This window comes from Microcaecilia unicolor, chromosome 4 (genome assembly GCF_901765095.1).
Source record: "Microcaecilia unicolor chromosome 4, aMicUni1.1, whole genome shotgun sequence".
In the NCBI taxonomy this organism is placed as follows: domain Eukaryota; kingdom Metazoa; phylum Chordata; class Amphibia; order Gymnophiona; family Siphonopidae; genus Microcaecilia; species Microcaecilia unicolor.
The window spans coordinates 153,965,028-154,106,534 of NC_044034.1; the positions used below are offsets into that span (position 1 = coordinate 153,965,028).

The 141,507-nt window shown below is 43.0% G+C and overlaps 1 protein-coding gene across 4 annotated transcripts; it reads left to right on the forward strand.

The window, feature by feature from the left end:
* The first annotated feature begins 43,298 nt into the window (after positions 1 to 43,298).
* Positions 43,299 to 120,852, forward strand: LOC115468786 (catalase-like). Of its 4 annotated transcripts, none has more exons than XM_030200778.1 (13): positions 43,299 to 43,375; positions 54,196 to 54,367; positions 60,079 to 60,189; positions 65,043 to 65,173; positions 83,469 to 83,573; positions 90,119 to 90,244; positions 91,043 to 91,234; positions 91,491 to 91,643; positions 98,322 to 98,460; positions 102,156 to 102,286; positions 112,194 to 112,301; positions 113,593 to 113,672; positions 120,077 to 120,852. In XM_030200778.1, the coding sequence occupies exons 1-13, from the start codon at positions 43,313 to 43,315 to the stop codon at positions 120,159 to 120,161; spliced, it is 1,596 nt and encodes a 531-aa protein (XP_030056638.1). In that variant the 5' UTR covers positions 43,299 to 43,312; the 3' UTR covers positions 120,162 to 120,852. The 4 variants fall into 4 exon arrangements, with proteins under 4 accessions (XP_030056638.1, XP_030056641.1, XP_030056642.1 ...); XM_030200781.1 differs by having other exon boundaries at positions 113,593 to 113,676; positions 120,077 to 120,162; XM_030200782.1 differs by lacking the exon at positions 120,077 to 120,852 and adding an exon at positions 115,345 to 115,625 and having other exon boundaries at positions 113,593 to 113,676.
* The last annotated feature ends 20,655 nt before the right edge of the window (positions 120,853 to 141,507 follow it).

The following is a 141,507-nucleotide window of genomic DNA, read 5'->3' on the forward strand; positions in this document are numbered from 1 at the left end:
ACTTAAGTTTTTTTTTTTAATTTATAAAGGTCTTTATTAAGCATTGAAAAATCAATACATCAGCCAACAATCCAAATTTGGAATGGTAAAATACAATACATGGTATACACCACCCAACTACATAAGGCATAATGTATAAGAACGCCCACAAAAAGAATAATCAATGCTGCAATGACTACCAATTGAACCTCAAATTTTTTACAGTTTTTCCAGTCAAAAGCCCCCAACATCCCCCAAAGTCCCCCCAACAAGTCACAGACCCCCACCTCCCTTCCAAACATTCGTCCTTAATCAAACCAACAGACATACAAGTTTATACAGACTTAAGTTTATAGTTTATTTAAATTCGATATACTGCTTATCCCCAAAAGTGACCACAGCAGTTCACAATAATTAAATATCTAAAAACCTAGAAAAGAAAAGGAATGTCGTTAATTATATAGGATAGGACAATCATACCAGACCATTCAATCCTAGCCTAAAAACAATATTAAAATAATAATAATCATAAAGCATAGCTGGACTGGGACAGACCGAAGCTCAGTGTTCCCCCTAACCTATGCCTTTGGTTAGTTGACAAGATACTGCTTGACGTTCCATCATTTTGTCATAGTAAACTTGACGTTTAATGTTCTTCTATTTTTTTATGTGGATGGTGCTACTCCATGGAATTTTCTTCCTGCTGAAATCTGCCAGATTACCTCTGTGACTCGGTTTACCTGAAAGCATATCTTTTTTCTAAAAGTGTTTCTTAATCTGTCCTTGTCTTAAGTTTATAAGTTTTATTATACATATTTTTATTGTAACCTGCCTAGAACAGCAGGATAGAGAGGACTAAAAATGTTTTTTAGTTGACTGCGGCTGGCTCCGGAGCTTTACCTCTGATGTGTCCTGCCCCTTTCAATGCAACTTCTTGTTTCTGCAGGGGCTGGATGCTCAGATTGAAGGCCCCAGGATCAGCAATGTGCAGATTATCTTTCCTGTCATCACGTCTATAGAAGACACTTTTGAGCGTATGATTTTCTGTTTGCACAAAATTCCAAACTGGATGTCTGGAAATTAGATGAAGTTTAATGTCGGTTGTTATCTTTAATTCATTATAAACTTGATCACTATTCAAGTCATTTACAACATAAGTATAAACTTCAGCTTCCTGTTTCATCCTTACATTTCTCATCTACTTATGAGAAATTATTTTTCTCTGCAGTACCTATTTTATAGAATTCTTTGACAACTGAAATTTGAATGGAACAGAATTATTTAAGATTTCAGAAGCTGTTAAAATAATGGTTATTTCAGAAATATCTTATATAAATTTAGACCACACTTAGTTTCTGTGATATTTATTTGAGTCAGTCCAAATTGTTTATGATTGTAAACTGTCCTGAGCCATGTGATTGAGATGGTCTATAAAATGTTTTATTACTATTACTATACTTGGTGCTATAATTCAACATCATATCTCTACAATAATGGCAACATTGCCATCAGTGTAAAAACTCGAGTTTACCTGAATGTACATTGCTTTGCTAGCTTTCAGGCAGTATATAAAAAGTTAAAGAAATAAGTAAGTAAGTAAATAAATAAATAAATAGATTACTGTGATTGTTATGAATACATATGAGGGGTATATACAGTGGGGCTCATTTTCAAAGCACTTTGACTTACAAAGTTCCATAGGTTACTGTGAAGAAACTATCAGGCTCATTTTCAAAAGAGAAAAACGTCCAAAAAGTGACAGAAGTCTCACAAAAACGTCCAAATCAGTATTTTCGAAGCCTCTTTTTAGATGTTTTTCTCTGAAGTCCGTCAGCCGTGTGAGGCTTTCTTTCCAACCAAAGCTTTTACTACACTCAGGACATGTAAATGGTTTCACTTCTGTGTGTATTCTCTGGTGCATTGTGAGGTTTACCTTCTGACCAAAGCTTTTACCAGACTCTATACATGGAAATGGTTTCTCTCCCATGTGTTCTTTCTGATGCACTTTGAGATTTACATTACAACCAAAGCTTTAACCACACTTAGAACATGTGAATGGTTTCACTCTATTGTGGATTTTTCTTGTATATTTTGTGCGTTTTGCATTTGGATGTTTTTTGTTTGAAAATGGACCAAAAAATAAAACATCCAAATCACAAAACGTTTTTCCAAACAGCATTTTCCAAAGGAAAAGATAGACAGTTTTTTTTTGTAGAAAATTACCTTTTCTTTTCTGATTTTGGACGTTTTACAAAAAACGCCTAAATTCAGTCTTAGACGTCATATCAAAAAATATTCCTTGTGCATTTGACTTGGCCAAAATCACAAGGAGCTGCAGTGGGAATTGAACCCATGTTGCCAGGATCAAAGCCCCGCTGCACTAACCATTAAGCCACTCCTCTATTTTGGGTGTTTTGCATTTGGAAGTTTTTTTTGTTTGAAAATGGACCAAAAAATAAAACGTCCATATCACAGAACGACCAAAATATAAAACGTCCATAGTATTTTCGAAAAAAAAAAAATAGACATTTTTCTTTTTCGAAAATGACTTTCTTTCCTGTTCTGGATTTGGATGTTTTGTGTAAAACATCCAAATTCAGACTTAGATGTCATATCGAAAATGCCCCTCTGTGTGTTTTAAGCCTGTAAAATATATTGGACATTTTCTTGCATTGATTATGTTCTGACGTGTATTTCTCCGATTTGGCCAGAGGTAGTGTTTCTTTGCTGTAAAGCTGTTATAGAGAAGTGTCACAATCTCAGGTTCAGAACATACAGTCACTAGAACGTGAGCCCTTAGGCTACTGTCGAGGAGCGGCAGCAGCAGGCAGAAACCCCCAGCTGGGACTGGGCAAACAAGCGAGGCTGGAGCTGGAATTTTGGAATGGACTTGGCCAGGATGACAGGACAGGAACTGTGGCTATAGGCAGACAATGCTGGAACTACAGGACTGGGATAACAGGAGGCAAACAGGACTGGAGCAGCTTCGGGTTTCACCCGCTCTGACCGCCGTTCCCCAGAGGTTGAGCCCCTAGGTGCGGACGGCCTGCAGGACTTACAGGGTGGAGCTGGACTGGATCAGGATTCAAACACAGACTAGACAGACCGGACGTACATAAAGTCTTGGCAGAAGCAGGGTTCAGCTTTGAACGATGCACGTTTATCCAGTCTTCCAAAGTTTCAATTTGCTCAATTCCTTCCTCATCTTCATTTACCAACACAGAATGAGGTAAAAGATTCTCTCTTCCCAGGAACAGGAAAGCTGGTGTGTACCCGGTTGCCTGATGAACTGAACTGTTATATATTTGGTTTACTTCCGGCAAAAACTTAGACCAGCATCTCTTCTTCTCAGGGGGAAAGGTACGGAGAATCTGATGTAACGTCCTATTATATCTTTCGCACCTTCCGTTCCCTTGAGGATGGTACGGGGTGGTGCGTGTCTTCTTTATTCCGTACAAGTGGCACAGTTCCTTAATTATCCGAGACTCGAAAGCTGCCCCCTGGTCAGAATGTAATCTCTCTGGCACACTATATGCTGCAAACCATTTGTTAATCAGCATTTTTGCCGTGGTCTTCGCCGTCTGGTTCTGTGTTGGCACTGCTACAGCGAAACGAGAAAACATGTCCGTCATCACCAATACACTTTCATATCCTCCACTGTCCCTGTCTAACACCGTATAATCAATGGCCAACACTTCTTGAGGCCTGATTACATTAAAACATCCCATTTCCGCCCTTTCCCTTGGGAACAAGTCTTTAGAATAGCAGCATCTTTGGCAGTTCTTTATCCATTCGTCCACTTCCTTCTTCATATTCACCCAAAAATGACTCTTTCTTAGATTTTTGAAAGTTGTTTCTGTAGCGTAATGTCCCATACGATCATGATATATCTCCAACAGTTGTTTCTTTAATATGTCTGGAATCACCACTTGTAGTTCATCACTTCCCGTACGACAATCTTCAAATTTCCTAAATAAAATTCCCTTTTTGATGAGTAATCTTTCTCTATGTTTCCATAAAGACTTCTTCTTACTGGTATCCAACTCTTCACACTCTGGGGTACGATTTTCTTCCAACCAGGAAATCACATTTTTTAATGTTTCATCTTCTCTCTGTGCGGTTATAATTTCTGAATTCTGCACCTCCGAAAAGATACCTCTGCAAGCATCTTTACCAGCCTTCCAATTCTTTCTCTTTTTATTTTGCTTAACTGAGACAAATGCACAAGTCAGTCTCAGGAAATCTTTCTCAGAGTCTTCTTCGATTAATTCCGGCTCCTCCGAATCAGGAAGGCGGGAAAGCACATCTGCCACCACATTGGATCTTCCAGGTCTATACTCGACCAAAAAATCCAGCTCAGCTAACTGGGCTAACCAGCGCTGTTCAACCGCTTGTACTTTTGCTGTATTGAGATACTTAAGGGGGTTATGATCGGTTCGCAGAATGAATTTTTGATATATCAGATATTCTCTAAATTTTTCCGTGGTAGCCCACTTAAGCGCCAACAATTCTAATTTAAATGCGGAATAATTATTCGCATTCCTCTCCGATTTTCTTAGGCCACGGCTTGCAAATGCAATCACCTTTTCCTCTCCATTCTGCATCTGGCTTAAAACTGCTCCCAATCCTCTATTGCTGGCATCAGTTGTTAGGATAAAAGGTTCAGTGAAGATTGGGTAAGACAATACAGGTGCTGACATCATCTTCTGTTTCAGAATCTCAAAAGCTACTTGACAATCCTCTGTCCAGTTGATCTTGGATCCCTCCTGAAGATTTTTCCCCGTTAAGGCATGTAGTGGCGCGGCTACTTGGGCAAAGTTTTGCACGAACCGCCTGTAAAAGCTGGCAAAGCCCATAAAACTACGGACTTCTGTTTTGTTAGTGGGAATTTTCCAGTCCTGTAGAGTTTTCACTTTTTCGGGATCCGTAGACACCCCACGGTTGGATACAATATACCCCCAAAATTTTACTTCCCGGCATACTATCTTACATTTCGATGGCTTAAGTTTCAACCCATGCTTCTTCATTCTTATAAAGACTTGTTCCAATCTCTCCAAATGCCTCTCGAAGGTTGGCGCAAAGACTAAGATATCATCCAGGTACAGTAGGAGGATATCGAAAATGTATTCGTTCAGGACTGTTTCCATCAAACGCTGAAAACTAGCTGGAGCATTACACAGACCGAACGGCATCCTTGTCCACTCGAATAATCCCATAGGAGTGGTAACCGCTGTTTTTTCCATGTCCTTCTGATGCATTCCCATCTGAAAGTATCCAGACGTCATATCCAATGAAGAAAACCAACTCGCAGTTCCCAGGGCATCTAGTGACTCGTCAATTCGGGGAAGAGGGTAAGCGTCTCGTATGGTTACAGCATTCAGCTTTCAATAGTCGCAGCAGAACCGAATGCTTCCATCTTTTTTCTTTATAACTACGGCCGGCGAGGCCCATGGACTTTGGCTTTTCCGAAGGATTCCCTGATGGACCAGGTCATTCACATGACTCCTAAATTGTTCATAAATATGAGGGGACACTCTCCGGTAAGGTTGTTTAATAGGATTGACACCCCCGGTATTAATCTGGTGCGTCACCAAACTGGAGTAGCCGATGTCTGTATCACTTGATGAAAATATAGACCGGTGTTTCCATAGAAGATTTTTCAACTGAATGGCTTGTTCTGAGGATAACTTGTCCCAATCAACTTTTACATTAGGTATTTTTCCTTCCCAAGCATCCTCCATATCGTCGAATTCATCCACATCCAACTCCGGAATGATTTGTGCAGGTTTGTGAATCTCTGCAATTTGGGCCCTTCCTGGGATGATTACATCCTTTACTCCTGTGTTAATCATCCTCACCATAACATTTCCACGAGATTGTGTGACTAAGGTATTCGCCACCATAATCTTCTCTGGTAAGTTTATCCTACTAGACGCTGTCACCAGCAACCCTCCAGAAGTTCCCCGAATCTGCTGACATTTTCCCATCAGTATTCGTTCCGACATTGCAGGTATTATCTGCCCAACTCGCCCCTGCAATTTTACCAGACCACCCACATCTCTCATTCTGGTACTTCTCTTCTGGGATATTTTTGTTAAAATGCCTGAAATTCTTGCCGGTTCTAGTACAAAACACGAAAGGTCCTTAAACAAACCTTCCAGGTGCTGTAGAACATTCATTCCAACAATACCTTGCACCTGGCTATCTTCAATTTGATCTTCTCGGAAGTTGTCCTTCACTATAAAGATGCACCTTTGTGGGACCACTTGGCCTAAGCATTGTACATCCGCCTCAATGTATCTCAAAGCCGGGAGTTCAGTCCCATTTACAGCAACTAATGTTAATTGACTTGCATCCTTCAGCTGATCAGTATTTGGGAAGTTTTTATAAAAAAAACTTGCCAGGATCGTTGAGACATTTGAGCCCGTATCCACGGTACACAGTACCTCGACATCCCCAATTTTGATCTTCAATAACGGGCTTGCTCCGATCGCTTTTTCTCCAAACAGCTTCTCTTCCCGTTCCTTTTCACCTTCCAAGTATTTTTGCATTCTAACCATCGGTTTTTCAGTTTCCACTTTCTGAGTCGGCTCCTCTCGAGCTCTTTCACCTCTAGGAACTCCACTAGGACCAGGTCTTTCCGCATCCGACTGGTTTCTACCAGAATAGGAACGATTGATCCTTTCACTATAACAATTCTGGGCGAAATGTCCCGGCTCATGACATCTGTAGCATATTATCTCCCCCGTACTGTTTCTTGACGGTCTTTGCTGGGTGTATCCCATATAACCCCCACGGTAACTGGAAGGTCCCATACTACTTCTTTCGCTCCGTTGTCTTCTCCATTCCTCCTCTTGACGTTCACACATCCGTGAAAACATTCTTGTCATCTGTTGCATCATTACCTCTGCAACCGAATCCTCCGTCCTACGACAGTCTCCCGCATCTTCTCTGCTTCTCTGTAATATCTTTCTTGGATGAGTGTCTCCCAGGGCCAAACCTCTTTCCTCCCCGGCCCAACGAATCGCAGCCTGCATTAAGTCCACGAATGACATAGCTGGATTATCTTCACTTCTCCTCATCACCTCTTGCTTTAACCCTTCATCGCTTAGACCGATCACAAACTGCTCTTTCAGTGTGTCATCAGGGTGGCCCATCCTTCTTCGGTCCCTCTTCATGATAGCATCGAGTTTCTCCTGAAGTTTATACGCGAAGACACGAATCTGTTCTTTTTCCCCTTGCCTGAGATTATAGAACTCTTGAATTCTGAGTCCCAGAGCAACTTTGTCACCATACACTTGACGGAGTAAATCAAAAATTTCTTCAACCGAGCAATCCCTGGGCAGAGAGTATTTTACTGTGTCCAGTGCAATTCCCCTAAGGTGGTCTCGCACTACATCCACCTGATCCTCATGTGGCACCCGCATTATTCTCATCCTGGTTTTCATTTTGTCGACCCATTCCTCAACTCCCAAATCTTCGGCACTCCTCGGAAATCCATAAAAATCCGGCATTGTCCGATCTTGTGGAATAATGACGGTATGGGTCAGTATTTGAGGAACAGTGCGGCTCCCGGCTGCTTCACCTTCCATCGTCGAGTGGATGCTGCCCCAGGAACAAGGAAACCCCCACAAAAGACACACACACAAGACACTTTTCTTTTAATTAAGGCAGCACTCCTCTGCAACCGGAAACAACCTGTTGAATAAAGAAGCAGTCTCTCACTCTCCTCCCTGTATCTCTCACAAAATTCAGGAAAGAATCCTGCCGACTACGCCAAATCTTGCTATCCCCCCTCTGTGTTCCGTTTGATAATGTGTCACCCCAACCCTGTTGAATGTAGTCGTGCCAGGTAGGGGTTTACACCTGAGAACACAGGGGGTGATACAAGCTCACTAACCCCGCTGTATACCCTCAAAGAGTGTACAGGGGCAAAAAACTAAAATTGGATTCCGCTTGAGTTACCCAAACTCAAACTCAATTCAAATGTTACAATGAAATTAACATTTATTTTATATACAACAGATACAATTTTAAACAGAAAATTCTACTAACAGTGAACTAATTCTTCTTTGCTTTCTTTTATTACAGAAGCCAATCCTGAATACTACTAATGGAACAGATCAGATAAGTATTCTTTCTTTTCTTATTTTACTTTTTAAACATTCAATGAATTCTTTAATAATTTCTAATTTTAATCTTTAGTCACTAAAAAAAATGATACTTTGTGTGCATTTTTTAAATCTCTTGTAGGAGCTCAGCACCGTGATCAACTCAGGTAAGTATGCAAATTTATGTTTGTGAAATATAGTCACCACACTGGTTGCACCACCACTGGCCGATTTTCCTCAGGATCTGTCTTGCGTTGGGGCCCAAGATGAATGTTTTCTGATGATTTCAGGATCCCTTGTGACCGTCACCTCTGCACCTACACCTCACACTTAAACAAACCAAAAGGAAGGAAAACCCTAACTACCTATTAACAACCCCACCCCACTAATGACATTAATCCAAACTTAAATTTTATACACTGGCCACCACTAACTAACAAAATTAAAATAACAATACCCTCACTAATACCCCCTAATCTTACTTAAATGATCCCTATACTAAAGAGCATTAACATATATACACCCCTTTTCACCATATACTTTACACCCAAAAATCACAACACACCTCCAAAAATTCTCTCTTCAACCTCCAACCTCTCACAACACTCTGCTTATCACCTAACTCCAAACCTCAACCACTTCCAATCTCCAAAAACTCACTCCCAATCCACTATCTCAGCCACACCACCAAAAACACTTCCTCTCCTCACCTCAGTCAGCAATGCTCTGCCAACTGCCAGCCTGCCCGTTACCTGGGAGACGGACCCTTGGCTTGGGGTTCCGCAACCCATCCAGCCAATCCTGAGTCCTGCTCCGTATCCTTCTGCTGACCGGCGGAATGTTGAGCAGCACTACTCAAGCCCCATTTTAATTAAAAATTTTCCATAGGGATCAATGGGAAAATCTTCAATTACTTTAAAACCCCTGAAAATTTTAATCAAACTACCCCAAATTTCCCATGTTAATTACACCTCCCATCCTCTATTAACCTATATCTTTAAAATTTAAAAATTCCAAAATTTAATATCCGCCCGAAAGAAAACCTCCTAAAATCCCGGAAAAATTCCCAAAATATTTAAAACCCCCCTCAAAAATTCTAAAACCACCTCCCGGACACACCACGTCGAAATTTAAAAATTAACCCTTTCCTAACCTCATAAAATAGCACCCTTCCCAAAAGACCCCCTAAAAATATAAAAAAATTCAAGGGGGTCCCATGATGCTTCGGGGCTGAGAGGACGCTCAGGCACCTCGCTCCGTCGGCGAAGCTTAATTTATCTGCTTAAAAAGCCCGATTCCCGACCCCATTAAGGTAAAAGGTGGATCGCTATACGGGGAAAGAAGGGCAGCATCGAGGGAAGGAGTTTGGGGGGGGAAAGAAGAGCCGTGAAGGGCTATGCCGGCAAAAACGCCACGGCCCCAAAGAGAACGCACGCAGGTCTCTCCACCTAAGATGGCGACCGCATCCACTTCGGCCACATCCGTCCCAGCAGCGATGGCAACCGTAGTCACACTGCAAGACGAAGCAATACGGGAACTGACCAAACAGCTGACAGCAGTGCTGGACGATAGACTTTCCAAGCTGCAGGCGTCAGTGGATAACATAAATGAAAGTCTGGAAAGGCAAGCAACGCGGTTGCAACAAGCAGAGGAGCGGATTGGCAGGCAAGAAGACCGAGCGGACACGCTTGATCGGAGACTGGCTGAGGTGGAGGAGTTGGCGAAAAATCTCTCCCAACAAACGGATGATCTAGAGAACCGCAGCAGACGCAGCAATATACGAATCATTGGTCTGCCGGAGACAGTTAAAGACCAGGATCTAAGAGACTTTGTTATTAGATGGCTCCCAGGGCACCTTAAATTGGAACATCTGCAAGGCCAAGTTCGTGTGGAGCGAGTGCACCGCATAGGCGCGGTAAGGGAATCGGATCGCCGCCCGAGGCCAGTGTTAGCAAAAATACTGGATTATTCAGAGAAAGAACAAATAATGCAAGCATATAGAAAGGCCCGGGCGGTGGATTATGAAGGTACAAAAGTCTTACTATTCCAAGATTATTCGGCAAAGGTCTCCGAACAGAGAAGAAGGATGGGGCAGCAGTGCAAGGTACTCTTTGATAAGGGAATTCGATTTGCACTGCTGTACCCTGCGAGGGTTCGAATCATCCATGATAATAAAACACTTTTCTTTACGGATCATCACGAGCTTAAAACTTTTGTGGAAAAACTTTAGAAAGTCCTTTTGATAACATAAGAGGATGAGAAAGCAAAGAACAGGAAAAATGGACAATGTGTAAGTAGGAAACTAAAGACATTAATGCAAGCAGTGAACATGCGTGAAGTACAATGATAGCTGCAGTGGAGTATAAATTGCACCAGGAGGGCAAGCAGAACGGCTGCCAGGAGGATATACCTGCTAATGAAGGAATGCAGGGACAATGTTCAGAGGCAGGCGCAAAGTGCACAGGGTAGAGAGCCTGCAACTGGAGGCAAAATGTGGAGCTGCAGATTATCCTGACTAGGAGTGGCCATGCCAAAGTGAGTGCGCAAAAGAAGAGAACCACTGAAAGGCGAAGAAGCTAGCTGTTAAAGCGCAGATGAGGTGATCGTGTTCATGGACAAGCTGCAGAAGAGAATAGTTAAGGACTCTAATGTTATACTGTTTATCTGTTTAAAAGTTGAAGTTGAATTTATGGAAGTGGTGGGGAAATATTTAAGGAGTGAAAGTTGAATGTGAGAGGGTATGGAATGTCAAAGTATTGATGGGGGGTAGGACGCATAGAGCGGAGAGTTATTGGTAGGGAAGGAGAGGGATCTCCTCCTGCTCCTTCTTTGATGTCTGTGTGAAGAGATATATGGGGGGGGGAATCGGGGGAAGGGAAGGCGGGAGCGGGGTGGGGAGGGGAAAGAGAAGGGGAGGGCATGGAAGAAGGGTTGGTGGGTATTGGCGCTAATGGGGGAAGGAGGGAGGAGGGAGGGGGGGAATATGGAATGGAAAGGGAGGGGGGGAGGGATGCTAAGGGATTTGGGTGCACCACTGGAATGAGGACCGGGAATAGGTGGAATGCTAAAGAAGAATTGGGGGGGTTTAGCTGGGAGACTCCCCCGATAAGTGGTAAGATTTTGGCTGCGGGAGAGAGTAAGATGGGCATGTTATGGCGGGAGTGGCTCTAAGAATAGTGACTTTAAATGTGGCAGGAATCAATTCGCCGGTAAAGAGAACGAAGATCCTGCAATACCTAAAAAGATTAAAAGCTGATGTAGCCCTACTTCAGGAGACCCATCTAAGTAGTATAGAACATGCTAAATTGCGCAGGGATTGGGTGGGAGAAGTATATTTTGCATCTTACAATGACCGACAGAGAGGAGTTGCTGTGTTAATAAACAAGGCGGTGGCATTTACTTTACAGGAGGTGAAACAAGACCCAGAGGGTAGATGGGTGATAGTGACAGGGAGTTTGCAAGGGCAGAAAATAGCGCTGTGTAGCTTGTATGCCCCAAACACGTATTCCCACCATTTTTTCATCCAGCTTCAAACAAAATTAGCGATGATAGATGATTACCCTTTATTAGTAGGAGGGGACTTCAATTTTACCAGTGACCCGTCCATAGATTGTCAACCACCGAGGCAACCGCTGAAAAATCATGGAGAGAAGGGAGTAAATTACTTATGTGAAGAATTAGCATTAGTGGATGCCTGGCGTCTATTGCACGAGGAAGAGAGAGATTATGCGTTTTTCTCATGCCCGCATAAGGCGCATGCCAGGTTAGATTATATACTGGTGACCGGGGTACTGTGGGGTAGGACGCAAGGGGCGGAAATTGGAGAAGCGGACATCTCAGACCATGCACCAACCTGGTGGAATATTGAGTGGAATATTCCTAGTAGGCCTGGTAGATGGCGTATGAACCCAGCCCTATATCAGAACATAGAATTTAAAGAACATTTGGTGAGGGTGTGGCAGGAGTACGTGGAGGAAAATAAGATGGAGGATGTAGGCCCTAGAATCTACTGGGAAGCAGCAAAAGCAGTTGTCAGGGGGAAGATAATAGCTTATGGAATAACAATGCGTAAGAAGAGGGAGCAGGCTCTAGTTACTATGGGCAAGAGGTTGGGGGAGGCTCGTCGGAGATATATTGCCCGGCCGATGGAGGGGAACAGGCGAGTTTATTTAGAAAGTAGGAGAGAGATGCAACGCCTGCTTACTGAGAGAGCGCTATATAGTATTAAAATGTACAAGTATAGGATGCATAGGTGGGGGAATAAAACAGGGAAATTACTAGCATCCCTGGTTAAACAGCGCTCGGGGAAAACATACATTGCCAAATTAAGAGGGACGCGGGGGACGAATATTACTACACAGGCAGAGATAAAAGGAGCATTTACACGCTTCTATGAGGAGTTATATGATAGAGGAACCTTTTCAGATAAAGCGTGTGAGGAATTTTTTCAAAACTTGCGTCTCCCACGGCTTGATATCACTCAAGCTGCGCAGTTGAGTGCTCCCATCACAGGGAAGGAAATTCAAGGGGTAATTAAGCACCTAAAGTCAGCGAAAGCACCAGGCCCAGATGGGCTAGGGCCAGAGTTTTATAAGATATTACAGAACCACTGTATTCCTGCACTAGCAGAATTATTCGATGAGCTCCGAGAGTCTCAAACAATGGGGCCTACCTTAAATCACGCTTATATCACTATATTGCCGAAGCCAGGGAAAGATGTAGAATTAGTGGGCTCTTACAGACCTATCTCATTGATAAATCAGGACCTCAAGATACTGGCTAGTGTGCTTGCTAATAGGTTGGGGGACTGCTTGCCCCAGTTAGTACATGCTGACCAAGTCGGGTTTGTGAAAGGTAGGTTTGCGTCTGCAAATATTTTGAAGGTTTGCCGCATACTAAGAGAGGGCAGGCGTAGACGAGGGGATGCCATTATAGCTAGTTTAGACGCTGAAAAAGCTTTCGATAAAGTGGTGTGGTCATATCTTTTCTGGGTGTTACAACGGTTTGGGGTCAGGGGGGCGTTTCTGGATTGGGTACGTGTTTTATATAGCAACCCGACAGCCCAATTGATAATTAATGGGAGCCTCACGGATAATATTACGTTGGAAAGGGGGACGCGGCAGGGGTGTCCGTTGTCACCCCTGCTATTTGTCCTGACACTAGAGCCACTAGCTGCTAAGATACGACAGGATGGGCGCATAAAGGGTATAAGCATGGGGGGCGACGAATTCTGTGTCAATCTGTTTGCGGATGACATGTTGTTAATGTTGGATAATGCAAGGGAGTCGTTACCAGCGGTGATGGGATTAATAAGAGCTTTTGGGATGTTTGCGGGACTTAGGATAAACTTCGAGAAATCGGAGGCTCTTGCAGTGTCTGGCATATGTCATAGCAGGCAATTGGAAAGTTTCCCCTTGATATGGGCAAATACGGGGATTAGATATCTGGGGGTGTATCTGAGCCAAGATTATGAGTGGATGTACAGGAAAAATGTAATAGAGAAGGTGGAAACAGTGCGCAAGATATGCGCCCACTGGAAGAATCTTCCTGTGGGTTTCAGGGGGCGCATAGCTCTGATTAAGATGGTGGTGCTTCCGAAACTACTTTATCCTCTGCAGATGGTACCATTTTGGGTGGCAAAGAGGGAAGAGGAGTTGTACCGTAGCATTATTTCAACGTTTATCTGGAATCATAAGCGCCCCAGAATAGCATTTGCCAAATTGGTACGGGGTAGGAAAGGGGGAGGGGTACGACTTCCAGACCTTAGGCTGTATAACGTAGCAGCGCTAATGCGATGGCTTCACGAGTGCCACACGGGGGAGGCTAAATACGCGTTGCCGGAGTTCTGGCGGAGTTGGTGCGCTCCAGTGGATGTGTTCTCCCTACTAGGGGGATGCAAGGGGAAGTGGGGGGCATGTATTAGGAAGAATCCTTTTATAGCTGCTTTAAGGAAGGCGTGGAAATGGTGGAGGGTGGTGATAGGGGAGGCTGGGAAAGGGTACCCCTTTTTCTCACTAGAAGACAATCCAGCATTTCCAGCGGGAATGGGGAGGAGTCAATTTGAAATATGGACAGATGGGGGGTGCAAATATATAGGGCAGCTGACAGAGTTGGGGGGTCAGACATTCCCTACTTTTGACCAAGTGCGGAATACGTGGAATGTAGGGCACAAGCAATTTTTTCAGTTTTTACAGGTGAGAGATTACTATTACAAGTTGACAAGAGTAGCGGGATCCAAGATACGGTTTACACCCCTGGATCAGGTGTTTTTGCTAATGCCGGGGAACCAGAATGGGTTATCTCAATGGTACCAACATATAATGGAACAGAGAAAAGCTCCAGCATTGGCCAAATTAGCAGAAGGATGGAGTATGCTACTAGGCGAGAGTATAACCCCGGAGAGACTTGGGGAGGATTTTGAGAATCTCTCTAAGATTACCCCCAATGCAGCACTGCAAGATATACAATACCGCATTTTACACAGGGTATATATTACGCGACAGCGAGGGAAAGATATGGGGTTGTGGGAAGCAGAAGAGTGCATGAGGTGCCATGGGGAAAAGGATACAGTTGTCCATGCTTTTATGGAGTGCCCATCTCTGGCGGAGCTGTGGACCCACTCTTTGGAGGCAATGGAGAAAGTAATAGGGAAACCGTTTGAGTGGTCCTTCGGGGTTTTGTTATTAGGAGAGATGAAGCGCCTGCGGGAGGAAGGATTGTCAGAGGCGCAGGGAAGGTTCGTCCTCTTGGCATCTCTACTGGTCAAAAAGTGCATATTGCAATTCTGGGCAAAGCCGCAGCCACCCCCGAACCGGGCCTGGCATTTTCTAATGAAAGATATGGCTGCGTGGGTAGAGTTGCAGCATGGACTAGTGCCAACAAGTAGACATAAGGCATACTGGGGACTTTGGCAAACCTATATGCAGTTGTATGAGGGGGAGGGCTCTCTCCTGAGGCCGCAGTAAAGACAGTTGGATAGAGGTAGGGGTGCACCCAGGGAAGGGAGGGGGGGGAGGGGAAAAGGGGGGGGAAAGGGGAAAAACAAAAATGGGGAATGGAACATGGCAATGATATTGTACACAGGATGAAGTAGGGCCTCCCTTCTTTTTCTGTTCCTTTTGGTTATAGGTTGATATTGGTGGGGTGAGCACTGTTTTGTACTTCATCATGTGAGTCTGTTTAAGGTCAAGTTAATGAGTGTTTTGTACCATCCCTTAATAAAGATATTTTCAAAAAAAAAAAATATATATAAAAATTCAAAAACTAAATCACCCAAAAAATCCCAAAAAATCCCCCGACCCCAAAACTGAAAACAGAATTTAAATTCAATAAAATCCTGATTTTTTAAAAATAAAAAACGCTATTTCTTCAATTTAAAATAAATAAATTAAAATTTTAGGTCAAAAGACCCCTTACCTGAAAGTAGATTTTTCCCACTCTCGAAGACGCCCATCTGTTCCGGTCCCGACGTCCTCCACACGAAATCGGAATCAAAATAAAAAAACTTCCGAGCCCGAGCCCAAAATTTAGGCCCCGGCTTCGGCCTAACCGGGAAACGCACGAACCCGGCCCCATCTGGCCCCGAAACGGGGCGAAGAAACCCAGCTTCATCCCGCTACACCCGGGGACGTGCCCAACCGTCCCCGGGCGTCAGAAAAATTGGCAATGCTGCCTCAAGCAGCGTCCCCCACGGCCCCACACGCCTGGATTTCTCTTTTTTTTTTTTTTTTTTTTAAGAACCTCGCCGCTTGTTGCAGCTTTTCCCCAACCCAAACAACGACCCCGCAATGGGCCCCAAGCCTGCCACTGGCCACTCACCCTGGGCAGCAGCCTCCCGGACCCTCCAGAGCCCCCCAGGTAAGTATTTTTTTATTTTTATTCCTTTCCTTAACCCTTCGTTACAATACAAGCTTGGCAGGAGCAGGGTTCAGGATATACATACAAGCTTGGCAGGAGCAGGGGTTTAGGATATACATACAAGCTTGGCAGAAGCGGGGGTTTAGGATATTCACACAAGCTTGGCAGAAGCGGGGGTTCAGGATATACACAGAAGCTTGGCAGAAACAGGGTTCAGGATATACACACACAAGCTGGGCAGAAGCAGGGTTCAGGATATACACACAAGCTGGGCAGAAGCAGGGTTCAAAACAGAGGGAAGAAAGCTGAAAGCAGACAGGGTAGAACAGGAGCAGACCACCTGCACAGCAGAGAGCTAATTAGGGACAATGCTGGCTACTGCAGACACTCAGAATGACAGACCAGGGCTCCACTCACAGGCAACAGAACAGAATCAAGACTGAAGGCTGACAAGCTGCCACAAACAGGGACACATAGGCACAGACACAAGAACCAAGGCTGAAGGCTGCAAGGCAGCCACAAACAGGAACACAGACAGTGAACAAGGCAAACAGAAGAACTGGAAGCCCACAGACAAGAGCAAGACAAAGCAGAAGGGCAAGAGCCCACAGAACAAGGCTAGGTAAACCGTGCAACAGCATACCAACTAACCTGACGACCCTTGGCAATGCAAAGGCCCTGAATGCAAGTATACCACTTCCTTATAAAGACTCTCACTGATGATTTCACCTACTGCAGGACAGGAGCAGGGAACACATTGACACCAAAGAGAGGCTTGGAACACACAGGAAGTGAGCACACAGGAAAGACAGACAGGACAGGAGCCATCTTGGAAGCTGGACAGACAGGAGCCATCTTGGAAGCTGAACATCGGGAAATAAGGTGACTAAAAGAGGAGTCACGACCATAGTCGTGACAAGAAGTGAGTGATTTTTCATTAGTTTGACTCAAACAGGAAGCAAGAAGCAGTATATATCTGAAATCTTGTTGACTGGGCTCTGATTAGTCCAGGAGCTCATCTCATCTGGATTGGTTTTGAGATCAGTTTTAGCCCGGGAGAAGAGAGAGAGAGCTCTTTGCTGAAGCCGTGTAAAAAAACCTTATATTTGATAACTGGTGAACAGCATTATATATCCTGATCTCCCCAGATACTTTCTTTTTTTTTATTTTATTTTTCAAATTTTTTCATTATACAATATTCAATCAATCTTGAATATTACACAATACATGCAATAATTCCATTTTTAATTACAAAATCATACTTCTAAAAAAAACAAATAACTATTGACCACAAATAAATGTAATTGACCCAAGAGGAAAAATATATGTAATTATAAGTCTCCCCAGATACTTTCTATGAAGTACGCAAATGTTTAGTTAGTTTTCTAGTTGATCCATTTTTCAGTTACTTGTTACTGTAATAGTAGTAGTAGTAGTAATTGCACATTTTTTGTTCATTGTTTCAGTGTGAGAATAAACATATTTGTTTGTTTATTCTGTTTGGACTGATAAAGAATCCTGGTGGTTTGTGTACTGGGTCTGTCAGTGCTTTCTGGGAACTTTGGGACCACTGCGAGTATGGCTTCAGTAATCTAGAAATCACTGAGGATAGTTTGAGAGCGGGAGACTCACCCAGAGGCCGTTGTGACCCAGTTGGTGGGAGGAGGGTGCTAGTGTAGAGCATGAGCGGCAGACCTGAGCTTTGCTGTGGATAGATCCTCTAAGTGGCCACGGGGTAACCCCAAGTGGGTGGCTAGGCGCTTTGTGACACTTACTATGGAACTTTGTTAGTCTAAGTGCTTTGAAAATATTCCTCAAAGTATAATATAACTAATTGTGTTTACTTTTTGGGTTGCACTTCTAAAATACAGCCCACCTGCATCATTTTGCCAGCCTCTGGAGGAGATTACAATGAGGATTGTTTGATATCTATTAATGTATATGGTTAATGTCAGCATAGACTATCATAGACAAATGCCCAGTGTTGGTGCATTAAAAATGGTCTCTACTCATTTCATGCAATAGTAAACAGTGTTTTAACCTTGTGCCTTGTAGTCAGGGAAAATTAAAGTCAACAAAGCATGAAATGAAACACTGTGATTCTTTATTGTCACTTGGTATCATTTAAAAGAATGTGCTGTAAGAGATTAAGGAATGCAAATTATTGGATTTATATATTTGTAATTGTATTTAGTATGAGCATGTCAGGTCAGCACGTGCTCAGTTCTTCTCCTATTTTAGAAAAGGATCTACCGAGGTAGAGTCTTTTTCTAAACACCAGTAAGGTGCATGTGAAATTACCAGCATCTGCAACAGGATCAACGATTTTACATATACACAAGTTGAAAAAAAATTAACTGCAGCAGATTTCTCCTTTAATCCTGGGAAGTATTTCACCAGGCAGCTGAGCGGAGGACTTAGCTGCACCGGGAGGAGCATTGGCAGATATGGGGAAGAAGGTGGTCATCCCTTCCCTGGTTAAACCTGTGGAGGTCTCTCTTGACTTTATTTGGTTTGGTTTGGAATCAATCCATAAGATATGTACCCTTGCATTACCAACTGTTGGAGAAAATGCTGTCAGGATCCAGAAGGTGAAAGACTCTAAAAATACAAGGTGGAAAGATAGAGGAACTTACAAACCAGGTTCAACAGGTCAAGCATTCTCAAAGTTCTTTATTGCAAGACCGTATGCTTTTCCAGAGGAAGTTGGAAAATTTTGATAACTATACTAGACAATTGAACTTGCATTTGTTAAAGTTTCCTTGTTTGTAGATTTTGTCATCTAGAAACATTTTACAAATATTTGCAAGAGGTTTTTATATATGTGCCAGTGACTCTTCCCCATTACGTATGATTATTATTTACCAATTTCTAAGAAGCAACCAACTCCTGTGACAGAATCTTCTATATGGCTATCTCTTCAGGTCTACCTTATTGGTGACATTTGTTTTCAACCAAGATAAGGAAGCTTTAATGCACCTTTACTTCAAGAATACAGATGTGGAGTTCTTGGGAGAGAAAATTTGTTATTTCCTGATGTAACTAAGTCCACTCAGTCCAGACGAAGGTAATTTCTGAGCCTTCGTCAGTGAGTTATTGATATTGGAGCTAGGTTTTGGTTACAATGTCCTTTGCAAATGGTGTGGTTCAGTTTTGATAACCATACCTATGTTTTTTATGATGCTTCTCAGTTGCAGTTGGTTTCCTGGAAGGTAAAGGATTGTCTACAGGTAGCCTCCTTGATCTGAGTCATTATATGTTATAGATATTCACATTGCTAGTTTTCTTTATATATACCATTTTCTTTAATTCTCTATTCCTCGAAGGGGTATTGGTTCTTGCTTCCTCTGAATTTGTGGACTATATAGAGTCAATTTTTGTTATTTTTATTGTTGGTTCTTTTTACTTGTTGTTTCTATATTTTGTATTGATTCTTTATCCTTAATTCACATTCTTGGATGTACCTTAAATGCATTAAAAAAACCCCCAAAAAACTGCATGGACCCGGCAGCTTACACAAGGAGATGTTGGCACCTAGACGTGGAACTGGTGATTTCCACATCTAGCTGCCCTATTTTACAAACCTATATGTGGTACCAGCTAAGTAGTGAGGCTGCAATTTAAGCTTGAAAATAAACTTCATGGAATTAAGGAGAATGACTCCCTTAATCCCTTGAGTGGAGGAGTAGCCTAGTGGTTAGTGCAGTGGACTTTGATCCTGGGGAACTGAATTCAATTCCCACTGCAGCTCCTTGTGATTCTGGGCAAGTCACTTAACCCTCCATTGCCCCTGGTACAAAATAAGTACCTGAATATATGTAAACCACTTTGAATGTAGTTGCAAAAACCTCAGAAATGCAGTACATCAAGTCCCAATTACCTTTCCCTTGGGTAAAGCCCTAACCAAAATGACCACTTTTTTAAAGACCTATATATGCTATTGAGCAGGTGTACAATTTGACATGGAACATATACTGTGCTATATGAATCTTGTGAAGAAACTAAGGGGTCCTTTTTCTAAGCTGCATCTACGCACGCCCAACACATGACAAAATGGAGCTACTGCCCAGCTACTGCGTAGCTCTTGCAGTAATTTCATTTTTGGTGCGTGTCTGAAAAATATTTTTTTATTTTCAGCCACGTGCCAAGTGGCATTTGACGCACATAGGTCATTACCACCTGGTTACTGCGTGAGACTTTACCACTAGGTCAATGGCTGGCGGTAAGGTTTCAAACCCAAAATGGACGTGCGGCAATTTTGATTTTGCCGCACGTCCATTTTCGGCAAAAATTTAAAAAGGTCTTTTTTACAGTGCTCTGAATAATGGATCACCGCACATCCAAAACCCATGCCTACACTACCGCAAGCCATTTTTCAGCACGTCTTTGTAAAAGGACTCCTACATGAAATATCTTTTGTTACAGCAGCTAAGACTATCTACACTATGGCAGCCACACATACTTTTAACTGCATTCAAGAAGGGCAATTTCCTTAAGCAAAGGCCTATATGCCGTGAAAACAGCTGTAAATATTGTCTGAAGTAAGGGCAATTTGATGAGGGATTTAAGTGTGTGGAACAGAGTTTTCTTTTCTCAACTATACACACATCAAAGCTAAATATATTTAGTTACAAATATGTAAATGAATATAGAAACAATATTAACTATAGATTTAACATCAAAGCCAACTCAGACTACCTACAATTAAAGATGCCAAAGATACATTACCAAAATATTTTTATATTTATTAACGAACCTAATAATGGTTTCCTTCTGGGCAACCTTCAAAAGCTAATCAAGAAATGTATTAAGTTATGTCCAATAAAAAAGGTATCATCTTATTTTCTTTTCCATGTTTTATTTTGTTTGATTTCTATTGATAACTTCTTACGTGAATAAGGATGAAGGGTGATTCCAAGTGAGATGCTTTTATTTATTATTTATTGCATTTGTATCCACGTTTTCCCCACCTATTTGCAGGCTCAATGTGGCTTACAATGTTCCATAATGGCATTCGCCATTCCAGAATAAAAAAGATACAATTGGTATTACATACAAAACCATGGATGGCATAAAAGAAGTAATCAATCAGGTATAGAAAGAAAACATTCTGAGTGTAAGGTAAAGTGGTGATGTGTTATAGTTACTATTATTAGTCATGTGATAAGCCTTGTTGAAGAGAGAGGTTTCAGAGATTTACGAAAGTTGATTATATCATAAATTGTTTTCAAGTAGATGGCAACGCGTTCCATAACTGCGTGCTCATGTAGGAGAAGCTGGACCATGTGTTAAACTGTATTTAGTCCTTTACAGCTGGGGAAATGTGTGGAGTGTGTGAAAATGGCTGAGTGGGGGTGTACTGCTGAGAGTGAGTGTGAATGGATATGTTAGAATGGGTGAGTGAGGGTGAGGGTGTGCTACTGAGGAGTTCTATTGTTGAGGGGAAGTGTGGGATGGGGGTGTAGTACTGAGGGGGTGAGAATGTGTGAATGGGGGGTGTGCTACTAAGGGATGTGAGAGTGGGTGGAGTGTGAGAATGAATGAGTATGAATGGGGTGTACTGGTGAAGAGGGTTTGAGTGAGGGTTTTCTGCTGAGGGGTATGAGAATGGGTGAGTGTGAGTAGGGGGGTCTGAGAATGGATGAATGTGAATGGGGGTGTTCTGTGGTGTGTGAGTGGGGGTGTACTCCTGAGGGGTGAGTGTGTGTGGAGGTGTGCTACTCTGGATGTGTGAGAACGGGTGAGTGTCAGTGGGGGGTGTTAGTACTAAGGGGTGAGTGTGAGTGTGATTGGGGTGGTTTTGCTGAGGGGTGTGTGAAAACAGGTGAGTGTGAGTGGGGTGTTTTGCTGAGTGCTATATTAGAATGGGTGAGTGTAAGTGGGGGTGTGTGAGAATGACTGAGTGTGACTGGGGCACTTTACTGAGGGGTGTGTGAGAAAGGGTGATGTTGACATTGCGTGTAATACTCCTAAATCAGAAAATGTGGAGACTGGATCCTTACCTAGCACTAACTTTTCTTTTCTGATCAAATTTTTTGGTTGATTTTCTTGATTAGTTGTTTCTTTCAATCTAGTGAGTGCCTGCTAGATTAGGCTTTCACCATTTCAAGGGCATATTGACACACACACACACACACACACACACCCACCCACCCCAGTCTGACCCTGTTGCCACAAGTCTCTGAACCTCCCTTGTGTGTTAGGGAAGAGGGTATTAGAGAATGTGAGAGGTACAGCTGCTGTCTTAGGGGTCCTTTTACAAAGGTGTGCCAAAAAATGGCCTGTGCTGGTGTAGACACATTTTAGGACACTCAGCTGAGTACAATTTATGAGATAACAATGAACTATGTTTTTGATTTTGTCTCTATGACACTGATGTCACAGACGAGATTAGCAAGTGGACAGGCAAAATGAAAAGGGGAATGCAGGAGCCAGCAGCGAGACAAACGGAGCACAGTTCTGGAGGAACTGAGGAGTGGGGATAGCACAGTGCTGGAGGATTTGGGAGCAGGGATAGCACAGTGCTGGAGGAACAGGAGCAGGGATAGCACAGTGCTGGAGGAACTGAAAAGTGGGGGTAGCACAGTGGTGGAGGAACTGGGAACAGGTGTAGCACAGTGCTGGAGGAACCGTGAGCAGGGATAGCATAGTACCAGTGGCGTAGCCACAGGTAGGCCTGGGTGGGCCCACTTAGGGCTCAGGCCCACCCAACAGTAGCACATGTTTAGCAGTAGCTGATGGGGGACTCCAAGCTGTACCAGCTGAAGACTTCCCCCCTGATAGTAATGAAATGGTGTGCTCCATGATACTGGCACCTGCAAATGCGTTTCCCAGCGCATGCCTGCTGAAGACTGCCAAGGTGGAGAGAAGCATTTTCCCACCAGCTTAGATATTTTTTGGGGGGAGGGGGAGAACACTTGGTGCCAACCCACTTCTTGCCTAGGCCCACCCAAAATCTGCTGTCTGGCTATGCCCCTGCATAGTACTGGAAGAACTGAGGAGCAGGGATAACACAGTGCTGGAGGAACCAAGGAGTGGGGATAGCACAGTGCCCAGGTGCTGCCAGCCAAAGAAGACGCGCTGCCTGCTGCCAGAGAGGAGGAAGGAGGAAGAGGGAAAGGGAGAAAGAGTACCTAAATCCCACACAAATCCCTACTGCCCACTCACTCCTCCATACATACATTCATATAATAAGAGGCATGGTACGATGTAAGCACAATGCATATAAAAATATTTTAAGAATGAGTGAAGCCTGCAGTGTGGGGTGACAGTCCTATTTCATTCTGAAAGAAATGACCCAGATAACTTTCTATGTATAAGGGTTTTTTTTTTAAAATCATTTATTTATATTTTTTTCATTTTACAAGGATCACTTGCAAAACAGTAAAACAGAGATGATTGTACATTAAAACAATATTAGAAGAAAACAATCTCAACACGATAAATGGATTTTATACAATCTTTCTCTTTCTTAGACCACAAAATAAATAGGGAAAGTGAAACAAGACAAGGAGATCAATTTAAACAACAGCAAACAAAGAAAACGTGGTATTAACCCGATTATCCCCAGTTATTATTTATCTAAATCATTATTCCACATTGATCATCTGGTTGGTTTCTTCAAGACCATAATGGTGCATAGTCCGTCAGTCTCACTGGAAACATACTTATTGTCCAATATTAGTGAAGTAATATGCCTGATTTCATTTTTTTCCCTTTTAAAACCAGAAATTGTTTAACAATACAAACCCTTGAATCTCCAATCCAATTCCCGCTGATTAAAGTAATCCCAGTTTCACAGGCTTCACTCCTTTTGAATTAATATATTAAGAGGAATCATTTCAGAGGAAAAAAAAACATTAGGAGTCATACCCGGAACTCTGGGAAAACAACAATCTCGATATTAATCATCTGTAACAATATTCATTTTGTTCAAATTTTTCTGGTCTTTTATCATTTTCAAATCTTAACCTTTTCCTACTTCAGTAGAACTTCATTTGCTGTATATTCTCAAAGGATTCGATTAGATTATCCCTGTGGCTCATTAACAAGACTATATTTGAAGCAAAGTCATTCTCTACCACCGTCAGGTCCTGGAGCACCCTCCAGATGACTTTCAATGCAACCTCCACGGGAGCCAAAAACTCCAAGCTGATAACTCTTAAGGGTTTAGGAGTAGCACCGCCGACACGGGTTCAGCTGTAAACGACTTCCGTTTCAGCATACACTCCCAACTCACTCCTCCACTCCTTTGGGCATGGTGGTTAAATGATTTTTGAGCGATGAAGTTGTTTCCAGGTCCAAGAGCATCGACGCTCCTTCGTCGGCGCTAATCAAAGGACTCATCAACCCAGTCATCTATGGGCAGCTCGTCACACAGCGGTCCCACACTTGCTGCACAGGGGACAAACGCTGGTCCTCGGCGGCTGACCCCCCCATTGTCCTCTTCCTCTGTTAAGGCAACTGCAATGCAGAGAGGAAATTTCAAGTGAACAAAAACTGAACTTCAGAGGACAGCTGGGCCGTTGAGTGTACGAGCTTCAGGTCACCATCTTTCCCCTCTCCCTAATTTGGGACACTCTTTGACTGGTTTCTCCTCAGAGGCCTGTCTGATATGGGTAACCCTTCAGCATAGCTCTCTGAGTCATTGAAACATGGAAGCCCCTCCACCACTTACAAGGTGGTGTCCCTTCAGAGGGGATGTATAAGGGTTAAATACATGATGATATCTAATCTAACATTGTATTAAGTTATGTGGAAATTTTACAAACTGACTAGTTCGATTTCATTGTGTCAGGAAAAATGATATTGAGATAATATGAGTCCTTTTCTTACACAAGGGCAAAACCAGTCTGACAAAGGGCTCTTGGATATTGAATAGAGTTAAAACCTTGGGGTGTTTGCATTTTACAGGTTTCAAGCAAAGGATAATAGTTGAAGCTGGAGTCATCCTGACATCATAACAATAGGCTTAAGTATCTAATTACTGGGCTCAGTTTTGGATTGAAAGGTCAAGAATACAAAAGGATTTTCTAACTAGGCAGTAATAAGGACAGTTTAAAGAATGGCAAGTTAAAGTAGAAGCTTGAACACACAGAAGAGATAAATGGTTTCTTCATGTTTCACAGAAGTGGTTGAAATATCATTAATTTGAATAAAATAGCCTTTTGGCCATAAGCAGACACAGAAAGGAGAGACGGGGAGATTCTTAGCAGATGCATTCTGTTAAGATACATCAAAGAGTTGATGGCAGTTTATTTAAAGAATAGTACATAAGAGCATAAGAATAGCCAATTGTGGGTCAGACCAATGGTGGAACTACTATGCTATATAGAAACATATCTGAATTGTGTTCCAGGGGGCAGTAGAAATGAATTCAGGGGAAAAAAAAAAGTGTGGTTTAATGGCCCCAGAAGCCATTGAGTTCACCGCTTCATCCTAAGAGACCTACGTATGCAGGGTCAATCTCAGCTTAGTACAACCAGTAAGTAGTTGGCTCAGAAGAAAAGGTTTTTTTCACATTTTAAATCAAAACTGATCTAAAGCTAAGCCCAATATGATGTAGATGATGTTTGATATCTTGCTGCTTTCTTCAAACTCGGTTGTATTTCAGAGGTCAAGCATTCTATTAGGCTTATTGGAAGAAAAGCAGCAAGGATATCGAACATCCTCTACATCATATTGGGCTTAGCTTTAGATCAGCACACATCCTATCAAAGATTCCTGAGGAATGCCCTCATGGGCCGAAACACAACTTGTGTTGAGTCCTGAATGTTTAATCAAGTTGTCAATTTTGGACATCGTCCACTGCCCTCTTTTTTTGTCACCCTTGTTGTGACTGTTCCGTTCGTTGGCATGGCCTATGCCATTGGAAACAGTGTTGAACCTAAAGGTAATTTCATAAAGTATTTTCCATGTATGAAGCATGTTTTGCATGTGAAAATGGCCTTCATAAAATTACTCAGACCTAGATGTGCATAAGAATAGGCACAGAACAGGATAGTGCCTCCTTGTTTGCAATATACATGTAGACGTTCCTGGGGTTGAAGAAGGGATGGACTTGTGATGTACATATGTGCTTTCTAAAATAGAGTATATGCACACATTCACACTTGTTTTTCAGATATGTGTAAATTTGTGCACTACTGAGGATTAGCCACAGTCTTTGTTACGGTAGTAACGTAAAGATTTTTTCTTGTGGTTCCCCCCATTTTTTTCTGAATGAAAACCAAGATTATGATCAGAATCAGGATTAGAGCATGAAGATCAACTACTGAGTGTCTATCTGTGTGTGTGTGCATGTGCATATTTGTGTTTCTTTGCATATGCATGTGTATGTTAGTGTCTGTGTGTGTGCATGTTTGTGTGCATGTTTGGGTCTCTTTGCACATGTCTGTGTGTGTGCATCTGTATGTCTGTGTGCTTTTGTGTGCACATCTTGTGTCTCTTTGCATATGCTTGTGAGTGTGTCTCTGTGTGCGTCTCATTACAGTTGTAATGGTGGATGACTAAGAGAACAAGTGCCGACAAGATGATTTAGGAGGAAACTAATGAGTCCCTGATGTAGCCACAGCGAAACGTGACGCTGTGTTGGACTTAGTGGATTAGTTTTCAGGAAGAAGTGCAGCTACCTCTTTGCATCAGAGTGCAGCCTGTATGGAGCCAAAATATAATTGAAGATTAAGTACTTTGTACTGAATTATTTTGAATCACATGAAGATATACTTTGGATTGTAGTTGTATGTGAAGATTTATATGCCTGATGTAGGAATTATTTATAAATATAACAAAGATAAAAAACAAGAAAAAATAGAGGAAAAAACAAACAGACCGATGAGGACAAATGGAACGGCAGCTGGTGCGTTCTTGAAGTACATACATGCAAATACAAAATAATAGCCTACCTTCGATGGTCCCATATATATGTTTGTATGTATATATATATATATATAACATTTCTATGTTGAAATAGAAGTGGCCAAGTTGAGTTGGTCTGAGTGCATAGAATTACTGCTTGAGTCCCTATTGTTAGTTATTAAATAACAAGATTTGTCAGCTCCCATTCAGCAATATTCCAAGCTAATCAAGGCATCTTGTGAATTATTTTGCAAAGTGCCAGGAACAAAGATCTCTCTTACTGCTGCTTATTGGAAAACCCAACTAAATCTGCTATATAATATTTAAATTGGTTAGAATGTTTTTCATGAGTTCTATTTCCCCCCAGTTAATATCTTCTTTTTCTGTTATAGTCAGTATGAAAAACGTTATCAATAAAGAGCCTGAACTTAAAAAAGAATTGCTCTTTGATCGCAATAGCACAATATAGCCTCTATGGAAGAGGGTAAGGAGAAGGCAGAGCAGGAAAAAGAACATCAATGGAAGCCAATATGTGGAAAACAAATCTAGAAAAGATATTGTGGGAGGTAAAGGTGGATAAAGGTGAGCCAGCTGATATTGTGTATCTGGATTTTGAAAAGGCATTTGATAAATTACCTTATGAAGACTCCACCTGAAATTGAAAAGTCCTGGGATAAAAGGTAGTGTTCTCTTGTGTATTAAATGATAAAAAATAGAGAGTAGGGTTACATGGTCAATATTCTCAATGGAGAAGGGTAGTTAGTGGAGTTCCGCCGGAAGTCTATGCTGGGACCGCTGCTTTTTAACAATTTATAAATGATTTTGAGATGGGAGTAACTAGTGATGTAATTAAATTTGCTGACGACTCAAAGTTATTCAAAGTTATTAAATTGCAAGAGGATTGTGAAAAATTGCAAGACGAGACTGGGAGACTGAGCTTCTAAATGGCAGATTATGTTTAATGTGAGCAAGTGCAAAGTGATGCATGTGGAAAAGAGGAACCCGAACTATAGCTATGTAAGGCAAGGTTCCGCATTAGGACTTGCCAATCAGGAAAAGGTTCTAGGAGCCAGTGTTGATGATACTTGAAATCCTCTGCTCAGTGTGCTGTGGTGGCTAAGAAAGCAAATAGACTGTTAGATATATTAGGAAAGGAATGGAAATAAAAATGAGGATGTTATAATACCTTTGTATCACTCCATAGTGCAAAGGCACCTAGAATATTGTGTGCAATTCTGGTCACTGAATCTCAAAATGATATAGTGAAATTACAAAAGGTACAGAGAAGGGTGACAAAAATGCTAAAGGGGATGGGACGACTTCCCTATGAGGAAGGCTGAAATGGCTAGGGCTCTCAGCTTGGAGAAAAAGACAGCTGAGGGGAGATATGATAGAGGCATATAAAATAATGAGTGGAGTGGAATACTAGGACTAGGGGACATGCAACGAAGCCACAAAGTAGTAAACTTAAAAACAAATCAGAGAAAATATTTCTTCACTCAATGTGTAATTAAACTCTGCAATTCGTTGCCAGAAATATGGTAAAGCAGTTAGCTTAGCGGGGTTTAAAAAAAGGTTTGGCTATCTTCCTTAAAGAAAAGTCCATAAGCCATTATAAAATGGACTTGAGAAATCCACTGCTTATTTCTAGGATAAGCAGCATAAAATGTATTGTACTGTTTTGGGATCTTGTCAGGTACTTGCGACTGGATGGCCACTGTTAGAAACAGGATACTGGCATGATGGACCTTTTGGTCTGTCCCAGTGTGGCAAAATTTATGCAATGCAGAGAGAAATACAGCTAAACAATGGGAAAGCTCTTTGCCATGTTTCAGGAGCAAATTTTAGCTTGGATCACTGTTTCAGCTGTGCTTTCTTTCCACCATATTAGGTTAGCGAAGTATCGCAATTCCTGTATCTGAGGCTACATCCTACATATGTTGCCTAAAAAACCAGCACTGAAAAAGCGCTATTCTTTTAGCTGTGCATAAAGTTAGGCATGATGTATACAATGCCCAAGACTCATGCCTAAATTTAGGCATGTCCATTTGCATCAACTGAAATGTGGTACAAATGTATGTCCTCTGTATTCTATAATAATGTGCGTAAATGCTAGGAACGCCCCCTTTCCACAGAAGACCCTCCTATTTCTGCACCCCTTTTAAAAACTTGCATATAAGTTCTAATTAAACCTAATTAGTGCCAATAATTTCTTGTTAAAAAACCAATTATTGGTACTAATTGGCTTGTCATTCAATTAAATTTGCACATGCAAATTATAGCGACGTTTATAGAATTAGGGGTTTTTGCCATATTGTGGAATGCTCTCCGTTTAGAACTTTGCATGAGCAACTCTATCACCCAGTTCAGAAAACAGCTCAGATCCTACCCATTTGAGAAAGCTTTTAATTTGTAGCTCGATTTCATGTTATTTTTGCTACTCTGTTGCAACTTGCATGCCATCATTTTTATTTGTATCTTGGAGAGCTGTTTTGATGATCTTGTTTTGTCTCTAGTTTCATTGTTAGTTTTCATTATGCTTGTTTTTTAAAATTCATTTTATTATTGTTTTTGACCTAGTTTAATTATGCAGGTTTTATGTAACCCACTTAGAATGGTAGGATAATGTGGATAGAAATTTTTAAATAAATTAGTTAATGGGATGATTGCTCAGCATTATTTTGATATAAGAGCAGAGATATTGACTCATGTTCATAGTTGCTCAGAGATGATATGATAATACAACTTTAAGAGCTCCTTTTATTACACTGTGGTAAGCACTAGTGCATGCTTATCACAGCTTTAAAGGGCGTACTGCGGGACGTACCTGAATGTAACTCACCTTGAGCTACTACTAAAAAAAGATGTGAGCTAAATCCAAATAAATAAGGATATAGTGAGCATAGGACCCTTTTTAAGTTAGCTAATTGATGAGAGATTTTTCTTGGGTTTGCAATGGGGATTTCCTTTTGTGCAGTTGGTTTGATTTTGCTTATTATTTTGAAATATGTTCATGTTTACCAAGACTTCTTGGCTAACATTTTCTGACAGTTAAATCTATTGCCATGCCTGATGCCAGCAGTTCCTGTGTTGCAATTAAGTCAATAGTTGGGCAAGGGCAGGAAAGAGCAGGATAAGTGAACAGTGTTTCATTGTTTTCATGTTTCCTTTTTAAAACTATTTATTTGATCATAGGTAAGACAGATTATGATAGTTCATTGTTTTTCGTTTTCAGAAATATTGGCCCGATTTCTATTTTGCTGTTTCAGGGCCCTTTTACTAAAGCTTAGGGTGCGCTAATGGAATTAGCACACACTAAGGGCCATATTGAGTAAATGGCACTCAAAAATAGGTGCCAGGATAAATCCACACCAGCATTATTCTACATAGAATTCTCCTGGCTGAGTGCCTTTTACAGAATAGCATTTAGTGCAGATTCCCATGCCGAACTTGAGTGCAAGGACTCTGCCTGCTGAAACCTGGTATAAAATCCTGGTGGCAAGTGTACGCACAACCCCATTATTCTATAAACAGTGCACCTAAATATTTTGAATGCCTCTGACTCACCCATGCCCCTTCATGATCACACCTCCTTTTCGGTTGCACATGAGCCACTTTGTATGGTAGCAGGGGCGTAGCCACGGGCGGGCCTGGATGGGACCAGGTCCAGCCACTTTCCCTCCAGGCCCGCCCACCTAACATCCCCTCGCCCGGGTTTTAAATCTTTTTTACCTCCGTCGAAGCAGCCGCGTCATTGAAAGCCCTGCCCATCAAGCCTTCCCTTCGTGAGTTTGTTCCCTCAGAGTCCCGCCTTCTGATGTCATTTCCTCTTTCCGCGAAGGCAGGACTCTGAGGGAACAAACTCACGGAAGGCTTGATGGGCAGGGCTTTCAATGATGCTGCCGCTTCGACGGAGGTTAAAAAAAGATTTAACACACGTGTGGCAGGAAGAGAAAGGGGGATGTTGGGGGGAGAAGAGGGCAGGCAGGTGGATATGAATGGGAGGGGAGGATGGGGGTGAGGGAGAATTGCTGGATATGGATGGGAGCGGGAGGGGAGGGCAGGGGAGAGAGGAGAATCACTGGGTATGGATTGACCGGAGGGGGGCAGGGAGAGAAGAGAATTGCTGGGTATGGATGGGATGGAGGAGGGCAGGGGAGAGCAGAGATTGCTGGATATGGATGATGGAGGGCAGGGGAGAGGAGAGTTGCTGGACACTGGGTGGATGGAAGGGAGGCAGGGGAGAGGAGAGTTGCTGGACATAGGTGGATGGGGGGAGAGGAGAGTTGCTGGACATGGGTGGATGGAGGGGAGGGCAGGGAGAGAGGAGAATTGTTGGACATGGATGGAAGGGAGGGAAGGGTATGACAGGAAGGAGATGCCATGGATGGAGGGGAGGGAAGACGCGGAAGGAGAAGCACATGATGTAGGGGACCAGGTGAGAGTGAAGAAATGCTGGGCATGGATGGAGGGGAGGGGAAGAGAGAGGAAGTGAGATGAACATGAATGGAGGGGAGAGAGGAGAAATGCGGGACATGGATGGAGGGGGGAGAGGAAAATGCTAGACATGGATGGGAGGAGAGGGAAGGGGGAAAAGAAATGCTGGACATGGATGGAGGGGAGGGAAGAGAGAGGAAGAAGATGAGATGAGATGAGGGAAAAGGAAGAGAGGAGAAAACTGCTCATGGATGGAGAAAATAGGCAGAAGCTGGATCCCACTGGACAGTCAAGCCTGCGAGGACCTGGCTTTTACTTACGGATGTAGGGCACGAAATGAAGAAGAAAGGAGGAAAGTAAAGAAATAAATTTATTTATTTATTTAATCTTTTTTTATTATTAGCTATAGCATAAATAACATGTACATTACTCGCACTAAAGAATACATACAGAGTATCATCATACAACTGAAGTCACAGTGTTATTTTACATTTTCTCCGCTTCCCATCTCTCCTCCCTCCATCACTTTCTATTTCTATGGTTTCAACGTTTTAATGGAGAAATATGTGATGAGACTCCATATCAAAACAATATTATTATTTTATATAAAAACTCATACTAATAGATCTATCATGCAAACATTCACAATTTTAGCCTCCTCCACGTGCTTTCTATGTCAGTCATTTCTGTTACTGATATATGCAAATAATAACCAAGTACCATACAAGACACCAGCACCTTTGGCCATTAACAGGTATCAAATTCAACACGTTTAAACCATCATAACAGTTTTCCCCCTCCCCCCCCACACCATTAAGTACATACATATACCTATAGTGACTAAACCTAACTCTAAAGTTCCCAATGCATCTAAAACTCTAATGATCCCCAACGGCACTCCATGACTCAAATAACCACAAGTCATTTCCCAACTAACCAAAAATTCCCATCAGGGCATCAACAGACATTGTCCTCAATGGTCTAAAGTCTCTTCCCCACCAAACCTCCCAACCCCCCTCGCTCCCCCCCCCCCCACCCCGAGTTTCCATGGTGTGCTGTCAACAATTAAGAATTCTACTACGCGCTACCAGGGTTAATGAATCCCAGAAAAGCGACCACCTCCGACAATAAGCATCCCCTTTGGGTGAGGCCAGGTCTCCCACCCCCCTACGTTCTAATGCACATAAGGAAATCATTCTAGACCTCCATTGCTGATAAGTGGGGGCTTCTGCCGTTATCTATTGGTGAAGGATTACTTTCTTACCCATAAGAACCGCCTGTTTCAAAAAGGGCCTAAGTCCCACTGCCCCTGGAGCTGATAGTTTGAACTGGTCAAATAAAAGAGATGCATAGGGGCTCCAGGTCACCTCCCAGAGAGCCGACACATGCCCAGCCACCCGTTTCCAAAACTCTAGAACCCTCGGGCACTGCCAGAACATGTGGCCAAGACCCGCCGGGGAGCGAGCACACTTGGCACAGGCGTCATCAGTTCTCATGGCTGCCCTCATCGCCCTATGTGGGGAAAAATACATTCTCATTACAAACTTATAAAGAGTTTCTCTCAGCGTCACGTTCTCCGTCACTTTAGAAATATTTAACACATAAGTTTTAAAGTGCTCGCCCTTCAGATTCAAAGATAGCTCATTATTCCACTGGGTTGCCAGTTTCTCATAATCTACCTCCCCCAACTGCTCCCTCAGACATGAGTGAAAGTACTTTAGGGGGACTGCCAATTGCGCATCCAGGGCAAACAGAGCGAGCAACTTCTTCCATATCTCAGAGGTCAAGGAAGCCTGCGGAATCGACCGGATATAGTGTTGTAATTGATGCCAAGCGAAAAAGTCCCCCGTCACGGTCCCGAATTCCAACCGCCAATCTCCCAATGTCTTCCCCTGTCCCTCCTCCGCATAAAGCTGATGTAAATAATGAGCCCCTCGAGCTCCCCAGGCCACAAATTGGGCTGAGGTCAAATCCGGGGAAAAATCCGGGTTGCCCTGCAACGGTAACAAAGGAGAATATCTCGACCGAAGCCTGAAGAGACGGCACACCCATTTCCACTCTCGTCTCAATGGCAAGAATAACACTGCATAGGCACTAGGTACCCGATGCCCACATGACTTTATACGTAGCCAAGCGCTAAAATGTATCGGCGCCAACAATAACTGTTCCTCCTCTGAGCAAGTAAAGTAGCTCGTTCCTCTAAACCAATCGGAGATGTGCCTCATGTTCTCTGATACCGATAACAACTTAACGTTCAGTAATCCCCAGCCCCCCTGATTCTTAAATTTATTTATTTATTTGTTGCATTTGTATCCCACATTTTCCCACCTATTTGCAGGCTCAATGTGGCTTACATTATGCCATAGTGGCGATCGCCATTATCAGAATGAGAAATACAGAGTCATATTGCATTAAAGTTCACAAGTGACAGAGTACTTTAAGCAGTTAGGTATAGAGAGTTCATTTCCGGAATGAGAAATAAAGTGGTATTGCGTTAAAGTTCAGTGGTGACAGAGTAAATTAAGCAATCAAGTATCGAGGGTTCAGTTTTGTCCAGTTCTGGTATAAGTTTCGTTATCTGGAATTTAGGCTAGATCATTGTGGAAGCCCTGGAAACTGAGTTAAGAGGACAGATAACAGCAGAATCAGATAATGGGCCAACATAATCAGAAAAACAAAGTCACCAGACAACAAAGGTAGAAAAAAATCATTTTATTTTCATTATAGTGTTTGGAATATGTCCACTTTGAGAATCAGGTGCTCCATGTTAAAAGTTTATATTTATTTACTTATTTATGGCATTTTATCCCACATTAAACATGAATTAGATTGGAACCTGGGATCATTTAATTTTTTTTTTCCTGGAGAGAGTAATGCATTGCCCCCCCAGGCTCTCTCCCCGGCTATAGCCAGCTCTGCAATTTTGAGGGGAGGCGCAGAGGTGGACGGGGGAGGGGGCGCAGAGGTGGACAGGGGGGGGGGGTGCAGAGGTGGACCGGGGAGAGAGCCTGTTGTTAACATTTACCAGCACACCACTGTCTAGTGCCCACCCATCCAACCTGTTGGCCCACCCAAAAATTGCCTTCTGGCTACGCCACTGACGTGTAGTATTTTAGAAGAGTGTGCAAGTTCAAATTGCAATTATTGCCAATAATTGATTATTAATGGCTCATTAACTAATTTACTTGTGGACACATCTACCACGTGCACTCAAATTTGGGTGACATATATAGAATCCATAGGTAAATGCTAAGTTTCAAGTTTATTAGGGATTTGCTATCCCGCTCCTTGTGGAGGAACATCTAGGCAACTTACAGTCTAAAACTGTAGAAGGGAGGACAGGATGTGACTAAAGGGGTGGTAGGGGTTGAACTACAATTGCAATAGGACAGCAAGGGGTAATACAACAGGAGGGGTGAAGTCGTTCAAGTCTTCTTCAGGAGAAGTGAGATGTTCCAGTATAAGCATCTATAAACAGGTTTTGAGCTGAAGTACTGAAGTGGTTAGTTGATGTTGGGACTGTGGTAGTTGATTCCAATGCTCTAGGCCTTGAACTGAAAAGTACTTGTTAAAATTCCAATTATCAGCACTAATTGGCTCATTATTATTATTATGCGCAAACTGGCTGCACGCCCAAAATTGCTTGTGCAATTTAAAGCATCATTTATAGAATTCAGGGGCAAATGTGAGCATCACAAATGCTTTTTTTGCATGAGGTTATAAGAGTTAAACTGTTATCCCTATCAATTATTAGGGTTTTTTTTTTTTTTTTGAGAAATGGATCCTCAGATAGTAAGCTAGAGAACCCTTTGTGTCCAGCTACACTTCATTCTTCATTGATCCATTCTGATTTTCCAATCATTTCATATAAACTGTAGAATGTAAGTAGTGTGAAAATCACTTCAAAATAAATTTTAACCTTTACATTTCAAGAGTGTAAAAAAAAATCACTTCAAACAAAACTTATCTCAATAACCAGTGCCGGCCCAAGGCAAGATGCTGCGTGACGCGCAGCTAACATGCCGCCCCCCCCCCCCTTCGTGGCATTTTACCTCATGGTGACATTCCAAATCTGGCAGTGGCAGCGATTCCCATTCGCTGCCCTGCCGCCGTCAGCACTCACCTCTTTCCTTTACTGCGGCTGCCTGAGCCTCTGATGAAACAGGAAGTTACATCAGAGAGGCGGCCGCAATAAAGGGAAGACACGGGTGCCACGTTTGGAACTTCACTGTGAAGCAAAACGCTGCAAAGGAGGAGATGCCACCCTTCTGAGATGCCGCTCCTGATGAGTGCCAACTGAGGCCCCTGCCTCAGGTGGCCTAATGGCCGGGCCACCCCTGTCAATAATAATTTGGTTGAAGACAACTATCCCAACATGGGAGGGGAGCTGGTTGATATAAGGGGAGCCGGTTGATATAAGGGGAGCCGGTTGATATTGTGTAAAAGGGGAGCTGGTTGATATTGTGTAAAAGGGGAGCCGGTTAATATTGTGGATCTGGATTTTCAAAAGGCGTTTGACAAGGTACCTCATGAAAGGCTACAGAGGAAATTGGAGGGTCATGGGATAGGAGGAAATGTCCTATTGTGGATTAAAAACTGGTTGAAGGATAGAAAACAGAGAGTGGGGTTAAATGGAGAAGGGTAGTTAGTGGGGTTCCTCAGGGGTCTGTGCTAGGACTGCTGCCTTTTAATCTATATTAATAAATCCCACCTTGAACGTTCTGAAGCTCACTCCAAGGCAGAGAAGCTCACTCCAAGGCAGAGAAGCACAAAAATCCTGTAGTCTTCGTAGGCTAGGACCAGTCACCCTCACTCATAGACCCGCCCTCAGCCACGCCCCCATCTGTACATAAAACGCTACCTCAACATTCTGAAGACACCCTGCTGAAGCCATCTGCAAAATCCCTAAACAGTTCGTTAGTTCATGGTGGTGAAGCTATCCAACTCACCATGTCTCTCTGCCCCACCCTCGAGGGCGGAACACAGAGAGTAAAGGGATCCATAAAGGCACCCCTACCAACTGGCAACCCCCTCCAACAAACAACGACCCAGGCAGGGGGAGTGTTTCCGTACTCCTCCCCCTGCCTAGGAATCGCTACAGACTGCTGGCAAACTCCCCAACCACACGACCACAAAAGCCACCCGCAACCCCCCCCCCCCCCCACACAAACACACACACACACACACACAAACAAGCATACACACACACACAGAAACACACACACACACACACAAACACACACACACAAACACATACACACACACACACACACACACACACAGAAACAAACACAAACGCAAACAAACACACACACAAACACACAGAAACACACAGAAACAAACACACATACACACACACACACACAGAAACACACACAGAAACACAAACACATACACAAACACACACACACAGAAACACACAGAAACACAAACACACACACAGAAACACACACACACACACACACAAACACACACATACACACAAACACAAACACACACAAACACACAAACACACACACAAACAGCCTCGACGGTGCACCTCTAAGTGCCCCCCCCGCCACATCGCCACAACAACCCATGCAACGGGGCATCAGAAAGCCCCTACCCCCCTTCCCTCCTTGCCGCATCACCCAACCCCTCCCTCACTGCTTCACCAAGCCCCTCTCCCCCCCACATCGACCGCCTTGCCACCCGCGACCGCTAATACAAACTCTGTCCAGCGGCTGCTGCTGCTTCTATTCAGCAGCAGCAGCCCGCACATAAAGAAAACAAACAAAAAAAACCAACCTCCTAAAACGCACCTCCGTGGAGAACCATCTCACATTGGCTGACATCTCTGCAGCCGCTCCTCCTCTCCCCTCAACGTCAGTGCCCCTGCCGGAAGACCCCGGAGAAACGCCGAGATGTCAGAGGGGAGAGGAGGAGCGCATGCTGAGACTTCAGCCAATGTGAGATGGTTCTCCACGGAGGTGCGTTTTAGGAGGATTTTTTTTTTTTGTTTTCTTTATGTACGGGCTGCTGCTGCTGAATAGCAGAAGCAGCAGCCACCGGACACAGTTTGTATTAGCGGTTGCGGGTGGCAAGGGGGTTGATGAGGGGGGGAGGGGCTTGGTGATGTGCCACGGTGGGGGGGTCGGGTGATGCGCGAAGGGGGGGACAAGGGGCTTTCTTTGGGTGATGCGCCGGCTGGGGGGGAAGGGGGGTCTCGCTGGACATGGGTGGCTGGAAGGAAGCAGGGGGAGGGGAGGGGAGGGTCGCTGCACATGGGTGGCTGCAGGGGGGGCAGGGAACAGGGAGATGGGGATGGGGCTCCACACACCACATGGGTGCCTGCAAGGGGGACAGGGGATACAGGACGGACACTGCAGGGTGGGCAGGGGGGACAGAAGGGTTGGTGGTCATCAGGGGGGACAGGTGGGTCGATGAACATGGCTGGCCACAGGGGGGGAACAGGGAAAAAGGATAGGAGCGTCCTCAGACATGGGTGGCTGGACATGGGTGGCTGCAGAGGGGGCAGGGGAGAGAGGAGGGACGCTGCATATGCGTGCCTGCAGGGGGACAGGAGGGATGCTGAGGGGGGGGGGGCTAAGACCACATGGGTGGCTGCAGGGGGAGCAGAGGAGACAGGAAGGACGCAGTAGGGGGAGAGGAGGGTTGATGGGCATGATTGGCTGCAAGGGGGAACACGGGGACAGGAGGGTCGCTGAACATGCCTAGCTGCATGGGGGCAGGGGAGAGGGAGGAGGTGAGAGGGTTCCTCACACCACACACACAGTCACTCATTCTCTGTCTGTCACATACACTCTCACTCACACACTCACTGTCTTTGTCCCTCTCTCTCACACAGTGTCACACAGAAACACAAACACTGTCTCTCACACACTCTCTCTCTCGCACAAACACATACACTCTGTCTCTCTCTCTCACATTCTCTCTCTGACACACACACTCCATCTCTCACACACGCTCTTTCTGAAACATACACTCCAAGGAAAACCTTGCTAGCGCCCGTTTCATTTCTAACAGAAACGGGCCTTTTTTACTAGTATATTTATAAATGATTTAGAGATGGGAGTAACTAGCGAGGTAATTAAATTTGCTGATGACACAAAGTTATTCAAAGTCGATAACTCGTGACAGGATTGTGAAAAATTACAGAAGGACTTTATGAGACTGGGAGACTGGGCGGCTAAATGGCAGATGACACTTATGTACTTATGAGGAAGAAGGGTTGTGTGAATGATATTACCTTTTGGAAGCCCGAAAGCGATCCACTTATGCTTGAGTGTGGCGAGTTTTTGCATTTGGCTGGGTTTGAGATCGCCGGCATTAGTTTCCATTACCGCCAGAAACCGATGACGGCCATCTCTAAAGCTGGCCCAAATGCTGACATTTGGCCGGCTCCAACCGTATTATCAAAACAAAAGCTATCTTTTTCGATAATACGGTTCGGCTGCCGCTTTACAGCGCCGGCCATAAAGATGGCAGGCCATCTATTTGGCCAGTGCTGTTCAATTATGCTCCTCCACATGGCACCTATTCTATAAAGGAGAGTAGGAGCCTACTTTCCTTTATAGAGTACTAGTGGGGGTGCTGATTTATTTTTTTTTACAGGTGGTGCATTCCCCCTCCCCCTTGACCCCTCCCCTTCCCCTGTCCCCCCTCCCTCCCTCCCTCCGTTCGAGTTCCAGGCCCCCTCCCTCCCCCCTGAGTTCCAGGGTCCCCCCTCCCTCCCTCTCACACAGTTCCAGGGTCCCCCTCCCTCCCCTCCCAGAGAGTTCCAGGATCCCCCCTCCCAGAAAGTTCCAGGGTCATCGTCGTCATCTTCCCTCCCAGTTCCAGGGTCGTTGTCCCTCCCTTCGAGTTCCAGGCCCCATCCCTCCAAATTTTAAATATCATCTATTTTACCTGGTCGGGGATAGGGCAGCAGCAGCAGTAAGCATGCACGCTCGACTCGGTGCTTAGTTCCGTTTTGCCTTCTCTCTCTCTCAGCTCTGGCCCCGTCCTTGCGGAAACAGGAAATGAGGGCGGGACCAGAGCTGAGAGAGAGAGAAGGCAAAACGGAACTAAGCACTGAGCTGAGCCTGCATGCTTGCTGGTGCCCTAACCCCAACGAGGTAAAATAGATGATTTTTAAAATTCGGAGGGAGCCTGGAACTCGGAGGAGGGACAGAGGGAGGGAATGAACTTGACTTCCGGTGGGTAGAATATTGGGGTGCTCGAGCACCCACTGCACCCACGGAGTTGGCGCCTATGATTAGAATGGATTAAGCCCATTCATAGTGCATCTTAGTAAAAGGGCCCCATAATTTGCACTTGCCTTGAAGCAGATGCAAATTATGTACGGGATTTCAAAAAGAAATCCCTGCACAAAGTCCATCCCCTCCCCCTAACCTCATATAAATCATCTGCTTTTCTCCCACATTGAAAGAGAGACTGTTGGAGAAGTCAGGTTTTGAACAAGTTTGTAACACAGACCAACGCTTATTTAGCCATATAAACATTCTGAAAATCACCGCTTCACCATACTTATTGTCCACAATCTGCCTGTATCCCTTTGAAGCATTTCTGTGCCCTTCATGTTGTTTAAAAGTTACTTTGGTCAGAAACTAATTGCAAAATCTTGGCTTGAAGTTTATTTAGCACAGTGCCTTCTGCCCATTCCTTAGGTTTGTCCCACATTTCAAGGAACTTGGAGATGTTCTAGTGGCTCTGCTGTCTTTCTTCTTCAATGCCTCCTTAGAGTCTGGAGTGGTCCCAGAGGACTGCAGAAGGGCGGATGTGGTCCCTCTGCATAAGAGTGGAAGTAAGGAGGAGGTTGGGAATTACAGACCTGTCAGTTTGACCTTAAAGGAAACACTTCAAATGTGGAGGATCATGAGCTTTCTCAAATTGAATGGAGTGCAGGAACTGAGGCAGCATGGTTTCACTAGAGGCAGGTCATGCCAGACGAATCTGATCGATTTCTTTGACTGGGTGACCAAACAGTTGGACGTGGTAGGGGAAGTAGATTGTGCTGTACTTGGATTTTAGCAAAGCCTTTGACTTGGTTCCGCATAGGTGGCTGATAAATAAACTGAGTTCACTTGTTATGGGACCCAAAGTGACTAACTGGGTTAAAAACTGGTTATATGGGAGGAGACAAAGGGTAACGGTAAATGGCATTTGCTCTGAGGAAAGGGATGTTATCAGTGGTGAACAGCATGGATCGATCCTTGGACCAACCCTTTTTAACATCTTTGTGAGTGATATTGTGGGAGGGCTATCTGGTAAGGTTTGTCTCTTTGCAGATGATACCAAACTTTGTAATAGGGTGGGCACCCTGGAGGGTGTGGAATGCATGAGGAAGGATCTAGCAAAGCTTGGAGAATGACCTGAAAATTGGCAACTAAGATTTAATGCTAAGAAAAGTAGGGTCATGCACTTGGGTTACAATAATCCAAGGGAATGGTACAGTATAGGGGGTGAAGTGCTTCTGTGTACGAAAGAAGAACGGGACTTGGTGGTGACTGTGTCTGAAGACCTTACAATGGCCAAGCAGGTAGAAAAGACGATGGTGAAAGCCAGAAGGATGCTTGGGTGCATAAAGAGAGGGATGACTAGCAGGGAAAAAAAGAGGTGATAGTGCCCTTGTATAAGTCTCTGGTGAGGCCCCATTTGGAGTACTGTGTGCAATTCTGGAGACTGCACCTAAGGAAAAATATAAACAGGATAGAGTCAGTCCAGAGGGTGGCTACCAAACTGGTAAATGGTCTCTGTCAAAACATATAGGGACAGGCTTATGGACCTCAATATGTATATGGTGGGAGAGAGGGGATATGGTAGAGATGCTTAAATAAACCGGTGGTGTTAATGTACAGGAGGTGAACCTTTTCGAAATGAAGGAAAACTCTGGAATGAGAGGGCATAGGACATAATTAAGAGAAAATAGGTTTAAGAGAAATCTAAGAAAATACTATTTCACAGAAAAAGTGGTGGGTGCATGGAATTGCCTCCCGGTAGAGGTCGTGGATACTAGGACTGTGTTGGAATTTAAGAAAGCGTGGGACAGGCACATGGGATCCCTTAGGAAAAGGAGGAGCTAGTAGTTACTGAAGGAGGGTAGACTGGATGGGTCATTTGGCACTTATCTACCATCATGATTCTATATTCTATCCTATATAATAAAAAGCACCTCCAACGTTCTGAAGCTGACTCCGTGGCAGTGAAGCCTTGAAGCATTCGTGCTCTCTGTATCCATCTCCTGAATTGATGTCACGTACTTCCTGGTTCGTCAGAAGCAGCACTGACCAACCACACGAGGGTTCGTAATCGCCCCGCCCTCGAGGGAACTCTGTACAGTTGCCAGCCCCCGCGCCTCCCTCCCTCTCTCTCTGCCCGCCAAGCATGACCTGTCCTCCGGCAGCCCCTTGCCTTCCTTAGTGCAGGCTGTATTTTAAAAAATATTACCTTGGGGTGCGGCGTCCTTAGTGAAGGCTAGCGGCACTTCAGACTGCCTTCGCATGTGTGTCACCTCTGCCTCTGGTCCCGCCCTTCTGGAAACAGGATATGAGGGCGAGACCAGAGGCAGAGCTCAGACACATGCAAACTCAGTCTGAAGCGCCGCTAGCCTTCACTTGACGCCGCACCCCAAGGTAAGAATTTTTAAAATACAGCCAGCACTAAGGAAGGCAAGGGGCTGCCGGAGGACAGGTCGTGCTTGGAGGGCAGAGAGAGAGAGGGAGGGAGGCGCGGGGGCGTGGAAGTCGGAGGTGGAGGGGTGGGGTCATCCTGCAAGTCGAAGGGGAGGGGCCATCCTGCAAATCGAAGGGGAGGGGCCTGGAACGTGAAGGGAAGTGAGGGAGGGAGGCGCGGGGGTGTGGAACTCGAATGAGAATGGGGGTCCTGGAAAGGGGATGACCCTGGAACTGGGAGGGAGGGAGACCCTGGAACTGGAACTGGGAGGGAGGTAGACCCTGGAACTGGGAGGGAGGGTGGGGGACCCTGGAACTGGGAGAGAGGGAGGGGGGAACACCCTGGAACTGGGAGGGAGGGGGGTGGACGACCCTGGAACTGGGAGGGAGGGGGGCCCTGGCACACACTCTCATTCTCTCTCTCTCTCTCTCTCTCTCACACACACACACACACACACACACACACACACACACACACACACACACACACTCTCTCACTCTCTCTCTCTCTCTCTCACAGACACACACACTCGCACATTCACTCTATCTCTCTCACACAGTCACTCTCACACACACACTCTCAAACATACACACTCCGAGGAAAACCTTGCTAGCGCCCGTTTCATTTGTGTCAGAAATGGGCCTTTTTTCCTAGTTTCTAAATAAAGTGTTTTCAAGTTTGAGTAATTTTATGTGCTTTTGACATTTTCACATTGGATTTTAGTGTAGTAGACTCTGAAACCTAAACAATAAATTAGTGGGAGTCACTGTTATTGCATGAAATTTATTTATTTATTTCATTACAATATTTCTATACCATCTATGACTAGGTGGTTTACAAGATAACATTCACATTATTCAAAAGAACAACTATATATATATATATATATATATATATATATATATATATACCACAGAAGCAACTTCAAATTAGTTTGATTCATCATAAAGGTTAAAAAAAAAAAAGGAAGACACAAACAGTTGTGTTTTCAACAACTTTCTAAATTGTGTTTTAATACTACATTGCCAAAGCTGTCCAGACAGTGCATTCCATAAATTGATATCAGCTGGAACAAAAGCTGAGACTTGAGTATCCACATAACATAACTGTCTAATCACATCAGTTAAAAGAAGCATAGCAGTTTCAGACCTCAGTGTACGCCGTGGGCAATAAATCTGTAGTGCTTGTTTCAAGTAAAATGGAGCAGTAGAAAAAAAGAACCTGCTGTACAATGGTCAATACATTAAATTGAATCCTCTGCAAAAATAAACAATAATGATGAAGTGACTTAGGATTCTTGCATCCAATTAAGAAAAGGGCGGTACTCAGGTGTAATATATCTCTATATATACTGGTGTGTATTACCAGACATGCTATATCTGAGCAAGTGATACAACATGGCCAGTGTCAAAGGCAGACAACCTGAAGAGAAACATGTGGAGCCAATCAAACCCTGTGAGGTACTATTTTATGTTAATAACAATTTACCTGACCTCATCATTTGCACACAGCAACTATATATAAGTTACACATTACTCTACTTCATTGTTAAGCTGATCTTGGCAAATGTGTTCTTTCTTGCAAACTTAGAAAATGCACTTTCTTAAATTAATTTTATTTCCCTGCTTTTTTTTTAGCTAGATAAAATAATCCAATTAAAAAAAAATTATTACAAGATTCCAAAATCGTTTTCTTAATAAAAATGGGCTTGGCATGCTAAAATCTTTGCAGTTTGCCAGGATAAGGAGACTGGAAACCTACTAGCAAATACTAGAGACTTTTCCAATAAAAGGGAGAAAGCAGGCAGCTAAGAATGAAACTGGGAGTAGAGAATAATATCACAAATATACAGTATCTGTGGAGATCCCTGTATTAACAGTCACAGACCAGAGATCAGTTAGTATAAATAGGTTTGGTTAATCCTGATGATTGATGTTAGAGAACTGTTATGTTAGAGATTGGGGTTTTAAGACGTGATAGAGTTGGAATGGATTGGGAATGAGTATTTGTATATGAAATATAGGGGCCCTTTTTCTAAAGCTTAGCAATTGGTGTGTGCTAATGTTGTTAGCACACGTTAAGCTTTAGTAAAAGGGCCCCTTAGTTTGTTTTTCTATTTTGCTATCATGTATTTGCTATTTATTATATGGTTTATTGTCTGGTATATCACTTGTACTCAATCATTGTAAATTGTTTCATGATTTGGAACTGTGTAAGCCACAAGCTTCTGAAGGTTTAGCAGGCAACAAGAGAGCAATTTTACAAAGGGGCACATATTTTTAGGCACCAAGAAGTACCTTTTAAAGTCTATTCTATAGAGGAAAAAGTCCTCCAGGAACTTGTCCAAACCTTTTTAAAACCCAGATACACTACCCGATTACCACATCCTCCAGCAAAGAGTTCCAGAGGTTAACTATTCATTGAGTGAAAAAATATTTCCTCCTATTTGTTTTAAAAGTAATTCCATATAAATTCACTGAGTGTCCCCTAGTCTTTGTACTTTTTGAAAGGGATTCACTACACCACTCAGGATTTTATAGACCACTAGTAAAAAAGGCCCGTTTCTGACACAAATGAAACGGGCGCTAGCAAGGTTTTCCTTGGAGTGTGTATGTTTGGGAGAGTGTATGTGAGAGTGACTGTTTGAGAGTCAGAGTGAAAGTGTGAGTGTGTGAGAGAGAGAGTGAGTCTGGGTGTGAGTGTGTTTGTGAGAGAGTGTGTGTGAGAATGAGAGTGTGTGCAAGTGTGTATGTGAGACACAGTGTGAGAGAGAGTGTGTGTGTGTGGGCAAGAGAGAGAGTGTGTGTGAGACACAGATTCTCTGTGAGAGTGAGTGTATGACACCAAGCGAGTGTGTGAGTGACTGTGTGGCACATAGAGAGTGAATGTGATACAGTGTGAGACAGAGTGTGTGAGAGTGAGAGTCAGAAAGACATTGTATATGAGAGAGAGAGTGTGAGCCGTGCCCTCCCAATCCATGGCCATCTGTCCCCTGCCCCCTCCATTCATCCTTTTCAAGCAATTCCCCTCTGTCCCTGAGCCCTGCCCTCCCAATCCATGGCCATCCATGTTTGTCTGTCACCTGCCCCCTCCATTCATCCCTATCCTGCATTTCCCCTCTCTGCCTGAGGCCTGCCCTGCAATCCATATCCATCCATGCCCATCGTCCCCTCCATTCATCCCTATGCAGCAATTCCCCTCTCCCTGAGTCCTGCCCTTCCAATCCATGCCCATCCATGCTCCTCTGTCACCTGGCCCCTCCATTTTTCCCTATCCAGCATTTCCCCTCTCTGCCTGAGGCCTGCTCTGCAATCCATATCCATCCATGCCCATCTGTCCCCTCCATTCATCCCTATCCAGCAATTCCCTCTCCCTGACTCCTGCCCTTCCAATCCATGCCCATCCATGCTCATCTGTCACCTGGCCCCTCCATTTTCCCTATCCAGCATTTCCCCTCTCTGCCTGAGGCCTGCTCTGCAATCCATATCCATCCATGCCCATCTGTCCCCTCCATTCATCCCTATGCAGCAATTCCCCTCTCCCTGAGTCCTGCCCTTCCAATCCATGCCCATCCATGCTCCTCTGTCACCTGGCCCCTCCATTTTTCCCTATCCAGCATTTCCCCTCTCTGCCTGAGGCCTGCTCTGCAATCCATATCCATCCATGCCCATCTGTCCCCTCCATTCATCCCTATCCAGCAATTCCCCTCTCCCTGAGTCCTGCCCTTCCAATCCATGCCCATCCATGCTCCTCTGTCACCTGGCCCCTCCATTTTTCCCTATCCAGCATTTCCCCTCTCTGCCTGAGGCCTGCTCTGCAATCCATATCCATCCATGCCCATCTGTCCCCTCCATTCATCCCTATCCAGCAATTCCCCTCTCCCTGAGTCCTGCCCTTCCAATCCATGCCCATCCATGCTCATCTGTCACCTGGCCCCTCCATTTTTCCCTATCCAGCAATTTCCCTCTCTCCCTGAGTCCTGCCCTCCCAATCCATGCCCATCCATGCTCCTCTGTCCCCTGCCCCCTCCATTCATCCATTTCCAGTAATTCCCCTCTCTCCCTGTGCCCTGTCCTCCTAATCCATACCCATCCATGCTCCTCTGTCCCCTGCCGCCTCCATCATCCTTTTCCAGCAAGTCCCCTCTCGCCCTTCCATGACCCCCCCCCTCGCATCCATGCTACTCTCTCTCCCATGTCCCAGCCTGGCCCGCCCTCTTCTTCCCCCCCCACCCCTTCGCATCCATGCCTCGCATCCATGCCCCCCCCCACCCCTTCGCATCCATGCATCCCTTTTTGTTTTTTTTATTCTTTTTAACTTTACCTCCGTGGCGTTTCCGGCAGCGAAGCGTCAGGGAAGGAGGCGGCGCTCCCGACGTCTAGCTTTCCCCTTCGCTGGCTAGACGTCGGGAGCGCCGCCTCCTTCCCTGACGTTTCGCTTCCCGATTTGTTTGTTTTTTTTTCGCGAGGGCGGGGCAGAGACGGCTGGCTGGCTTGAAGGCTTCACACCACGAATCCACGAACCCTACAGCTTCAGTGACGTCAGATGGCTTCAGGGCTTCACAGAACGTGTCCTCATTAGAACGTTCACGGTGCGTTTTATTATATTAGATATTAAGAACATAAGTGTTTACTATACTGACACAGACTGAAGGTCCATCAAGCCCAGTATCCTGTTTCCTACAATGGCCAATCCAGGTCACAAGTACCTGGCAAGATCCTGAAACAGTACAATACATTTTTCTCTGCTTATCTAGAAATAAGCAGTGGATTTTCCCAAGTCCATCTTAACAATGGTTTACGGACTTTTCTTTTAGAAAGATAGCCAAACCTAACTGCTTTTACCATATTCTCTGACAATGAATTCCAGAGTTTAATTGCACTTTGTTGCTTCATTGCATGCCCCATAGTCCAGTGGTTCCAAACCTGGTCCTGGAGGCACCCCAGCTAGTCATGCAAATCTCTCTCATGAATATTCATTGTGGACATCCCAAAAACCTGACTGGCTAGGATGCCTCTAAGATCAGGTTTGGGAACCACTGCCCTAGTCCTTGTATTTTTGGAAACAGCAAACAAGTGAGTCACGTCTACCCATTCCACTCCGCTCATTATTTTATATACCTCTATCATATCTCCCCTCAGCCATCTTTTCTCCAAGGTGAAGAGCCCTAGCCACTTCAGTCTTTCCTCTTAGGGAAGTCATCCCATCCCCTTTATTATTTTTGTTGCCCTTCTCTGTACCTTTTCCAATTCCACTATACCGTTTTTGAGATGAAGTGACCAGAATTGCTTAAAGTTTATAAGTCCCATGTGCTAATGGAAAAATTTGCACAGGACCTGCAAAAAAATTAAATATCAAAAAGCCCTAAAGGCTAGATTCTGTAATTGGTGCCCAAAGATAGGCACTGAAATGATGTGTGCTCAGCTAGAATTCTGTACAGGGTGCTCTGCACAGAACGACCTTTACAGAATAGCAGCTTAACACTCTTTTCATGCCTAACTTCAAGCACGAGCATTTATGCCTGCCAAAGGCTGGTGTCAATTTTATGCCCACTGATGGCAGTTAGACACGCAAATGTAGGTATTCTGTAACATTGCACCTAATTTCTGGGAATATTCCTGACCTACCCATGCTTCTCCCATGGTCACATCTCCTTTGGAGTTTTGCGCTGTGAAATGTAGGCACGTTATAGAATAGGGCATAGGGTAGATATGCACATTAAGTCCTAATTACTGCCAATTAAATGCTTAATATCAATAATTGACTGTCATCACTTAATAGCTAATTAGTTTGCATGTGGTTCTGTGATCCATGCCCCAAATTGCATGCCCAACTTTGGGTGACCGATACAGAATCCGAGGGTAAATGCTTAACATGCAGGAAAGTCCTGTGTTAAGATGCAATAAGCTTAGTATAAGGGCCCCATAGTTTTTAGTAGACAAATCTTCTTTTCAGAATGGTTTCACATAAGGATTATGGAATGTTTTGGTGATAAAAGAAATCTGAGATGACAGAAAATTGTTAATTATAATCAAACATCACCTTCATTAAAGCAAGCAATGCAATGGTGAAACAACCAAAAGAAAACTCTTTGATGTTTTACTCTTTTGCTTGATGGTATGACATCTAAACATTAAGAGGTTCTTTTACTAAGCGGCGGTAAGCACTAACATGTGTTTCCCGTGCGCCATAGCACTACCACTGGCGATATCTGGAAAACCCCCACTGGCTGAGTGTGGTTGAAAACCTCTGCTCTAAAACAGTGGTTTTCAACCCAGTCATCAGGGACCACCTGGCCAGTCAGGTTTTCACAATATCCACAATGAATATGCATGAGAGAGATTTGCATACCAAGAAGGCAGTGTATGCAAATCTCTCTTCTGCATATTCATCCTGAAAACCCAACTGGCCAGGTGGTCTCAGAGGACTGGGTTGAAAACTACTTCTTTAGACATAGGTGCCAACATTGTTTGGTGTCAACAATGATTAGCGTTGCCAAACAGGATATAAATTGCCCCTTCATGGAGACAATGAAGGAGCTAGTTTCATATTGGGGGTACTCAGCACCGACAGAGCTGGTTCCTATGGCTCTATGTACAAGGTATCACCAGTAATTTATACAGAGGTATTCTTGCTTCATAGTCCATGCTAGTTACACCCTTTTCTGTGTATACTGGCATTCTACTGGTTCTCCCACTGCATTTTCATATGGAACATTGAGAAGTAAGAATGACACCCATACAGAATTGAAGGACCAGCTTATGAAGCAGTGATAGGGAAACATTGCCCAAGGCAACTAAGAGTCCCGCATGCAGTATGCCTAAAGATCCTGCATGTGGCATTGGAACTGCTTTTTCTGAGGTAAGTGCAGTATAATTGATTCAAATATAAGAGATGGTAAGTTTGTAAGGTGAAATGAAAGGTTAATTGGTATATTGGATGATGCTGGCGAATCAGGAGAAGGGAAAGCTCATGTGAAACAAATCACCATTGAGGTCGTATCAAGCTATCTTTATTAGCTTTTAGTTGTTACACATTTTAAGTGCATTTCAGCATTGAGCAACATTGTTGTTATACTGTATAAATGGTCCCGCTGTAGGTGTGACCTTATAAATTTTGATTTTCATATGGTTCGGCAATCTTAAGGTAGTATATCAAACGATCTCACAAAACTAAACTGTAAGGCTGTTTAGGGCAATACCTGACCACAACTAAACCTGATGGTACTCAACCAATTGGTTTCTGGGGCAGCAACATTGCTAGCCAGTTGTCCATGGCAGTGGAATAGCCAAGGCTGGGTCCGGGTGGGTACAGGATCACCCACTATGAGCTCAGGCCCATCCAGCAATGGCACAACTGGTTTGTGGCTGGCGGGATCCCTAAACCCCACCAGCTAAAGACTCCTGGTGATGTGGCATCTCTTAACTTCCTCCTCCAACACCCTAATACCTTTTAAATCCTTTAGTGCTGGGCTGGCAGCGAGCAGTAACTTCTACCAGCTGCTCGTGCTGGCCCTGAGTCTTCCCTCTGACACACTTCCTGTTCATGGGACCAGGAAGTTGCATCAGAATGAAGGCTCAGGGTCAGTGTAAGCAGCTAGTATGAGCCATTGCTCACTGCCAGCCCAGCCCTGAAGGATTTAAAAAGTACCAAATGGTTTGGGGGAGTGAAGTTAAGAGATGCCAGAGTTCAGGGGGGGGGGGGGGGGGGGGGGGGGAGATGCCTACCCACTTTGATGCTCAACACTCCCAAAATTGGGTGTCTGGCATCATCCCTGGTTGTGCTTCCTTGACTAGTTTCTTGTTGTCTCTTGACATTAGAAATTAAAGATGTGTATTCATTAGCATGCATTTGGTTTGTTAACATGCCTTTACAAACTTAGTGCATGCAAGATTCAAAACATATTTATCTCAGAATTACCATGTGTACAATTAATCTGTGTGCACTAAAGTTCTAATGTGCATTAAAAAATTTTGCATTGTAGAGGTACTTAGGTGGACAGAAAATCACTTATCAGCAGTTATTCTGGACTCATTTGCTAAGGATATGAGAGTAAATAATTGGCCCTTAGGCTCTGACAGGCTGCACCAGTGAACGGAATAATGCCAAAGTGGAAATATATTATTTATTATAGATATAAAAACAATATGGCAAAATGCAAAGCAAGTTACAAAACTATGTACACTACCAAAAATATACCGATTATTACACCAATAGATTTATGAATATATATGTATATATGTAATTACACAACTATAATATATCCTGAGAAAAGATTACCACTTAGCACAAAATTAGGCTACTAACCACAGGTCCTGTTGTAACCAATCATTTTAAAGACCAGAGCTAACAAAACCCTGAGATATAAGAAGAAAAATCCTGAATCTCACCCTTGAGGTCTCGTAGGTTCAGAGTCCAAGGGGGTGATGAATCAGCTTCTGTTCAGGCACCAGCAGATTTCCTGTGAGCCCCTGTAGATCAGGGGTTTACTCCAAAGTATCTATTCTGTGCAGCTAGTTACTCAGTCTCTGGGAAAGCCACCGGGGCTGCGGCTGAACTTGACCTTTGTCAGTTCTCAGTTCACAGGTGTTAGGAAAAATCATCTCTAGCTCCTCTGAGAGAGAACTATACACCAGGCAATCTTCTTCTCTTTCTCCACCCCCCCCAAAAAACAAACAAAAAAACAAACAAACCTCTTACTCTCTCTCATGCCCAGAATTGGCAATTCTCTGCATCAGGTGACACACATGGACCAATCACCAACCATGTATCTCTGTCCAGCAGATACCCATTGTCATGACAATAAGGCCTTATGAGCTTCCATAAAGAATATCTTATCAGTCATAAGCCTGATGGTAGGAAACTCCCCTCCATGATTCACATATGTTTCTGGAAACTCTGTCTCTGTCAGGCATGCTCCTACGCACCTTCCCAGGAGATAAGGTGGATGGCCAGTGCACGTAAACACACGTCCTTGGATGAAGCCAGCACAACTATGTCAAGTATTCTTTTGTAGAAAGCTGGTTTCTGATGTATTCAGGTCTCAGCTGCAGAATTCATATTAGATCAGGAAAAGATGGTTCATGCCTCTGACCAGCTAAGGTGAGACAGCAGGAAAAGACCCCTACAGCATGAAGGAGTAGCTTAACGGTTAATGCAGTGGGCTGAGAACCTGGGGATTCAGTTCAGTTCCCACTGTAGGTCATTGTGATCCTGGGGAAATCACTTAACCCTCCATTGCCCCAGGTACAAAACTTAGATTGTGAACCCACTAGGGAGAGAACTAGGGTACTCAAAGAACTCAAGCATGAAATTGCTGATCTGCTATTAGTAATATCTAATCTGTCATTAAAATTGTCCATAGTACCTGAAGATTGGAGGGTGGCCAATGTAACGCTGATTTTTAAAAAGGGTTCTAGGGGTGATCTGGGACATTATAGACAGGTAAGCCTGACATCAGTGCCAGGCAAAATAGTGGAAACTAAGTACATAAGTATTGCCATACTAGGACAGACCAAAGGTCCATCAAGCCCAGCATCCTGTTTCCAACAGTGGCCAATCCAGGTCACAAATACCTGGCAAGATCCCCAAAAAGTACAAAACATTTTATACTGCTTATCCCAGAAATACTGGATTTCCCCAAGTCCATTTAATAATGGTCTATGGAGTTTTCCTTTAGGAAGCCGGCCAAACCTTTTTTAAACTCCACTAAGCTAACCGCCTTTACCACATTCTCTGGCAACAAATTCCAGAGTTTAATTAACTATTATAAGGAATAAAATTACAGAACACATAGAGGGGCATAATCGAACATGGCCGGCCACCTCTAAGGGCGGCTATCTCAGAGAATGGCGCTGCGACGGGGCAGGACGAACCGTATTATCGAACAAGATGGGTGGCCATCTTTCATTTCGATAATAGGGTTGTGGCAGGCCAAATGTCAGAGATGGCCGGGTTTGAGATGGCTGGCATCGATTTTCAGCGATAATGGAAACCGAAACCGGCCATCTCAAACCCGGCCAAATCCAAGGCATTTGGTCGTGGGAGAAGCCAGGATTTGTAGTGCACTGGTCCCCTCACATGCCAGGACACCAACTGGGCACTACAGTGAACTTCACAAATTGCTCCCAGGTACATAGCTCCCTTACCTTGGGTGCTGAGCCTCCCAAATCCCCCCTCCAAAACCCACTGCCCACAGCTGTACATCACTACCATAGCCCTAAGGGGTGAAAGGTGGATACAGTGAGTTTGTGGTGGGTTGTGGAGGGCTCCCGTTTACCACCACAAGTGTAATAGGTGGGGGGGGGGGGATGGGCCTGGGTCCACCTGTCTTAAGTGCACTGCACCCACTAAAAACTGCTCCAGGGACCTGCATACTGCTGTCATGGAGCTGGGTATGACATTTGAGGCTGGCATAGAGGCTGGCAAAAAAATGTTTTTAATTTTTTTTAGGGTGGGAGGGGGTTGGTAACCACTGGGGAATAAGGGGAGGTCATCTGGTCAGTTGGGGTACCTTTTTGAGGCTTGGTCGTGAATAAAAAGGGACCAAGTGAAACCGGCGAAATGCTCGTCATTGCCGTTTTTTTTTTTCCATTATGGGCTGAAGTTGCCCATCTGTTAACCATGCCCATGCCCGCCCATGTCCCGCCTTCGCTACACCACCAACATGCCCCCTTTGACTTTCGCCTGCTCCACGACGGACTGCAGTTGAAACCGGCCAAAATCGGCTTTTGATTATACTGATTTGGCCGGTTCTAAGAGATGGCCGGCCATCTCCTGATTTGTGTTGGAAGATGGCTGGCCTTCTCTTTCGAAAATGATCTGGATAGACAAACATGGTTTAATGAGACAGCATGGGTTCAGCCAAAGGAAGTCTTGCCTCACCAATCTGCTTCATTTCTTTGAAGGTGTGAATAAATATGTGGATAAAAGTGAGCCTGTTGGTGCAGTGTATCTAGATTTTCAGAATGCTTTTGATAAAGTTCCTCATGAGAGACTCCTGAGAAAATTAAAGAGTCATTGATAGGAGGCAAGGTTGTGGTGTGGATTAGGAATTGGTTATTGGACAGAAAACAGAGGGTAGGTTAAATGGTCATTTCTCTCAATGGAGGAGGGTGAACAGTGGAGTGCTGCAGGGATCTGTACTGGGACCGGTGCTACTTGACATATTTATAAATAATATGGAATTCAGAATGTCGAGTGAGGTGATTAAATTTGCAGATGATACAAAACTATTCAAGGTTGTTAAACCACGTGCGGATTGTGAAATATTGCAGGAAGATCTTAGGAAATTGGAAGACCGGGCATCCAAATGGAAGATGAAATTTAATATGGACAAATGCAAGGTGAAGCACATTGGAAAGAATAATCCGAATCATAGTTACCTGATGCTAGGGTCCACCTTGGAGGTCAGCAAAAAGATCTGGGTGTCATTGTAGATAATACGCTGAAATTTTCTGCTCAGTGTGCGGTTTCAGCAGCCAAAAAAAGCAAACAGGATGCTAGGAATTGTTAGCAAAATGGATGGTGAATAAGGCCGAAAATACTATAATGCCTTTGTTTCGCTCCATGGTGCGTCCGCACCTTGAGTATTGTATTCAGTTCTGGTCGTCGTATCTCAAAAAAGATATAGCAGAATTAGAAAAAGTTCAAAGAAAGACCAAAATGATAAAGGGGATGGAACTCCTCTTGTATGACGAAAGGCTAAAGAGGTTAGGGCTCTTGAGCTTGGAATAGAGACAGATAAGGGGAGATAATGATTGAGGTCTACAAAATCCTGAGTGATGTAGAATGAGTAGAAGTAAATCAAAAGTACAAAGACTAGAGGACACTCAAGGAAGTTACATGGAAATATTTTTAAAAGAAATAGGAGGAGGAAATATTTTTCACTCAATGAATAGTTAAACTCTGGAACTCTTTCCCGGAGGATGTAATAGATTAATGTATCTGGGTTTAAAAAAAGGTTTAGACAAATTCCTGGAGGAAAAGTCCATAGTCTGCTATTGAGACAGACGTGGGAAGCAACTTCTTTTTTCCCTCTTTGAATTGATGCAAAGAATTACTATTTGGGTTCTTCCTTTATATTAATTCTATTTATTTTTGAGACATCTTTGGGAGACTTCATTATTGCTGTCCAACAGGTGGAGGTGGATGTCAGCAGGGATACTCCAGCTGCCCTCTACACTACACACAAATACAGTTAGTGAAGAAATCACACCACGAATACAATGATTAATCATATTATATAATGGATTTGCAATAATTATGGTCTTGTGTTTAGACTCCTGAAGTGCTGACAACTGCATCAGGGATTCCAACAGGAGACATGCGCAATATTATGACAGCAGGAAAATGTGGGCCGGTCCTGATTCAAGATATATCTGTCATAGAAAACATTGCTCACTTTAACAGGGAAAGGCCTCCGGAAAGAGTTGTGCATGCCAAGGGTGCAGGTGAGCTGGCTTAGAGAAGGGGAATGTTGTATTTAATGTAATCCCAGGTTCACCTCATCTAGCCTGTGGCTGCTTATACCCTGTAGGATAACCTCTCAATTTAGAATGGCACTGTTCTACTTCCACTGTGTGAACACACTACTATCAAACCAGTAGAACAATAATGTTTGATTCTTCTGTGTGGTGTTTATTTTAAGCAGGGAAGTCTCATAAGTCGCCGGGACGTCAGCAGGGACCCTTACATACCCCTCTTATGCAACAGTTGTAATCATAGACTTTCCCTATCACCTTCCTATTTTTCAGTGTTTTCGCTATGTAATTCAATAATAGTCAGGTGATCACAGGAATTAGACTGTTCTGAATGCTGTGAACTAATCCGGAGCTTTTCATTCACATCTAACTTAGCTAAGTTAAAAAGTTTTTTACAAACTGTATCACAGCCTAGTCGGACAAGTTAGATGTGAATGAAAAGCTCAGATTAGTTCACAGCATTCAGAACAGTCTAATTGCTGTGGTCACCTGACTATTATTGAATTACACAGCGAAAACACTGAAAAATAGGAAGGTGGTAGGGAAAGTCTATGATTACAACTGTCGTGTAAGAGGGGTATGTAAGGGTCCCTGCTGACGTCCCAGCGACTTATGAGACTTCCCTGCTTAAAATAAACACCACACAGAAGAATCAAACATTATTGTCCTACTGGTTTGATAGTAGTGTATACCCTGTAGGAGGCAGGTTTGGTACGCCTTTAAGTTTCTGGTTTTTGTCCTAAATTAAGAGCTCTTTTTGCATTGAACACAGAGATCAAAATTGAGATGTCCAGGTTGGAACATGCTCAGTGCTCTGGTATTCTGAAAAGAATCTGCCAATGCAGAGCCTTTTCTAAAATACATGTAGAGGTGCACATGCTGTTTGGTAGCATGTGAAGCAGAAGCAGCCCTTTTACAAATATACACATTGAAAAAATGAATGTCATGGAAGTGTACATAAGTAATGCCATACTGGGAAAAGACCAAGGGTCCATCGAGCCCAGCATCCTGTCCATGACAGCGGCCAATCCAGGCCAAGGGCACCTGGCAAGCTTCCCAAACGTACAAACATTCTATACATATTATTCCTGGAATTGTGGATTTTTCCAAGTTCGTTTAGTAGCGGTTTATGGACTTGTCCTTTAGGAAACCGTCCAACCCCTTTTTAAACTCTGCTAAGCTAACCGCCTTCACCACTTTCTCTGGCAACGAATTCCAGAGTTTAATTACACGTTGGGTGAAGAAAAATTTTCTCTGATTTGTTTTAAATTTACTACACTGTAGTTTCATCGCATGCCCCCTAGTCCTAGTATTTTTGGAAAGCGTGAACAGACGCTTCACATCCATCTGTTCCACTCCACTCATTATTTTGTGTACCTCTATCATGTCTCCCCTCAGCCGTCTCTTCTCCAAGCTGAATAGCCCTAGCCTCCTTAGTCTTTCTTCATAGGGAAGTTGTCCCATCCCCGCTATCATTTTAGTCGCCCTTCGCTGCACCTTTTCCAATTCTACTATATCTTTCTTGAGATGCGGCGACCAGAATTGAACACAATAATCAAGGTGCGGTCGCACCATGGAGCAATACAACAGCATTATAACATCCTCACACCTGTTTTCCATACCTTTCTTAATAATACCCACATTCTATTCGCTTTCCTAGCCGCAGCAGCACAGTGAGCAGAAGGTTTCAGTATATTATCGACGACGACACCCAGATCCCTTTCTTGGTCCGTAACTCCTAACGTGGAACCTTGCATGACGTAGCTATAATTCGGGTTCTTTTTTCCCACATGCATCACCTTGCACTTGCTCACATTAAACGTCATCTGCCATTTAGCCGCCCAGTCTCCCAGTCTCGCAAGGTCCTCTTGTAATTTTTCACAATCCTGTTGCGATTTAACGACTTTGAATAACTTTGTGTCATCAGCAAATTTAATTACCTCGCTAGTTACTCCCATTTCTAAATCATTTATAAATATATTAAAAAGCAGCGGTCCTAGCACAGACCCCTGAGGAACCCCACTAACTACCCTTCTCCATTGTGAATACTGCCCATTCAACCCCACTCTCTGTTTCCTATCCTTCAACCAGTTTTTAATCCACAATAGGACATTTCCTCCTATCCCATGACCCTCCAATTTCCTCTGTAGCCTTTCATGAGGTACCTTGTCAAACGCCTTTTGAAAATCCAGATATACAATATCAACCGGCTCCCCTTTGTCCACATGTTTGTTTACTCCTTCAAAGACTTGAAGTAAATTGGTCAGGCAGGATTTCCCCACACAAAAGCCGTGCTGACTTGGTCTCAGTAATCCATGTCCTCGGATGTGCTCTGTAATTTGTTTTTAATAATAGCCTCTACCATTTTCCCTGGCACCGACGTCAGACTCACCGGTCTATAATTTCCCGGATCTCCCCTGGAACCTTTTTTAAAATGGGCGTTACATTGGCCACCCTCCAATCTTCTGGTACCACGCTCAATTTTAAGGATAAGTTGCATATCACTAGCAGTAGCTCCGCAAGCTCATTTTTCAGTTCTATCAGTTCTATCAGTAAAAAGGCAGGTACAATCAAGGTAAGGTATACACATATGAGTTTATCTTGTTGGGCAGACTGGATGGACTGTGCAGGTCTTTTTCTGTCATCATCTACTATGTTACTATGAGGCATATTTCAAAGCACTTTGGGAGGCTAAGTTCCATAGGTTTCTATGGAACTTTGGGAGGCTAAGTGCTTTGAAAATAAGCCTCAAAGTTACTCTAGGATGAATACCATCCGGTCCAGGAGATTTGCTACTCTTCAGTTTGCCGAACTGCCCCATTACGTCCTCCAGGTTTACCGTGAAGTCAGTAAGTTTCTCTAACTCACCCGCTTGAAATACCATTTCCGACACCGGTATCCACCCAAATCTTGCTCGGTGAAGACCGAAGCAAAGAATTAATTCAGTCTCTCCGCTACGTCTTTGTCTTCCTTGATCACCCCTTTTACCCCTCGGTCATCCAGCGGCCCAACCGATTCTTTTGCCGGCTTCCTGCTTTTAATATACCGAAAAAAATTTTACTATGTTTTTTTGCCTCTAACGCTATCTTTTTTTCGTAATCCCTCTTGGCCTTCTTTATCTGCGCCTTGCATTTGCTTTGACACTCCTTATGGTGCTTCTTGTTATTTTCAGACGGTTCCTTCTTCCATTTTCTGAAGGCGTTTCTTTTAGCCCTAATAGCTTCCTTCACCTCACTTTTCAACCAGGCCGCTGTCTTTTGGACTTCCTTCTTTCTTTTTCTAATTCGCGGAATATGTATGGCCTGGGCCTCCAGGATGGTATTTTTGAAGTGTCCACGCCTATTGTACAGTTTTTACTCTCTCAGTTGCCCCCCTAAGTTTTTTTTTTTTTTACCGTTGTTCTCATTTTATCATAGTCTCCTTTTTTTAAAGTTAAACGCTAACGTATTTGACTTTCTATGTACAGTTACTTCAAGGTCGATATCAAAGCGGCCCCAGTACCTTAACGTCCCTCACCAGATCATGCGCTCCACTGAGGACCAAGTCTAGAATTTTTCCTTCTCTCATCGGCTCCTGCACCAGTTGCTCCATAAAGCTGTCCTTGATTTCATCAAGGAATTGTACCTCTGTAGCGTGTCCCGATGTTACATTTACCCAGTCTATATTTGGATAATTGAAGTCACCCATTATTATCACATTGCCCATTTTGTTCGTGTCTCTGATTTCTTTTATCATTTCTGCGTCTACCTGCTCATCCTGGCGAGGCGGACGGTAATACACTCCTATCACTGTTTTTTCCCTTTTATACATGGAATTTCAACCCACAATGATTCAAAGGTGTGATTTGTGTCCTGCTGAATTTGTAATCTATCTGAGTCAAGGCTCTCGTTAATATACAATGCTACCCCTCCCACCAGTCCGGTCCACCCTATCACTACGATATACTTTGTACCCTGGTATACAGTATCCCACTGGTTATCCTCCTTCCACCAGGTCTCAGTAATGCCTATTATATCCAATTTTTCATTTAGTGCAATATATTCCAACTCTCCCATCTTATTTCTTAGACTCCTAGCATTTGCATATAGACATTTCAGAGTATGTTGTTGTTCCTATTTGCATGATGCTTAGTACCTGACACTATTGATTTGACATCTTTTGTCTGATCTTTAGTTGTATTTAAGGGCACCTGGCCCTACCACGGTCTGTTGAGCAACCTCACTATCTAGAAACCCTATCTTCCCTGTTTGTGAGGTATCTTTGCAAGATACCTTTTCCCGAACCATGCGCTTTTGAGCGACTGTCGGCCTTCCCCCCATTTCTAGTTTAAAAGCTGCTCTACTCCATTTTAAATGCCGACGCCACCCTGGTTAAGGTGGAGCCCATCCTTTCGGAATAGGGTCCCCCTTCACCAGAATGTGCCCAGTTCTAACAAATCTAAAACCCTCCTCCCTGCACCATCGTCTCATCCACGCATTGAGACTCTGGAGCTCTGCCTGTCTCTTGGGCCCTTGCACGTGGAACAGGTAGCATTTCAGAAAATGCTACCCTAGAGGATCTGGATTTGAGCATTCTACCTAAGAGCCTAAATTTGGCTTCCAGAACCTCTCTCCCACATTTTCCTATGTCAGTGGCACCACTTCAGAATGTAGCTTTCCCATTTTACAAACCTACATGTGCAAGTACTGCCAATAAAGTACTGAGACCACAATTTTAACTTGGTTTCATTCTGGAGGTGAAATTAAACTACATGGGTTGAAGGAACAGACTCCCTTAAAACCTCATGAAAAACCTTGGCTGAAAGGAACACTTAAAAAAACAAACTATGAATGCTTTTGAGATGGTGTAAAACCCAATGTGGATCCCTCCCCCCATTACACCTGTATTTCCTTTGTAAAATGGGGGATACATGTGGAGATTTTAGTCCTGAAGCAAAGGAGACAATCTTGTGTAGAGAAAACATTTATTGATAAAAGACTCAACACAACGCTGTGTTTTGGCCACAAGGCATGCTTCAGGAGTCTTAATCTGAAAAGAATGGATGAACTTGTAAATTCCAAATGTGAAGCACTTCCAAATTGATAGAGTAGAATGGTCTTGAAAAAGACCTTTTAATAATAAACAATGTGTACCTTCAAGTCTAGTTTTGAGAAAATAGACAAAACTAGACTTGCAAAATCTAATTCACTTTAATAAAAGGACCCTCTAGTTACTAATAACTGGGGTTAACAGTAAAAGAACACATTTTAACAGTAGCTCACTTTGATAACTTCCCCCTATAACTACATGTACAGTGGCCGAATATTACCACTATACATATACCTGGAGACAGTAACCACCTTATACATAGATATATCAGCAGTAAATATGTGTATTATTTAAATGCTAGTATGGCATTTTAAAAAAGCAAACTGACCCGTTTATTTTTAAAGACAGGATGTGATTGTTTTTATTTACCAAACTGGATGAGTATCTTTTGGTCATAAATTTTTCTAGGTCCCAGACTGCAGTGAACTGAAATTAATGAGCTTAGAATTAACACTTAAGGGTCTCTTACTAAGTTGCGCTAGCGATTCCCAGCGCAGCAAATGAGAGGAAGACCATTCAATTCCTAATGGCTTTCGCTCATTTAAGGAAGCCCTACATTTGCTATATTAATCTTTTGTATTGTTTTGTTCCAGGAGCATTTGGCTATTTTGAAGTGACACATGACATCACAAACTATTGCAAGGCTAGTGTATTTCAGTATATTGGAAAACAGACTCCAGCTGTAGTTCGATTCTCCACTGTAGGTAAGTCTGGTCACCTTCATCCTAGTATTTCCCACCTTTATTTATTAGGATTTATTTACTGCCTTTTTGAAGGAATTCACTAGAGGCGGTGTACAGCAAGAATAAGTTAAACAAAGGTAATAGACAATTACTGCAGTAACAATATTCAAATAGCAGTATAAGTATGGATATAGTATACTACATTACAATGTCAACACAATACGCAATAAAACATTTTTAAAAGACAGCATAGGGTGTAAGCAAAGATGGAACATATAAATAGATAAGATAAAGTAAGAAAATAAGGGTTTTTTTTTTACTAAGGCGCGCTTACATTTTTAGTGTGCAGTAAAAATAGGCACATGCTAAACATTAGAGATACCAATAGGAATACATTGGCATCTCTAACGTTTAGCACACATTAAAAACGTAAGCGTGCCTTAGTAAAAGAGCACCTTAGGGACTAATTTAAAGAAAGCTGCAAATGAGGCCAGAAATGTGCTTGAACATTATCTTAGCTAGGGTTGGTATGGATAAACACATTCAGCTATAGTATGTGCAGCCGGTGTCATTCCTTAGGATGTAAGTGGGATTGAAACATCGAGCATTACTGAAAGCAAAACTGGGTTGCATAAATTTTACCAATTGTAAACATTTTAAGCACATGGGTTTTTTCACTCTCAGTTAATGCATGGAGGTTTTATTGGTACTTTTTTTCCATTAAAAATTGCTTATGTTTGGGGGGGCGTTTCCAAGATGGCGAAGTGACCGGAGGCGTTGTGAGTGAGCTCCGAGAATTGTGTTGTTGTTCTTCTTAGTAGTTATATCGCAAAAAACATTAATGCCTCACACAAAAAGGAAGGGGACGGTGAGGTCGGTTCCCCCTCCGACCTCGGCTTCCTCCCCGCAACAACAACCAACCTTGGAGCACTTCTTCTCCGGAGTCTCTCAGCATAGCAGGGTAGAGGAGCTCGATGCGGCGATTCCCAGGGAAGGGGACCCGCTGCTGAGTGAGGAAACATCACTTTCCCCTCCTTCACCGACAGTTCCTCCATGCCCAGCGCTTACTGCGACGATAAAGGAGAAACATCCCCCTTCCGGAAGTGGAGCAGGGATGCGATTCAGCGGGGAACTATCGACGCAGACAAAAGTGCTGCAAGAAGAGGCCCGAATGAAGGCCTCAGGAGATCAGCCGGAGTTAAATCTAGAACGAATTTGGCAGATGCTAACTAAGATGGACCAAACCCTTCAAAGATCTCCTAGCGAAGTAAGTCTATTAAACCAAAAGTTTGTGGATTTGAAGACTACTGTGGAGTCTGTTAAATCTGATTTAATAACATGTGTGATGCCGCTTCAAAAGGAGATGGAAAAGTTCAAAGAATTTCAATCAACAGTGATAAAAGAAAGGATTGTAATACAGAGAAAAACCGAACAAATGAAATTTTAATAGGAGGCTGAATTTAAGACTTTTGAACTTTCCAAAATTAATAGGATATACTCCAATGGACTTATTCTGTAGATATTTAATGGACAATTTAAAAATGTCGAAAGAGACAATTCCTCCAATAAGTAAAATTTTTTATATCCCTAAGAGAAATATTGAAGGAATAAGAGACGGAGTTCAATCTTCTAAGATAGAAGAAAATGAAGGTTTAAAAGATATCTCTGCAATATGGAGCAGTCCTTAGAAGACGTGACAGAAAGGGCCACGCTTCTTGTGGTCTTTGTGTTCAAACAAGATCTGAACTCCATATTGCGTCTATATTTTCAAAACGCAAAAACTCCTTTTGGGGGAGCAAAGATATTAATGCTTCCAGACGTAACTAAACAAACGCAAAATCGGAGGAAAGAATTTTTGAACCTAAAATCAAAGACTATAGAGCTGGGAAGATCTTTTTTGTTGGTATACCCCTGTAAATGTATAGTGAAGATGGGGATGGGTTAAACATGTTTTCTTTATGCCGGAGCAGCTCAAGTTTTTCTGGATGCTAAACAACCGAAACTGACGTTAGTTAAATATTAGAGATTTACACTCGCCAAGTTTTTTTCTTTCTTCTTAAAGTTTTGCGAAATATCTTTCCTTAATTAAGTGCGCCCCCCTATTGGTGGTCTAAGGAAGCTAATCTTAAATGGATTAAATTAAGTATATGTTTATAACAAGAATGCTTGTATATGGAGCTGTGTTACTGTAGCAAGATTTATTCTTGTGGATATAAGTTATTTTGTTTAATTGTTAAATAAACAAATTAACATTGAAAAATTGCTTATGGGTTTTGTTTTGCTTGCTTCTCTGTCTGCCTGCATGCATATTATTTGTTGAACAATTTAACCTAGAGCAAACAGAATAGGTAAATGTATTTAAAATAAAGAAGTTGCAATAACTTTCCCAGAAAGTTGAGTGATTTTGCCATAAATTATGGGTGGATGTGGGGTGTGGATGGGAGAACCAGCTGTTCCTTTCTACACATTATCCCCCAAACCATTCATCCTGCAGCAGCCCAACTTAGATGGATTTATAAAAAATCTAGACCTATCAGGATTGGCAAAAGGTGGCAGATGATATTGACACCGTATGGCCAGTGTGGCTATTGCAGATTGGATTGGCAGATGGATAGGATGAATTCTCAGTGTTGTGAGGAGAAAAGTAATTAGTAAGAATTGCTTTGATTTACTATTAATAATAATAATAATAATAATGTTACTGACAACACCAAAAAAGTAAGTATAAACAGCACAGATCATATTACGCAGGAAAATATTAATCTTATGCTATTTTCTAAGCCCCATAATGAAGAGGAGGCAAGAACCACAATAACAAATGCTAAGGAAATAAGGAGGGGGGGGGGGGGGGGGGGGGGGGGGGGGGGGTGGGGGGGGGGGGGGGGGGGGAATTCCTTTCCACAAACTTCCTGCTTTGAACCAGTTTCCACCTAGACTATCCAATCCAGAAAATACATAGCATTTAAGCTGTACTTATGTTTCTATAGCGCTACAAGGCATACGCAGTGCTGTACACCATGCACAAAAGACAGTCCCTGCTTAAAGAGCTTACAATCTAGATAAGACAGGTAAACAGAACAATTAGGTAGGGAGTAAAATAGGTGAGGATAAAGGACTGGGCAAGTGAGTAGTGGTATATGCTGGTATACTAGTTGTCACAGCCAGCCACATTTCTGCCTACCCCTGTCACACCCAAACTCAGCCCACTCTTGTGTTCGGTAGCTAATAATGCTGGGGTTTTAACAAAGGCTCCCATTTTAGCACACTAGACAGTGGTGTGGGCCTGCGCTACTGTTTATCATGCTGAAAACCCTGCATTAGCTGCTTAACACAGCTAAGAGCCCTGTAGTTTGCATTTAAATGAAAAGTAAGATTCTTTTCAATACAAATTTTAATATGATTTTTACCATCTTCTATACCAGTCAGAGAATTAAACACAGAAATAGTATGATGAAGATGTAACTTCAGAAAATTTTACTTCAGGGACAAACAATTTTACTCACCCCCATTCAGAGACAGATCCAAGGCCACTGTGTTTATCAGAGGAATTCAGCAAGATAATATGCAAGCACTGGAATGTTGTCTCTTTTCATACCACTCTGGCAAATTTCCTAGAGATTTGCTAGCGAGGCAAGAATTTTATGTAATACATTTTATCAGATTTTAAGGTAACAAACATCCAAATTCAATACAGAGGCAAGAAGTTAAGGACATTGAAAGTTCTAGTTTCTGTTTCTGTGAACATTATCCAAGCAATCAAGTTGAGCAATCTGAAAAGAATGTTTTAATTTTAAATATCATAATAATGAAAAGAAAGCCCTCCTAAGCAACTGTCCTTATTTGGCAGACTGGCAACATTATCCCTAGGGATCAGGCAGCATTATTTGTCAGAACAAGCCAGTGGGCAATGGCAAGAAGAGATCAGCCCTGGACTCGTGGGTAAATTAGGGACTCCAGACTCAGGGATGGAGAGGATTAGGGATAGGACCAGGCCTCAGCTTTTGATGAATTAAGGGGTGGGGCTTTTAACATTTATGCCTGAGTTAGGGCTGGGAGTAGTAGTGGTCGAGTCCACCAGGGCTTTGAGGTCCAGAGACCCTTTTTTTAACCATTAGGCTCTGGGGGGAGGTGGTATATAGAGGTCTGATAGATTACCGGTGATCAGAGGGCCACCTGGGACCTTTCAAATGATGCTGCAGCTGCTTAAAGGAGAAGCTCTTTTAAAATGTATGTGAGTTGCTTATGTGTGAAATTCTCAGCCATGGTCATGTGTGAAAAATGTCTAGTGAAATCTGAGGATGGAGATGTACCAGGAGCTCCTTGCATCCTATAACTAAAATCCGATGGATTCTAAACCGATGAACATTTTTTATAAGTTACTCATAAGGCCCTGGATTTGAAAACCCACCTGGTCCCCATCTAAATCTGTGTGCACAGCAATGTTTTATGGCCATATTTGAGCTGTGGGAGTGGGGGGGGGGGGGGGGTAAGATTTATAGACTTCATCAAAAATTTATATAGGCAGAATCAATAGCCATTTATAAACAGCTTCTTCTAATTATTAATGTGCAGATGTAGCCATAAGGTTACTCACAGAAAAAGGATGGCTCCTTTGGAAACACAGGAAACACCATTAGAGAGATGTTGGATTATTCCATTGTGGATCTAAAGTTTTTCAACAGGCACAGAGATTTTGTAATTTGTATTCAAAGCTCCTGCTATTTTACTGGACCGCATTTACAACACGTCACAGTTTAATGTATGGGATTACTGAGCAAGCTAAAAGAAACAGATCTTTACTGCAGAGTGATTTTCCTGTGCAGCACATCTGTATCTTTGTGACTGATATTTGTGTGTTTCCTGATTCTTTACAGTTGGAGAAGCCGGATCAGCTGACACTGTTCGAGATGCTCGAGGTTTTGCTGTGAAATGCTACACAGACGAGGGAAACTGGGACCTTGTTACACAGAATATCCCTGTCTTCGCTATCAGAGATCCTAGTTTGGTCAGTATATCTTCTGAAACATTGGTAGATACACATTTGCATTAATATATTTTGGTGCTACTTAAACATTATTAAGGCATTTACTAGTTAACTTCAATATACTTAGGTCAAAGGTGATTGAAAATCAACTACCCTGAACCAATTTAAAAGTTTGAAGCAGGGTACCACAACATATGTACTTTTAGCTACATTTGGAGACGCATTCCCAAGGTTGTGTTTAGGTTGACTTGAGATGAATCCATATATTGAAGCCCTAGTAGGGTAATGGATACTTTATTAGTTCTCATATTTTGAGGTGCCACAAATCTGTTAAAATAAAATGCTGCGGCACCACGACAGTTGCCAGTTGTGTGACCTGCATCTGTAGGATAAACTCCATCCTGGTCCAAAGTTGGTTTACTTCCCCCAGTAGCTGAGGTCACAAAGGACTTTCCACATATACTCTCCAGCTATTGGTGTTGCACAGATTGATGTCTCCCAAAGAATTACCCCAGGATAGCACTGAGGCCTGCCGAGCGATGCAACTCACGCTGTCCTAGGCCTAGGTAGGTCATATTGCCCCAAACCCCCTCACTAGAGCCACTGCTATCTCATCAGCTGTCTTGGGCCAGGATGCACTAAACCTAATGAGCCAATAATGAGGCATTAACGAGCCTTAACGAGCATAGTAGTAAACCCTGGCATGCACTAAAAGCAGCCATTTTCCAACGACAGTAACAGCTAATAAAACTGATGCAGATGAGCAAATTGTATAGAAACCCTAATGCAATGAGATGCACTAAGCTTTTCCGATTGCCTTAACGCTGGAAACTCTAACGAGAGGTCTGTACCTCTCGTTGGGGCTGCGCAGGATTGAAAACTGATGAAAAAACCGCTATAAAAGTCATTCCAATGAAAAAAAATCATAAAACTTCAACTCTGATACCCACTACACAACGGTGTACACAAATATCCTTGAATGTCTAGACCCAAAACCCGGAGAATGCCCAGCAGATTGCTCATGGACCGACTTTTACACACTCTCATCCAAAAGAGATCTCACATTGGCTTGGAAAATAAGCCAAATCACAATGCAAATTAGACATCTGCCCTAACAGTATAATAAGATCTGCACCCAAACAAGTCAAAACTGACCTCACGAACCACATAATTACAGGCTTCAAAAAGGACTCTTCCCACGGATAAGGAAACATCCTACTCACTCCGTTACCAAAAGATGCTAAAAAAAAACACAATGGGATCCAAGATGGCGCTGGACTGAGATTGCTACTCCAGACGTGCTCTCGTGACTTACCTGAGTTTGAGCTGAGAAAGGTAGCCGGATTCCCTTTGCTATGGGGAAACGGCGTGATAAAGTGAGGGAGGCTCCTGTTACCCCTGCTGGTGCCGTCCTATCGAGGCAGATGACCCTGGAAAGTTGCGGTGTATCGCTGGGACCCCGGGCGACATCTTCTCCTGCTACCTGACCGGTTTTTAATAACTCGGCCAGCAGTGTAGACGGGGCTTCTCTGAGCCCCGACCGTGCGGCGCCACCACAACCAGGAAATACCCAACGGCTAGTGATTCGAAGGCCCCAGAGCCTGTAATGGAGGGGACCCTCGAAGAAAGGAGCCCAGCCAAACGTGGAGGAAGTGAAGGAAACCTGGTAGGGACAGGGGTTTAAAAACTTTTCTTCAGTAATGAAAGAGAATTTACAGCGGATTTCCAACACTCCTTTTCCTGAGTTTAATAACGCAGTGGTGAAACCAGCCGTAGTGACTGTTGAATCACTATGGGATCTAACTTTCTCAATGCATTCTTCGCTTCAGTTACTTTTGCAAAAAAATGCTACTGAGATTAAGATGTTATCGGAAGCCCTGTTAACTCAGGAGCAAATTAACGCCCAACTGTTGTCTGAAACGAAAGTATTTGACAGTAAGATTGCAAATCTGGAGAATTTGAATAAAGTCACAATTAAGGATAGTAATTTCGTTAAAAGGAAGTTGGAATATCTTGAAAATCAGCAGAGGAGACTTAATTTGCGGCTTGTCAATTTCCCCAGATCTCCTGTTATCTCTGCGGTTGAAATGGTTAAAAGGTATTTGAGAGAGGTTTTGGGGATGCCGGGTGAAGCTCTACCACCCATTACGAAAGTGGTATATCTTCAGACTTTGATATCATCTAAAACTGGAGGAGATCAGGCGGTCGTGGATGGAGGTCTGAACCTAACATCCTTTTTAGAATCTTCTCTCGAAGTTGTTACACAAAGGACAACAGCGGTGGTGACTTTTGCACTTGAGATGGTGTTAAAGTTATTCTTCAAACATATGGACTCGATGTTTTTTGGAGCCAAAGTCAGGATTTTTCCAGATTTAGCTAAAGAAACTCAGGCTAGGCGTAGAGCCTTTTTGGCTCTGCGTCAAAGAGTATTAAATCTTGGGGCAACATTTACTCTTAAATATCCTTGTATTTGTCGTTTCATTTATTTACAAAATAATTATCAATTTTCTGATCCAAAACAACTGGAGGACTTTATTAATGCTAAAGAAGCTGAGAATGTTATAGTTAAAGTTTAGATTTCCATACAGACACTGTATGGTAGATTGAGAATGTACCCGGAGTATGTAACAATTTGTTATTATTTTCCTATATGCTTTCTAATATATCTTGGATCCATTTAAGTATTTCCAATATAGTGGTCGATGTTAAAGAATAATGTTTTCTGTATTGAGACAAGTAGTTGTCCCAAGAATGTGACTATTTCCATTAGTTTTTTTTTTTTGGTTTCCTTAAGCTTCTGTGAGAAGATGTATATTGTGAAATAATAAATAATAAAAAAAAAAGCACAATGGACCTAACCAACTATCGACCAGTAGCATCCATTCCACTCATAACCAAACTCATGGAAGGCATAGTGACGAAACAACTTACTGAATACTTAATTAAACATTCAATTCTGCACGAGTCCCAATCAGGATTTTGGACGAATCACAGCACCGAAACTGTACTAGTGTCCGCAATGAACTCATTCAAACAGGCAATTGCAACTGGTAACAACATCCTCCTCTTACAATTCGACATGTCCAGTGCCTTTGACATGGTTAACCATGATATACTAATACATATACTAGAATACTTCAGAGTAGGAGGCATAGTTCTCAAATGGTTCAAAGGATTCCTGACCACAAGATCACTACTACTACTACTTAACATTTCTATAGCGCTACTAGGGTTACGCAGCGCTGTACAAGTTAACAAAGAAGGACAGCCCCTGCTCAAAGGAGCTTACAATCTAAAGAACGAAATGTCAAGTTGGGGCAGTCTAGATTTCCTGAGTAGAGGTGTAGTGGTTAGGTGCCGAAGGCGACATTGAAGAGGTGGGCTTTTAGCAATGATTTGAAGATGGGCAGGGAGGGGGCCTGGCATATGGGCTCAGGGAGTCCGTTCCACGCATGGGGTGAGGCGAGGCATAAAGGGCGGAGCCTAGAGTTGGCGGTGGTGGAGAAGGGTACTGAAAGGAGGGATTTGTCCTGAGAGTGGAGGTTACGGGTAGGAACGTAAGGGGAGATAAGGGTTGAGAGGTAAGGAGGGGCTGCAGATCGAGTGCATTTGTAGGTTAGTAGCAGAAGCTTGAACTGAATGCGGTACCTGATCGGAAGCCAATGAAGTGACTTGAGCAGAGGGGTGATATGAGTGTATCGGTCCAGGCGGAAGATAAGACGTGCAGCAGAGTTCTGAATGGACTGAAGGGGGAATAGATGGCTAAGTGGGAGACCAGTGAGGAGTAGGTTGCAGTAGTCAAGGCGAGAGGTAATGAGAGAGTGGATGAGAGTTTGGGTGGTGTGCTCAAACAGGAAAGGGTGAATTTTGCTAATGTTATAGAGGAAGAAGCGACAGGTCTTGGCTATCTGCTGGATATGCGCAGAGAAGGAGAGGGAGGAGTCGAAGATGACACCAAGGTTGCGGGCAGTTGAGATGGGGATGATGAGGGTGTTATCAACCGAGATAGAGAGTGGAGGGAGAGGAGAAGTGGGTTTGGGTGGGAAGACAAGAAGTTTGGTCTTCGCCATGTTCAGTTTCAGGTGGCGGTTGGACATCCAGGCAGCAATGTCGGATAAGCAGGCCGATACTTTGGCCTGGGTTTCCGCAGTGATGTCTGGTGGGGAGAGATAAAGCTGGGTGTCGTCAGCATAAAAATGATAGTGGAAGCCATGAGATGAGATCAGTGAGCCCAGGGAAGAGGTGTAGATTGAAAAAAGAAGGGGTCCAAGGACAGATCCCTGAGGGACACCAACAGAGAGCAGGATAGGGGTGGAGCAAGAACCATGAGAGTGTACTCTGAAGGTACGATGGGAGAGATAAGAGGAGAACCAGGAGAGGACAGAGCCCTGGAACCCAAAAGAGGACAGTGTGTCGAGAAGTAAGTTGTGATTGACAGTGTCAAAAGCAGCGGATAGGTCGAGGAGGATGAGGATGGAGTAATGACCTTTGGATTTGGCGAGGAACAGGTCATTGCAGACTTTAGATAGTGCCGTTTCTGTCGAGTGTAGTGGGCGAAAGCCAGATTGAAGCGGATCGAGGATGGCATGAGAGGAGAGAAAATCAAGGCAACGGCTGTGAACGGCGCGTTCAAGTATTTTGGACAGGAAGGGTAGGAGGGAAATGGGGCGGTAGTTGCAGGGACAGGTAGGGTCAAGTGATGGTTTTTTGAGGAGTGGTATGACTACAGCATGCTTGAAGGTGTCAGGGACAGTTGCAGTGGAGAGAGAGAGGTTGAGGATATGACAGATGAGGGTGGTGATAGTAGGAGAGATGGTGTTAAGTAAGTTGGTGGGGATGGGGTCTGAGGAACAGGTGGTGCATTTCAAGGAGGAGAGAAGATGGGCGGTTTCCTCTTCAGTGATATCAGGAAAAGAGGAGAAGGAGGCCTGGGTTGGTTGGTTGAGGGAGTGGGTTATAGGATGAAGAGGAGGAGAAGGTTTAGTGGTGAATTCGAGGTTGATCTTCTGCACCTTGTTGCGGAAGTAGTCAGCCAGTGATTGAGGAGAGAGTGAGGGGGTGGGGGGTGGGAGCGGAGGGCACTTTGAGGAGGGAGTTGAGGGTAGCGAACAGACGACGAGGGTTAGAGCTGAGGGAATTAGTCAATTGGGTGTAATAGTCCTGTTTGGCGAGGAATAGGGAGGACTGGAAGGAGGATAGCATGAATTTGTAGTGAATGAAATCAGTATGGGTGCGAGATTTCCTCCATAGGCGTTCAGCTGATCGGGTGCAGGAGCGAAGGTATCGGGTGCAAGGGTTTAGCCAGGGCTGGGGATTAGTTTGCCTTGTGGGACGGGAAACGGACGGTGCAAGGGTGTCTAGGGCAGAGGAGAGAGTGGCATTGTAAGTGGAGACAGCCTTGTCGACAGACTCGGAGGACATGATGGACGGGAGGAGATCAGAGATACTAGAGGATAAGGTGGGGGGGGGGGTCAACAGCCTGGAGATTCCTGGAGGTAGTTGTTAGTGTTGGGCGGGACTGAGGGGGAGGGTGATGATGTGTGAATGTGATCAGGTGATGGTCAGAGAGAGGAAGAGCTGAAGCGCAGAAATTGGAGGGTGAGCAGGTAGAAGAGAGGACAAGATCAAGACAGTGACTAGATTTGTGAGTAGGGGTGGTGGAGCTCATACCAAGTAACAACAAATGCGGACAGATCACCCCCATGGACACCTGAGTTTGGAGTCCCCCAAGGATCCCCTCTCTCACCAACATTATTCAACCTAATAATGATACCTCTAGCCAAACTACTAGCCAATCAAAACCTCAACCCCTACATTTATGCAGATGACGTCACAATCTGATTCCCATTCGAACAGGATCTAAATGAAATCACCAACGAGATCAACCAAAGCCTCCAAATAATGCACACTTGGGCAGACGCATTCCAACTAAAACTTAACGCAGAAAAAACACAATGTTTGGTACCTCACAACATAACACAAAAAATTTCACCACCATAATCACACCATACTGTTCCCTTCCTGTCTCACAAAACCTGAAAATCCTAGGAGTCACCATTGATCGAAACCTCACTCTTGATACCCACGTGAAAAACACGACGAAAAAGATGTTCTACACCATGTGGAAACTTAAAAGAGTAAAACCTTTCTTCCCGAGATACATCTTCCGTACCCTGGTACAGTCAATGGTAATAAGTCATCTGGACTACTGCAATGCACTATACGTCGGATGCAAAGAACAGACAATCAAAAAACTCCAAACTGCCCAGAATGCGTCCGCCAGACTCATATTTGGAAAAACTAAATATGAAAGCGCAAAACCCCTAAGAAAGAAACTTCACTGGCTCCCACTTAAGGAACGCATTGCGTTCAAGATCTGCATGATTGTACACAAAATCATTCACGCAGACGCCCTAATCTACATGCTAAACCTAGTAGACCTACCCTTCCAGAAACACCACAAAATCATCCCGCAAATTTCTCAAGTTGCACTACCCCAGCTGCAAAGGACTTAAATACAAGCTGATGCATGCCACTACCTTCACTTACATGAGCACGCAATTATGGAATGCATTACCTACAGACTTGAAAGCAATCAACGAAACAACTATCTTTCGAAAATCTCTGAAAACATTCTTCTTCAACAAGGCCTACAATTAGAGCCTACTACCTCACTAAGTCACCTCATCAACCCACTCAATTAGGAACGCCCAACTTCTATAACTACCCCAATCACTCTCTTCCTTCTTCTCTCTTCCCTTCCTTGATCGCTACATATTACTAACTGTATCTGATATCCTGAAATGATAATGTTAACAAATCTATGTAAGCCACATTGAGCCTGCAAATAGGTGGGGGAATGTGGGATACAAATGCAATAAAATAAAAATAAATAAATAAATTCTGCTCTCCCACCACAATAATAAAAACAAGTGCAGTTGAAGCCGGCCATCGAAAAAAGCCGCCCGTTTCGGCCGTCATTCACCTCCGCAATAATAAAAAACTTCTTTTTTGGCCGTGCTGAGCTAAACGCGTTGTGATTGGCTCAGAAGCTTCCGGGTCTCTCAGCTGAGTGAAGGCCGGCCAAAAGAAGTTTTTATTATTCTGGGGTCCAAAAAAAGAGCCTGCAGCATCGAGCCTGTGATTTGGGGTTTTTAATAATACAGTGAAGAACGTCCATAAAGGACGCTTCTGACGAGCACTTGGCACTTGAGGCGTATTTGGCATGCTCAGAGCAGCCAGCATAACGCTTTGCTGCTCTGTGCATGCTCGACTGGCCGATTGGCCGACTGTTTTAAGATGGAATAGAGAATGCAAGTGAGCTACAATGAGTAGCTCATTTGCATTCCCTTTCCTTGATGCATAGCCGTTCCCTACCGATTCACTATGAAATTCGGTAGGGAACGGCTCTAACGACGACTTAGTGCATCCTGGCCTCAGTCTACAAAGCAGCTGAAAAAGAATTAACTAGGAGGACATCCCCTGCTCCATTCCTTTCAGGAGAAATCAGAAACCTGAGGTAAGCCACTTAACTTGAGCTTTAGGATCCCCTGAAGGAGGGTAATGCAACTTTGCATGTGTCCCAGGGTACAACATCCACAGCTGTCATCCTGAAACCTAATGCTTGCAGGAAGAACCATATGTGGGGCAGACATGGAAAAGGAAGATTTGGAAACCTTTATGTGAGATCTTGAGCCTTGTCCTCCAAAGTTACGGACCTTTGTGTTGTAGACAATGAAACTCCCTTATATACCACAGGCTGGAAAGGAGTAACAATCACTCTCCCCCCCCCCATCTCCCCCTCCCCATATCAGCCATCTTAGTGGGTTTAACACCTGAAAAAAAACACTGAATATGCCCAGACTACTCTCTTGTTCTGACTTGCCCTTCATAGTCAGTAGACAGAATAGGGAAGAACTCATCAAAGGGAGACTGCTGCTACCATCCTGACCCCTCAAGAGACAGCCTGAAACTGTCCGACCTATGAAAGCACATTTGGTGGTAATTTCAGAAAGAACATATGGGACTGTTCCAGACAAGGTTCAGAACCATGAGAAATTTTAATTTCTTTTAATTTTAAAACTTATCACTGCCTTTTCATCCAGCAGGACATACAAGGTAAGTACAATGTAAAAACATAAAATCACAATACTTTAAAACCAAGACATAAAACAAAACAAAGAAAAAATTAACAAATACATATCAATGTACAACATATCCTCAGTAAAATATATTCAATTAGGGAGCCAAGTTACAAAAGAACCAGGTCTTCAAATGCCAATGAAACTGTAAGATAGGAAGAGCCAATCTCATGATAGGCTCAATACGCCAAGCAGTCCAGCTTAAACTCAAATTTACAAGAAGCCAGTATAAAGCTACCAGATTAGGTAATACCTGGTCTCATCTAGAGCTACATATCACTAACCCTTAGATTAGTCCATTTTATAATGCATTACAATTAGTCTAAATTAACTTCATATGATAGACTGTAGAATAGTAGGCAAATTCTATGGACAAAGAATATGAGTGAAGGCATCATATCGTATATGAAGACAAACCATGGAAGATGTAATGGAGGCAATTTGACAAATGAAGAGTAGCAAATGACCTGGAACCGATGGTATATATCCCGAGTACTGATAGAATTGAAAAATGAACTTGCAGGTGTCATGAAATGCCTAGCCACCCCCTTAGGTTACCCCACAGCCACTTAGAGGGTCTATCCCCAGCAGCAGCTCAGGTCTGGCCTGCACCTGCCGCTTGTGCTCTATGCTAGCACCCTCCTCCTACTGACTGGGTCACAACCGCCTCTAGATGAGTCTCCCATTCTCCAATTATCCCCAGTGATTTCTAGATTACTAAGTCACACTCCCAGTGGTCCCACAGTTCCCAGAAAGCACTCAGTCCAGACAGTAGAATGAACAAACAAATGTGTGTATTCTCAGAACTTGAACAGAGGACAAAAAAAAAGTGCAAATAGCAAACAGTAGCAAGTAACTGAAAATGGATCAATTAGAAAACTAACTAAACATTTGCATACTTCCTAGAAAGTAGCTGGGGAGATCAGGATATATATATAGCTGTTCACCAGTTATCGAATATAACTGTTTTTTTTACAGGGCTTCAGCAAAGAGCTCTCTCTCTCTTCTCCCAGGCTAAAGCAGAAGCAACAGCCAGCATCTGCTGGGTAATTTCAAACTCCAGGCCAATCAAAGCCAGAATCAGTGGCGTACCAAGGGCGGGGCAGTGGAGGCGGTCGTGCCCCAGGGTGTAAGAACAGAAGGGGGTGCTCCGCTCCCACTAGCTGCCTGACCAAAAGGCTGCTGGCACCGCAGTCAGCTCCTTCGATAGCCCCCCGACCCGCTGCAGTTTAAAAAATCACTGAATCGGCGGCGCAGCTCGAGCGTGCAGTGAACCCGCCTCTGCCTGTAAAAGAAACAGATCGCCTCATTGGGCCTTTCCTCACTGTTTCCTTCCCTTGCAGAAATAGGAAGTTACATCAGAGGATGGTGGGCCACAGTGAGTGAAGGCCCGACGAGGTGATCCGCTTCTTTATAGGCAGAGACGTGTTCACTGCATGCTAGAGCTCCGCCACCGATTCACAGATTTTTAAACTGCAGCACAGCCGGTTGGGTGGCAAAGAGAAGGGGGCTGTCGAGGGGCTGACAGTAGGCAGGTGGGGACTGGGTCATGGGATGGGGCTCAGATGGGAAAAGGGGACTTGGTATGGGGGTGGGCTCATATGGGAGAAGGGGGACTGGTGTATGGGGGGCTCAGAGGGGAGAAGGAGCTGGAGCTGGAACTGTTGTCTGAGAAGGGGGCAGGAGGGAGAATGGGGCCATGCCTGGGACGGGGGCAGGTTGGGAGAATGGGTCTGGGCTGAAAGGAGGCAGGTGAGAGAATGGGTGGCTGGAGCTAAAAAGGGGGGCCCTAATGCAAAGCAGGTGATTAAGGGGACTGGAACTGGGGGCTGAAAAGGATGGTAGGTGGGATAAGGGGGGCTAGTACTGGAACTGGGGGCTGAAAATGGGCAGGGGATGAAACTGTGGGACTGGGGGCTGAAAGGGGGACAGGAGAAGTGGCGTTGGGCTGAAGCTTGGGACTGGTGGGAGAAAAGGGCTAGAGCTGAAACTGGTGACTGGTGGGATAGTGGGGCTGGAACTGGGGGCTGAAAAGGAGGGGGTAGGTGGGAGGCATGGGCTGGGGATGGAACTAGGAAGAGGTGGGATAATGGGGCTGGAACTGGGGGCTGAAAGAGGGGGCAGAGAGAGAGGATAAATCCTGGATGAAAGGAGTGAGAGAAGGAGGGTAGACCCGGATGGATGGGAAGAGGAGAGGGCAATGGTGGATCGAAGGGGCAGAGAGAAAGGCTGACAGTGGATGGAAAGGGGAGAGAGAGAGGGCAGACAGGGCAGATGGTGGATGAAGGGGCAGAGATAGAGGGCAGACACTAATGGAAGTAAGAGAGAGGGCAGATAGTGGTTGGAAGGGGCAGAGGGAGAGAGAGGGCAGATGGTAGATGGAGGGGACGGAGAGAGAGGGCAGACAGTGGATGGAGGAGCAGTGATAGAGAGAAGGTAGACACTGGATGTTAGGAGAGAGCGAAGACAGATACTGGATGGAAGGGAGACAGTGGATGGAGGGGCAGGGATAGAGAGAAGGTAGACACTGGAATTGTAGGGAGAGAGCAAAGACAGATACTGGATGAAGGAGACAGTGAAATGAAGATGAAGAAAGCAGAACCAGAGACAACAAACTGTAAACCCCCCTTCTTGTCCACCGCCGATAACGGCTCATATCTATTCCAGCCAGCTCTCTCGCTTGGGCCCCACCATCTCTGCTCTTCCATTCACCTTGACTGCAGGGCCTGCACTTTGTTCCCTTCTGTCTTACCCCTGTGTGGGGGTGGTTTTGCCTGCCACTGCCGCTCCTTGGCAAGGGCCCAAGGGCTCACAATCCTAGTTCCTGCTTTTGGAAACCTGACACGTAGACTTTAATGGGAAAACACATTTTCTATAAAATTGCCACAGGAATTCCAGTGAGAAATCACAAACGCTATTCATAACACTTAGGAAAAAACCATATTACTCACACCAATTTTTCAAAATTTTAAAATAAATCTCATAATACACATTTTACATTTTTCACTCAAAAAACTGCAAAGGATTGAAATACAAAACAACTTACGCATCTGGCTTCTCCTACATAAGTGCACAATTATGGAATGGCCTCCCAAAAGCTGTGAAAACAATCCAGGACCACTTTAGCTTCCGGAAATCACTGAAGACCACCCTGTTCCAAAAGGCTTACCCTACTGACCCAACTTAAATGCCTGAATCCAGCAACACAACGAAACCAAAGCCCGTAACGAACACTATAAGACTCTTCTTCTCTTCGATTCTCCTAATTTATCTGTAACACATGATCCTCTTTGATAATAATATCACTTTGTATCTGTTTTTCATTGAAGGCGGTATTATGTAAGCCACATTGAGCCTGCAAATAGGTGGGAAAATGTGGGGTACAAATGTAATAAATAAATAAAATATATATTTTTTCTTTTTTTGCTTTAGGATAAAGTAGTATTGTAGCTGTTAATAAATGTTTATAAATAGAACATGGAAATAAGGTAACATTTTTATTGGACTAATTTTAACACATTTTGACTAACTTTCGGAGAACAAAACCCCCTTCCTCAGGCTAGGATACTGTAACAGCAGTATACTGAATTGACCTGAGGAAGGAGGTTTTGGCCTCTGAAAGCTAAATGTATTAGTCCAATAAAATGGTATTATTTTATTTTCTATATTTGTTTTATTTCTATTTGTTAATTTGTAAAGTAGAGATTGGTATTTGTTAGTTTTTTTTCGAATTTACATTTGCTGTCTTTATATTTTGCACAGTACTAGGGGACATTTTCTGTTTCTGTGGTGTTGCATTGTATGCAGAGTCTGGCATCTTGGGGGTTCAGTTTAATTTTTTGTTTAAATAGAAAGTTTATGATTACTTATTCTATAGTGGATTAGGGTGTGTGTGTGAAAGACAGGGCTTTAGTTGGCATTGACTGTGCAGGATTGACAATCTGTACTATTCCATCTGGTTTCATTTTACAATAGGTGAATTGCCACCTTATAATTGAAAGAGAAAAACGCCTAGATTTCGACCCAAATCGGGAGACGTTTATTTCACAAAAACGAATAAATCGGTATAATGGAAAGCCGATTTTGGACGTTTTCAACTGCACTCCATCGCAGAAGCGTACAAAGTTGACGGGGGCATGTCGGAGGCTTGGCGAAGGTGGAACTGGGGCGTGGTTATCGGCCGAGGAGAGATGGGCGCCTTTCGCCGATAATGGAAAAACCGTATGCGTTTGTAGCTAGAATTTAGGGCACTTTTCCTGGACCCTGTTTTTTCACGAATAAGGCCCCAAAAAGTGCCCTAAATGACCAGATTACCACCAGAGGGAATCGGGGATGACCTCCCATGACTCCCCCAGTGGTCACTAACCCCCTCCCACCACAAAACATGATGTTTCACAACTTTTTATTTTCACCCTCAAATGTCATACCCACCTCCCTGGCAGCAGTATGCAGGTCCCTGGAGCAGTTGTTAGGGGGTGCAGTGGATTTCAGGCAGGTGGGCCCAGGCCCATCCCCCCCCTACCTGTTACAATTGTGCTGCTTAATGCTTAGTCGTCCAACCCCCCCCAAACCCACTGTACCCACATGTAGGTGCCCCCCTTCACCCCTTAGGGCTATAGTAATGGTGTAGACTTGTGGGCAGTGGGTTTTGAGGGGGATTTGGGGGGCTCAACACACAAGGGAAGGGTGCTATGCACCTGGGAGCTCTTTTACCTTTTTTTTGTTTTTGTAAAAGTGCCCCCTAGGGTGCCTGGTTGGTGTCCTGGCATGTGAGGGGGACCAGTGCACTACGAATCCTGGCCCCTCCCACGAACAAATGCCTTGGATTTATTCGTTTTTTGAGCTGGGCGCTTTCATGTTCCATTATCACTGAAAAACAAAAACGCCCAGCTCACAAATTGTCGAATAAAACATGGACGTCTATTTTTTTCGAAAATACGGTTCAGTCCGTCCCTTCACGGACCCGTTCTCGGAGATAAACGCCCATGGAGATAGACGTTTTCGTTCAATTATGCCCCTCTTGATGTTCTAGTGCTCACAGTTGTGTTTAAGGTGCTTTCCTTTTCCTTGTGTGACTCATAGAAATTACGGCTTATGGTATGGTAGAATTGCTCCATAGGTCCTGAGTGTTTTGTATTCTTGGTATGCCTAGTACAGGATTTTGGAGGGGGGTGTTAAAAAAATGACCGGCCCCGGGTGTCAAATACCCTAGGTACGCCACTGCCCAGAAGAGTCAGGTTTCGAATAAAAACTGGTTACATCAGTACAGGCACTTCCTATTATCTGTGTGCCAACCAATAGAAAGAGAAGTTGGCCCTTTACACATAAACAGGCACCATCTGCTGGCCAAACAGGAGAAATACACTTCAGACATATTTAAGACAGGAAAATATACAATTCATTCTACAGGCTTAAAACACATTGTTTCTTCACACAGAGCTATTGTTAATAATATGTAATTTATCGTTACAAATTAAGCATGGTACTGGAAGACTGGAGGGTGGCCAATATAATGCCAATTTTTAAAAAGGGTTCCAGAAGTAACCCGGGAAATTATAGACTGATGAGCCTGATGTCGGTGCCGGGCAAAATGGTAGAGAGTATTATAAAGAACAAAATTACAGAACTATACATAAGCATGGAATAATGAGACAAAGCCCACATGGATTTAGTGAAGGGAAATCTTGCTTCACCAATCTACTACATTTCTTTGAAGGGGTGAATAAGTATATGGTTAATGGTGAGCTGGTCGATATTGTGTATCTGGATTTTCAAAAGGCATTTGACAAAGTATATCATGAAAGACTCCTGAGGAAATTAGAAAGTCATGGGATAGGAGGCAATGTCTTATTGTGGATTAAAAACTGGTTAAAAGGTAGAAAACAGAGAGCAGGGTTAAATGATCAGTATTCTCAATGGAGAAGGGTAGTTAATGGGGTTCCCCAGGGTTCTGTGCTGGGACTGCAGCTTTTTAACATATTTATAAATAACCTAGAGATGGGAGTAACTAGTGAGGTAATTAAATTTGCTGACGACAAAAAGTTATTCAAAGTTGTTAAATCCAATCCTAAAAGGATTGTGAAAAATTGCAAGAGGACCTTACAAGACTGGGATACTGAGCATCCAAATGGCAGATGACTTTAATGTGAGCAAGTGCAAAGTGATGCATGTGAGAAAGAGGAACCCAAACCATAGCTAGGTGATGCAAGGTTTCACATTAGGAGTCATCATCCAGGAAAAGGATCTAGGTGTTATTTTTGATAAGACGTTGAAACCCTCTGCTCAATATGCAGCAATGGTTAAGCAAGCAAATAGAATGTTAGGAATTATTAGGAAAGGAATGGAAAACAAAACTGAGAATGTTATAATGCCTTTGTATGGTGCAACTGCACCTCGAATGCTGTGTGCAGTTCTGGTCACTACATCTCAAAAAAGATGATGGAATTAGAAAAGGTAAGAGAAGGGTGACAAAAATGATAAAGAGGATGGGATGGCTTCCCTGTGAGGAAAGGCTAAAGGGGCTAGGGCTCTTCAGGTTGGAGAAGAGACAGCTAAGGGAAGATATGATAGAGGTATGTATATAAAATACTGAGTAGGGTGGAACAAAAATGTGAATCGCTTGTTTACTCTTTTCAAAAATACTAGGTCTAGGGGGCACACAAAGAAGCTACTAAGTAGTACATTTAAAACAAATCAGAGAAAATTTTTCTTCGCTCAATCTGTAATTAATCTCTGGAATTTGTTGCCAGATAATGTGGTAAAAGCAGTTAGCTTAGCAGGGTTTTAAAAAAGGTTTGGATAATTTCCTAAAAGAAAAGTCCATAAGCCATTATTAAGATGGACTTGAGAAAATCCACTGCATATTCTAAGATAAGCAGCATAAAATCTGTTTTACTGTTCTGGGATCTTCTCAGGTACTTGTGACCTGGATTGGCCACTGTTGGAAACATGCATCACTCACCAATAACACGTCCAGTTTGTCAGCATTAAGTAATAAACGATTGTGTGCCAGCTAACAATCTACTAAAGAAAAACCTCTAGCAATGTCCTTGATAACCAGGAATGGACTTTTTATGGTACAAAAATCTCCCCCTGTTGCAGTGACTTGAATAGATAATACTACGTCTTTGACTTCATTTGGATAGTGAAACAGGGCACCAAATCTCTGGTTGAATTAATCAGTTGAACTCTGTCACTGCTGCAGTTAACTTTATATGAGTGACAGAAAAGCATCCAGAAGCACCATTATACAACCTTATAATGAATGCCTATGTTATTGTCATGAAAGAAAATGCTCTCAACTCAGCCATTTAAAAACAGGGAGCTGATCCAGGCAAACCAGTTCTCATAGGCCGCCTTCCTGAGGAAAAGGAGGTAAGTGCCTGGTCAGAGAAGCTCATAGTCCCAGTGGTGTTTCTAGATCAGCTGCCACCCAGGGCGAATCGCCACTGCACTGTTCCCCGCAGCGCATCACCCCCCCCCCCCAAAGTGAATCACCTTCCTCCGCATCACCCACCCAGCACATCACCTCCCAGCAAATCACCCCCATCTATGAATCACAACACCCCCCCGGCGCACCACCTCCACCCCCCCCCCCCAAAGTGCATTGCTCTTACCTCCTCAGGGTGCAGGGAGCAGTTGCGTGGCTGTTGGCTGTGCAGGTTCCCTGCCCTGGAACAGGACGTAACATCAGAGGGAGCAGGGAACCGATGGAGCCGACAGCAGCGCGGCTGTTCCCTACACCCACTTGCACTGTGCACCTGGGGCGGACTGTCCCGCCCTTGGTACGCCACTGCATAGCCCACTAATACATGCAGAACTTTCCCAGAAGTAGGTAAACCCTAGACTAGAAGGAAACTGGTACTGAGTGTACAGCAGCCACACTTTGGGAGCTCCCATGAACTTTGGTTGTAATCCCTGTGGCTCTACTTGCACTAGAACCAGGCCAGGACGCTGAAGCATCAGGTGAATAGAGCTCCTCAATATCCCTCATTTCCAAGACTCAACTGGGAACAATTTCCTCAAACAAGAAGAAATTATCTCCAATCTCTACATACCGTTACCATCTGGGGGTTACAAACCTAACATTGCGATCTCAAGTTATGTAGCAACTGCGTTTCATTGCCTGAAGAGAGGGACTGGTAAAACTGAAAACCCTACTTTCAGCACTGGGGTTGCAGACTTATGAAAAAGGGGAAGGGGTACAGCTTCTTTTCCATCTTGGCCACCTAAAGGCTGGGAAATGGCATTTTCTACTTCTACAAAAATATGGGGCGAATATTTAGAGGAGTTTAACCAGGCAGGAGAGGATCCTGCCTAGATAAACACTGCTGAGCTGGCCAGTCGCTGATATTCAGTGACACTTAGGGGTCCTTTTACAAAGCCATGGTAAAAGGTGGCCTGTGATAGTGTGAGCATGTCTTTTAGGTGTCCACTGGGCCATTTTTTACCATGGCTGGGAAAAAGCTATTTTTTTTAATGGGCCGGGAAATTGGCCTGCGCTAATATTAAAACTAGTGTGCAACTATTTACGGCCTGAGCCCTTAACCGTCACTCACTGACCTAGCGGTAAGAGCTCACTTGCTACTCACATGGTAATTATACAGTACACAGCAACGTGGGCGCACTGACGGTTACCACTGGGAACACCCCCTAAGGTAGAAAATTATTTTCCGCGGGATTCGGCACACCAAAATCAAAATTACCGACGGGTGCACATGCTACCCCAGCGGTAGTGCCAATTAGGAGCACGCTACTCGTGCCTTCGTAAAAGGGCCCCTTAACCAGGTAGTGCCACTAAATATGGGTTCTCTCTGGCTGTCACAATGCCACCTATGTTAGAGGTAGTCTGATGGTGGGGTTTGGGTGGAGCTGCTACTTAGCTGGTTAGTGGTGATATTCAGTCCACCAACCGGCTAAGTGTGTGGATAAAGATAGGACAGCAAAAAAAGCAGCAGAAAGCCAAATTTGAGAATGTCTTTCTTCAGCTTTTTCTGGCTTTTAAGCAAAACATTATGATTATTATAAACCACCCTGAAAAGTCTCTTGAGGGCAGTATATCAAATATGTGCTATGTTTCCAAGTTTATTAAGTGTTTGTTACGCTGCTCATCAAAGAGATTATCTGAGCAGTTTAAAATACTAACACAATAAATGAGAAAAGTAATGCAAAGAAAAGAAATAAAGGGAAGAGGGGAAGAACTACAATATGCATAAGCAATTGAAATTCTGGTTTCTGCTCAACAAAAGGCAGATACCCCAGGAGCACATTTACTAGTACCTGCTGAACCAACGTTAGCAAGAGGTGGAGTCCCGGGATCTTCTTCAATCAGAGGTTGTGGGTCTGGGAGTACACTTACCAGTACTTGCTCAACCACAAACTATTACCTGGGAGCCAGGAAACCTGCTCAACCAGACAACAGAATGCAGTGCTAGGAGCCCAAATGGGTTTGTGCTTGTCAGGGGAGGATTGCCCAGAAACCACAGCACTGTTGCTCAGCAATCCTGCTGCACCAATCCATAGGTCTACACCATCTGCTAGAGAGAGAGAAATACTGAAAGGCAGCACTAGCCCTCTATAAGGGGAGAGAAGTCAGATCTGAGCTTTTTTCTCTGTGTTCATCTGCTGGCAGAGGGATATAACCCACATGTCTGGACTGGTCTGGCATGGACGATAAGGAAAACAGGCACTCTAGGAAAGGGACTGTTGATTATTAGGGATGTGCATTTGATGAAGCAAGTTATTAATATGAAACAACAGGAAAAAAACTGAAATGTTGTTTATCTGTGTTGTCACTAATGCACCCCCTGTGCAAAATGGGACCTATTTAATCACTGGATTGCACACTTTGAGCAATAAGGTGCACTATTGCTGATAATGCGCAAAACAAAAATGTTTTTTAAAACCTTGAACAAAACAAAAATTCCATAAACATCAGAAACTAAACAAAACAAAACATTTTTGGCCTGTATGCTCCTACTCATTATACCTCTTCAAATAATGGCTATCAAGGAGGTGAATGTTTCTTTGTTTCTTGGCTTCAGCTGTAAACCCACTAAGATCTGCATTTAGTGCAAACCCAGTTGCACTATAGCTAGGAGTTAGCATAATAAGTAAACATTTATTGATAAGAAAATGTCACTCACATGCTTTCAATAATCCTTGTTTCATTTTAGTTCCCCTCATTGAATCATTCCCAGAAGAGGAACCCTCAGACTCATCTAAAGGATCTCAAAGCGCAATGGGACTTCATCGGTTTGTGCCCTCAGACCCTGCATCAGGTGATTGTGGCTTCCTATCCTTTTCCTTTATTGTTGCATGAGCAAGAAATGTCCACAGCCTCAGGTTTTGGATCTTTTGGTTCCTGTAATTGATACTAGTTTACTGAAGTGCACAACTATGGAACACACTGCCAAAAACAGTAAAAACTACGCTAGACTACCTAAATTTCCAGAAAGCACTAAAGACAGACCTGTTCAGAAGAGCATACCCCACCGACTCAACATAAAAATACCGGACACCTGCGACACAATGTAACCAAAGACAGTATTGGACATTACCTGACTCTTCCTCCCCCTCTCCCTCTCTAAGTTCCCCCCAATTGTACCCACCATACATGCACTTTATCTACCACAATATCACCTTGTATTCATTCATACCTTGTATTTATTCAGACCGGAATCGGCTAACACCGTTAACGGTAATATGTAAGCCACACTGAGCCAGGGGCGTAGCTAAAGGTGGGCCTGGGTGAGCCCAGGCCCACCCAGTTTACAGCAGCTGAGTAGCCAGCCACAGTGTTGCCACAGACTTATTTTATTCTGTTGGTCAGCGGCGCGGCCCGCTCAGCCACCTCCCACCTGCTTTTATCGGCAGTCAGCACGAGAGCTCCTCCTCCTTGTCAGCCAGCGTGGCCTCTTGTTATCTTGTTCTGTGTGCAGCTAAACACACAGTTTCGCGGAGTCGCAGATTCGCGGCTGCTGTTAGCAACCTCTCTGCTGCACGCCATGCCACCACGCTACACTCTCTGCCGTCTCCCTCCTCCTTGGGCCCGCACGGCATGATGGCGCTGCGGCTGCGCCGCATGCAGTGCCGCATGGGAAAGGTCAGGGCGTGGCTCCAAATCCACACTGTGCCTGCTTGTTCCCTGCCAGCCGGGTCTGTGATTGTTTTCAGTCGGTTCGTTCGATCACAGTAGCACTCCCCCGCGGCACCACTCAGCTACAGAAGCCAGGTAATAAATACATCTATATCAATTCAGATAAAGATTATCCCTTGTTATATGATGTTTCGTAAGGCTTTGGAAATGTACTTGTGTGAAACATAGGTTCTGGGTAAAGTCTGAGGAAGAGGTTTTTTTTTTCTTCTTAGTTTCAAACTGTATTTGAAACTAAGAAACAGGTATGTCCAGCTTCTTTTACAATGTAAATTGCACTGAACTCGTTTGGGGATGTTGCGATTCATAAGAAATAAAGTAAATTAAATTAAATATATTAAACATTTTTTTTACATGTCGTCATGTAGTAGTAATTTTACTATTTTGTACTCAAAATGCTGGTGGTGGTGGGCTTCTGGGTGGGGTAAGCACTTCTCTGCCTAGGGCAAAAAAGGTATATTTAATAATTAAAATATACCTTTTTTTCATCCTAGGCAATGAAGAGCCCACCCCTACCCAGAAGTCCACTACCAGCCAGCATTTTGATTATTCTTGTAATCAAAATGATGGCTCTGGCCTGGTGGTGGGCTTCTGGGTGGGGGTGGGCTCTTCACTGCCTAGGACGAAAAAAAGGTATATTTTAATCATTAAATATACCTTTTTTGCCCTAGGCAGTGAAGTGCTTACCCCACCCAGAAATTCACCAACAATAAATTCCAATAGTGCCCAGGCAGGTTCATTTTTAAAAAGTTGTCTATTTCTCTCATTTTGGCGGGTTTTTGGGTGGGGATGGTCCCTGCAGTGCCTAGGTTAAAATTTAAAAAACAAATGTAGGTGGTTTTCTCTGGGTGGACTGGTGCGGAGGTGGGCTCTGCATGGCCCAGGACATTAAAAAAAAAGTATTTTATATTTAATGCCATAGGGGTTGGTAGGGAGTAGGACAGGGCTGACGGTAGGCTACAGGGAGGGAGGGGTGCGGTGGTAGGATAGGGCTGATGCTTAGCTATGGGATGGATTGTGGGGAAGGGAAAGATTTGATACTGGGCTACAGGGATGGATGGGGGGGGGGGGGTAAGGTAGAGAAGGGAAGGGCTGATGCTGAGCTATGGGGATGATGGATAGGGAGTAGGGAAGGGAAAAGCTGATGCCAGGCTGCTGGGATGGATGGTTGGGGGTAGGAAAGGTCTTTATGTTTTTGTAATATGTTTTAAAATTGTGTGTTAAATTGTGATCTGCTTAGAACTGCAGCGATAGTGTGGCATAGAAATGTAGAAATTAAATCAATAAATTTCTAATTTTTGGTCCTTTATTCTGTAATGGATGAGGGTTGATCTGTGGTCTGCATGTGACCGAGCAGGTAAGAGTTTCTGCTGGCAAGTGGCTTGTATGGGGATCAATGAGTCTGACTTGTCTGGCTTTTCCAATGGGATGTGTATTGCTGTTGTGTACATTCACTGCTGCCTTTTTAAAGGTACTGTTATTGGAACTGGTGTTGTGGTTTGCAATATAGGCTCTAAGAAGCCTCTTGCAGGATTTAGTGTTACTTCACAAAGTACTTGACAGAGACGGGATTTTGTTGCTATTATTGAGGTGCTTCCAGAACTTGAATACATTGTTATATGTCATTGCTGTAATTCTAATGCAGGACCCTGTCATGTGCGTTGAGATGTTTGCCATTATAGTAGACATATGTCTGGTCAAGTTTGATATGGCATAATGTAACTATAATTACAAATATCGGGTTTTTTAAGTATGTATGTGGTTTATATTGATGCAGGGCAGCTGTTGGGCAGCATTCTAAGGCATTAGTTTGTAGTATCCCAAGAAGCACTACTCATACCTATATACATAGTGCCCACCCATATTAGCTCTGGGCCCACCCAAAAAGTCAGGTCTGGCTACGCCACTGCATTGAGCCTGCAAAAAGGTGGGGAAATGTGGGATACAAATGTAACAGATAAATAAATATTCAAGTGCCAGAAGGTGTCATAGAATCAAATTTAACCATCTTCACTTCATCCCAGGGTTAAAGCACGTGGAGGGCAGTCCTATATACTAGGTACTAACATCTATGTGTGCATTAACACCCCCCCCCCCCCGAGTCTGTAAAGGTCATTAACCATTATGTGTGCAAATTTAGGCACATTCCCGATTTGTATGTGCTCCAATTAGTGCCAATAATTGGCAACAATTTATTTATTTGTTTGTTGCATTTGTATCCCACATTTTCCCACCTTTTTGCAGGCTCAATGTGGCTTACATTATGCCGTAATGCAGATCTCCATTTCCGGAATGAGAAATACAAAGTAGTGTTACAATAAAATTCATAAATGTTAAAGTACAATATAAAGTAAGTTAGATAAACAGTTCATTTCGGCATAAGAGATAAGGGGGTAAATCGTTAATTAGATTTAATTGGGACCAACACATAGAGTTAAGCACAGGATCCTGCCTAAAATTTACACACATTCCAAAAAGGGGGGCACAGAGTGGCCTAGTGGTTAGAGCACCAGCCTTGCAATCCAGAGGTGGTCAGTTCAAATCCCACTGCTGCTCCCTGTGATCTTGGGCAAGTCACTTAATCCTCCATTGCCTCAGGTACAAACTTAGATTGTGAGCCCTCCTGGGACAGAGAAGCATCCAGTGTACCTGAATATAACTCACCTTGAGCTACTACTGAAAAAGGTGTGAGCAAAATCTAAATAAATGGGAGGGTCTTGGAAATTTCAGGGTGGAATGGGGACATGGCTACGAGTTATGCATGTAATTACAGAATAATGGTGCTCTGCACTTAAATGTAGGCATAAGCATTTGAACCATGCAAATGGCCATGCCCAAATTTATGCATGACTCTGCTTTAGCATGTATTCTACGTAATGTGTCAAACTTTAGGCATGGTTTATAGAATACAGCTTAAGCGTTTTTTGCTGGGCGCTGATTTTTGTAGGTGCTATTTATAGCATTTTCCCCAGTAGATGTAGATGTGTTGATGTTTACAATGCTAGGATAAGTGCATGTATATTTTAGGGATGGGCATTTGCTTGCAACAATATGGGAAATATCAACGACCTATCCAATATCATTGCATGTTGTTATCAAATGAAAAGGAGCAGAAAAAACATGAAAATTTGTGCTTTATTGTTGGATGATAATATTGTCCACAGGGGCAGAGCATGAGTAGGACATTGGCAGGGCTGTAAGTTACAATGTCCCTGCTACACTTAGGTGCTCACACTAAGGGCAAGCACCTAAATTTCAGGCATGCATAAACAGGGTTACACTAGCATTCTACAATGGAACCTAGCTGCCTAGGCCCTTTACAAGTTAGGATCCTACTGCATGTGCTTAGGCAGGGCCACCGAGAGACTGATTAGGGCCCCTTCCACGCCCCACCTTACCCCGTCTCCCCATGGGCCATCGCTGCTCCCTGCTCCCCCCATGCTCGGGCAGCTACCGCTGCCCCGCCTCCTTATCTTCCTGCGTCTTCTCTTCTCTCATTCTGTCACTCTCGCTGCTCCTGTATGCTGGGACCCAGGTCATTGCGCGACACAGAGGAAGAGAGAGACAGACCCCTCCCCTCAGCGACCCTGTCCTCAGGGAACCTAAATAGAGGTGTCCAGTTATAGAATTGCCCCATCATCTCTAGGCCACTCTCAGGCTCATTTTCGAAAGAGAAGGACGCCCATCTTTCGACACAAATCGGGAGATGGGCGTCCTTCTCCAAGGGTCGCCCAAATCGGCATAATCGAAAGCCAATTTTGGGCGTCCTCAACTGCTTTCTGTTGCAGGGACGACCAAAGTTCACAGGGGCATGTCATAGGCATAACAAAGGCAGGGCTGGGGCGTGCTTAACACATGGGTGTCCTCGGCTGATAATGGAAAAAAGAAGAGCGTCCCTGATGAGCACTTGGCCGACTTTACTTGGTCCATTATTTCTTGCAACCAAGCCTCAAAAAGGTGCCTGAACTGACCAGATGACCTCCCCTTATTTCCCCAGTGGTCACTAACCCCCTCCCACCCTAAAAAAAAAACTTAAAAAATATTTTTTGCCAGCCTCAAATGTCATACCCAGCTGCCTGACAGCAGTATGCAGGTCCCTGGAGCAGTTTTAGTGGGTGCAGTGCACTTCAAGCAGGCGGACCCAGACCCATCCCCCCTACCTGTTACACCAGTGGCGTAGCCAGAGGTGGGCCTGGGTGGGCTGGGGCCCACCTTCTTAGGGCTCAGGCCCACCCAACAGTAACACACGTTTAGTGGTAGCTGATGGGGATCCCAAACTCCACCAGCTGAAGAGTTCCCCCTGATGGTAAAGAAAATGCTACTCTCCACGATACTGGCACCTGCACATGCTCAGTTTTCAGTGCATGCCTGCTGCAGACTGCCATGGTGGAAAGAAGTGTTTTCCCGCCAGCTGAGATATTGTTTTGGTGATGGTGGTAGGGGAGGGGGAGAACACTTGGTGCTCACCCACTTCTTGCCTAGGCCCACCCAAAATCTGTTGTCTGGTTACGCCCCTGTTACACTTGTGGTGGTAAATGTGAGCCCTTCTAAACCCACCAGAAACCCACTGTACCCACATGTAGGTGCCCCCCTTCACCCCTTAGGGCTATGGTAGTGGTGTACAGTTGTGGGGAGTGGGTTTTGGGGGGCTCAGCACACAAGGTAAGGGAGCTATGCACCTGGGAGCAATTTGTGAAGTCCACTGCAGTGCCCCCTAGGGTGCCCGGTTGGTGTCCTGGCATGTCAGGGAGACCAGTGCACTACGAGTGCTGGCTCCTCCCACGACCAAATGGCTTGGATTTGGTTGTTTCTGAGATGGGCGTCCTTGGTTTCCATTATCGCTGAAAACCGGGGACGACCATCTCTAAGGACGACCATCTCTATGGTCGACCTAAATGCCGAGATTTGGGCGTCCCCGACCGTATTATCGAAACAAAAGATGGATGCCCATCTTGTTTCGATAATACAGGTTTCTCTGCCTCTTGCTGGGATGTCCTACGTGGATTCCTCAGGAAAACTTGGGTGCTCCTTTAGATTATGCCCCTCCACATATCAGTGTTTCCCAAGTCAGTCCTGCAGTATCTCCTTGCCAGTCATATTTTCAGGATATCTGCAATAAATAGGCATGAAATTGATTTGCATACACTGCCTCTATTATATGCATATCTCTGTCATGCATATTCTTTGTGGATATCCTGAAAACGTGACTGGAATGGGGATACTCCAGGACTGACTTGGGAAACACAGCTTTAAGGTTTAAAATAAGAGACTGATAAATGGATTTCCTGCACTGAGCCCAGGGGCTAGCTAATATTAAAACTATTTGTGAAATTAGATAACAATGTTTGCATACAGGAAGATGCTCCTCAGTTTGATCTGTGCTACTCTGTGGTTTTTACTGGTTGACTATATGAACATTAAATTTGTTTGCAAAACAATTGTTAGGTGAGAGAAAAATGAAATAAATAAAAAATATTTCAAAGATTGTAGTTTCAGGGTAGAGTCTCCAAATTGGCTAATTTTGTGCATACCTTGACAGGAATGAACCTCAGCCCTCTGTCTGGGTATATTGGAAATGATTTCTGTCTCACATTTGCATTGTACCATGGATTGCACCCTTCTGGACACAAACCTTCACATTATCTTATTCCGTATGTTTCCTTTTGTCAGGTTATTCGCGTGTACAGTGATGGTGGAATTCCAGATGGATATCGTCATATGGATGGATATGGAGTTCATGCGTTCAAACTGGTGAATCAAGAAAATAAAGCTGTTTACTGCAAATTCCAACTCGAGGTACTCATTGCAAATTCATATGATTAGAATGATTTACACATAGCTCTGTGTACCTCTGTCCTTTCCCCTAAAAGTAATCACTACTACACTTTGACAGTTCTCTCAGGGGGTCTTTTACTAAGGCGCGCTCATGTTTTTAGCGTGGGCTAAAAATAGGCACGTGCTAAACGTTAGAGACGCCCATAGGAATACATTGGTGTCGCTAACATTTAGTGCACACCTATTTTTAGTGCGTGCTAAAAATGTGAGCGCACCTTAAAGAGCCCCTGAGTTTCTTTAGGAAGCTTCTGGCTTTCTGCAGTGTTTTGTATGATTTATAGTGTTTCAAAATATTTTCCAGTCAAATATCTATATTTTTCTTAATAGTTTGTGTATGCATTTTAGGTGTACTGTGCTATACAGAGATTTAAAAAAAAAAAAAAAAAAAGGACAGTCCTTACTGCTTGGAGTTTATAGTTAAGACCAGATGAGACACGCAACAAAATAAAATATTGGATATGCCTTATGGCAACAAATGTATGACTGAAGAATGAAGATATGACTATAGGTGGAGATTAAAGTGAGGATCATCAATTGTGATGTTGGGACTGGGAATATTTAAAGGAGAACTTGGGTCAGCCTATCTTGTGTAAATAGGCACTTTATCTAAATATATATTACTTTGCACAATTCTCTTTGTATTATTCTCCTTATTTTGACAGATAGAAAGGAAGATGAATTTTAAAAATTTACCTGTCTGATAACTGCCACTATATCTGTTTCTAAATCCTGATCATTGCCATTTTTGCTTTCTTTTAGAATAATCAAGGTATTAAAAATCTTCCGACTAAAGAAGCAGAAAAACTTACAGCCAGTGATCCAGATTATGCTACAAGGGACCTTTATAATGCCATTGATAACAAAAATTTCCCATCATGGAAATTATTAATCCAGGTCATGACCCCCAAGGAGGCACAGAATGAAAAATGTAACCCCTTTGATTCAACCAAGGTGGGTCATAAAAATCAATATGATCTATTATTACATAATTTGCTACAAGGATTTAATTTCACAGATGTGATTATATGGAGGGTAGTTTTCAACACAGGGTCTGTAGAGTGCTAATGCCAACACAGCCCATTTGCTTCGAATGGGTTGTGTTGGTATTGCTGTGTGTCTTTGTAAACAGAGGGGTTATATTGTAAGTGAGAAAAAAAATTCTTTTCTTGCTGTCATGTTATTATAATATATGTTTCATAAATTTTAGATTTGGAGTGAAAAGGATTATCCTCCTATACCTGTGGGCAAACTGGTCCTAACCAGGAACCCTAATAATTATTTTGTGGAAGTGGAACAGCTGGCCTTTGAACCTGGCAACATGCCTCCAGGAATTGAAACAAGCACTGATAGGTTGCTTCAGGTAAGTGAGGTAGATATATATATATATATATATATATATATATATATATATATATATATATATATATATATATATATATGATTCTAAGAGAAAAAAAAACAATTTCATAATTTGTCAAAAATTCTGATATTTTCAAACTTTGGAATCCACACCCGAAATTATTGGAGAGCAAAAGGTAGTACAAACCCTGTCAGAGGTAGGATCATTCCCCCCCCCCCCCCCTCTCCTCCATTCTCCTTTACTCTTCCTCACTCCATTTTCTTTTCCTCCCAATTTAAAAAAGATTATTTAAAAAAATGGAAAATATTTTAAATTGTATGACATTTATATTATAATAGCCTTCACACAGGATACATATGGTAAAATTATGCCTTACCTGATAATTTTCTTTCCTTTTGTTGCAATCCAGAAACTGGTGGGTTGAATCCGTCTACCAGCAGGTGGAGATAGAGAACACTGAACTGAAGGCAGTGTTACCTGATGGCCAGTTCCTCCCTCAGCTAGTATAGGTACATCACAAAGCAGGCATAAAGGAATCAATCACAATGTAGTATCTTCCTCACAAACACCAACCCAAGCTGAGTCGATATTAACAAAAACACAGGCCCTGTAAAGAAGAAACCTGTCAAACAAGAAACGTTCTGAACACAGAGGAAATCTCCGCCCATGAGATTGCCTGTGCCCAAGTAGAATGAGCTCACAAGGCCTCTGGTGACGCCCTACCATCCAGATTATATGCTAAAGCAATCATCTCTTTAAGCCAATGTGCAATGGTGGTCTTGGATGCTGCACCGCCCCTTCAAGGCCCCAAAAGAAGAACAAAGGATCCGAATGTCGAAAACCACTCGACATCTCCAAGTACCGCAGGAGAACTCGCCTCACATCCAGAAGATAGAGTTTCGTGAACTCCTCCTGAAAATCTTCTTTGCGAAAGGAAGGAAGAAAAAATGGTTGATTGAGATGAAATGCTGAAAGGACTTTCAGTAGAAAATATGGAACCATATGCAGTGCCACACCTGTCTCCGAAAATTGTAGAAAAGGGTCTCAACATGAGGGCCTGAATCTCCGAGACCTGCCGCGCTGAAGCCATAGCCACCAAGAACACTGCCTTCAAAGTAAGGTCCTTATCCAACGCCAAACATAAAGGTTCAAAGGGAGCTTTCTGCAAAGCCTGAAGCACCAGATTGAGGCACCATGGTGGACACGGTAAACAAAGTGGGGGGCGAAGATGATGAGCCCCTTTCAAGAAACGAACCACATTTGGATGTACCACTAGGGAAGCCCCAGCCACATGACCCCTGAAGCAAGCAAGGGCTGCTACCTGCACTTGGAGTGAATTATAGGCCAAGTCCTTTTGAAAACCATCCAGGAGAAAGGCCAACATGTGAGCAACAGATTCTTTGAAAGGCGACCACAAGCATAATGCACACCATGCCTGAAAGGCAAGCCACACCCAAGCATATGCCATAGTAGTGGAATGCTTCCTGGCCTAAAGTAATGTAGCTATAACTGCATGCAACCACCCCTTTATTTCTCAATCTTGCCCTCTCAACGGCCAGGCCATAAGAGCAAAGCAGGAGGGATCCTCCATTCAAACCAGGCCTTGATGTAGTAGACCTTGAGTCACTGGCAGTTGCATGGGTTTGTCCACCAGAAGTCTGCATACCAAGGACAGCATGGCCAGTCTGGAGCCAGCAGCACCACTAGCCCTCCATAACGACCAATAGTCTTATTAAGGGCCAAGTCAGAAAGCGGTAGAGCAGCTTTGCTTGAGGCCATGGCTGTAGTAGGGCATCTAACCCTGTGGACCCGAGCTATTGCCTTCTGCTGAAGAACTCCTCACCTTGGCATTCTCCCGGATCACCATCAGGTCCATCTCTGGCATACCCCATTGCTGGCAAATCAGGAGAAACGCTTCCAAAGACAATTCCCATTCCGATAGATCCAGAAGACGCAGGCTGAGAAAATCCACCTGAACATTGTCCTGGTCCAGATTTGTGCTCTGCCAACAGATACTGCAGGTGAACCTCTGTCCACTGTAGGAGATGATTCACTTCAGCAGCCAGAGACAAGCTTTGTGTGCCACCCTACCGATTGATTTAAGCCTCTGCAGTTGTATAGTCAGACAGAACTCAGACTGCCCTGTCCTCTAGCAACTCCTGAAATGTCAGTAAGGCATTCACTACTGCCCTGAGCTCCAACTGATTGATGGACCAAGTTGCTTCTGACTGTGACTAATGCCCTTGACAACCATCACCACCACGACCCACTGCAGGGAAGCCAATGGCATCCCCCATTGCAAGTTGGAGTCATGGAGCCACCAGGGCATGCTTGTGGCAACCACAGAAGCCATCATTAATAGTTTTATGTCACTGGGGACCATCTGGATAGAAGAGAGTGCTGCAGAGGGTGCATGTGATCTCTCGCCCACGGCACCACTTCCAAGTTGGCTGCCATAGACCCCAACACCTGAACATAATCCCAGACTCTGGGGCTGGTCAAATACAGCAGGCTGTACACCTGTGAGCACAGATTGGCTCTTCTGCCATTTGGTAAGAACCCTCAACCCTGTAATGTGTCAAAAAGAACTCCCATGTACTCCAGAGATTGAGAGGGAACAAGATGACTTTTTGCAAAGTTGAGCACTCAGCCCAGGAACTTTAAAAATGCGATGGCATGGTTGGTAACCAGGTGATTCTCCAGTAAGAATGATGCTCGGATAAACCAGTCATTGAGATTTGCAACGCTGCTGCCACTACCACCATGACCTTTGTAAAGGTCCGGGGTGCTGTAGCGAGACTGAAGGGCACAACTTGAAACTGAAAGTGATGCCCCAGCACTGCAAACTGCAGAAACAGCTGGTGAGGTGGCCAAATTGGGATATGTAAGTATGCCTCCTTAAGATCCAGCGCCATGAGAAACTCCTCCGGCTGGACCGCTGCAATCACTGACTTCAGGGCTTCCATGTAGAAATGCTGCACCTTCAAGAACTGATTCAGTTTCTGGAGATTGAGTACTGGATGAAAGAAGCCCCCTTTTCTGAGTACCACGAAGTAAATGGAATACCGACCCGCATGAACTTCTAGGTGAGGTACAGGAATGACTGCTCCCATGTCCAGCAGAGAACGCCATGTGTCCTCTATGGCCGCTTGCCTGGATGCTGAGGCACAGCGAGACTCCAAGAAAAATTCTGCAATGGGAGATTTCTAGCTTGTTCTCATCTTTGACAATATCCAGAACCCACTGGTCTGAGGTTACTTTGGCCCACACTTGGTAGAAGAGAGTCAACTGACTTCCTATCTGACACCCTACAGAGTGAACTGGCACCCCATCATTGCGAGGCACGTCCAGTTGCAACTTGGCGGGCTAAGGCACCTGAGGTTCTTTTATCATTCCAAAAGGAAGAGCATTGTTGGAATTTGGGGCACTGAAGTGCTGTCGTAGCCCGACCTGGCCTATAGTGACGGGCCTCCTGAAACCGAGGATGTGATGATTTATCCTCCTGGAGTCTCTGGGATTCTTCATGATCTTCACGGTCCTCTCCAAGACTTCCCCAACAGCAACTTGCCACAAAGTGCTGCTTGGATGCTATATCTGCTGACCAATGCTGAAGCCAAAACAAGCTTTCAGAGGTCACAGCCAAAGCCATTTGCTTGGCTGAGGCCTGAACTAGATCATACAAAGCATCTGCTAGGTAGGCATGACCTGTCTCTATACACGTGAAATAGGTAGGCAATGAAGAGGCCTCACCCCAATCGTGATCCATAGATTGCTGTAGCCAACTAAGGCACGCCCTGGCCACATACATACTACAAATATACGCCTGGACAGCCAGGGTGGATACTTCAAATGAACGCTTCAAAGAAGCCTCCAACCATCTGTTTTGCTTATCCTTCAAGGCCACTGCTCCCTCCACACCTCCACAGGAAGAGTGGTCTTTTTGATGTCAACCATCACTAATTCATCCATTTTAGGGAGGGAAAACTTTTCCAAGTAGTCCGTGCTCACAGGGTATAGTTTAGCTATGGCTTTAGCTACCTTGAGGCTGCCCTCTGGCTCGGTCAACTAAGCAGAAATCAGCTCCTGGATGGGAAATGCTTTAGCCAGCCTCTGAGCCATCTTCAAATTTACTGCAGAGGCCGCTGCCACTTCTCCGGGATCTGAAATGCTTCTTCTGGAAGGATCTCTCCGTCCTCTACATCTTCTAGCCTAGAAGGCCTAACTGAGCCCCCAGAGAAAACAGACACAGACATGGGCAGAGAACTGGCCACCAAGGAAGCCACTTCAGCTATCAGTCTCCTCTTTTATGCTGGGTCTAGTCCCAGGGGCTAAACAGACTGTCCCAACTCCCTAAAGATTCCTCTGGGTTCATCGCCATGGGAGTTGGGGAATGCTGTGGAAACGAGCGTTTCATGATATAGGCCTGATGCAGAAGAATAATTAACTTAGGAGAGAAAGACTCTAAATAGCCAGACCCTGCCAGAGGTTAAAAAAAAAAGGGGGCACCCCTGCAACTGCTCCAGTGTTACCAGTGGGAGCAGCCCATACCTAATCGTGGAAAAACAGCTGTTCTGAGGCAGAAGCAGTTTCCAAAATGGCGCACGCTGCAGAGTTGTCAGTGCAGGAAAGAGGCGAGTCTGTTGAAAGTGAAGGTGGATTCCCCTGGGAACGTCAGAACACCCGGCCACACACATACCCAGGGACGAGTGCCATTTCCCATATTAGGAACAGTGCTTGATAGTCTCTGCTGCCATCCATGCGCAAAAACAAAATCACTCACCCCGCGCACCATGTGTCTCGGAGCAGCAAAGTCTCACACAGGCAGCCTGCTGCCAAAATGCTGTTTGTCAGGTGCTCTTTGTTCTGACCTGTCCTTTTTTGTTTGGGTTTTTTTTTCCACCTTAGCTTTTTTTTTGGTTGTGAGGAAGGAACAGCCAGCCACAACAGCTTACAAAAAGGTAAGTGGGAGAAGGGAGATCCTGGGGCGAGACAGGGACCCAGCAACAAAGTACGCCTCCAAAGATGACACCACTGGTCCACCCCTAACTCAACTGGCTACAAGCAGCCCAGGAGTTTCCCAAGCAGAGAATTCAGAAGCTGGTAAGAATCCATCCTTCACTTGCTGGAGACACAGATATACTAACTGAGGGAGGAGCTGGCCATCAAGTAGCACAGCCTTCAGTTCAGTGTTCTCTATCTCCACCTGCTAGTAGACAGATACAATACACCAGTTTCTGGATTCATCTGCTGCAGAGGCTAAGAAAGGGCTATGTAGCTGCACTAAGTGATTAGTGCAGAAACAACCACTCTCTGCTCCCCAGACATGTTCTCTTGGTCAAAAAATAAACTTTATTTTTAGCTCATGGGTAGCATACACACATTTGGCATTTACTGCGGGACACCTGAGCTTACCCCTATAGTAATCCCTTTTAAGCCGTGATAAGAATGTGCTAGCCCTTACCGTAGCTTAGTAAAAAGAACCATAGAAAGCTAAACATTTTGAAAATGAGGCAATTATTGTTAAAATGAAATTTCAACATGATGAGTTTATATTTAAAATGCACTCAACACTCATGTTTCTCTAAAGTGGCACCTTTGCTGTGGAATTCCCTGCTTTAGGATATTCATCTGGAATGATTTCAAAAACAATTTAAGAAAGCCCTAAAGCTGCAGTTTCAAAGCCTGGTCCTGGATGCACCCCAGCCACTCAGGTTTTCAGGATATCCACCATGAATATTCATGAAGAGATTTGCATATAGCAGAGGCAGTGCATACAAATCTCCCTCATGAATATTCATTGTAGATAGCCTGAAAACCTGACTGACTGGAGTGCCTCCTGCACCAGGTTTGGGAAACACTGCCCTAAATACATACTTTTTTTGGTCAACCATTCCCCTCAGAATAGTGAGCAATTGTCTCATCTCTGGGATTGTTAATGTCCCTTTCTCTGCTTTGCTTGTCTGAGCTTCTCGGGAGTGTTTACAGCCCTCTGCTGCAGCAGCTCATCACTACCTAGATGAGTTGATAACTCATCCCTCCCTCTTCTTTCTTAAGTATTTATTTTTATTATTTTGACTGAAATAGTGTAACCTAGGCCTTCCTTGTGTTTCTTCCCTCTTGTTTGTAACCCCCACTTAGCTTTTAATTTGTTTTGATAATGGAAACTGCTTCGATATTAATGTGATGGGCAGTACATCAAATGAAGATGAAATGTAAATATTACTATTAATCATTTCTATAGCAGTACTAGATGTACGCAGCTGAACCTGGTCCATGACACTGCAACTTATGACAATAATAACTGTGACTTGCAGACAGCATTATTATTAGCAGTAGTTCTGCAAGGGAGATCTGTGTGGCCATATTTTTGAAAATGATGCCAGACACACAGACATTTGTGTCCCTGGTTTTTTTCTTGTTCAAAAGTTGAACATTTCACTTTGGAAAATGGCTATGCATTTTGGATGTTTTCAGTGGAAAAACATTAATCTCACAGCCATAATTGGATCAGGAAGTCAACGTGTCTTTCCTGTTTGATTATGGCTGTGAGATGGCCGGGGTGTTTTTAGACTTTATGAGCAGGACACACACTATTTTTTGGAATTAGACATTTTTCTGAAAATGCCTCTCTCTGTATACCAGTTCATTATATAAATATTTTAATTTAATTTATTTCAGATGCGTCTTTTTGCATATGCAGATGCACAAAGATACCGCATAGGGCCCAATTATCAGCAGTTAGCTGTAAACTATCCCATCACAGCTTCTGTAGCCAACTATCAGAGAGATGGACTCATGTGTTTGCTTGCCAATCAAGGTAATTCATAAAGTTCTACTAAAATGGATTACAAATTATGCTGTGGTCAGTAGCATAAGTTAAGCATATATTTTATACAGAAATTTTAATTTCTGAGGTCTATATTCTATATCTAGATAATTTTAAATAGATAAAATATGTATTTAAAGTTATGCAGATTTTCAGCAAGTCAAAATAAAAAGTTTGCTGAAAATCCTTATATAAACTTATCCATTCAATATTCAGCCGGTGGTGGTCAGTTTTTATTTTTTTTAAACACTGTCCGCTGTGGGCAGAATCTGCCCCCAGATATTCAATGCCAGGTCATCTCCGGACACTGGCATTGAATATCTGGGGCCAAAAGGCATGTGCTACCCACCGGAGCTTATGCGGGTCCCAATCAATATTTCCTGATAGTGCATGCATATGTGCACTAATTCACATGTGCAGTGGTTCATGTATGTGTGCACTGTTTGTAAAGAACATGCACTCTTTCCAAAACAGTGCACCCTCTTTGCAAATAATGGGCACTATAATTGGCAAACAATAAAAAAACCCACAAAATGTAGTGTTTGTTTTTCCTGCCCATTTTCATTTCTAAACAACATGACACAACATGAGATACAATGTCATTGACGTTTCCTGTGTCATTGCAAATGACAGGCCAGCTTCAAGTTATCATCTTGTCTCTTCACATGCAAGTCGGCCTTTGCTATTTCATTCATCTACCAAATCATCTTCCAGTCAATATTCAATCAGTGACAGTAATCATTTTTTTAAACGCTGACTGCTGTCAACTAAGTTTGCCCATATTTATTTATTTAACACATTTATACCCCACATTTTCCCACTTAGTTGCAGGCTCAATGTGGCTTACACAATACCGTAGAGGCAGGCTCCAATTCAGTAAGATGCAAATATACAATAAAATAGTAAACCTATAAGTAACATGAGTAAAATCAACAAAGATATAATAAAAAGTTTAATACAGTCCATATTTTTGCTGTATCTCAGGAAGTAGAGAGTTAGGTTGGATCTGGAGAGTAAGACTTCTTGAACAAAGTGGTTTTCAGTGACTTCCTGAAGTTAAAGATGTTTAGGAATTGATTTCACGGATTTAGGCAGTGCGTTTCACATTACTTATGTAAGAGAAGTTGGATGCATACAGTAGGTCAATTTGTATTTAATACCACTGCAATCTGGATAATGTAAGTTTAGATAAGATTGGGATAGACTGGTACTATTTCTGGGTGGAAGATTTATTAGGTTCAACATGTATCTAAGAACTTCTCCATACACAATCCTGTGGACCAGAGTGTAAACCTTGAAGGCAATGCGTTCCTTGATAGGAAGCCAATGCAATTTTTAATGAAGGGGTTTAGCACTTTCAAATTTTGATTTACTGAAGATAAGTCTAGCTGCTGTATTTTGGGTGGTCTGCAGTTTCTTGGTTAGTTGTTCTTTACCACCCGCATAGATTCCGTTACAATAATCTAAATGGTTTAATACCATTGATTGTATTAGTTTGTGAAATACATTTCGCGGGAAGAAAGGTTTTATGTGTTTAAGTTTCCACATTGAGTGAAACATTTTCTTTGTGGTGAAATTTACTTGGCTTTCAAGTGACAGGTTCCGATCAATTGTGATGCCAAGTAGTTTTAGGCTATCCAAGATAGGAAGGGAGTGATTTGGGATGTTTAAGGTTGTAGGTTTAAACTTGTGTTTAGATGAAAGGATGAGGCAATGAGTCTTCTCTGTGTTTAATTTCAGTTGGAATGAGTTTGCCCATGCGTCCATTGTATTCAGACCGATTTTGATTAAGTTAGTGATTTCAGTCAGGTCATGTCTGAAAGGTATATAAATTGTAACATCATCAGCATAGATAAACGGGTTAAGGCCTAGATTTGATAAGGATTTAGCCAATGGAATCATCATTACGTTGAAGAGTATTGGTGAAAGTGGTGAATCTTGAGGAACTCCGCAGACCGCTTTCCAGGATGATGATATGTTTGAATTCGATTTTACTTGGTATGATCTGCATGATAAGAAGCCTTTAATCCATCTGAGTATATTTCCGCTAATCCTAAAGTGATCAAGAAGATTTTGTAGAATGTCATGGTTAACAATATCAAATGCACTGGACATGTCAAATTGGAGAAGGAGTATACTATTGCCTGCAGCAATTTCTTGCTTAAATTTGGCCAAGAGAGTGACCAAAACAGTTTCAGTACTGTAGAGAGAACGGAACCCAGATTGCGAATCGTGTAGAATAGAAAACTTATCCAGGTAGTTTGTAAGTTGTTTAGTCACCATACTTTCCATTAATTTGACTACCAGTGGGATGGAAGCAACTGGACGGTTGTTGGTAATATCAATACAGGCCATGGCTGGGTACTGGTATTGAATAACTGGGTCAATGGCAATACCTAAAAGTTATGCAGCTATGGCCAATATTCAGTGCTGTACCCACATAGCTAAACCAGGTTAAAAAATGTGGGCTGATTTAGAGCAGTCCTACTTGCCTGGTTAGCTATGGGGGCACCAGCACTTAATATTGCTGCATAACTTCTAGGACCCCCCACCGACTGCCCTAGTCCTATCTGGACAATGCAGAGGCAGTCAGAGGAGATATTCAATGGTACTACCTGGTTAAATGCCACTAAACATCCCCTCTCAGCCTGCTCAGCAAGATTTAACTTGGGAAGAGCCTCACTTGCCCAGTTAAAGCATTTTGAACATCAGGTCTGTTCTCTTGTCTAGTTTTGCACATTCCTTTCCTCTTATTCTTCTTGATTCCTTCCAAATAAACTTCTGTAAGCCTTGTGGCACTGAAATAACCTGTCTGCTTCAGTATTAAGTCAAGCTTTTCCTTCCCCTTTTTAAGATATTGCAATCCTCAGCCCTTTACAACACTTGTTATGCGGGGTTGGTTCATGAGTATTAGGTCCCTAGCCATACTTTCAGCCTTGTGCCTACCTCAAGTAATTTTCAGGACTCTAGACTGCCTACTCCCCCCTCCCCTTCAACCAGGATTTTGATAGTTACCCTTAACAACCATGATCATCCCACTACCACCACCCCCCCCCCCCAGAACCATCTTGTAAAAACACATAATTGACCATCTTATTTTTAAAAATTAATCTTTGTTTTGTATATAGCATAAGGAAGGCAATCTCTAAATCCAACCCTCCCTGTAAGTAAACGTTCATGCTGATGGTTCTTTGAGTCTGCGAGGCTCTCGGTACCTATTGTTTTAATGTCAGTACCTAATGTTTTAATGCTCTTTCTAGCCTTCTAGAACCTACTACCTTAGATGAGTGCTTAGATTGCCTTGTGGTTAAGCTGGTCTTGTTAAAGGTTATTGCTGTAGTCTGTTCCTTAAGTCTTCATGCCTTTTCCTTGTAGACCCTTATCTTTGGAACTCACTCCATATTGCAGTATACTAGTCTGAAGGTGCATTTCTTTCAAGAAGCAGTTGGTAAATCACTAAAACCTCCTTTTTGATCATCTATTATTTCTGTCATGAAGATGTGGCTACAGGCCTGCCTGTCTAATGGAAAATATTTCAAATTACAGTTGTTTCTATACAAGGAAAAGTGCATGTAGATGCTGAAGGCAGAAAAGCAAAACTTAAACTTGGCCAGTTTGAATTTAGTCTTACAGATCTACTTCGGTTTTCAAAGAATTCTAACATAAAATATGATCTGTTTTCAAAGGGAATGCCCCAAATTATTACCCAAACAGTTATTGTGGTCCTGTGAGTGATCCCAAGGCACTGGAACATAAATACAAAGTGACAGGAGAAGCTGCTCGATACAACTCTGCAGATGACGATAACTTCAGTCAGGTAGTTAACTAGGGAAAGACCAAACTCTAAATATATCTTTGCAGTATTTGACTGTAGTTTTTTGAAATGATTCCATGTAGAACAATGTAAAGCTCAGTGTGTTTGATACTGATACAGTGTATAGATATTCCATCACTATTATGTTTGCATCAAGGGCCGCCGGGGCCGGGCCCGGGACAAGGCCACCCCCTGACCCCGCCCACCTGAAGTTGCCGGGCCCCCCCCACCCGAGGTCGCCACCCACCTGAAGTCGCCGGGCCCCCTCCACCCGCTACCGGCCGGAACTAACCTTAATTTTCCTTCTTTCACTTCGCCCAAGCAGCGCAGCAGCAGGGCAGACCTCTCCTCCTTCCTTCTGTGCCCTGCCCTCGCAGACGTTACGTCAGGCGAAGGCGGGACACGGAAGGAAGAAGTGGCCTGCCCTGCTGCTGCGCTGCTTGGGCGAAGTGAAAGAAGGAAAATTAAGGTTAGTTGAAGTTCCGGAGCGGGAACGAGGAGGGCGGGCGGGCGACCCTGCAGCGGCGGCGGCGGGCCCCCCCCCCCAGAGGCCCGGGCCCTCTCGGCGGCCCTGTTTGCATCATATTATATCTCTTATTTGAATTTCAGTGCTGTTAAATGTGTATATTTTTGATCCTATTTCATCTTATTATTAGGTTTCAGTTTGCTGATTTCAAGTTTCCTCTTTTATTGTATTTGTTTTTTTCCCTTTATTTATGCTTTTAAATACAATATTCAAGGATAACCTTGTACAGAAATACAGGTAGAAATGAAAACTAAATTCTAAACTTTCACTTAAATAAATTAACGAATACTTATAGAGAATATAATCGTTGGAAAGTTTCTACATACAAACATGATGTTTAACCTTTCTTAGACCCCAATTAACATGGAGGGGGGAAAAAGAGTTAGAGAAGTTTGTAGATTCCAATTGCCTGACCAATTTACTTCAGTTCTTTGAAGGAGTAAACAAACATGTGGACAAAGGGGAGCCGGTTGATATTGTGTATCTGGATTTTCAAAAGGCGTTTGACAAGGTACCTCATGAAAGGCTACAGAGGAAATTGGAGGGTCATGGGATAGGAGGAAATGTCCTATTGTGGATTAAAAACTGGTTGAAGGATTGGAAACAGAGAGTGGGGTTAAATGGGCAGTATTCACAATGGAGAAGGGTAGTTAGTGGGGTTCCTCAGGGGTCTGTGCTAGGACCGCTGCTTTTTAATATATTTATAAATGATTTAGAGATGGGAGTAACTAGCGAGGTAATTAAATTTGCTGATGACACAAAGTTATTCAAAGTTGTTAAATCGCAACAGGATTGTGAAAAATTACAAGAGGACCTTGCGAGACTGGGAGACTGGGCGGCTAAATGGCAGATGACGTTTAATGTGAGCAAGTGCAAGGTGATGCATGTGGGAAAAAAGAACCCGAATTATAGCTACGTCATGCAAGGTTCCACGTTAGGAGTTACGGACCAAGAAAGGGATCTGGGTGTTGTCGTCGATAACACACTGAAACCTTCTGCTCAGTGTGCTGCTGCGGCTAGGAAAGCGAATAGAAAGTTGGGTATTATTAGGAAAGGTATGGAAAACAGGTGTGAGGATGTTATAATGCTGTTGTATCGCTCCATGGTGCGACTGCACCTTGAGTATTGTGTTCAATTCTGGTCGCCGCATCTCAAGAAAGATATAGTACAATTGGAAAAGGTGCAGCGAAGGGTGACTAAAATGATAGCGGGGATGGGACGACTTCCCTATGAAGAAAGACTAAGGAGGCTAGGGCTATTCAGCTTGGAGAAGAGACAGCTGAGGGGAGACATGATAGAGGTATATAAAATAATGAGTGGAGTGGAACAGGTGGATGTGAAGCATCTGTTCACGCTTTCCAAAAATACTAGGACTAGGGGGCATGCGATGAAACTACAGTGTAGTAAATTTAAAACAAATCGGAGAAAACTTTTCTTCACCCAACGTGTAATTAAACTCTGGAATTCGTTGCCAGAGTAAGTGGTGAAGGCGGTTAGCTTAGCAGAGTTTAAAAAGGGGTTGGACGGTTTCCTAAAGGACAAGTCCATAAACCACTACGAAATGGAAATGGGGAAAAATCCACAATTCCAGGAATAACATGTATAGAATGTTTGTACATTTGGGAAGCTTGCCAGGTGCCCTTGTCCTGGATTGGCCGCTGTCGTGGACAGGATGCTGGGCTCGATGGACCCTTGGTCTTTTCCCAGTATGGCATTACTTATGTACTTATGTAAATTAAAGAAATGGCTGCATTCTCTCCAGGTACTGTTTCATTTCACTTGTTTCAGTTCTACAAACAATTTAAGTTGTTCCGGTGAAAAGAAAGTATACTTAGTTTGACCTAATTTCACTACACACTTGCACGAGTATGCCAGGGGCGTATCTGCGTGGGGCCACAGGGGCCTGGGCCCCCGCAGATTTCGCCCTGGCCCCCCTCCCCGCCGTCAACCCTCCACCGCTGCTTACTTTTGCTGGCGCCGAGGTCCGACCCGCAATCGCCGTTTTTCGTCTTTCTCCGTGGCCATGCTTCCAGGAAGTAACGCTGCAGTGCTGATTCGTTGACTCCAGTTCGACGTCTGACGTCAGACGCCGAACTGGATTCAACGAATCAGCACTGCAGCGTTACTTCCTGGAAGCATGGCCACGGAGGAAGACGAAAAAACGGCGATTGCGGGTCGGACCTCGGCGCCAGCAAAAGTAAGCAGCGGGGGAGGGTTGACGGCGGGGAGGGGGTGGAGAGAGGCGGCGGCGGCGGCGGGGGGGGGGAGGGAGGGAGGCAAAAATGTGCCCCCCCTCTCTGGCTCTGGCCCCCCCTACCGCCGGATTCCAGATACGCCCCTGGAGTATGCAAGAAAAAAGGAAGCACCTATATCTATTGTCCTTTGTTTTAAAGCAAGAAACGACTTCCCTTTTTGTTGTGTGGACTTGGTGACGTCTGGGTAAATCCAAACTTTAGAACCATAGAATTGAGCTTTCAAATTCCTAAAATAAAGTCTTAAGATTGCGTTGTACTCTTGCTCAAACACCATAGATACAATCATTGTAGCTCTGTTTGTTATAATATCAGTAGATTGTTCCAAGATGTCAGAAATATTTTGTAAATCAAAGTTGTCTTTCTCAGGACCTTGCACTCCTTCTCTAATTTTAGGAATATAATATATTTTGTTTAGCGGGGGTATACCCTCAGGAGGAAGATTTATGTTTAAACTTGTACATTTTACTATTGTTTTGGTGTAAACAAAATTGTAAGTTAGATGTTAAACTGTACCTACTGCACACCGCTTTGGATGAAACTCTTCATAGTAGATAAACTACCTTATAAGAATATTGCAACATAGCTAATCCTACAGCAGCTATGATGAAACACTCCCTTCTAACTCATAGATCAGGGGTGGGCAATCACAGTCCTTAAGGGCCACAACTGTGTTGAGTTTTCAAGATTTCCAGAATGAATATACATGAGATCTATTTGAATATGATGGAAATAGTATATGCAAATTAATCTCATGCATATTCATTGTGGAAATCTTGAGAACTTCACTGGCTTTTGGCCTTCAAGGGCCATGGTTATCCACCCCTGTCATAAATGAATGACTTCTAGTTTGTGAAGTAGGATGAACATTTTTTTTATCTTTATTTTGCTTTAAAAATGGGGGGGGGGGGGGGGGGGGGGAGAGAGCCCACCCTAAATCAAACCTTAGCTATCTTGTTTAAAAACTGTATTCCCCCTAATCTCCACTACTTTGCCTGTCATGCCAAAGTCATCTAGCACCAGTAAGGCAGAAATTATGAGATCTCAAGAGGGGGAGTTTTCCACCACCATTTATCGTAAACCTACCGACTGCAACACCCTATTACATTATCAGAGTTTCCATCATAGGGCACTTAGACAGGGTGTTCCGGTCGGACAATTGTTACGTTTACGTTGATTGTGTTCATCGACAATTGAATTCAAGAGACAGGCCAGCATCATGATTGAGAGGTTTTTGGACCGAGGGTACCCTATGGGGATCCTCAAAAAAACGTATAAAAGGGCCCTGTATACTCATCGTCCACGGCTGTTATCCACGGGACCTAGGTTCCCCTGTAGCCCCCTGGCTTGTGTCATCCCTTATTCTTCAAAGGCATCTAGGATTAACGCTATTGTCCATAAACATTGGCAGGTGCTTGCGGTGCATCCCGAGTTTAGCGAGACCCCTAGAGTAGCGTATAGACGTCAAGCTAATTTGGGTGAATTGCTTAAGAGACCTAGTAGGAACATTGCAATCGGTAGGCACTCTCCATGTGGCAAGTGTGTATATTGTTTTTATCAGTGGGACACTTCGATCATTCCCATTCCCCATTCCAATAGGGAGCACACTTTAAGACATGGCACCACGTGTAATACTGAACGCGTGGTTTATTGTATAGTTTGTCCATGTAATTTATACTATATAGGACACACTAAGAGACAGCTGAAAAGTAGATTAGCAGAGCACGTTAGCAATATCAGACATTGCAAACAAGAAAACCCGCTGGTAGCACATTGGACTTTATTTAATCATTCGATGAATCAACTTCGATGTGCTATAATAGCGCACCTTCCTTCCTCCAATAGAAGTGGGGATGTCAGTGCCAGTTTATTAGTTATGGAACAGCAATTTATTTTCTCATGGGGTATGGTTACCCCCAATGGCCTCAATTTAGAGGTTGAATGGGTGTAAGTACTGTTTCTTTAACAGATTGGGAGTTGCCATGTAACCAGCCCTTTAAATTGAGATAGGACGTTTGACGTAGTAACTCCTGATGCGGCGTCATGTGGTCTACGCCTGAGGGAGCCTTTAGCCGGCATGTAGCCGAATAGATGAATGTGAGTGAGTATTATTTCAATGTATATCGTAATAATAAGCTTATAATATGGAAGACGGTGATGGTTACAATGAGGTTACTGTTAAACTGTTGTAGCTATAACGGTGGTTCCTCCTGAAGAAGATCTAGTGAAATGCGGATCAGCATTGGGGAACCGGTATATACTGGAAACATCAAGAGTTGAATAAGGAGTCTTCTATCTGCTTCTTAATACCTGTATAATGCTGCACAGGTGGGATTTGTGATCTATGAACGGCAAATGGAGGATTCCCACTTGAACTGAAAGTGGCACATTTGGGACAAACACAACCGGTTATAATACAGTGGCCACGTGGAAAGCGTGGCGTCAATCACTGCATTACAAAGACTGAGTATTATGTTATGAATTATAATTGGTGTGTGAATATAATGTGCATATAACACAATGTGAATGCCGTTTATTATTGTAAACATTGTTTCGTGCAGCGCAGAGTAAGAAGTGTGATAGGATGATATGATTGGTATCTTTTAAAAATAATTAAAACAATTAAAAGTTTTTTTTTAAAATAATACTGGAGCCTTTTTGAAATAAATTACTCATGATCCCCAGAGGAAGTGGGGGGGGGGGGAGGGGGGAAGAGGGACACAGTATTACAGGTATATTAAGGGTAACTTTCAAGGGAAAGGGTTGTTTCTAAACCAGGTAAGCTGAATTTAGTTTTAGTATGTGATATTGTAAAATAACAGGAACTCAAACCAAATCTAAATGAAACAAAAATAATCCCTTCCCTCACCAATGACAAAAAAAAGTACCTATGCACACCCTTACTAGGACTGTCTATCTTTGTTGCTCTCTAATCACTGGTATGTATTTCTGGGGAATAGTATTTAACTTAGCAGTTCCTTGACAGAACTCTGTATGCATTAGATAAGGCTAGGTTTGTTTTAATTAATTAATTAATTAATTAACTTTCCGCTTTTTTGAAGGAATTCACTCAAGGCTGCATACAGTACAAATGTAAAAAAATAAGAATGTAAATAAAAGGCGAAAGGGGGAATGAAGTGATATATTTGGGGAATTACATTAACCTGCACTGTAAGGTTTAAGGACATGTGCTCAGAACATAAAGGCCAGATGTTTAACTTTAAAAAGTTTATTTACAATACAGGTAATACAATAGTGGAGTGGAGGAGTGGCCTAGTGGTTAGAGCACCAGTCTTGCAATCCAGAGGTGGCCAGTTCAAATCCCACTGCTGCTCCTTGTGATCATGGGCAAGTCACTTAACCCTCCATTGCCTCAGGTACAAACAGATTATGAGTCCTCCTGGGACAGAGAAATATCCAGAGTACCTGAATGTAACTCACCTTGAGCTACTACTGAAAAAGGTGTGAGCAAAATCTAAATAAATAATGTTAAAAAGGCAGTTTTTAGGGATCTTACACAAGGAAAATGTGCCACAAGATAAATATTGTCTGAATTATAAATTAGGCTGGATTAATAGTAACTCACTATGATGGAAACTGCTGGTTCGAGTGATGAAAGAGGAGGGCTCACAAACCAGATTCCAGCTTTGTAAACGTGACAGCTACAAGAATAGATCAACCATGAGCAATAGGCAATTACAGCAGTAAAAATATTCAAATAACAATACAAGTATGGCGTGGAGGGGCATAATCGAATGGAAATGCCTATCTCCATGGGCGTTTATCTCCGAGAATGGGTCCGTGAAGGGGTGGGCTGAACCGTTTGTTTTTTTTTAGCGATAATGGAAACTAAAAACGCCCAGCTCAAAAACGTCCTAATCCGAACCATTTGGTCGTGGGAGGGGCCATGATTCGTAGTACACTCGCCCCCCTGACATGCCAGGACACCAACTGGGCACCCTAGAGGTCAGTGCGGTGGACTTCAGACAATGCTCCCACATGCATAGCTCCCTTACCACGGGTGCTGAGCCCCAACCCCTCCCCCAAAGCCCACTACCCACAAATGTACAACACTACCATAGCTCTTAGGGGTGAAGGGGGCACCTACATGTGGGCACAGTGGGTTTTGGAGGCCTCCCATTTACCAGCACAAGTGTTACAGGTGGGGGGGGGGGGGGGGGATGGGCCTGGGGCCACCTGGCTGAAGTGCACTGCGGTACCCACTAAAAGTGCTCCAGGGACCTGCATACATGCAGGCCTCTAGGACTGGTTGCTGCTATATAACCTTGGCACACCAGTTGACACCTGAAGACTAATTCCTTTATTGGAATAACTGCGTTTACTCACAGTTAAGAGGTTGTGCCCCACTGGCAACGAGTCTCCTTGGTACTGAGATGAGCAGTAGGTCCGAGCTGGCAGAATGCTGTACAATGCCCTCTTTCAGCCACATTCAAGGGAAGAACTAAGTTGTCTAACGTGGCTAACACAGGAAAGGGAACTAAAACTGGCTTACAAAAATGGCCACTACCGCATGGACTACAACAGGAAACACAGCAGGGCACACTCTGACCCAGTAGGCAGGGGGAAAAGCACCATGGGAGAAGAGCCTACCAACTACCAACATTGTGAGACTGTAACACAAGCTAATGAAATCACGGAGCCCAATACCCTACACCCACCACAATGCAATGCTGATGTGACCCTGTAGTGCACCCGAGAGCCACATCTGACCCAGGGAAAGGCTGTGAGAGGATCGAACACATTCTGCTGTCATGGAGGTGGGTACGGCATTTGAGGCTGGCATAGAGGCTGGGAAAAAAGTTTTTAAAGTGGAGTTTTTTTGGTGGGAGGGGGTTAGTGACCACTGGGGGAGTCCGAGGAGATCATCCCCGATTCCCTCCAGTGGTCATCTGGGCAGTTGGGGCACTTTGTTGGGACTTGTTCGTGAAAAAAAAGGGTCCAAAAAAAGTGACCCAAAATCGCGGTAAAAACACCTTTTTTTTTCGATTATCAGCTAAAGACGCCCATCTCTCCTCGGCTGATAACCACGCCCCAATTTCGCCTCCACCACGCCTCCGACACGCCCCCATCAACTTTATTCTTTTCCGCAACGGAGTGCAGTGGGAAACGCCCAAAATCGGCTTTTGATTATACCGATTTGGGCGCCTTTGCGAGATAAATGTCTATCTCCCGATTTAGGTCACACTATAGGCGTTTTTCTATTTCGAAAATAAGCTGGATAGTATACTACTTACAATGTCAACACAATACGTAATAGAACATTTTAAATGAAAGTGAAGGGTATACGCAAAGATGGGACATATAGATAGGTAAAAGAGTAAGAGGTGTTAGAAAATAAGGGAACTAATTTAAAGAAAGTTGCTCATGAGGTTAGAGAGATGGTTAAATATTATCTCAGCTAGGGTAGGAGTGGATAAACATGACCTGCTGTAGTATGTGCAGTCTGTGTCACTCTTTGTGTGTGTATGTGAGACTAAAAAGTTAGTTACTTCTTTCATTAAAGGCCTGGTTGAAGCACCAAGCTTCCTGAAGAAGAGATAGTCTTGTGTTAAGCAGAGCCTTTCAGGTAGTGCATTCTAGAGTATGGGGGCAACTCTGGAGCAGGCTTGCTTGTGGGTATCACATTGTGTAATGTCTTTTGGAGAGGGTGTGTTTAGTGATAGTCCTTGAGAGGACCTTAGTGTCCTTGGCGGTGTGTAGAGGATCATCCTATTCTTCAGGTACTCAGGGCCATTTCCTTTAAGGGCCTTGAAGATCAGACATAGAGTTTTAAATTTAGCCCTGCATTGTACTGGTAGCCAATGAACTTTTTGCAAAAATGGTTTGAGGTGGTCACATCGCTTGCAACCTTCTACCAGTCTTGCTGCAGCATTCTGAATCAACTAGAGCTGGTGCAGACCCTTTGTAATCAGACCATTATATAGTGCATTGCAGTAATCCAGTCTTGATGTTATCATGGCATGCACAACTGAGATAAGATTTACCTTCTTGATGTAAGGTGAGAGGCAGTGTAGCTGTTACAAATAGTAGAAGCAGAGTAAGTGTTGAATCTAACTGTATTCCAAGGTTCCTGACTTAACAGCAGCCAAAAAGCAATATTTCTCTTAATGCATTGCACAGGCTGCCAATTCAACCAAGCAGTTGTTCAGTATAGTAAACAGCCTATTGCAACCCCTACAACAGAACCAGCCTGCCCAGTCTAAACTCAACTACAATTATTTTGCTGCATACTTTGCCAACAAAATTAAAAGTCTCTGCCAGGATTTCCAGTCAATCCCACCCAGAAGTGCACAAACTGGGTGTCTCCTGACAGAGACAGATGGGATACTTTTAACCCAATGACAAAGGAGAGCCTTGACAAAATCCTAAGAGACCTTCGACCAACTACCTGCTCCCTCGACCCCTGTCCATCAAAGATAGAGCAGCAGGCAAGCCTAGGCCTCATAGAAGGTGCCACAAAAATTGTGAACACCTCTCTTTCTAATGGGCAACTACCAACAGCATTAAAAAGGGAAGTGGTTCACCCTTTGCTAAAGAAAAACAACCTTGACCAGGACAAACGTGAAAGTTACCAGCCAGTATCCAACATCCCATTTGTAGGGAAACTTATAGAACAAACAGTCTGTGTTCAACTTAATGACTGGCTAGAAGAGAGAAACTGGCTACATCCATGTCAATGTGGATTCAGACCCGATTATGGAACAGAAATAGTCCTCGTTTCCCTACTAGATGATCTTCACAGAAACCGAGACAGGGGATTTGCCTCGGTGTTATTTCTCAGCAACCTTTGACACTGGTTCAAAAAAATTGTGCCTTATTCAGCATGGTAGTTTTTTGGTGCATTTTTTCATACTAAAACCGCTACTATATTAGAAGATTACTTGAGATTTTCCCACACTAAACTGCTGCAGTAAACACAGCTTATTACTTCAGTCACTGAACTGGAAGCAGAAATAAACTTCCCAGTCAAAAAGAAAGAAAGCAGCATTCTAAATCCACATTTTAGATATCAACCAACCAGTATAACAGATGAGGAACTGATAAATTCACCTAAGATACCAAATCAGAATCAGGTTTGTAAGTTGTTTTTTTTTTTTTTTTAAATCTTCAGGCGCGTGATTTCTACCTGCATGAGCTGAAGGCGCCCGAACGTCAGAGGCTGTGTGAGAATATTGCAAATAGTCTTCATTGTGCTGACCTCGACATCCAGAAAAGAAATGTGAGTGGCATTTTATTGTCTATGGTTAACATCTAGTGAACATTTTTGTGTTACAGGGATGTTAAACAGATGCTTTAAAAAACAAACGCAGTGGGAGTGGAGTCAAAATTAAATCAAAACTTAACTACATATATCACAGGTGACCCAAAATACTAGCAAGTAAGAACTATGCACGTTGACTTAAAAAGTCAATGTGCAGGGTTCTTACTTGCTAGTATTGGGTCACCCATGATATATGTAGCAAACAGATGCTTTAATGCAATGCAGCCTCACAGCTATTTGGCTTTCCAGTATATCCATAACAAATACACACATGACTTATTTTTGTACATTGGAGACTCAGTATATATAAATACATCTTTTGTATATTGCCAGTTTGGCAAATCCTGCTCTAGGGCTTGACAAAAATAAGAAAAAAAAATATCAAGAAATAAGACTTTTTGGTGATTAAGTCCTAAAGAATCAATTTTCTAAGGGCTATGGTAACTACCTCCCTCCCCTGTTTACTAAGCCGCATGGCAATGCCAACACAGCCCATTCAAAGAGAATGGGCTGTGTTGGCATTAGCAAACAGCAGCCACTAGCGCGACTTAGTAAACAGGGAGGTACCTTAGCAGCCTATTTACTAAGTTGCACTAAGCAGTTGACATGATAATTGTTGCTTGCTGTTAATGAATGCCCAAGCATTACCAAATGCAGAATGGATCACATAATGGGTGGGTGGGAATGCACCTTATAGTTAATAGAGATGTAGAAACAGAGAAAATGATGTCAGACAAAACCAACTTACTTAACTCTAGCATGTGTTCTCTGAGGACAGAAGAATACAAGTCCTTATAGCACGGGTAACACCAGTGGCTGAGCTTGTATGGGAAATCATCTCCAGTTAAGGGGGGGAAGTGATCAATTTGTGCTACTGTTGATTTACAAAATATAAAAGAAAATAGTCACAGGAGGCTCATGTCTCAGCAGATCATTCAGGAATACATTTCTAACTGGACCCACAATCTGTGTATCTAAAATATGCTCTATTTCGGGAAGGTTGCCTTTATACTAAATACTTAAATTTCAGCAATACCAAATTACTGTTGTCATAGAGGAGCCATTTGGGTCTTTATCTGCGACTGCTATGATTTACTATGTTAATGTGTTGCTTGATGCGTGTTACAGTGGCCAAGGCTCTAAGCCATGGAGAACAATGAATAAACAATCAACAAAAGATAAATACTTATGTAAAAGAAAGAACCTTGTTATTACTCAGTGTTTCTACCCCCCCCCCCAACCTTATTAGGTGGCTAATTTCAGAGCTGTTCATCAGGATTTTGGAGATTGTGTCGAGGCACTGCTACACCAACTCAATGAAAAGAAGATGTAGGTAAACACAGTTCTTCATTTATTATAGTGATGCCAGAACAAAGTGTAAATGAGGTGTGGGGGGGGGGGGGGGGGGGGGGGAGAGGGAGTTTGGAATTCTATAATTGGCATTATCAAAAAACTGCTTCTAAGAAGAGATCATGTGAGCGTGTAGATGTATGGAGGCCAATTTTCTTATTAATTGGACTATTTTTTTTTTAATTCATATTGCTGCTGTTATGAGCTGAAAAAGAATAAGCAGGAAGTTTGAGCACATGCAATTGTGAGCGTATACAGCTTGCCAGAAATGGGTTCAGATGGCTGAAAACCCAATACTTGCATGCAATTCAGGAATTATATATGGAAACCTGGATAACTTTGTGGAAGGGTTGTCATAATTAGATGAACACAAAACATTTGAGAAAGTGCATCTCCCTTCTCTAAGTGGCTAACAATCCTTCTTTAGCCCTTTCTCCTGCCTGACATTACTGCTCCTTGGACATTGCCCTTCCTTCTACTAACTGCTCTGGACTTACCTTGCATACCCCACTCATTGGAACCTCTCTTTCCCTAGTCACCCTGTTACTTCTCCTCAGGATAGCCTTCTCCCTCTCAAGTCACGCTTCAGTTGTATCTGTCTACTGCGTCAGTTTCATGTGCTTAAGTGTCTTCTGCTCAGCATGGGTCATGAGGCTAGAGAGACCTCATTCCTTCTAGCACAATGCAGTCCCCAGGAGCAGTAACTCTTAGCACTCTGATCTCCTAAGCTGTGGAATTCAGTGCATCTAGCAGGTTGATGGAGTTAGAATGCTGGCTACATATCAGTGGCGTACCAAGGGAGGGGGCGGTGCGGGCGGTCCGCCCTGGGTGCACGCCGCTGGGGGGGGGGGGTGCCGCGCATCTGTTGGCTTTGAGTCCGCTCGTTCCTTCCCTGCTGCTCCCTCTGCGCGGAACAGATTACTTCCTGTTCTGGGGCAGAGGGAGCAGCAGGGAATGAGCAGACTGGGAGCCGACAGGCGCGCGGCACCCCCCCCCCCAGCAGGTAAAAATGCACCCGGGGGGGAGGCGCATCGGCGATCCGCCCCGGGTGTCAGCCAGTCTAGGAACGCCACTGCTACATATGAACACAGCAAGAGTAGGTACCCATATTCCCTTCAGTTACTCCTCTTTCCTTTAGCACTTGCTACCCATCTAGAAAAGAAATTTATGTTTAGAAGAGCAGCTAAGGGGACTAGAATCACATGCTTTCAATTTGCGTCGGTGCAGCCGACCTGCTGACTCTTTCTGCCAGCTGGATTTGAGTAGATCTTAATGGGCTGGGTCAGGGCTAGAGGAGTCCGATGCAGTAGTCTAATCCCACAGATTTTAAGCAGCTTTAAATACTTTCTTCTTGCTAAGAACATTATATTCTTTTTACGTTCAGTATCTAATAACCAGAACTCTGACAACTGGTGGTCACTGTTTTTTTCAATTTTTTTGAACCCGTGTGACATTTTTGCAGAACTACTGTTTGAAAAATCTGCATGTTCAGTGTTACAATTCAGCATCATATCTCTACAATAATGGCAAATGCCCTGCATTGACATCAACGTATAAACTTGACTTTGCTATTTGTATGTAGAGTCCTGTGTTTGTTTATGACAGCACATGAGGGGTACATATAATATACTTAATTGTGTTTACCTTTTAGGTTGCACTTATAAAATACAGCCAACATCCATCATTTTGCCAGCCTGTGGAGGACAATGAGGCTTGTTTGGTCTCCATTAATGTATATGGTTAACGTTAGCAAAGAGTTATCATAGAAAAAATGTCCAATAACATTTCATGCACTAGTAAGCAGTTTTAACCTCATGCCTGGTCATCAAAATTCAGCAAAGCATGAAATGAACCACCCTGATTACTTATTGTAACCGATTACTTATTGTAGCTTGGTATCATTTTAAAAGAAAAGCAAATTATTGATCTGTACCAGTGGCCAAGCCAGAAAGCAATTTTTGGGTGGGCCAGCAGGTTGGATGGGTGGGCACCCATGCTCTGTCCCTACCCCACTCCATGCTGGACCTCTACCTTACTCCCCACATGGTCCACATCTCTCTCCTTTCCCTTCAGCCATCCCCTGCATATCCAGCACCTATCCCAGCCCCCCTTCTACATGTCCAGCACCTCACCTCCCCTTTCCCTCTAACCCGCCGCCCGCCTGCCAGCATATGCAGCTCCTCTCTCTTCCCCCTGCAAATCCAGCACCTCTCCGTCTCCCCTTCCTTGCAACCTCCCCCTGCAAGTCCAGTGCCTCCTCACCTCACAGTCTCCGTGTCCTACCCCCGCTGCAGCGCTTGCAATTTGCTATCATCGGCGCTGCCTGACACAGCTGAGAGACGCGGCATGATGTCCTGCTCCGGGGCCTTCCCTCTGCTGCGCTAATTCAACTTCCTGTTTACGCAGGGTGGAATGCACGCAGCAGAGGGAAGGTCCCGGAGTAGGACGTCACGCTGCGTCTGTCAGCTGTGTCAGGCAGCGCGCCGACGATAGCAAATTGCAAGCGCTGCCGTGGGGTTGGAAAACGGAGACTATGAGGTGAGGAGGCAGCGCTGATAGCGTTAAAGGGAAGCGCTACGGTGGGGGTGGGAGAGGGTGTGAGGAGACATGTCAGTGACTGAGGGGTTGGGTGTTTCTCTAGATGGGCCTGAGCCCAAACTGGGCGGGCCCAGGCCCACCCAGGCCCACCCGTAGCTACGCCCCTGAATTCTGTACATTTGCAAATGTATTACTAAGTGCAAATAGGTATGAAGCCCCATTTTACATAGAATGAAGAGGTTGGACTTAGTTCCAGGGTATTTTTAAAAAGGACCTGTCATGCATAAATAGCTGTAGGATTGCATTTACTGAACATGCTGCAGGAGAAGACATTTTAAAAAAGTATGTTGAAAAAATGAACAGCAAAAATCTGGTTGCTTCCACATGTAGCTGCTGGCACTTAAATGTGGAAGTGGAGATTTCACAACTTCTGCATGGAAGTGCTGACGCTCCCACTTGTAGCTGCCCTATTTTACAAACTTACACACATAAGAGACACCAATTAAGAAGTGAGGCTGCAATTTTAGCATGGTTTCTTTGTGGGGACAAAAATAAACTATGTGGGATTACAGAGAATGACTCCCCTAATCCATTTTTTTCCAACATATACTTGCTGTTAAACAGTTATAAAGGTTGATGTGGAACTTTTTCCCCATTTGCATGTATTCCCTTTGTGAAACGGAGAGTACTCATGTACATTTTAGCCCTGCCCAACTATGCCCCTTGAAATCTCTGTGTGTAAATAGTGGCTTTCTGAAATTGGTTTTTACACATATGTGATATATATACACATGTAAATCTGTAGTTTCCCTTTAAAAGCAGGAAGATACAAAGTTTGTGACTTAAAGTGTCTGTGTGCACTTGCTATTTGTGGGAGAGGAAAATGAACATGCATACTTTTGGAAATCATACAGATGAGTGCTATTTGAATCTCCTTTTTTAAAGATGCCCACTGAAATAGCTCTTGTTAAAAAGCAGCTAAGAATATCTACACTATGGCAGCCACACATCAATTTAACCTGGAGTAGCCTAGTGGTTGGTGCAGGCCCATAACCTATTCTGTTACACTTGTGGTGGAAAGTGTGAGCCCTCCAAAACCTACCTATACCTACATATAGAGGAGTAGCCTAGTGGTTAGTGCGGTGGACTTTGATCCTGGGGAACTGAGTTCAATTCCCACTACAGCTCCTTTGACTCTGGGCAAGTCACTCAACCAGTGGTGTGCTGGAGCGGGCTCGCGAGAGCCGTTTGTTAAGTTTTTAAGAATTTTGGGAGCTGGTTGTTAAAGTAGGCCTCCCCGTGGCTACTTTAACAACTGACTCCCAAAATGTGGGCTTGGGCCCCTTCCTGAATTCTCTTTTACTTTGCTGGCAGTGATGCTGGCCCCACCAGCCAAGTAAATAGACTGCTGCTGCTCCCTGCTCCTTGTTTCTGACTGAGCATCAGGCTGGGGCTTTTCATGTCAGCGCAAGAAGGTTCCATCATGCTGCTCAGAGCCAGAAACAAGCAGCAGAGAATTGTGGCAGTCCATTTATTGGCTGGTGGGGCTCGGCAAAGGTATGCCTAGCGTGCCCGCACAAGGGAGGGGAGAGAGAGAGGCATGTATTCCCCCCCCCCCCCCCAAAAAAAAAAAAAAAAAAATTTCAGGGCCGGCTATGCCCGGAGAGAGAGCCTGTTGTTAAAAATTTACCAGCACACCCCTGCACTCAACCCTCCATTGCCCCTGGTACAAAATAAGTACCTGAATATATGTAAACTGCTTTAAATGTAGTTGCAAAAATCTAAGAAAGGCAGTATATCAAATCCTATTTCCCTATGGGTGACACCTGCAGCTATAAAGGCTATTGCAGTTGGGTACAGTAAGTTTTGGAAGGCTCACTATTCAATATAAGGGGGTAACAGTGAGATATGTATCTGGGACCTTTTATGTGAACTCCACTTCAGTGCCCCCTAGGGTGTCCCACTGCTCTGCTGGGATGTCTGTGTGGCCAGTCAACTCAGAATGCTGGCTCCTCCTACATCCCAAAGGCTTGATTTTGTGCATTCTTTACTTGGGTGGTTTTTTTTTTCTCCAAAAAATGGTCCAAAAAGATAGATGCATAGAGCACCAACATCTAGGAAATGGCCAATTTTGAAAAAAAAAAAAAAGATATACGTTTTTACCGGTTCAAAAATGGTCCACGAGGGCATTTTCAATATGACATCCAAATCTAATTTTGGATATTTTGCAAAAAAAACAAAACAAAAAAAACCATCCAAAACTCCAGTGCCACACCTGGCAATTTTTAACCAGAAAAACATCTATTGTTTTGATTCAAAAAGCGCCCTACTTTAGAAGATTTTGTGCTCAGTGCATCTTTCTTTTAAGGCTACTTTCAAACAAACACCGTCTGAGGGAAAAAAAACACACACATATAAGCCATTGGGATGTCTGGGGGCTAGCAGTCCTACTAGACTGGCCACACAGACATCCCAGGGGAGCAGTGGGCCAGCCTAGGGGGCACTGCAGTGAACATAAAAGGTGCCAGGTACACATCACATCCTAACCCCCTTATACTGTATGGTGAGTCTTTCAGGATAGCAAAAAAATGTACTGTACCCAACTGTATACCACTACAATAGCCCTTATGCCACCTATATGTGGGTTCAGCAAGTATTTTAGCATTTAGCACTCACACTTTTCACCAAAGGTGTACTAGTTAGAGTAGGATATGGACCTGGGTCCCCTTCTCTACAGTCCAGTGCACCAACCTGCTTGCTGCTGTAAGAGGAATGGCCATTATATCTGCAGTTATGATAGAACTTGGTATGTACTGTCACTTTCACTTTTTTGGGGGGAGTGGGGGATCATGCATTTATCCAGTGGTCATCTGGTCAGATTGGACACTGTTTTGACCCTTAGTCATTACTGAAACAGGTCTAACCACAAATGTCCTATTTTTGGCCCTGGATATTTTTCTTGTTCCATTATCGCAGGAAAATGTCCAAATCATAAGCCTATACTAGTCCCACCCAAAGCACACATCCAACACACCTTCTTGAGATTAGACAAACTGCATAGAAAAACTTCTTAAAATTTGTTTGGCAAATAGCAATTTGGATATATTTATGAAACAAAAGTTCATCTACTGCTTTGTGCTGTTTTTTTGGACATTCTATTTCAAAAATGAGCCTCTATGTGTATGAACATGCTAGAACATTTCAAATACTTTATATCTGGGGAAAATGATGGTGTCATTTCTATGCTTATCTGTAAAATAGTTTACTAAAAAGTTGAAATAGCATGCACATACATAACTAAAGAAATGTATTCCCATCAACAATTTACAGATGGAAGTGGTTGGGTTCTTTCATTAGATCATGTTCTACACTTCACCTTCTCTGATAATTCAGTTGAGAAGTTATCAGTTTTCCAAATGGCTTCTATTACTTGGCAGGAAGTGTGGGACTATGTTGGCAGTTAATACTCTTGGAAATATGGCAAGCATACCATTCCACAATAATCCTTTCTACTTCTTTATCTCACAGCCTACTGTGGGGTGGGGAAGATATACAGCTCCCTTCAAGTGTCTTATCTTACCTTCTGTGGAATATGGGAAGGTATCATCCTATAATTTCTCTCCTTCCCTCAGAATGTACTACTCTGGGGAGAGGTAAATACCTACTGTACCTAAATGCAACTTGTTTATGGTTTATTGATTTCTAACTTGTTTTGAATTACCAGTGAGAAGGTGTATATTAAATCCAAATAACTAATCAGGTTTAGCTCAGAAAACATTTCTAAGTCAGATCTCAACATGCTTTATCCATCTAATTTTTAGTTTCAATTTACAAATGAATTCTAGGTGTTTCTCCTTAGAAGAAACGTCAGAGAATATCACAAGCTTTCACCAAATGATCTCAAATCTCAGAAGTGAAAAGAAGACTTAGTATAATGGTAAAAGATTTTCCCTAAATGACTTATTCATTTATTAACATCAGTTTAAAAAAAGGGAGAAATAATGTCTTTATTTCATTTTATGTAAATCTAAAAAATGTATCTTTTCTCATAACGTGCACTGTTATTTTAAATTTTACTTTCCTGAAATAAGATGGCAGATACTTTACTGTCAAATATGTTGTTATATAATTAATCTCAATTTACACATCCTTATCTAATGTTTTTTCATATCTAATGTGTATTGATATTTCAGACTCCCCTTCTCCTCAGATATTAGAAATATGGTAATATACAAACTCAAATTTCAGAAATGATGAGAAAATCTAGTGTACTGGCAAAGGATTTTCCCCTAATGGATACATCATTCTCAGGCATCAATTTAACAAAAAGTAAATAATACTTTTATCCAACCTTACACATTCTTAACTAATGTATGTTCTAACATAATTTATACTCTTAATTTACTCTTCTTATATGAAACTATGATGGCAAATATCTTACTATCAAACATGATATTATATGTTTCATCTCATCTAATGTATCTTCTATATAATATTCACTCCTATCTCTAGCTTTTCCTCTTTCCTGATGTCAGAAATATGGTAATATACAAACTCAATTCTCAGTAATGTCAAGAAAATCTAGTATAATGACAGAGGAATTTTCCATACATGACTATTTCATTTATTAACATTAGTTTAACAAAAAAAAAAAAAAAAAAGGGGGGGGGGGGAAAATACTTTTATCTCAGTTTATATATAACTAAATATTCTATTTTCTCTCATAATGTAAACTCTTATTTCAGATTTTTTTTTCTCTTTGAAAACAATGGTAAATGTTTTATCAAACATACTGATATATATTTCATCTCAACTCATACACTCTCATCTTGTATATCTTCTATCTAATATATATTCTTATCTCAGACTCTTTTACCTTTCTGGTGTCAGAAATATGACATTATATAGACACAAATCTCAGAAATGACAAGAAGATATAGTATAATGACAATGGAACTTCCATGAGTGACCATCTCATTTATAAACATTAGTTAAAAAAAAAGGGAAAAAGCAATGGCTATATCTCACTCTACATACTGTCAACTAAAGTATTCTCATCAACTAATGTATACTCATCCAATATATTCCTAACTAAAATACTTTCTTATCTTAGATTCTATCCCTAGAATTACAGCAACAGATATCTTGTTACCAAATATATTGTTACATACCTGTTAAAACCCATATTTACATTTTTGAAATATGGCAATGTTTTCTCTTGTTATTAACTCCTAATGTAATTTAAATAACCAAGTGCGTTATTCCATATTACAATATATCACTTATCCCCTTCTTGATCTCTCTGAGCGGGGACAGGACTCTTAGATGTCCCTATCACGGGAACCAGCACCATGGTCTTTTTCATCAAATTATGGTTTATGCTTAATTTTTTTGTATTTTGTAGAAGCCTAGTTGTTATTGGCTTTCATAGTAAGTTTTTCTGTTCTTTCTCTGTGCCAAGGAATTATACACTCGCTCTTGTTTCTGAATTTCCCTCAATCAATAATACTGAAAATTATAAATCTTTGAAATATGACCTCTTTAACATCTAACACTCCTCCAACTCCAGCTATCTCTTTAATATCTTGGAATGTAAATGGCTTGAGACATCCAGTAAAGCGGAAAAAAGTGTTTACACACCTAAAGAAATTAAAACCTTCTATCATTTTTATACAAGAAACTCATGTAACTGATCTTACACATCTGCTTACTCCATACAAGTGGATATCTAATATAATAGATGCTCCATCTGTTGGAAGGAAAAATGGTGTATCAATCCTTTTCTCTAAGGATACACAGGTAACTGTAGTAGAAAAGGCTGTAGATAATCAAGGCAGATGGATAATTGCACATGTAGAAATTGCGTCTCAACCCTTACTGTTAGTTAACATATATGCACCAAATTGTGATTCTCCAGAATTCTTCTCCTCCCTTTTTAAAAATATATCGTCCTTTAAAGTAATGCCTATATGCTTCTCAGGAGATTTTAATCTTCCACTAGATGTTTGGATGGATAAACACTCCTCAGCAAAAAAAATTGAGACAAAAGCTGCTCAGACTTTAAAATCCCTCTTGACACAATTCAACTTGGTTGATCCATGGAGAATTTTCCATCCCGACACCAAAGAGTTTACTTTCCATTCACTACCACATAATAGCTTTTCAAGAATAGATTATTTTCTCCTCTCAGCTACTCTCTTACCGCAAGTCTTAAAATCTGATATACACGCTAGAGTCATATCAGATCATTCTCCCATCTCTCTTCACATAGCATTTTCAAATGCACAAACATCAAAATCACCAATTTGGAGACTTAACTCTCAGATTTTGAGAGACGAGTCTATCAAATCCCGGTTAGAATCTTTCATATCAGAATTCTTTAAATTTAATCCTCCGGGTACAGCTGCCCCAATCACCATCTGGGAGTCATTTAAAGCTACCCTGCGAGGAGAATTCATCTCAATATCAGCTCATATTAAAAAACAACAAAATACTCTTATTAAAAATATGGAAACTGAGCTAAAGGACTATGAACAAAAATATCTCCTAAATCCAGATCAGAATCTTCTAAACTCTATTTATAAATTAAAATATGCTTATAATAAATTGTGCACTAGTCTTGCTAGAGAAGAAATCTTTCAGACCAAATCCAGATTCTATCTTGAAAGTAATAAAAGCAGTAAACTTCTTGCCAATTACCTTAAGCGTAAACGTATCAAAATTCAAATACCATCAATTAAAAATAATAAAAATAAAGTAACAACTATTACCCCGGATATCCTACAGACATTCTCTGAATTCTATCAAAAACTATATCAATCTGAATTTACTGGAGATTCAAAAGAAATAGAAGCTTTCCTCTCTCCTTTATCTCATCCTAAATGGTCACAAGCTGATAGTAATTTATTATCTAATTCGATTGAATTGAAGGAACTACTGATCGCATTATCTGATCTCCCATCTGGAAAAGCCCCAGGACCAGATGGATACCCAGTTGAAATGTATAAGATTCTCAAAAACTCTCTATCGCCGAATCTGCTGAGTCTATTCAATAATTTATCTCCCAATGAAACTAGTTTCAATCATTTCTCTGAGGCTGTAATAACAGTAATACCCAAACCAAATAAGGATCCCCAACTAGTCCAAAATTATAGACCAATATCTCTTCTTAATTCGGATTATAAAATATTTGCCAAAATTCTCTCTAATAGATTAAAAAAAATAATTGGAAAAATAATATCTCCCTCGCAAGTTGGATTTATGCCAAACAGGCTCATCACAGATAACTCAAGACTATTCTTTCACATTTCCCAAATAGCGAAAACTTGTCCTGTCCCTGCCATGGCCATGTCTCTAGACGCAGAGAAGGCATTCGACAGGGTCGAATGGCAATTCTTATTTGCAGTGCTTAAATGGTTTGGAGCCCCTGATAACTACATTGATAAAGTCAGAGTACTATATACTAACCCATCTGCAAAAATTATAGCAAATAATACCCTGTCGGGATCCTTCACAATGGGTCGAGGAACCCGACAGGGTTGTCCACTTTCTCCGTTCCTGTTTAACTTAGTATTGGAACCTCTCTTAATTGCAATAAAAGAAAAACCTGACATTACCGGTATATCATACAAAAGTAAACAGTACAAATTATCAGCATATGCTGATGATATTCTTATTTACATCACCAATCCATCCTCTTCCATACCGGCATTACTTTCACTCATTAATAACTTCTCAGCTGTCTCAGGTTACAAAATCAATCAATCCAAATCTGAAGTCCTTCCACTCAACATTCTCATGTCAAAAGACTTGATTGATCCCTTCAAACTATCCTGGTCTAATAAATCAATTAGATATCTTGGTATCGATCTCTACTCCTCAATACATGACACTATCAAATTTAACTGTAATAACATATTGACCTTTCTCAAAAACCTTCTTTTATCATGGCACCCCTTAAATATTTCTTGGTGGGGAAGAATTGAAACAATCAAAATGATGGTAATGCCTAAAATCAATTACATACTCAGCATGATACCTGTATTATTTCATTCATCATTTTACAAACAAATAGACACACTCCTAACATCTTTCTTATGGAAATCTAAACAATCCAGAATTTCATTAAAAAAACTCAAAGCCCCAAAAGAAAAATTTGGTATCCTTTTTCCAGACTTTATGCTTTATCATAAAGCCTTCATAGCTCAGCAGGGATGTCAATGGTTTTCTACTAACACTGATTATACTCCTACTTGGCTATCGATAGAACAAAATATAGTTCAACCTTTTCACCTTCCCCATCTTCTTACATCTACATTAAGTGCATCACAAAAAGAAAATATAATCATCACTAACACCAAAATATGCCTTTTACACCTAGACAGTATCCTTGAGCATCCACTTAATAAATCTCTACATTCCTCACTATGGTATAATCCAGATTTTCTTATAGATAACAAACCTTTTTATTGGAAAATATGGTCTGATTGTAACATTTGGTATCTCAAAGATATATATAACAGCAAAGAAAAATCCATTAATTCATTCTCAGATCTCCAAACTAAATATAATATTCCTTCTTCACAATATTACAGATGGCTACAAATATCACAATGTATAAAATCATTTAGTAAAAAAAAGAAAATTCCTTCTCCTTCAACTCCCACAATATTCCAACTTTGTGAGACTCTACTTCACACAGGACATGTAGCATCCGCATTATACAAACTATTCTTGTCTTCCATCTATAAAAAACACAACACGCTAATACAAACTTGGGAGAATGACATACATATATTAGTTCCTGAACACATTAAAGATAAACTATGGCTCTCTCTCATCAAACCATTACCATCTGCTAACATATTACAATCAATGTATTTCCTCTACCATAGATCTGTGTGGACACCGAGGAAATTACACTCTGCACGTCTAACCCCCACAAACCTATGCTGGCATTGTAATGGAACATGTGGAACATTACTGCACATGTTATTTGATTGCCCTCATATTCAAAAATTTTGGAAAGCAATATGGACCATCATTAGTAAAATATTTGATTCAGATATTCAACTAACTTCTTCATTAATAATTTTGAAATCCTGTTCTCCAGAATTCACGTTGTCTCCCAATAATTACAAATTGTTTGACATATTAGTTACTATAGCACAACGTATGATTCTAAATAATTGGAAAACCTCTTCAGTGTTAAATGAACATTTCTGGTGGCAATCTGTTCTAATGTATCACAAGCTAGAATTGGCTTCCGCCACATTCACAGGATCAATAATTAAAACAAATACTGTATGGTCTCCAATTGCTTCCTATCTTGATTCCATTACAAATGAAACTACATAAATGATAACTACCTATCTTAGATTACTATTATAACTATAATTATATAATTCCTTGGCACACTATAATCCATTATATATCTCCATAATGCATCTTTATTTCTTTTGGTTAATGTTATGTACTATTTACATTGTACTAAAATCAATAAAAAAAATCTTGAAAAAAAAAAAAAAAGAAACGTTTGAGTACTGTGAGGGAGACTCTAATGGAAGGGGGAAATCTTAGATATCAATTATATCATGTAGTTAATGTACCTAACTGTTCATTATCAATAACTATTAGAAATGTGATTCAATTTTTTTAAACAAATACAATTTCAGTGATATGATAAAAATGGTTGCAATATGTGTGAACAGGGTGTGGAACATGGTGTGATGACGGGCTTGTGTGTAGAGATTTGTGGATAGGGGTAGGCAGGGGTGTGCTGGTAAATTGTTAACAGGGGGCTTTCTCTCGCCAGCAAAGTAAAAGAGAATTCAGGAGGGGCACAAGCCCACATTTTAGGATCCATTTGTTAAAGTAGCCATGGAGAACCAGCTCCCAAAATTCTTAAAAACTTAACAAATGGCTCTCGAGAGCCTGTGAGAGACGGCTACAGCACACCACTGGGGGTAGGGCTGTTCTGGGGAAAACCTGGGCTGGAACTTTAACCAACATTCTATGGCATCAATCCAATCCTTGGGATACACCCAGCCAGGCAGGTTTTCAAGATATCTGCAATGAATATGCAAGAGATAAATCTGCATGCACTGCCTCGATTGTATGCAAAGCTTTCTCATACATATTCATTACGCATAGCCTGAAAACTTGACTGGTTAGGTGTGTCCTTCCTCTAAAAAGCAATGGAGATGTTTCAGGAAGGTTCATTCTCCAAAAACATTAATCTGGTATTTCTGGCTTTCAGATTTATCAGAGATGCATCCATTTCCTTCCTGCAAACCAAGAGCTCTATTTACTTATGTTGAATTTGAACTAAGTGCATAGTTAGTAAATAGACTCCATTCAGAATAATGGGACTTGCATTATTTAACAGATATTAAACCATATTAACACACATTAGGAAATAAAGCCCTAAACTGCAGAGTAAGTTTTCTCCAGACACAATCACAGCCCTTTTATATGATTCTTTCCAACGCTTCATATTTTGGAAAGCTTTAAAAGGGAGAAAACTACTGTGATCTTATCTAAGAGAATCAAGAAGGAAAGAGAAAAGAATGATGTGGCAAGACCCGGACAACTGCAACAATCAATAATGACATTGGGGTCTTAGAAATGATTATGAATATCAAAAGTTAATCCTGATTATAATATGCTAATTGAGTTACTACACATTCTGTTTTCTGATGTTTTATTTTCATATGACTTTGTAGATATTATACTGTGATGAAAATTAAAAAACAATTGGACAAAACACAAAGAATACATATGGCTTTTCCTTAATCCTATAAAGTTTGCATTCTAAATTGTATAGTCATTTTGTGGTGGTGGTGGGGAAAAGACGGAGAAAGGAAAGCAAATTAAATTACACAGAAGTAATATGAGAGAGACATATATGGTTCTGTATAGATATAATGGAAATAGTAAGAGCAAAGAATGCGGCATTCAAATATACCAAAACAAACAAATACAAAAAACAAAACCTGGCAGAGGAGGACAGGCAGAATTATCAGGAGAAAAAGAAACGTGAAAGGAGGGCAGTAAGCAGAAAAAATGTCCAAACTGTAGAGAACTGGCCAATCAATAACAGGAGAAAAAGCTTTCTTTTGATGCAGAAAGCCTTGCAATAGAGCCATGGTTTTAGAGTGAAATTAGCACTGCAAAACTACTGTGGCATACTGGAAGCAATGAGCATAGAAATTACTGCCATTTAAAATCATGACAGTACTCTGCAGCTCATTGCAAAAAATATTGTAACGAAGGGGTTAAAGGAAAGAGAAGGGGAAGGGAAAAGTGGGAAAAAATAATAATACTTTATAGTCTATGGGAAAATCAAAAGTAAAATGGGGTTGTACTTGTGCTGGCGAACATTCCGCCGGTCAGCAAGGTAACTTGGAATGGGACGCTAAGGAGGGGTTGTCTGGGAAACGGGAGCTTGTGACAGTTGAGTGGTGCTTGTGCTTTGACGAAGAAGGTGTGCTGTGAGTGAGCTCTGAGAGAGAGTTGAGGATTTGAAGGCATTTGTAAGGGGGAAGTAGTATGGATAAGGTAAAAGTGTGGGAATGAGAAAAGAGAAAGGAGGGTAATAGGGAAAGTGTGTACAGAAAGTCTGCCTGGTGTAAAGTGGCTGTTGGATGATTGGTAAAGGGTAAAAGGAAAGGGATTGTTAGTGAAAAGGGGAGGGCTACAGATAAAGGGTGAATGGAAGAAAAAACCCAGTCTTAGGTGCAAAGGAGGGAAAAAGGAGGCTGTGGGGGTTTTCTTCATATTAAATATTAAGGGAGAGGTGAAAAGAATGTTCACTGATTGAAGAGAGAGAGAGAATCTTGAGCAGAGAGAGTGATAGCTAAGCACCACAGCACCCAGAATAGGGAATTGCAGTACAGCTTAGGTGTTGTTAGAAGGGAATATCTACTTAATTTTATTTGGATTAGAGAAGTTGGCCAAAGTATTGCAACATTGTTTAATATCCCTTGAAGGTTGCTGGCAATTTTCAGGGAGAGAGGGTCTTGCTTCCAATTATTAGTTTTAAGAGAGAGGTGTAGGGAGAAGAACAGAAGAAGAAGAAGAGAAAATAGCTCGATGATCCGGGCCCCAACGCAAGAACGTGTTGCAACTTTCAACATCAAACCAACAGCTAAGTGACAAAAATCCCTAAAGGAGTAATTCTGGGGAAATAGAGAAAAAAGAGAAAAACAATATACTTACCTTGACAGCTTGAGGGGAAGGGAGCAGTAACCTGAAAGAGAAAGAAATAGACACAAAGCATCAAATTCTTTTTCTTGACAATTATTAAGTATTTAAGTTCTTATGTCTGATCTTTAAGTATCACATGAAATACTTATCTGATAATTATCTGTGTTGACTGAAGCAAGTCCGACCTGTTAAAAAATCAATAGAACTAGAGTTAATTTAGTTAAATGTTCATTTAAGGTAAAAAAAAAAAAAACAGACATTACAAACTGTAAAAGTAGATGTTGTTGAAATTTTTGATGATAATATTTTTCTTGATTTCTAATTTCTTAAACAAACTAATCTTTGTATTATAAGATTGGATTGGATTCTTCCTGATCAGCATAATCCTGTAATTAGTTTCTTTTCCTCCCGCCCCTGTTTCAGTGACTGGACGAGGTTGATGAACACTCTCCTGGCACGACTACAGACAAAGGAAGGTTGTCATCACTTATTTACTAAAGAAACATCCCTTCAGAGCGGGGAAGAGGGTAACAATATCCTATCTGTCAGTGTGTGAGTGGTGATTGGCTCAGTCACTGACAGGAAGGGCAACATTAAAAAACAAAAAACACATACTGTACAAGGTGCTGATATCTACATTGCCCCCCTCCCTAAATAAGTCCTTGGTGTCTAGTGGCATTCCCCTCACCCAACATGACCTCCCTTCCCCTCCTCAGCGCAAATCCCCCCCCATTCCCTGGTGTTTAGCACCCCTTCCCTCTCTTACCTAAAAAAAAAAAGCTAATCGCTGATGTCTAGTGGAACCCTCCTCCTCCCCCTCCCTCTCTCCCTCCCCCAGGTACTTCTCTTTCCTCCCTGACTCAACCCCCCCCCCCCCCACACACACACACACACATTCACTAGTGTCTAGTGGTACTCCCATTTCCCTCCCCTCAACTCAAAACAAATAATCCCTTGTGTCTAGAGATATCACCCCCACACAACCTCTACCCCAGGTACTTCCCTCCCCCATCACATCTCAAGAGGCAAGTTCAATGCCCATTTGCTCTTGCCTCCAGCACCACCATCTTGAAAAGTGGTGGCACCTAGCCCCATACAGGCATGCTGGGATGTACTGGGCAGGGTCAGTCTGCCATATAAGGGATTTTTTCCCCTTTATTTAGTAGTCTTCATCCAACTACCACATAAAGGAAAAAAAATCCCTCATATGGCAGAGTGTCCCCACAGGGCTGGGTCCCGCATGGGAGGTAGACAGAGAAGAGAGATATGCAAATGTGCATGTGTTGGGGTGTATTTACTATTATTATTACTTAACATTTCAGCAAAAGTATGGGTATAAGCAGAGAAGTCAAAGATGACCCTAAGTCTTGTGTACTGTGTTTAAAACCCATACCTGAGAAGACAAGTGGTTCTGAAAAGGGCTTTTAAAAATGATACACAACCTAGGGGTCCTTCTAAGCATTTAATGTGTGGTTAATGTGCAGACACAGGCTACCACTTTTTGCTGACGTTTGCCTGTTTCCACAAAGTGCATGTTACTGAATTTTTCAGAATATGTTCAATCTTTTTTTATTAAAGTGAATATAAATTCGGTACAAAATATAACATCCATAACTTTTCTTTTTGTTAACATCCCCCCTTATCCACCTCCCTCCCTCCCTCCTCCCCAACCCCCCCTCCCCCTCCCTCCCCCCCCCTTTTTACCCTCCCTCCCCGCTAACCCCCCCTCTTCTTAACGGTCAACTATATGGGTACAATTAGAAGTTCAACAGTCTGCTCCTAGCGGTTGGAGTCAATGTGTTTAGAAATGGGTTCCATATATTCTGAAATTGTAATCCAGACCGGGATTTAAAGTCTACAATTCCCATCCTTTCTACCCGCAAAAGTGTTATCATGCGGGCCCGTCATTGAGAATAGGTAGGGTAGTGCCGGGACAACCACTCAGTCAAAATCACTTGTTTAGCAACTATTATGGACTTATATACAAAAGCTGTAAATCCCAGAGGAATGGGGTGGGTCAGTACCGGGTGTCCCAATAGTAGCTTCGAGTCATATTTCCACTTTGTCTTCCAAAGTCCAGAAACATATTGTGTCAAATCTTTCCAATAACGAACTATGCCCCTGCACACCCATAGCATGTGTCCAAGGGTGGCCCCAGGGTCACCACATTTAGGGCACTCCCCCCCACGGAGAGAGCCCCATATGGAAGGCCCTTCTGGGAGAAATATACAGACGAAGTGCCACTTTATATTGTATCTCCCAATGTGTGGCCATGGCAGTGTGCTTGCACATCGTTAACACATGAGTTTTAAATTGAGATAATGTAAGGTCCGTAGATACGTCCTGCTTCCACATATTCAACAATCTTGCGTAATCCAGTTCCTCGGCAGTGTCTCTGATGTGTCTGTGATGAAACTTTAGTGGCACTCTTTGTTGCGCCGCCAGAGAAAAGGCAGCGGCCAATTCCTCCTGTACATCCTCGGCCAGTTCTTCCCACGGCAGGGACTGCACATAATGCTGTAATTGGAGATAATGAAACCTATCCGAGGGAGGCAGTGCAAATTCTGTCTGTAGCTCTTGAAAGGATTTAATCCGCCCCTCAAGGGTGACCACCTGTGATAAGTATACCATCCCATTCCGCTTCCACCTTTGGAATGTTGGGTATAGAAGTCCCGGCTTAAAGGCAGGATTCCCACATATTGGCAGGTACGGCGTGGTTTTGGCCGAAAAGCCGTGGAGTTTGCAAATCCATTTCCACACTGCTTTTGCTGATCCCATTATTCCTGTTTTCTGTAGAACGTATGGTAAGTGAGGACCGTTGGTATGCAAGTAACAACTAAAGTGTATTCCAGGGCACAATTGCTCCTCAAGTAGTGTGTTTGAGAAATCGTAAGTTCCCCTAAACCAGTCATTTATGTGACGCATACCACTAGCCACAGTCATGTGTTTTATATTTAATAGTCCCAAACCTCCATGTTCTGTCGAGACACTCAGCGTAGACATAGGAAGGCGCGGCCTCTTCCCCTTCCATAGAAAGGCTTGCACTATTTTTATCAGCTTCCTTTCCTCGGCTTTCTTTAAAAAGAGTGGAAGGGTCTGAAATACATATAACCACCTGGGAGCTATGATCATGTTGAACAAAGCGATCCGCCCCAGCAGGGAAAGTGGCAAAGGTCCCCAGGCTTGTAACTGTTTTGCAGTGTCTTGTATCAACCGCTGTACATTCTGCTCATAAAGGATATTCAAATCCATGAGGATAATCACTCCCAGATAGTTCAATGAGGCCCGTGCCCATTGAAGAGGGAACGTCCCGGACCACTCGGCACGTACTTCTGGGGACACCGGTAAGGCTGTAGATTTGTGCAGGTTTAATCTGAAACCGGAGTATCCCCCATATTGCTCAATTATAGCTAACAAGTTTCCTAGGGTTTTAGAGGGCTCTCTTAATATGACTAGTAAGTTATCTGCATAGGCTAAAATTCTCACATCATGCCCCACTATTAAGACCTTCATAGATGCTCCAGTGGTGCAATTGGTTAGTCTGAACCCCACCTATATCTAGGTTGGGTAAGGGTAATTTTCTAAGAGGCATTCTATGTATATGTACTGTCATATAAACATGAAAATATTTTTATCAAATGATCTCCTTATTGTGTTACTGTGAGGCATATTTTCAAAGCACTTTGGGAGGCTAAGTTCCATATGTTTCTATGGAACTTTGGGAGGCTAAGTGCTTTGAAAATAAGCCTCTATGTGTATGTAACAAGTTATCTTTTTCCATTAAAATCCTATACCATCTTAATATTTCCCAACCTATTAGATTCATTTTGCTAACCTTCTGCTGGAAAAACCTGCGATATTGACAAGCATTGGTGCTATTTTCTGCCTAAAGGAATGATGTGCCCTAATTTCTTATCTCAAAAGCAGCTGTTACAATGTGAAGAAGAACTTACTGTAGTTACATTTGTAGATGAACAAGTCTCATCGGATTAACCTTTATTTTAGATGACTTAATGTACAAACTTATCACCAGGTGTTATTTAAGAGCTCACTGATCCAAAAGTTAATAGTAGTGAGATTATGTTTTAAAACTAGCTCATGACTGACGTCTACAGTTCTCTTCTAGTATTACAGTCATTTAAGACAAAGTTCTAGAAAAATAAGTTCAACAACTATTTGTGATCACTACACACTTGGTATTCATTTCCTTTTTGCTATGATTTATAGGGTTACCATATGGCTACAGAAAAAGGAGGACAGATTGAGTCAGTCTGGGTTTTACTTCCATTGCTTTCAAGGGATCATAATATCACAATTCTCATGTAGAGCCACAAAACACCCTTTTAGGGTGGATAGTGTTCACAATGAGCTCCTTTTATTAACAACCATATGTAGATCCTTCAAGAGGTAGTGTGTCATGATTTAGGCTCTAAAACCCTTTCTGATGTTTTGGTGCCTCCTCAGTAAGGCCAATACACAATCTCTCCACTGCAAAACACCATACACAAACTTGTGCAAAAACACACTCATAACCTTAGCAAACCATAACAGCACTAATTCCAAGGACAGGACGAGCTACAACCTTATGCGTGGAAACGCAGCACTGTAATTACACCGGGCTCTAAAACACCAGTACACAACCCAGTGAAACAACCCCCCCCCCCCCAAAAAAAAGGGGCTGTAAATACTACACACTACTAGAATACTGCACCTTGATTACACATGAAAAACACATGACACAACAGATATGAAGGCAAAACTGGAAAGTTACATCAAGAAGTCAGACTCAGCATGCAGCAATACTAGAAAAATTGAAACTTACATGCAAAATATCACAGATGCACATTTCCAAAAGCTGACATATTCCAGTTAATAAATTCTGAATAAAATACTTTTTTCTACCTTTGTTGCCTGATCATTTAGTTTTTCTATTCGCTTTGGTCCCAGTGACTTCTTTCCATTTGATATTTTTTCTCTCAACATGTCCACCATCCTCCTGTGTCCTTATGCGTCCTGTCTACCATCTGTAGCCCTGTCCCTATCCTTTCTCCAGTTTCAGCATCTGCCCTCAAAGTGTTCTGATCCAGCCCTTAAATTCAGCAATTTTCCCTCCATCCATATCCAGCATTTCTCCCCTCCATCCATGTGCATGTACTTCCTCTGTCTTCCCTCCCCTCCATCCATGTCAGTTGCATCCCTCTTTCTCTCTCCATCCTTCTACCCATTACCCTCTCCCAATCCTTCTGTCTATTGTCTCCCTCTCCTTCCATCCACTGTCTCCCTCTATCTCCCCTTCCTTCTAAACAGTTCTCTCTCTCGACCCTTTTCCAATCAGCATGTCCTCTCGATCCCCATCCTTCCAGTGTCTTTCCTCTTTCCCTCCCTACCCTTACGTCCAGTGTCTTCCCTCTTTCTACCCCCTCCTTCCAGCATTTTCCCTCTTTCTCCCTCTTTTCATTCCGCATTTCTCCGTCTGACAGCTAGGGTCTCCCCCAGTTTCTCCCAGCAGCTTCTCTCTCTCTCTCTCCTGCCCATGTCCCCTCTTTCACTCCCCATCTTTCCACTCATCTCTCTCTCTGTACCCCTCTTCCATCCAGCATCTTCTCTCTGGCTCTCCCCTGCTCTTTTCCATGCCCCTGGCTCTCCCCGGCTCTTTTCCATGGCCCCTCTTTCTCTCCCCATCTCTCTCTGGCTCTTCCCTGCTCTTTTCCATGTCCCTGGCTTTCCCCTGCTCTCTTCCATGTCCCCTCTTTCTCTCCCCATCTCTCTCTGGCTCTCCCCTGCACTTTTCCACTTTCTCTCTCTCTCCTCCAGCGTCCTCATGCATCCCACCTTTCTCTTCCTTCCCCTTCTTGCTTCCCTTAGATCTAGACTACCATCACTCTCACTCCTTTCTGCACCCCCCTTTTCCCATTCCTCTGCCCTGCCATTGCTTTCCTTCCTTTCTCTTCCCCTTAGATGTGGCATCACATCCTCCTCTCTCCACCCCCGTTCCCTTTGGTCTGGCAACTGGCTGGCATCACTTCCCCCCCCCCTGGACTAGTGCAGTATCGCTCTCCCCCTCCGCTCCTGTCACGTCTTTCAACTTCGAACAACCCCCACCCCACTTTTACTCCTTACGAACTCTAGCAAGTCAGGTCACAGTGATCACTTGAACTGTAAGCTCTTTAAGGCAGAAAAAGGGTAGTACTATAAGGTACATTAAACATTTGGAAAGGCCAGCTAAAAGTCCAATTAAATGATGAAAATTACTTTGGGGGAACAACACAGCAAAAAAACAAACAGGCTGTTTCAAGACTATCTAGTGTGGGGGATGTGTCCATCGGTTCTACTGTGGTTCAAACACTGTATTACTGCTGCCCAGCAAGGAATCTGCGCCTGCCCGAGGAACCAAGATTTCAAAATGACTGGGGATGCTAAAGCCAATGGAAATTAACTCTCCCTGGACAGTTTAACTGCTTGCTTAATATTTGGCAATTGGCGCCCCGCCTCTCCTCGTATATTCCGCCATGAGAGCCAACTTTTCTAAACAACTGGGAGTGCTAAACCCAACGGAAAATACCCATCCCTGGACACCTCTCTGGCCCGGCTCAAACAAAAGCAGACGGTACTCACGCTCATAGTGCTGGAGAACTCGAGAACCTACGGCAGAGAGAGAAAAGCCACGCGGGCACACACCTGAAGTCCATTAACAACAGCTGAATCCACGGTACAGCGACCCGTAGCAGCAGCAGCAGCGATATAAGCGCTGCTTTCAGCCTGCCCCGGAAGCACTCTCTGTACAGCTTCCCGCGTAGGTGGGACACTGTCCAGAGAAGGCTTCTGGGGCAGGCTGAAAGCAGCGCTTACATCGCTGCTGCTGCTGCTGCTACCGGAAGCCTCGAAGTTGAAAGACTATTACGTGACAAGAGTGGAGGGGGAGAGCGATACCGCAGTAGTCGGGGGACGAGAAAGACAGCCCCGCACCGGGGGGGGGGGGGGGGGGGGGGGGGAGGGAGATGTTCAAGGCAGCACCCCCTCACAAGCTGCATCCGGGGCAGTCCGCCCCCACCGCCCCGCCCTTGCTGCACTTGTGGCTGGGGAGGCTTAGCCTCCCCAAGCCTCTTATACCAGGTGCCTATAAGCATATATCTCTTAAATATTTCTTATTACTTCTTAATGAGTAAATCCATTTCAATCTAGTTACATAACTTAATACCTCCCCCAAAAAGTAACTACATATAGTACTTTCATATACAACTTTATCTTATAGCAAACCACTTTTAAAATATATTTTCAAAGTGACAGATTTAGCTATGCCACCTCTTGCTATGTTCTTTCTTACACTCTCAACAGAAAACCATACATATTCATACCAACCATTCACACACCATACTACCATGTGTCCAATGCTAAAATTATGTCTCACTCTTGCTGAAGTAATGATGTTCACCTAAATGCAAAAAGCACTCAATCTGCCAGTATATAATTCTACACCATATTTTTTTATATTTTTTTCTATTCAAATGATAGCCATTAAACCGATCTCAGCTGACACTGAAAAAGTCAACTGGATATAGCAACAAGTTCAATAGATGTTCATAATAGCTTGCTTGTCTATGTGAAAATTCAATAACCATTAGTTCCTTCAGCAGTCAAGTGACAAACTCATCTCCCTTGTGGTAGCAGTTCGTAGTCACAATTCCTTTTCCAGCTTCCGTTCTGAATCCAGTATTTCTAAAATCTGGCGTCAAACCCCGATGCAGTCTCTGCATTTCACCAATTGTGTCTTCAGGGGTTTAACTAACACAAACAAAATAAAATAGCATAGAAGAAGCCTAATACCATCACTGTACTTCTACCCCACTTACCAATACCATACTATAATCAACTATCTACCTTATTGAGGAATCAAGCAATATTTGGCTCCATAAACAAGGTGGACCTTGTAGAAAAATGCTATCACTTGCCTTCAGTGAAATACAGGTCAAGACAGGCTTAGACGTGAGAACTAGGCCTCTAAAAAATCATAAGACCATCTGTGATACAGATATGTTTCACTGCAGCCAAAGCTGAATTAAGCAATTGAGAGCAGACAGAGGGAGGCAGAATCTGTTCTCAAAACAACAGCTGGACAAGCAATAACAAAAGGTTGTGAGCAAGGATATTTTGCTAAAAGGCAGATAACAGTGGGTCAGATGTAAGTAAGACAAGGACATCCTGGGGGGGGGGGGGGGGGGGGGGGGGGGGGGGGGCTGAAGGGCAAACTGGGAACATGTAGAATCATTGCTATCAATGTTGATTTTTAGAGGATACTAACTGACAATATGCAAGTATTGCCGGTGACAGAATGAAATGTTAATAGGGATCAATTATAGAAGAATTGTATATAAAGGCTGTCAGTTAGGGCATAGGGGGAAGAAGAGAGAATACAGTCAGCTGTTACAGCACCTGCTGTGTGCCATGGAGCACGGCTCTTCCAATACGAGACATGAATGCCAGAGATATGTACTGTGATGATCTTGTGTTAATCCTGCTTTTGGGAAGTGACTAATAACTTTGAATTACTTTCACATAAAAAAAACAACCTCCAACTGGTATCAGGAACAATGGCTCCTCTTCCAATTTCTGCCCACAAGATTCCAAGCTGATAAACATGGTTCTTGAGTGTCAATTCCTGTCTCCAACTGTGAGATATGTGTTCCACTTAGTGCCAGTTGCTTAGATAGATGACTTGTGGTCACCTATTGTGTCATTGGGCCATAACCTAAGATCAAGGCCGCTGGTCTTGCCAGATTAAGCACTAAATTCTATGTGGGAGAGCCCCTATCACCTTCAATCCCGGCATCGGCAGTGGCAGAGATATTTCCTGGGGCTGTAAAGGTGGTCATAGATCTGCCAGGCTCTGAAAAGCTGCAGCTTCTGCAAGGCCACCAAGACAAAAATGCCACCTCTCCTCCCAATGCCCTCGTAAAAGTAGTAAAATCAACTTCCCACAACTGTTCCTGCACAGATGCAACTTCTTTCACAGCTGTTGGATTGGCCAGCAGAATCTGCTCCTCAGGGGTCAGTGACACACTGCATTCAAAGGGAGCTACAGCCTGCAACTTGCCCCTAGCAAACCACCCCCGGATGGTGGTCCCTTTACCACAAAGGCATCCATTGTAGAAGACACCAAGAGAGGAACTAGATAAAGCTGCCGCAGAGTTGGTTCCTGACTGCTCTTTCCATTTCTTTTCTCCAGGTATGCAAGCAGACAAGGATCCGATGCAATAGCATCCTTTCCCTAGGGTGCCATCTTGGAATCCCCAACTCATGATGTTTTATTATTTATGATTTGGTTAAGAAGGAGTAGTGGGTCCCTCAACAGATGGGGCAGCTTGAAGGGTTAGAGATCTCTACTCATGTTCATTTGGTGGGTCTTGAGGGGAGAGGGGGTGATTTCTCCGCAAAGCCCTCCCTCGGTGTGTACTTTCTATGGTCACCAAGTCAGTTTTCACAGCCACTCCTGATTCACTCATTCAAAAGGAATTCATTGTTCCCTCTAGTTGTCTATCAGGCTTATTTTTGAAAGAGAAGGACGCCCATCTTGAGACACAAATCAGAAGATGGGCGTCCTTCTCCCAGGGTCTCCCAAATCGGCATAATCAAAAGCTGATTTTGGGCGTCCCCAACTGCTTTCCGTCGCGGGGATGACCAAAGTTCCCAGAGGCGTGTTGGAGGCATAGCGAAGGCGGCACTTGGGCGTGCGTAACACATGGGCGTCCTTGACCCATAATGGAAAAAAAGGGCGTCCCTGACGAACACTTGGACGACTTTACCTGGTTCTGCTTTCTTATGACCAAGGCACAAAAAGGTGCCTGAACTGACCAGATGACCACTGTAGGGAATCGGGGATGACCTCCCCTTACTCCCCCAGTGGTCACTAACCCGTCCTACCCTCAAAAAACATCTTTAAAAATATTTTGTGCCAGCCTCTATGCCAGTCTCAAATGTCATACTCAGGTCCATCGCAGCAGTATGCAGGTCTCTGGAGCAGTTTTAGTGGGTGCAGTGCACTTCAGGCAGGCGGACCCAGTGCCCCCCCCCCCCCCCCGACCTGTTACACTTTTGGTGGTAAATATAAGCCCTTCAAAACCCACTACAAATCCACTGTACCCACATCTAGGTGCCCCCCTTCACCCGTAAAGGCTATGGTAGTGGTGTACAGCTGTGGGGAGTGGGTTTTGGGGGGCTCAGCACACAAGGTAAGGGAGTTATGCACCTGGGAGCAATTTTTTTTTAATTCTTTATTTATAATTTTCTAATTTTACAATCACATAACATGACTGCAAAAGCAGTAACTGAATTTTACAAAAAACTGAAAAAGAGATATAAATCTAGGAGGTGTAACCTCCTCTATTTAGTCCACTATTTAAGTGAGGCAAAAACACAATGCAAAAATTCAAATAAGAATACATACGAGCAGGAGAACTACTAAGCCCACAATTGAATTTAACAGCATTAGCCTACAGGATTGTTCTGATTAGAACAATTCTCTTCCTCCTTAAAGGCAATAAAACTTTGCATTTTCTTTGGATCGGTAAACATATAGTTAACAGAGTTAAGAGAAAGAAAACATCTGCAGGGAAATTTCAACAGGAATGTTCCTTTCAAAGTAAGAATCCTCTGCTTTAAACCCAAAAACTCACGCCTTCGTTTCAAAGTCTCTCTGTTTAAGTCTGGAAACATTTGTATTCTGGAACCAAGGAACAAAGCCTTCATATGTTTAAAGTATAAACGGAAGATGTTATATCTATCAGATTCAAACACAAATGATACCAAAAGAGTGGTGCGCTCAGTAATTAGTTCAAGAGAGCTTTCAAGAAATTCAGTTAGATTCAATCCCTGTTGCTGTTGTGTTGAAGTTCCTTTTCCTGTAATATATTGAGCCCGGGTAATTGGAGGATATGCTTCTTTTGGAATAGCCAGAATTTCATTAAAGTATTTCTTTAACATATCGAGAGCCGTTATAATAACAGATATTTTGGGAAATTAAGCAGTCTTAGGTTTAATTTTCTGACATTATTATCCAGGTACTCTAATTTCCTGTTAACAATCTCCCTTTCTTTCGTGGCTGCCCCTGCAAAAGTTTATTTCGCCTTCTAGCTTTAGAATTTTTTCCTCCTGTTTTTGAACAGTCTCAGACAAAGATATATAGGTCTTTTTCAAACCACTCATTTCTTCTGTAAAAGTTTGAGTTACCTGGAGGAGAGAGCCAGTCAGCTCTTGAATCGCATCCCATAGGGTGTCCAATGTCACCACTTTCGGTTTTTCTCTTCTCTTCCAGGTCACGGTAGCAGGCCCCAGGGAAGGAAACTGTATCTCCCGTCCTTCCTCCTTCACAAGATAGTAGCTCTGGGGTAGAAGTAGCAGGGGGGCCTCCTCCAGATAACAAAGAAGCAATCACCACTCGGTTTGATCTGCTCCTCTGCTTGTAAAAGGCTGCTACCCCGGTCTGGGAGGTGTTGTGCTCGAGGGAGAGCTCAAAGAGATCTCCTCTATGCTGCGGGCTTCCCTCTCTGAAAGAGAGAGGGAATGTCCGGTCGCAGTGAGCGTTGGAGTGTCCCAGTGCCTGAGTAGCAAACATCGTCACTGTAGTCTGGCGAAGTGCGGGGTTCCTCCAGGGGTTAAGGAGGCCTGCCCCCTGGATTTCCATTTTCTTTTCCCCATGTAAACGGGGAAGAAAAGACCGCTTCCGCCGACAATCCACGACAGTTCAGGAGCTCAGGTACTTGCTTCTGCTCAGGACGCCATCTTGCTTCCCACCTGGGAGCAATTTATGAAGTCCACTGCAGTGCCCCCTAGGGTGCCCGGTTGGTGTCCTGACATGTCAGGGGACCAGTGCAGTATGAATGCTGGGCTCCTCCCACAACCAAAGGGCTTGCATTTGGTCTTTTCTGAGATGGGCGTCCTTGGTTTCCATTATTGCCGAAAATCGAAACGACCAGTCTATCATTTATCATTTATTCATCTTATATACAGTTTCTTATTGCTGTTGCAAATCAGAACGGTTTACATTAAAAAGAAATATAACTCATACAAACAAACAAGTAGGAACTCCAATCATTGATAGAAAAGCACAGCAAACCATAAATGACAAAGAAGGACATAACTAATAAAACACAATTAACTAAATTACATACAGTTTAGCCTGAACTTTTACACCATCTCTACTCTCATAGGTTCTGTTCAATACAGTTTGTGAAAAGAAAAGTTTTCAAAAGTGAATGTAGGAATTCTCTAATCTAATCTCTTTTGGAAGTCCGTTCCAGGGAGTGGGAGACAGAAAAAAGAACGCTGATGCACGCGTAGATTCCCATTGAGCCTTAGTGAGCGGAGGAATGACTAACCTATTATCTGTTAGCGATCTAGGAGTTTGCACAGGAGAATAAGGAATCATCATATTGGATAAGTAACTAGGAATAAGCGTATGAAATGCCTTATGTGTCAAAGCGAGTACCTTAAATTTGACTCTTGCTTCAATCGGAAGCCAATGAAGTTGGTATAGTAAAAGTGTTATTCTATCATCTCTCCGAGCCCTACAAATCATGCGGGCCGCTGTGTTTTGTATTCTTTTTAGATTAGCTTTAGTAATCCCTGCAAAGATAACATTACAGTAATCTAAGTGCGATGTGATATACGCATACATCAATGTTTCAAGAGAGTCTTTACTTATTAGATTTCTAATTGAATGACGCTTCCTTAAATGAAAGACTTTTTAACCACATCAGATATTTGTTCCTCAAAAGTTAATGCAGAATCAATAATGACCCCTAAATATCTAAAGGATTTAACTGTAGGAATACATTGTCAAAATAGCGTGGGCACTACAGATGGAATAGTTCCATGTCCTACTATCCATGATGTCGTTGTTTAGGGATGACCTTATCTAAGGATGACCTAAATTTCAAGATTTGGGCGTCCCCGACCGTATTATTGAAACGAAAGATGGATGCCCATCTTGTTTCGATAATATGGGTTTCCCCGCCCCTTTGCTGGGACGTTTTGCGAGGAAGTCCTCAGCAAAACTTGAGTGTCCCTTTCAATT

What these genes read in the sequence shown, in the direction of transcription:
- LOC115468786 (XM_030200778.1), top strand. Translation starts at nt 43,313, where the DNA reads ATGGCCAGTGTCAAAGGCAGACAACCTGAAGAGAAACATGTGGAGCCA. An exon ending in CTATCAGAGATCCTAGTTTG is followed by an intron (nt 65,174 to 83,468) that starts GTCAGTATATCT and finishes GTTTCATTTTAG; the next exon opens with TTCCCCTCATTGAATCATTC. An exon ending in ATGACGATAACTTCAGTCAG is followed by an intron (nt 102,287 to 112,193) that starts GTAGTTAACTAG and finishes TTAAATCTTCAG; the next exon opens with GCGCGTGATTTCTACCTGCA.